Consider the following 144179-nt stretch of genomic DNA (forward strand, 5'->3'; position numbering starts at 1 on the left):
AAACGGGATATGACCTGTCGCTGTTCAATGAGAAGTTCTATACGACCAGAGTACTTCAGGCAGCTGTTCTGGCCAGGCTCCTTTAGTGTCTTCGAGCCTTTTCTTTAGGGTATCTTTAAGTGTTTTATTCACTACTTCGACTTGCCCATTTGCTTGTGGATACGCAACTGAAGAAAAGCTTTTGACGATTCCATGCCTTTCGCAGAAGTCTGTGAATAAGTCACTGTCAAACTGGGTGCCGTTGTCTGAGACAATTTTTCGAGGCAAACCATATCAGCAAACAATGTTCTTGATGACAAAGTCAAGAACTTTATTTGTCATTATGGTAGCAAGCGGCTCAGCTTCGGCCCATTTGGTGAAGTAGTCGACTGCTACAACTGCGTATTTTACTCCACCCTTTCCCGTGGGCAAGGATCCAATTAAATCGATACTCCACACTGCGAAGGGCCACGGACTTTGCATCTCCTTTAACTTGTTGGGAGCTACGCGTGGGATCTTGGAAAATCTCTGGCACTTATCGCATTTTCGCACAAACTCCATTGAGTCTTCGTTCATAGTCGGCCAGAAATAACCCTACCTCAGGATCTTTTTAAGCTCTGCCCCCCAGCATGATCCCCACAGAAGCCTTCATGTACTTCCCTCATTAGCTCTTTAGCCTTTTCCGGTGTAATACATCTAAGCAGTGGCATGGAGTATCCTCTTCGGTAAAGAACACCATCGACCAGTATATACCTAGCAGCCTGTCTCTGAAGAGTCCTGGCTTTGTTTCTATCTGCTGGTAGTACACCATTCGTGATATACTCCAAGTACAGTGCCATCCATGTATCTTCTATCCGAATTTCCATATTGGTTTCATTCGCTCGTATGCTCGGCTCGCATAATCTCTCCACTGGCACTATATTTAAAGTGTCAGCGTCTTTTGCACTCGTGAGTTTGGCTAAGGCATCTGCGTTTGAATTTTGATTTTGAGGTATTTGCTGGAGGGTGTACTTCTCGAATTGCGCCAACAGATCTTTGGTTTTATTAAGATAGGCCATCATCTTCAGGCCCCGTGCTTGATACTCCCCTAAGACCTGATTCACTACCAGCTGTGAATCACTGTAAATATCAAGCACTTTTATACCCATGTCTTTGGCCAACCTTAGTCCAGCAAGTAGTGCTTCATATTCGGCCTCATTGTTTGATGCGGTGAAATTGAACCTAATAGCGCAGTGAAATTGATGCCCTTCTGGCGTTATCAATATCACTCCTGCTCTGGCGTGAGATTCGTTGGACGATCCGTCTGTGAATAACTTCCACGAAGGAGCTTCAACTTGGGGCTCAGGCGTACTAGGTTTTTCGCACGGTTCGTTATCTGGGAGCTCAGTGAATTCAGCGATAAGATCAGCCAAGACTTGTCCCTTTACTGCTGCTCGCAGTGAATATGTGATATCAAACTGCCCGAGTTCGACCGCCCATTTTAACAAGCGTCCAGCCGCTTCCGGTTTTTGCAGGACTTGTCGAAGGGGCTAGTCAGTTAAGACTGTGATGGGATGGGCTTGGAAGTAAGGACGTAACTTCCTTGAGGCCAAGATTAAGCAATAGGCTAATCTCTCTTTGGGAGGATACCTTTATTTGGCACCGATTAACCTCTTGCTAACATAATAAACTTCCTTTTGTACGCCTTCTTCTTCTCGTACTAGCACCGTACTAGCAGCAAATTCGGTGATCGCCAGGTAAATGAACAAAGTTTCTCCATCTATAGGTTTTGATAAAATAGGAGGCTATGCCATGTGGGTTTTTAAGGCTTGGAAAGCCTGTTTGCAGTCTCCGGTCCATTCAAACTTCTTGTTGCCTCTAAGTAGATTAAAGAAAGGGACGCATTTATCCGTCGACTTGGAAATGAATCTACTTAGTGCGACAATCCTTCCAGTTAAACTTTGCACATCCTTGATTTTCACCGGCAATTTCATGTCGATCAGGGCTTTGATCTTTTCAGGGTTGGCCTCGATTCCTCTTGAATTAAAAGTGAACCCCAAAAAATTTCCTGATCCTACTCCGAAGGAACATTTGAGAGGATTTAACTTCATCAGATATTTGTTCAGAACATTGAAACACTCTTGTAAATCCTTTACATGTCCTTCTGCCTTTTTTGACTTTACCAGCATGTCGTCCACGTACACCTCCATGTTTACTCCGATCAAATCCTTAAACATGTGGTTAACCAATCGCTGGTAAGTCGCACCAGCGTTTTTCAGTCCGAAAGGCATTACTTTATAACAGTATAACCCTGCATCGGTCCAAAAGCTAGTGTGATCCTCTTCAGGGGGATGCATACTGATCTGATTGTATCCTGAGTATGAATCCATGAAAGAGAGGATCTCATGTTCTGCAGTTGCATCGACCAGCTGGTCGATCCTTGGGAGTGGGAAGCAATCTTTTGGGCAGGCTTTATTAAGGTTTGTGAAATCCACACAGGTTCGCCATTTTTCGTTAGGCTTGGGAACCAGTACTGGATTTGAGACCCACGATGGATAAAAATCCACCCTGATGAACCCATTCTCCTTCAGTCTTTCAACTTCCTCTTTTAAGGCTTTCGATCTATCCTTATCGAGCAGCCTTCTTTTCTGTTGCACGGGTGGAAAACTCCTGTCAACGTTCAGGACATGGCTGATAACTGCAGGATCTATCCCAGTCATGTCTTTGTGTGACTAGGCAAAAACTTCCTGGTTCTTTCTCAAAAATTCCACCAGTGCATGCTTCGTTATTGCTTCTAATTTTTTCCCGACCTTTACAACTCTAGTCGGGTCTTTTTCGTCAAGTTGGACCTCTTCAAGGTCCTCGACGGGTCCAACATCTTCTTCAAAATCCCCAAAGCGAGGATCTAAATCTCTATCCTCACTTTGGGCAACACCCTATTTGGTGACTCCATCACCGGATTGGGCTTGTGTATCAATGGCCATCTGCAACCTCTCTGGGGGAGTGCTCTTCAGCGTTCCCTTCTTTGCCTTCGTGATCGAGGCATTGTAGAACTCCCTTGCTTCTCTCTGATTCCCCAACACGCGTCCTACCCCTGCGTCTGTTGAGAATTTCATGGCCAGGTGCCACACTGAGGTGATGGCCCGAAGGTCAACCAGTATGGGCCTTCCGATTACAGCATTGTACGCCGAAGGACAATCGACTACTATGAAAGTAGCGAGTAATGTCCTGGTCGCAGGCGTTGTACCTGCTGTTACCGGAAGTCTTATTGACCCCGTTGGGGCGAGTCCCTCACCAGAGAAGTCGTAAATCGTTTGGTTGCAGGGCTTTAAGTCCTTGACGGACAACTTCATGCGTTCCAACGAAGACTTGTACAGGATGTTTACTGAACTTCCTGTATCAACTAGTACTCTCTTCACCATCATATTGGTGATTTGAACATCCACGACCAGCGGATCGGAATGTGGGAACCGGACATGCTGGGCGTCGCTATCAAATAAGGTTATTTCACCATCCTCTGATCGAGCCTTCTTTGATGCCCTGTCTTCCACAGTCATCATCTCGATGTCCTGGTCGTGACGTAGGGTCTGAGCATATCGTTCCCTCGCCTTTCCACTGCTTCCTGCGAGGTGCGGGCCTCCACAGATGGTGAGTAAAGTGCCAGCTACGGGATCAGGCTGGAAAGGTGGCGAGCACTGACGTGCAGGCATCTGCTCATTGCCGCCTGGAGCCTCTCGTTGGGAATTTCCTGAGGCCCGTACGTATCTTCTCAAGTGTCCTTGTCTGATAAGGAACTCGATTTCATCCTTTAACTAGTTGCATTCATTTGTATCATGTCCGTAGCCGTTGTGATAACGACAGAACTTGGTAGTATCTCTCTTCAAAATATCTTTTCGAATGGGAGCGGGTATTTTATAAGGCACACTAGAACTCGTGGCCTGATACACCTCTCCCCGAGACTCGATAAGGGCAGTGTAGTTAGTGAACCGTGGTTCATAATGATTGCCCTTGGCCCGTTAATTTTCAGAGGTGGAAGGCTCATTATGCGGCCGTTTCCCCCCATTCTTGCCATTGCCATTGCCGTTCATGTTGCCTTTTCCGTTGCCGTTGGGTTTTGACCCATTGGCGGCTTTTGCGGGCTCAGCAGTCCCCTTATCCTTGCCTGGGGATTTTCCTTCGCTGACGATGGCATCCTCGAGCTTGATGTACCGATCAGCTCTATCCAAAAATTCTTGAGTAGTCTTAACTCCATGCTTTCTGAGGCTACTCCACAAAGGCGTACGACGCCTACCTCCCGCAGTTAGGTCCATCATCTTGCCCTCATCTCCCACTGTCTTAGCTCCAGCCGCTGCTCGCATGAAGCGCTGGACATAATCCTTCAGTGGCTCTCCTTCTTGCTGGCGTATCTCCACCAGCTGATTCACCTCAGTTGGGTGCACACAACTCGCATAGAATTGTCCATAAAATTCATTTACGAACATCTCCCAAGAAACAATACTTGCAGGAGGGAATTTGAAAAACCACTCATGTGCAGCATCAGAAAGTGTTGCAGGAAAGATCCTGCACCGAGCGTCTTCGGACACTTTCTGAATGTCCATCTGTATCTCAAATTTGTTGACATGAGATACCGGGTCACCATACCCATCAAAGTTTTGAAGCGTGGGCATCTTAAACTTGCTAGGAGTTTCTGCCATAGCTATCCTTTGAACGAAAGGAGTGCCTCTTCTCCTGTCGTACTCGATATGTGACGTCCTTCCCTCGACCAATTGTTGTACTGCCTGGTTCAGGGCATCTATTTGGGCTTGCACGGCATCGGGAATCGTCAGGGCCTCTGGTGCTGGGGGAATGTACTCGTCATGTCGTTCCCGGGGATCGTTGAGTACATCTCTTAAATCCTCGTCTCTTCGCCGCTGCTCGCTTGCTCCGAGCCGGTTAAAGACGTTATTTTTCCTGGGTTTCCCCCCAGCATCACGTCTCTTGAGTTGTTCTTCGCTAGGTGGCGGGCTTCTGCCCTCACCTCTCTCTCCATTTCTCCGACCGGCATTTCCTCTACCTGAGTCGGCCTCATTGTAACCATGGCCATCTCTGAACCTCGATTGGCTATGGTGGGATCGACTGTCCCCTCGGTTGCCTCCTCGGGCTGAAACTTCCCAAGTGTTAGAGGGTGGCTTGCGTTAGTCGGTAGGTCCCCGTACATTATCATGCCGTGGGGGGCCCCGGACCGCAGAGCTTATCTCTGAGTTCCTTCTGTTTCCAGAAGGACGTTGTCCTCTGCTCGGGGGGTTTGGCTCTTCGCCCCTATGGCATCTAGGACTACGGGGTTGCTGCCCGGCCCTATTCTGCCTTGGCTGCGGGGGAATGTTTCGACCAGCCTGAGATGGAGGCTGCGCTTCAGGATCCCTTGGTGGGACATCCTCCTGAGGCATTGGTGGCTGCTCGGGCCTCTGGGGGCTCGAGGGCTGGATTGGCGAGCTAGGATTGGGACCCCTTTGGGGTGGCCCATTTGAAGGTTGATCAAGATGTGAGGCAGGTGCAGCCTAATTCCTAGCAAACTGTTGGGCTGCCTCGAGGGTTGCCATGGCCTCCCTCTGAGGACGGTCCATCTATGCCTGCCTTTCACTCAATTCCTGGCGCTGTCGCTCAATCTCTTGTTGCTGCCGCGCCATAATCTCAGCAGCATTTTCTTGGCTGGCCCTCAGATTGGCCAGTTCATCCTGCAATACCCCCAGGGTATTCCTCAGCGTCTCGGAATCCAGTTCTTCCTCATTAAATTCCAAATGTGGCTCATTTTCAGCCATGTTTGGAGGAGGAGGCGGTTGAGATGGTGCAGCGCCAGCCATCTGCCCAGTCTTCTTTGTTGTTTTCGCCATTTATGCTTCAACAATATCGTATCAAGCTCTCAATGAAAGCACCAGAATGTTGACCCTGATTTTAGTCAACTGACACGGAGTCAAAATGCTTGATGTGGATGGATGTGTGGGAATGAATATAATGACAAAAACAGTAAAGGACACAAGAAATTATAGTGGTTCGGCCCCAAAAACTGGTAATGACCTACGTCCACTTAAGCTATTATTGATATGAGATCTCAAAGGGGTGATCAAAGAACTAGGGTTCTTCGAGTTTCACAAACCTGAGAGAGATAAACAATACAATCATCAATCTAATAGCCAAAAGTCCCTTCCTTGAGCTATCTTTTTCTATTTATAGGCTCAAGGAGGATTACATGAATTTGTTACAGATATTCTCTCCTAATTAATCGGATAATCAGGAATCATAGGAGATAATCTCGGGATTGACTTTGATTCACCCAAGATCGTATTGAAATATGCGGAGTGTACGACCATGCTGGTCGTAAGAAAAACTCAACCGTCGCGCCTGTAATGTCTTACTGGTCGATACTCTAACAGAACTCTGCCAGGTGTCATCCACGTGTTCAAAAATCGCCTGCCACGTCATTCGTGCCTGTTTTTTGGATAACAATGCACAATTACAGAGACTCAATCTCTGAATACATTCCATATTCAACATTCATGCCATGCGATAACCACATGTATCACATGCTTCGCATGCATCACATACTGGGTGCAGTTTTCTTACCTTTTGTCCAAGCACAGGTTACCAATAAACGACCCTCAAGCACGATCCTGTTTCCAAGCCCCTAGCAATCACCTAGTCACAACCATAATATAAAATCTCATCAAAAACGAGTAAATAAATACTTACGGACTGAGTCCTAGCCTCCGAGACGTCGAATCCTATCCAATTGGGGAGTAGGATTGATCCCGAGCCTTTAGAGTTAAGTTCCCATGACTAAAAACCAAATCTGGCCAAAAATGCAAAGGCGGGTCATGACTTGGCTCTGAGGGTCGCGACTTGCCTCCCTGACGGAGAGCCCTTTGCCTGGGCTTAAGGATGCGGGTCGTGACTTGGCCCTCTTGAGTCACGGCGTGCCCCCCTGGCAGACACCTCCTGGCACTGGCTTCACACAGGTCGCGACTTGCTTGAACAAGGTCGAGACTTGACGACGAACCCAACCATTTTCTCAGTTTTTTTCCACTTAAAATCCTCCAAAAACCTATCCAAACATATCCAAATCCCAAAATCAAAGTTCTCAAACATCCTAATTTCCCAAAACCATCAAAACCCAAGTCCCAATCAAGTAAAAATCTCATCAAAAAGTAAAATCCAATTCAAGCTTAAAAGCTCAAAAACTCAAAACTTAAACTTGGATTACCTCTGAATAAGTCGTTTCCCAACTAAATCCTCTGGCTAATAAGATTCTAATCTTCCCTAGAATCACTATGCCTCGATCCTTCTTGAATCCGAGTCCTAAAACTCGAGTTTCCTTCGAAAATGCGAATGGGTGTCGAAAAGGGAATGGGTGAGAGAGAGAGAACGTTTTGAACATTCTTTTATAATTCTAATAGGTTACTTCGAGCTTATGTAACCTCAAGCAAATCCTAATGCTCGGGATCCCAAAAACGCCCCCGGGGTAAAATAGTCAAAATTCCCAGAATTCCCTCCTGATCTCACTAACTCCCAATCTATCATCAAATAATCATTCCCATTAGCCAATATCCCAGTAATGTGCTAAATACCCAAAATACCCCTTGACTCACTCTAAGTCAAGTATGAGTCCCGTTGTGACTTTCCCACTAGCTTGCTTCCTAGGATCGTCTCGTGTCGAGTAACCCAAACATACTCACATAATAATGTGGTCTCACACACACATATATCACATATATGCCAAATATTCCCAAAACGGGCCAAATTATGAAAATTTCCCAATTGAACGGAAATGGGCCCACATGCATATTTAATACACCTAAACATGCATATCAAGTCATATTATAATATAACTCACATAATCACATAATGATGCACATAATATCACACAATCACATAATTCCATAATTTGCCATCCTGGCCCCCTAATCAAGGCCCTAAGCCTTATTAGGAAATTTGGGATGTTACATCGGCCTTAGGAGTTCTATTTCACTACAGGGTTCTAAGGTTTCTATCTCAGTACTAATGCTTTGGGAATTTAGTGTTGCTTCCTAGGCTCGTTGTCCATGGGAGTAACTTTGATGCCATATGGTATCCTCGAGTGTTAATCACTCAAGCTCTAAGAGATCAAATGTACTGTGATAATCGCACCCCGGGCGCACTGTCCCTGGGATGCTATTTTGGGCTTTCCGCCCTACCCCCCGAGTACATTTACTTGGACCTTTGCCATGCGAAAGTCATGAACTCGTTGTCCCTGGGCTCTAAGTTCTCGGAACATGAAACCGAGTTTCATGTCCTTAGGCCAAGCCTCACGATTTTAGATTTTCATTCACACATCGAGTCAGAACTCGCATTATTTGGATTTCTCATCGCCAGGGTGATTTTTTTAGGGTTGTGCCTGAGTACAAACAACTCAAGAATCTGTTCACATCTCGAGGATTGGGAGTTGGTTTTCACTCCCCGGGCGTGCGCGGTCCTCGGAAGAATACCTTAGGTTTAACCTTGTGTTACTTGGATATTTCCGACGCTTGAAATTTTCCCAGGTCTTAGCTTAGGGGTCCCATGAAACTTAGGTTGTTTTGCTCATCAACTAGCTTAGCTTCCCAGGTTATTAACTCTCAGTGCTAGGATTAAGGAGTGCATATGCATTGGGCCTCCATTCACGTCTCAAGATTTAGGAGCTTGGTCAAAGCTCCTCGAGAGGTAACCCAAGTTCACTCTCGCACAATTGGGATTTTCTAATCTTCGAAGTCCCATGACACTAGGCCTACTCCGCTCATGACAAGCTTAGTTTCCTAGGTCTTTAGGTTGAGTACAGATGACTTGGGTTTTGTTCGCATCTTGAGATCTAAGAACTTGGTCATGGCTCCTCGGGCTCAATGTCATCGGGAGATAACCCAATTTCATTCTCACGCTACTAGGATATTTAAGTCATTGACTTCTCTAGACTTTTCTTGGTTCCCTAGATTTTTCTATTCTCTAGGTATTGACACTAGTCTTACTCCACTTATGACAAGCTTACAAGCTTAGTTCCCTAGGTCATCCTCTGCGAGACACTATACTCTACGAGGGTGCCCTAACCCCATGCCCCCCAAGTGATCGGAGACTAGTCTACGTTCACTTGTACAGGCCAGCGAGCGGGTGCTCTACGAGTAGTAAAAACAGAATAAAAAGGAAAGTAAAATATAAGACAATTCTTTAAATTTTCTACCTTGTTTGTCTACATGGTTTCCATTACTTGTGCCCAGATGCTACAAAATGATTACAAAATTTAACAAAAATACAACGCTCATATCACTGGTAATACTAGCGGAGATGCTCAACATTCCAGGCATGGGGTACCAACTCCCCATCCAGTCGAGTAAGCTTGTAAGTCACTGGACATACAACGCTCTAGACTTGGTACGGACCTTCCCAGTTAGGGCCCAGCACTCCGGCATCAGGATCTCAAGTGGCTAAGAAAACTCTTCGCAACACCAAATTTTCTATCCTTCACTTTATATTTAAAATATCTAGCTACTTTCTGTTGGTAGGACGGTACTCGAAGTTCAGAAGCTTTGTGAAGCTCCTCCATGAGGTCCAGAGACTCTCAGAGTAAAGTGTGATTTGTGGTCAGATCATACGTATCTCTTCGGTGCGTGGAGATTTCTGCCTCAACTGGGAGCATGGCTTCGTACCCATAGGACATGAATAATGGCGAGTGGCCGGTGGAGGTCCTGGCAGTGATGCGGTAATTCCACAATGCCTTAGGCAGCTCCTCAGGCCAAGTGCCTTTCGCCTGCTCCAGTCTTTTCTTCAAGGATGATTTAAGCATCTTGTTGAGTGCTTCCACCTGTCCATTTTCCTACGAGTAAGCTACGGAGGAGAAGCTCTTCACTACCCCATGCCTCTAGCAAAAATCCGTGAAAAATTCACTGTCGAACTGCAGGCCATTGTCGGAGACTATCTTCCTCGGGAGCTTGTAGCGGCAAACAATATTCTTGATGAAAAAGTGCAGTGCCTTCTTGGAGGTGATGGTAGCAAGAGGTTCAATCTCGACCCACTTCGTGAAGTAGTCGACCGCCACAATTGTAGACTTCACCCCCTCTTCCCCATAGGAACCGATAAGGTCGATGTCCCAGACTGCAAAGGGCCATGGACTTGTCATCTGAGTGAGCACATTTGGAGGAGCTAAGGGTATGTTGGCGAAGCGTTGGCACTTGTCATACTTCTTGATGTAATCCATCACATCACCATTCATAGTGGGCCAAAAGTATCCTTATCTCAAGATTTTCTTGGCGAGGCTCTGCCCCCCAACGTGGTCCCCGCAAAAGCCTTCATGCACTTTCCAGAGTATAAGACCGGATTCCTGCTTGGACACACGTCACAACAAGGGAAATTAATATCCTCGCCTATACATCTTACTGTCCATGATCACATACTGAAGCACCTGGTAAAGCAGCTTCCGAGCAGCTTTCTTAACCTGAGGTAACTCCCTGGAGACAAGATACTTCACAATGGGCTCCAACCAGCCATCCTGAGGCTGGACCACTTCTACCTTCTCAGGGGCTAAGATGCTCTGAGCAACCATTTAGTCAATAAGGACTACATTGATTAACTTAGCGTCCTTTGTGGTAGCAAGCTTAGCTAGGGCATCAACATTAGAATTTTTTTCCTATGGAACTTGCCGTATGGTAAACTTCTTGAAGATGTGTAGCGATTCTAGGGCTTTCGCCAGATAAGCGACCATCTTTGTCCCCCAGGCCTGGTACTCTCCGAGCACCTGATTGACTACCAACTACAAGTCGCTAAAGATCTCGAGGCCCTCGTCCTTGAGCTCCAAGACTACTCAAAGCCCAGCAATAAGTGCTTCGTACTCAGCCTCATCGTTAGAAGCATCGAACCCAAACCTCAGGACACTGTGGACCCTATGTCCTTCTGGGGATACCAAGATCAGACCCGCTCCGGCTCTGTTCTCATTGGAAGACCTTTCTACGTACAACTTCTATATAGGCCTAATCACTGGGGCGTCCCCAGGTCTCTCATGGTTTCCCATGCACTCAGCAATGAAATTTTCCAATGCATGTCCCTTAATGGCGGTCCTAGGATGATAGGTGATGTCGAACTGACTCAGTTCAACCGCCCATTTAAGGAGTCTCCCAGATGACTATGGCTTCTGAAGGACTTGCCACAAAGGATGGTTAGTGAGGACCTTGATGGGATGCGCCTGGAAATAGGGTTGTAACTTCCAAAGGCCACCACTATACAAAAGGTTAACTTCTCGATAAGCGGGTATCTAGATTCTGGCTTGAGGAGTCTCTTACTTGTATAGTACACAGGTTGCTAAACACGAACTTCCTCGCGCACCAAGGTGGCACTGATGGCACCCTCCAACACAGCCATATAGAGGAGGAAGGGTTCTCCATCTACGGGCTTTGAAAGGATTGGTGGGTTGGCCATATGCGCCTTTAACTGCTGGAACGCATGTCCGCACTCCTCCAACCATTCGAACCTTTGACCTCCTTGGAGTATGTTGAAGAATAATATGCACTTATCAGTTGCCTTGGGGGCAAAGCAGCTTAAGGATGGGATTCTCCCGGTGAGGCTTTGAACATCTTTATTCTTGCGGGGGTGGCATTTCAACTAGAGCTTTGATCTTCTCGGGGTTCGCCTCTATTCCTCGAGCGCTGACAATGAAACCCAAGAAATTCTCGGAGGCAACTCCAAAATTGCACTTTTGGGGATTCAACTTCATTCTGAACCTACAAAGTACCGAGAACACTTTCACTAGGTCTTCTACATGGTCGGGGGCTGTTCTGGATTTGACCAGCATGTCATCCATGTAAACCTCCATGTGTCTGACCCAAGTGGTTTCTTAACATATAGTTTACCAGTCTCTGACAGGTGGCACCAGCATTCTTGAATCCGAAGGGCATCACTTTATAGCATTACACTCCTTTGTCAGTTCGAAAGTTGGTGTGCTCTTGGTCCGCGACATGCATGGAAATCTGGTTGTACTCTGAGTACGCATCCATGAAGGACAAGAGTTCATAATCGGAGGTGGCGTCGACCATCTGATCTATCTTCGGCAAAGGAAAACAATCCTTTGAGCAAGCCTTGTTGAGGTTGGAGAAATCTATACAAGTCCTCCAAGTGCCATTTAGCTTGGGCACTAGGACTAGATTAGATAACCATTTTGGATACTGAGCCTCTCGGATGAACCTGTTCGCGAGAATCTTTTCCAAATTCTACCAAGGTTGGACCCCCAAGATGGCATTGTACGTCGAGGAACAGTCCACTACAACGAAGGTGCAGTACCTGAAGGCCTGACGAGGCACTTCTCCGATGTCACGGGCAGCTTGATTTATCCCATCGGAATGAGCCCTTCCCCCGAGAACACATATAGAGTCAAGGTGCACGGGGATAGGTTGCTCATGGTCAGCCCAATCTTCTCGTAGGCTGACTTAAACAGAATGTTCACTAAACTCCCATTTTTCACCAGGATCTGAGCCACCATCATATTGGAAACCTGGATCTCAACCACCAAAGGATCGTGCTAAGGAAAATGGACCCTTCAAGCATCGTCCTCGGAGAATGTTATGACTTGGTCAGTCATCCTAGGCATCTATGTTGGCAGTTGCGCTAACACTAGCACTTCATCATCGTGATTCAAGGATCGTGCATATCTATTCTGCGAACCCCGGGAGGTGCCGCCAAAGTGAGGTCCTCCAGAGATAGTTTCCACTCTCCTTGTCACTGGGGGAGGCCCGTGGACTGCCTATTGTTGTGGGGTCGCGCATACCAAGATCGGAGCTTGGGGAGTTTCTTGCTGTGGATGCACTCCTACGGCCAGGGCCATAACTGGGCGTGCTCCGCCCGAGCATACTGGTGCAGATGTCCTAGCTTGATGAGATTCTCAATCTCATCCTTGAGATGTCGACACTCGTTGGTATGGTGCCACGTCATTATGGAATCGAAAAAAAAAATTTGGGATCTCTCTGTTCGGTTTTATGCCCTTATAAAACCATGTAGGACATGTAACACGATTTCATATTGTCTATAAAAGTAGTAGAAATCATTTAGTTTGACAACCATGTTGCTTGCTTGTTTTATTACATGATTATTGAAATAATACAAACATTTATAAAATCTCGAACATATGGATAGTTGCAATTATAGTGACTAGGTCACAGTGGATTATAGTTGTAATTATATGTTCAAAAGAACTAGTCCTAAGATTAGATCAGAGCATTGGATTTTCAATGATTAGGAAATCGACGATATGATCTACTTACACATTCGGGGTGTGATGTCTTATCCAAGGCATTGACCAAGTAGATAATATCAGATGTATTTGGTTACATTAGACTAGGACCGATATTGATTATTGATTGATAAATAAGTATCGTTGTTATCGAATCTAATCAATGTCACAACGTTGACCATAGGTTAAGTCAATCTTAATTCAGAGAGATAATATTCTGATAATTATATTATTTAAATCTTTTGACTTGTTCGTTACCAGTTTACCCTACAATCTAGCCCATACTTGCATCTTAGAGATTTAGTAGTGTAATTGAGTGGGAGTATTATTCATAGATATGAAATCTATAACTTCTGTATGAGAAATGAAAGATGATTTCCTTAATTTCTTTGTTCAAAAGGTTAAATGATTGAGATCTCATTTTTGTGATTAAGTTTACGAAAATACCATTTATAAGGAACTTAGTGGGAGTTAAGGATAAAATACTGATGAGGGGTAAAACGGTAATTTGCACCCAGCTCGTTAGTAAGTCATCGATAGAGAATTGACTGACTGTAATTGTTAGAACAATGGATAACGTATTTATGGTTTAGAAAATACGTTCTATGAATTCAAGAGTTCAATTTCAAGTCTATAGTGGAGTCACGATGAATTAATAAGGTAGTGAAATTATTCGTAAATAAATTCACAGTAACTTATTGGAGCTTGATTTCATGGATCCATGGTCCCCATATCACCTTTGAGTAAATCATCTAGAATGTCTCAATTAATTTATTTAATTATCAATTATGATTTTTAAAGTTGACTAGGTCAATTTTGGAAAATTTTACAGAGATATGAGATTTAGAGAATAAAAGAGAATCTTTGGGCAAATTTATTAATATTGATAAATTTGTGTCAATATAAATAAATAATATTAAATCAAATTTCAAATTATAATTAGTTAATTTAATAAGGATTTAATTAATTAATTAAAAAATAAATAAATAATAGGTTTTGAATTTATGCCCAATTGGGATTTAAATTCAAAACAATGAGATTTGGCCCAAGTCCATTTGTGGGATCCCAAGGCTTTTATCTTTTTGTTTATTATTTTAATTAATTTAACTTTAAATAAAACTCATTAAGTTGCCTATAAAAGAAATATGATATCTAGAGTTTTCATAAGTCAGTCTCAGTTGATTCATTGGGTAAGTGAAAACATAGATAATCTAATCATTTCTTAGCTATTTTCTTCTTCTCTTCTAGATCATGTCTCATGTGTTTAGAACCAGCCCACACTAGTTCTAGGTTGATCAAAGGCTTGGTGATGAAGACTGTGTTGTTGATCTAGTTCAAACTCTTGATAATATTCTGCTACAGAAAGGAATCAAGGGTTAGAGAAATTGAAGGAATGAGTTGTTCCAGTTTCGCTGCGTAATGTAAGTTTTTATTTTACTTTGTATTTATATCAATTTCGTAGGAGCATATTCTAGGAATTTGCATGTTTGTTTGATAATATGTAAATTACATGAAAATAAATAAAGATCTTGTAACATGTATGAAATTGAGACCTAGGTTGCTATTTTATTTTCATGAATGAACATGTATGAAATTGATTGATATGTTAGGGTGCTAATTGGATGGTACATGTTATTGGTGCATGTGTTATGTTTTGTTATGTAAATTTAGCAATAATTTGGTTGTTTTTTACTTGTTTTGGGATTGAAAAACTGCACAGATTTTTTTTTAATTTTTTTTTGGACTAATTGGGCAGTGTGCGTGCTGGGCACGCATGAAGGAGCCGTCGGGACCCTGGTCGTACGGACGTTCGTACCGCGTCGATGCCAAACCCCGCAGCAACACTTTTTCACAAAAAAATATATATTTTTTAAAATTGGATATTTTGTGCATTTAATTTAAAATATTTAAAATTTATTATCTTATTATTTTAAATATTTTAGCTTTTTAAAATATTTTGAATTGGTTATCTCATTATCAAGATATTTTAAGATATTTTTTATTTTGTTATAAATGAAATATTAAAATTAGTTATCTGATTATTGAAGATGTTTTTATTGTTTAAAATATTTATAATTGGTTATCAGATAATTCTAGATATTTTAGATATTTTGATATTTTAAAATTGGTTAAAATATTTTATATTGTCATTCTTAACAACTTAACAACCTAGGTTAAATTAATTATTTGAAATTGAATTTTGTTTGATAAATTCTATTTTAATTAATTTAATATTTTGCAACTTGTTTAATTAATTATATTGAATTTTATCTGATGAATTCTATGTTAATTAATTATGGTAATTTGCAAAATGGTATATTGTTATGGTATATTTGCATAATTTAATAATACATGCTTATAGAGTAACATGTTAGGCCCATCCAATTATTAACAAATCAAGCATCATTATTAAGTTATTTTTTGCATTTGAGCTTTAAATATAAGTATAATAATGGCTCAATTTTTGTGTTTGAAACATGTGAGAAAACTCAAATAAAACTTTCATAAAATGTTAGGTTTTATTTTGGCCTAATTGAACATGTAAAGTTTAACTTCCTCTATTGTGGGTGGTTCCACTTGTGAAGGCATATTTACTTTGCCTTACTAGATTGGGTCTAATCGATTGAATAACAATTAATAAAACAAAGGATCAAATTCATTTCTTCTTGGGCTTTGTATGGAAGTTAGGGAACCTTGGTAGTGCGTTCAACCTACTGAACTCAGCTCTTCTCCTTGCAAGCTCGAATTGTTAAGGCACATTTACCTAAGTTGGACTTAATTGTATTAGGTTATTCTTTTTAGATGGACCTAATAATTGATTAGAAACAAATTAACTCTATTTTTTAGATTAATTTTCAATAGTAATTTTAGAATTAATGGGAAAGTTATAAACTATGGTTTATTGATTATTTTAAAATTTTGGCAAACCTAAGTTGGTTTATTAATTATTTTGATAATTTGGGAAACCTAAGTTGGTTTATTAATTATTTTAAACCTAAGTTGATATTTTTCAAAAAGAATAAAATACTAAAAGATTTAATAATGAGTTTTAAAATTTTGAATTTGATCTCCACAGTTGATTTACACAAGATTAAAGTTCAATGGGGCCTCATGGTGCTTTGATTTTGTCTCCCTACGGAAGGTGTTTACTAGACTTCTTAAAATGGTTAAATTTCTTTGGATAGATAGTTATAGATGTACCTTCTATAGACTCATCCCTACGGTGACTATAGGAATTAAGTATATAATAATTGAAACCATGGGTCAAACTCATAAAGTAAGAAATATTTGTGACTCTCATCTACCAGGACACATGAGTTTTCGTTACTTTGATTGGATGGATAGGTAGTTAATAAAAGTCTATAACATTCTATTAATTGAGATGTTTCTCTATTTAACTAAGTGGATATTTGTGGCTTTCACCTACCAAGACGCATGGGTTCCTGGCTAATTAAAGTACCTAAGAAATAGAAGATAAGTGTTTTAGTATTTTTCTTATCCCAAAACATTTTGTATGTTATGCTATTTCTAAAAATTTAATGAATAAATAGTTGTCAAGCAATGTGTTGATTTCTACTTAGTTGATAATCGTAGCTCTAGGCTTCCCACCAGATACTCTCTCTAATCTCTAAAAGGTTACTCTATGGTGAGAACCTCACGAAATGTTTGTCCAACATCAACATGGTGTTGATTATTGACAACATCGAGTTCGTGATAATCAAAGATATTCCTATTTTTCCTATGCAATGTTCACCAAATCCTTCAAAGATGATTTTTGATGGTGGTTCGAGCAAAGGAAAAAAGGCAAATACTACTAAACAAGCTAAAGAAGAAACTGCTTTAAGCTTCTTCTTCGAATAGCAAATGAGGAAGAAATTCAAACAAAAAGAATAAGAAGTAGTACTGATTCGTATGGAATTAGCACGACCCGGCGATCAAATTCTTGGTGGGAATCATCAACTTTATAATGTTTTAATAACGGCTCACGCTTTTTTAATGATCTTTTTTATGGTTATGCCGGCGATGATAGGTGGATTTGGTAATTGGTTTGTTCCGATTCTGATAGGTGCACCTAAGTCCATTGGCAAGGCACCAAATGCTGCACAGCATCTTGGAGCAAGGCCTGAATATAAGTACACTAAAGGGGAGTGTTTCTAACTGCAAGGAGACTGGGAATTGGAACAAGATTGCCCAATACTCAAGGCATATGGAACCCAAGATATGTTGGGAATTGTTCCCTTAAAGAAATTGTAGTTGACAATAGTTTTAATGAAATAAATGAATGAAATGAATTATTTTATATATGTGGCTTATGTACTATATTATTGTTAATAATATAATGTAAATATCAGAAAATTCCCAAGTTCATCTATGTGGTCTCAATCTCATATTGGTATGAGAGGATCGAGATTGAGATTATGAACTTAAATAGTTCGTAGTAAAATAAAGTTATGGAATCTTTAGATTAATTACTGCTAGTACAGTCCACAAGTATTATGAATACATGTGACCTAGATTCGGGTTACTAGTGTAGTAGGACACTTTAGTGGAGGTACTTTGCATGCTGAGAGTATCTAGAACTGGACCAAATGTGATTTAATAATTCTTGTTTAAATATCGTTTCGTAGTATTATAAAACACATAAATTGATGATCATATACAAACTAATCTTAATCCTAAAGTGACTATGAACTCCTATGTATGTCACTTGATCCTTTGATTCATGCGTTACAGTTTGTCTGAATGATCAGGCTAAGAACTATTGTTTTGGGGACTCAATAAAGTATATGGCTAGGGACATAGCTTAATAGATATGGAATCTATACCTTCTTATAGATTAAATGATGGTTCTCGATTGGGTTGACTTTTGGAATTGAAAAGATTATTGACGTCAAATTCATAATCAGATTATGAACTAACCTTCACTAGTAAAGTGAATGGTACACTAGGAATCAAGATATAATTAAAAGGGTAAGACGGTAATTTTATTCCCACTTAATTATGAATCATCAATAGAGGATTAATTTGTATGTAATGATTATATCAATAGACACTTTATGGTTACAATAAAGTACTCAGTAAATATATGTCTTTAATTCTCAAGAGTGCAGTCTCATATTTATAGTGAAATAATCATGAGATTAATAAATATGATTATTGAATCAAAAAGTTTTGGTTAATAATCTTTTTTTTTTTATTGGAGCTTGGAATTATTGGTCCATAGGTCCCCGGGGCGGCTCTATCAACACTATTCAAGGTAAGAGTTGATATAAAGGTCAAAACTGTGAATGGACTATTTGAGAGAATATTTATTTTTCGTGATAAATGAGAAATTATGTGATAATTGAAGTTGCACAATTTATTATTGCATTTGTAAAATTTTCGAAATTGTGTAGAAATAAAATAAATTGATTTTAATCAATTATTTTATTTAAGTGTGAAAGGATAAATATGGATAGTCAAAATTGGTTTTGATTATTATATTTATTTAATTAATAATAAGATGATTATGGAAATTCAAATTTTGAATTTTGAATTTTGAAATTTAAGTTGTTATATTTTCCTTAAAAAGATGATACCTTATTTGAATTTCTAATTATTAATTAATTTAAATAAAAGTGCATGGAAAAATCAAATCCCATTTTCAGGGAAAATGTTACACGCGATTAGGGCTTGGCCCGAATGTTGTACATAGTCTTAATCTGTGTGTTGGCCCTGTAAATGCGCGTGATCATGAATATGTTTGTGTATATATGTTTTAATGTATTACAATGCATTGTATCTGTATGTGTGATAAACATATTATGTGATTGTTTGCTATGGCAAGAAAGCTTGGCTTATAAGCCGAGGACTTGTTGTTGTATTTGGTTAAAGATCGACTTACTAGTCAAGGGCATACTTGATTTAAGGGGCTCAACTTATAAGTCGAGGGTCTCCGAGGCTCGACTTATAAGTCGAGGGTCTTTGAGGCTCGGCTTATAAGTCGAGGATCTGCAAGACTCGACTTATGAGTTGAGACCGGCATTATGCGCGTTGAGCGCAGGCCGCTATGGTTGGGCCACCTCGGGAGTGCATTAAGCACTTGACTGACTCTGATGCCACATGAATAGAAAGAGAGTGCAACATGCACTTGAGCAACTCTATGGTTGTTGATCTGTATAGTGTTTATGCTTAGTTCTAGTTATTACTACTAAGTTTGTTGTATTATTCTGTGAATTATCTGAACATGTTTTCTTGCTAAGTCTTTTGGCTCACGGGTGCTTTGTAGTGCAGGTAAGGGTAAGAAGAAGCTTGGCCAGCCATAAGTTGGAGAGCGATAGCAGTGACGTGTACATAGGCAGTTCGCTCGACCACCATGACTGAGAGATTTCAAGGAAGCTAGGGTTGGACCCAGTTTTGCCGCCTAGGTCGGCTTATTTTTTAACCGACTTTTAAACTTGTATTTTGGGATCTCATGTAAAGACCAAAGTTTTGTTTAATGCAAATGTTTATGACTTGACTAAAATTTTAAATACCTAAACTCTTAGTGGATTAATCACATGTTTAGTCCAAATGACTTGTTTAGCAAGTTCAGCACTAATTTTAAAACACACATGGTAATGGACCATAATTAGCAGGGCGTTATAGCTAGACCCACGGCTAGGGCCTCCTTAGCCCAAGGGCCCAATTTTTTTAAAATATCATTTAAAATACTACGTTTTTGTTAACTTTTGCAATACTTTATTATTAAAAGGGTCCCAAATTTTGTTTTGCTGCCTAGGGCCCAATAAATCTTAAGGCCAACCCCGTATAACACAAGTGGTAGATTTGGTATTAAAAGGAAATAAATTAAAAATAGTATATTTCTAAACTCACAAAAATACTATTTTCAAAATAATAATTGTTAGCTTTTCAGGTATTAATTTAATTGAAAATTAATATCGTCATATTTAATCCTCTGGGGTACAAGTGTGAGTAGTTTTATGTGATAGAACATTACAGGGTCTAAGGCCTTTTAGTAGACACTCATCAGAGTCCAGAAGAATTGTGCGTGTGTCCAAGAGTACTAGGGAATGGACTCTAGGGTTTTGAGTGCAGCCTACTAAGGAGTTCTATAAATAGAATAGCATACAAGAGAGGAAACCAAAACCCTAGTACCCTATATGCTGACTCTAGAGAGAGTTTTTGCTCTCTTGAATAATGAAACACATGATATCTAAAGTGTGTGTTTGAATTTCCTCCCAATAGAATAAATATCAACCCATCTCTATCTATTTTGTGCAGATATAGTTTGAAAGACAATTGATGAAAAACCTTTGAGATAAAAGCCTTTATCTATTTTTTATTAGATCCTATTCTAATTATGATTCCTACTATTAGTAGTCTGATTGGCTTGAGAGAGAAGTTTGCTTCTACCCTTCAAGACGACCCAAAATTCTGTATTTAATGAACTAAAAAGAGGGCCTCTTGTTTTTTTTCAGCCAAAATTAAAGGATTGCCTAGGAATGTTTCATAGTCCAGCATAGGAAATTTTTATGTTATATGTATGAAAATTTAGTGAAATTTTTTAATATGCCAACATTAGTTACTATCCTAAATATATGGCAATTTTAATTTTTTAGACAAAAATACTCCTAACATTTAAACACAATTTTAAACTTTCAAAGCTTTCGTCAAATTTCAATGCAGAGCATCAAAAAAGCATCGTTTTGGCCAAAAATCAAGTTTTCATGATTGTATCAAAACACCATCGATTTTGCATCGAAAAAACATTATTTTGGCCAAAAAAACAAGTTTTCATGATTGTCATCGCTAAAGCATCGAAACATCATCAATTTTACATCGAAATAACTTCATTTTGGCCAAAAATCAAGTTTCATAGTTGCATCGCAAGAACATCAAAAATGCATTGTTTTGGCAAAAAATCAAGTTTTCATTATTGCATCGCAAGAGCATCGAAACACCATCGATTTTTCAAAACGATGCTTTTTCAATACAATTTCGATGCAAAATCGATGGTGTTACGATGCAATCATGAAAACTTATTTTTTTTGCCAAAACGATGCTTTTTTATGCAATATCGATACAATTTCGATGCAAAATTGATGGTGTTTCAAAGCAAAATCGATGGTATTTCGATGTTGTTGCGATGCAATCATGAAAACTTGATTTTTGGTCAAAACGATATTTTTTCAATGCAATTTTAATGCTCTTGCGATGCAATCATGAAACTTGATTTTTGGCCAAAACGATGCTATTTCGATGCAAAATCAATGGTATTTTGATACTCTTGCGATACAATCATGAAACTTATTTTTTGGCCAAAACCATGCTTTTTCGATGCAAAATCAATGCAATTTCAATACAAAATCAATGGTTTTTCAATACAATCATGAAAACTTGATTTTTGGCCAAAACAATGATTTTTCAGTGCAATTTCGATGCTTTGCACTAAAATTTGACGAAAATTTTGAAAGTTCATATTTTTTCACTCAAATGCCCGTTTGAGATTTTTTTTTTTTAATTTTGGTGTTTTTTCGACATCTACAAAATTAGAATGAAAGAGAGTGAGAGAGATGCAATGAGAGACATTAGAGAGAGAGTTCGAACTAAGAGAGAAAATAAGTATTTGAATGTTAAGGATATTTTTGTCTAAAAAATTGAAATTGTCATATATTTGGGATAATAACTTATGTTGACATATTAAAAAATTTCACTATGAAATTTCCCTATTGAAATCCAAAGGAAATCCAAAAGTGAGGTAACATCTCTAGCCAATGATGGGGTGTTGTCCGAGAACACCAAGGAAGATTTGGCAACATTAAAATTAATAGATTAGCCAGACCATAAGCAACGAGTATCAAGGAAACTCTTCAACATTTGTTTTACAAAACATAAAGTATTATCAGCATACATAAGATGGACACCAGAGGCCACTTTAAACCCTGTAATTGACAGCGAGCCTCCTCTCTAAGAATAAGTCTGGAAATCTTTGAGAGGGCCTCCATTCAACAAATCCCAAAACGTCATTGTGGAGAAACCAGCTATGAAATTTGAAGGTACAGATTACAATTATTATTACATGAACTCTGACCTCTTCCACAATAGCCCAAAAATTTAATTATTCAAGCCTAGTAGAATACAATGTCTTTGAGCTGTTGTTGGGACATTGAGACTAAGTAGACCAGTTGTAGTGCCTTGACATAACTCTTAAAATATTAAGTGTATATCTAGGATAAAAAACATACACGTCTAGGATACATGTCTAGGATGCTGCAACTTGTAACAACAGTTATTCCTCTCACGATGGCCTTCGGTAATAGTACCTGAAAAGTTTGCAAGAATCAGTTTCCTTTGACTCCATGTAAGCACCAGAGAGACAACAAAGAGACATACACTAAAAAATTTATGCCGTAAATGGATGCATATTTTCGAAGAAGACGTTCAATGGTGTACCACTCAGACCGATCTGATCCAGCTTGATAACCAATTCGTGGCATGTGGATTGAAGCTTGTAAATGAAATCACCAAACACAAGTATAAGACTATTTCCAACACAGAAAAGAGTATAAACCATCCTATAAAATATATTTGATATAATTAAAGCATGCAGCAAGCTTACCAGCGTTTTGTGCTGCCATAAAGGATGCCTTCGATATGCAACATTCCAGGTCCAGTATAGATATCTTACTACGGGGTACTTTACGCCTAGTATTGTAAGACTGTACAACGGCTAAAGCCACCCATTGAGGAGTATTTCCATCTGTATTCCGATGAGTATTCTGTTTATCAGAGTTCTCTGGATAACAACAATATTTGAATAAGAGAAGTAACATATAACGGTTTCCAATCGTCCAATCTAAAATGATTTACATGTCACAATACAGAGGGATGCTCCACAAATAAAGAAACAGATACAGAAGGAAAAATGATTGCGTAGAATACCAAGTGGCCAATATGAATTTAAGAGTATTTAATGCTGTTTATGTTTTCTATTTACTGCAGTTTTTCCGTTACCTAGTTAATGCTTCCATTACTTTGATAACGTAAATTAGCTTCTATGATTAATTGAGGTTACTGCTTGTATATATATACCCTTGTATGCCATTCTCCAAACATAGAAATAAAAATAATCTTTTACCACAGTAAGCTTCATGGTATCATAGCAATCCTTGGCTCCTCTGTTTGCCTCTGTTTTTCATTAACCAAAACAGACCTCCTGCTCTTCAGAAATCCAGCCCCTCTGTCAAGCTGTTCCTCATCATTTTTCATCCTCATCTATACTGTTTCTTTCACTTTGCTTCAGTGGCTGACATAAAAAAAACATCTCCAAACAGTGGGGACTCCTCTTCAACCACTAATCCTTCAATTTCAGTCACTCCGCTCCCATCCGATAGTACTGTTATCCCAATGACCAGACACAAACTCAATGATCCTCGTCCGTTATGATGTTCATCAGTGGTCAAGGTCGTGACGACTATCTAACTGGGGCTGCCGTTCAACCAAGTGTTGTTGACCCGCCGAGAACAACTTGGTGATGTCTTGGCTTATCAACTCAATGACAACCAAAGTCAGTGAGAATTTTCTTCTCTACAAAACGGCACAAGATATCTGGGAGACAGCCCGAGATACCAACTCTAGCCAAGACAATACTTCTGAACTGTCTCATGTGGAAAATCTCCTCCATGACCTTCAACAAGGCAAAAGCTCAGTTACAACCTATTTCTTTGCCCTAAATCAGTGTTGCCAGCAACTAGATCTCTTTAAGATCTATGAATGGAGGTGTCCCGATGACAACAATCAATTCAAATGAATCACTGATAAAAGACGGGTATTCAAGTTTCTTTTGGGCTTTAATAAGTCCTTAGATGAGGTGAGAGGCCATATACTCAGTAACAAACCATTACCTAGTTTTCGGGAGGCTTCGTAGAGAGGAAAGTCGCTGGGAAGTTATGATGGGACAACCTAAAACTGTCGTTGGAATGGATGGATCAGCCTTTGAGGCCATCAAAGATCAGGCCATACTCAACCCAACAGCAAATAATACTCGTAGGGGGCCTCAACACTATGACAATCGGTCTCATTGTAATTTTACTTAGCTAATTAGATAGTAGTAGTAGTAGCAATATCTAGTATTAATTTGTAGTATGTTAGATTTCATGGATTTTGGTTCAAACCGGAACTTAGTTGGAAACTCCTAGCAATAGTTATGGATTTTATAAGTTTAATCTATAGTTTAAGAATATTAATTATAACATAAGGTTTGATTAATATTGTTGGTTATTAATATGATAATTATTATAACCTAAGGTTTAGATAGAGCCAATAAGAATATGACACTTGTCATGAGCATGGTTATTCCTAAGGCTTATATAAAGCCAATAGGATTATGACACTTGTTATATGCATGATTATTAAGGAATTATTATTTTAATGATAAAATAAGGAAAATATAAGACTTAGTCTTCACTAGAATCTGATAGGAGCATGACATTTGTCACAATTTTATTTATTTGTGGATTAGGTTGTTATTTAGATAATTAAATAGATTTTCCGTAACTTTAGGGTACTGTAACTTCCGATCTATTTTTGACCCAGTTATGCTATGAATTTTGAAAAATAGTATTTCTAGAAAGTTGTAGATAATTGAATTAGCTTTCTAACGGTATAAAGATGGTCTAAATCGAAGTCCTACAGCTCCAGTTATGTTGATTTTACTGCAGGTGAGTTTAGAGTTACGAGATTTATGGAGTTAAAAGTCAGGATTCTATTTGTTTTTATTATTTTTGTTTTTAATTTTAAAAATCAAGTTTTGACTCCTTAAACCTCTCTCTGAACAATTTGACCAAGTCCTAAGCCTTTGACCGAAAAATATTCAAATATTTTCAATTAAAATCATTATTTTTATTCAAAGCCAAAAAGAAGAAGTTTATTCCTAGAACTCTATAAATAGGACTTAGCACCCAGCCCTTTCACTTACTCTACTGTGATCAGACTCCAAGGTATTAGTGAGACATAAGAGTGATACACTTGGGTTGGGAAAGAAAAAGCTTTACTATTTTTAAGTTTTATCAAACACTCGGGAAGTAAGGATTAGAGTATTTCGGTAATGAGGTTAGGCCAATCCATAAGGTCAATAAAGGTATCATTATTCTTAAGTTCAATTCTGTTTAATTCCTTAGTCTTTTTAGTTTATATTCAGGTTCTAACTTTTGTTATGGTTTTGTGGTTAGGTTTTTAAGTTCTTTGAACTTAAGTTTTCTTTTTGGTAAGTTTTCTCTTGGTGGTTTAGTTCTAGTCTTTTCATTCTTTATTCTTTAGAAATACTCACCATTTGTATTGTTGGTTTTAGGAGTGTTCCAAATCCCGTCTTTGTTCTCAAATATCCCGGTGTTGGTAAGGAAAATAGGCTAGATCTTGTATGTTTGAATGATATGTTATGCTTTTATGTTATGTTATGTATAATATGTTATGATAAGTTTATGTTTTAATATGTTATGTTATGATTTACCCTACCTCAAATATTAGACAGGGGACGTAGATGGGTTATCATACACTACATGTGAACTAACCTACCTCAAATATTAGACAAGGGACGTAGATGGTTTATCACATGTCATAATGGCCATTATTAGTATAGTCTTATATGGAATATGTTATAATATGTTTATAGTATATGTTATAATATGCTTATAGTATATGTTTATGATATGTTTTTTTCATATGTTATGATATGATTTTATGTGTATGTTTATGGTGTTAGTAATTTTTCTTTGTTGGGCATTAGGCTCATTCCTTTATTTTTAGTGTGATGCAGGAAAATGAATATAGAAAGCAGAAGGATTCTTGGTAGCTTGGCTTGTGAGTTGAGGATGGATGGAATGTGTGGACTGCGTGTCGATCGAGGATGAAGTTTGTTGACGCGGTTCTTCGGCAACAGGTAATTATATGAATAAATAGGATGGATTAAGTGCAAATTGGTGAACTGTAATATGAAAATAACTATAGATGATCACTCCTTTCTTTTTAGGTGGTTCGAAGGTTAAAATCCCTCTAGTCCACCAGGCGATATTATTGATATCTCTTGACTATTTCTTACAGGGTGTTTCTTTACAAAAATATGCCAACCCCTTGCCTTACCCAGGGTCTCGGTATTTATTGGAAGAAGATATCTAGGTTGGCAATGAGGTCATCCCGTGATCTCTTTATCCTTCACGTCATGTTTGTGACACTGATGATTAATTCCTGAACTTTACAGTGAAGTGTGGTCTAATCAATAGGTAAGGAAGGATAATGGGCCGCATGGCCCAAATCAAGCGTAGGATGTCCGAACACGCATGTTTATATTGCATGTCCGAGAATTCGGGAATAGAATAGACATGTGATGTCTGATTTATGCACGTTTATATTGCGTGGTTGACTTTACAAGGGTTCGGATGTCGGGTCTCTGCTGCATCACGAGCTTAACGTGGCGCCAGCTCGTGACACTCTAATCATGATGCCTCCGTGTAACAGTTAACTCTCTAATCAGCTCGGAATGTAGAAAAGGAGGCCCGCAACACAGCTCTGGGGGGACGATCTACACGTGTCAGATCGAATTAGGCCATTTTCAAGCTCGCCAATATGTGCGGATATTTAGGGCGTACAAAGTTATTTATTTTTAATCTTTTTAAATCATGTTTTTCCGCGTTTAGTTTTGTAAACAATTTTCTTTAGTTTAAAATTATGTTTTATGTTTTAAACAATGGGTACCCATGCCATATTTTCTATTATTATGTATTTGATACAATATTTCGAGATTTAATAAAGTTATATTATTTCTTATGTATCTTTCCCAAAATAGTAGCTATGTATAATAGATCTAATGGTCCAAGGTCTTAAAAATAGTTGGGTCGTTACCCTCATAAAGGTAGACAATGGTGTGATCATTATAAGAAACCTGGACACTATAAGGAGATTTGTTGGAAGCTGCAAGACAAGCCACCGGATTAGAAACCGAGAGAAGATCTGGATAGCCGGAGCAATATGGTCTCGATTGTAGTTGGAAAGACCTTGACCCAAGCACCAATCGCAAAAGATCAGCTCGAGATGCTACAACAGCTACTCAACAAGGCGTCTCAATCAACCATGGCTCCTAGTTCAGTGGGAGTCACTCAGCAAGGGTATGATAATCATTCCTACACGTTGCAAAGTCATCTTCTACCCGTTGGATTGTCGATTCCGACTCATCAAATCACATGACAGGTGACAAGTCACTTTTCTCCAAATCACAGTCTTCATACCGTTCATATAGCTAATGGTTATCATGCCAAAGTAACTGGAAAAGGAATCATACATCTCTAGACCCTTGACTCTTTACTTAGTTCTATTTGTCCCTGATCTTGACTGTAATCTGCTCTCAGCTAGCAAGCTTAATAAAGATTTGAATTGTGAAACTAAATTCTTGACCACCTCTTGTGTGTTTCAGGAACTGGGTTCGAGGGAGACGATTGGCAATGCTGAACTTTGGGCAAGCTTATGTATCCTCAAAGTAGACAGTTCCACCTCGTGTCATGTTCTTAGTCCTCTGTGTCAAATTGTCAGTACTAAGTCCAGTAAGGATAGTGCAATTATGTTGTGGCACTATCAATTAGGTCATCCCAATTTTATGTATTTAAAGCACTTGTTTCCCTCGTTATTCAATAATAAAAATCCAACTGTTTCAATGTGATATTTGCCAATTTTCAAAGCATACCAGTAGTAACTATTCTCCCCGCCCTTATAAATCATCCCATCCTTTCTCTCAGCCATGGTGATATTTGGGGACCTACAAAAATCTCCAATATCACAGGTGCCCAATAGTTCTTGTTATTGGAAGATGATCACACACGTCTAAGTTGGACTTTTCTTATGAAAGAAAAATCTGAAGCATGTCAAATTTTCAAAAACTTTCATGCTATGGTTCAAACCCAATCCCAAATAAGTTTACAAGTACTCAAAATTGATAATGCACAAGATTTCTTCAATTCCATTCTTGGTCCTTATCTTTTGTCTAATGGGAGCATTCATCAAAGTTCATGCATGGACACACCACAACAAAAATGGTGTGGTAGAACGCAAAAATAGACATCTACTTGAGGTGGCTCGATCTTTGTTCTTCACTTCTACTGTTCTAAGAGATTTTGGGGGGAAGCAATGCTTGTTGCAACCTATCTTATCAATAGGATGCCTTCTAGAATTCTAAAGTTCAAAACTCCCATGCAAACATTCCTAGAATACTTTCCAAAATCTCATTTGGTTTCACAAATTCCTCTCAAAGCCTTCGGATGTAGTGCATTTGTTTATATTCATAGTCAAAATCGAGATAAATTCGATGCAAGAGCCACCAAATGCATCTTTATCGAATACTCAACCAATAAGAAGGGATACAAATGTTATTGTCCTACTTCCAAGAAATTCTTTCACTCAATGGATGTTACCTTCTTTGAACACCTTCCATACTTCTCCAACTCTGCAATTCAGGGGGAGAATTAAAGTCATGAATCACAAAATTAGGAATGGTCATCACTTATAGATTCAAATCTGCCAATTACTCAGACACTCCATTCATCAATTCCAAATCTTCAAGTGTCTAATCCAACGCCTCTAGAACAGTCATCAACTAGTCCTAAGTCCACACACCCACAACCTCCATTCCAGTCTATTCCTCTTCTTACTCCAAACAATAATATCAAGGTCTACACAAGGAGGCAAACATGCGAACAACTTGTGCCAATTCAGCAAAGCCATGAATCCAATTCGAGACCAATCAATCCTGAGATTTTGAAAGAAGAGACTAAACTTAACTCTGCTATTGAGTATGATTCAGATTTAGACAAGCCAATTGCTCAGAGAAAAGGAGTCTAATCATGCACTCAACACCCACTCCGAAACTATTTATCATATTCAAGTTTGTCTAAGAACTTTAGAGCTTTCATCTCAGTTCTTGATTAGATTCAGATTCCCAAGACTATTCTTGAAGCTCTACTAGACCTTAAGTGAAAGATTGTTGCACTAGAGGAGATTCGAGCTCTTGAAAAAAATAGGCATGGGTTATTACTGATTTACCTCTTGGAAAGAAGACCGTGGGATGTAAATGGATTTTTTTAGTAAAACAAAAGGCTATTGGGAGCATAGAAAGGTTCAAAGCTCGCTTGATGGCTAAAGGTTTTACCTAATCTTATGTGTAGAAATATCATTGTAAATACCTAGAGTAATTTGTACAACTAATTTTAGGTTGTAATTGACAGCTAGGTTTAGGTTGTATTTTTTTCTTATTTTTGTCTATCTCTTTGCATTCAGCCTATATATAGGCCTTACTATTAATCAATAAAATCAAATTAGAAGTATTATTCTCAAAATCCAACATGGTATCAGAGCCATTGTAGTCCAAAATTGGGAAATCTTTCCAATTTTTTTCTACCTTTCTTAAAAAAATTAGGGTTTAGTTCTTTGAGGCTCAATCTTAGAAATCCGTTTTCGAGTTGTCGTCTAGTCTCACCTCCGGCCCAGAAAGCTTGCCCCAACACCGATCGAAAAAACCCCAAAGTTTGGGGTCCAGACTAGTGGCGCGTGAGTCACACGCACCGCCTCAATCTCTAGCAATTCTCCCACGCGTTGTGCGCGTGTAGGCGCGTAACAGCGTCTCCGACCCCCTTTCTCCGGCGTCTTCCTCCTCAGCACTCCCTGCTTCGGCTGTGACTATTTATCTGGGGTTCTCCCACGATTTCATCAAAAAATTGCATCTTTGGCTAAGTTTTTCCTCTTCTAAGTGTGCATCAATTTTTTTATTTGAAATTTTTTTTCTGACTTCTCTGCATGATCTTATAAAAAAACAAAAAAATCCAGTTCAAATCTCAATGGCTGCTTGAGCCAACTCCTCTTCCTCAGAAATCCCATCCTCAAATATTCAATTTCCAAATTCAATGACTACTCAATCTCAATCACTAAATCTCATAAATCTTTCTCAAATTCATAGGAGTCCTCTATCAACCATTTGTCACAATGTCAACCCCTTCTCAAAAGACCAAAGTCAGCCACTTCTCAAACCACATTCGAATTCTCTTCGACAGTTTATGTAGCAGCCAGAACCACCCTCAACCGAGGCAAATGTCAGTATAATGTGTCATCAAGGTTCTATATCTAACACATTTACTACAACCTCCAACAAAGGTACTTGGATAGTTGATTCAAGGGCTCCTGACCACATGACAGGTGATTTCCAAGTCTTCACCACCTTCAAACCATGTGTCCATTCCCACAGTCAGAATTGCCGATGGATCTCTCTCAAAAGTGATAGGGACTGGTTCTGTAACATTATCAGATGACATTCTCCTTTCATCTATTCTATTTGCCCCTAAACTAAATTGCAATCTTCTTTCAATAAGCAAACTTACTCGAGATCTGAATTTTGTAACTAAATTCTATCCAAATCTTTGTGAATTTTAGGTTGAGGGCTCGGAGAAGGTAATTGGCAGTGCTGAAATGTACGATGAGCTCTATATTCTCAAGGATTCTTCTAAAAGTAAACAAGTTCACAAATCCAATTGTGCTAACCATTCCAATTTATATTCTGTTTTAAATTTTGTGTCAGTTTTGAATGAAAATCTCGTCATGTTGTGGCATTGTCGACTTTGACATTCAAATTTTGGTTATCTTGAAAAACTATTTCCTCAGATATTTGTTTACAAAAGACCAAAATTCTTTCATTGTGAAATCTGTCAACTTGCTAAACATACTTGAAACTCTTATCCCAGTCTTCCATCCAAACCTTCACAACTCTTTTCGATGATTCATAATGATATTTGGGGACCCTCACAAGTAACAAATATTAGCGGATCTGGTTCTGTAACATTATCAGATGACATTCTCCTTTCATCTATTCTATTTGCCCCTAAACTAAATTGCAATCTTCTTTCAATAAGCAAACTTACTCGAGATCTGAATTTTGTAACTAAATTCTATCCAAATCTTTGTGAATTTTAGGTTGAGGGCTCGGAGAAGGTAATTGGCAGTGCTGAAATGTACGATGAGCTCTATATTCTCAAGGATTCTTCTAAAAGTAAACAAGTTCACAAATCCAATTGTGCTAACCATTCCAATTTATATTCTGTTTTAAATTTTGTGTCAGTTTTGAATGAAAATCTCGTCATGTTGTGGCATTGTCGACTTTGACATTCAAATTTTGGTTATCTTGAAAAACTATTTCCTCAGATATTTGTTTACAAAAGACCAAAATTCTTTCATTGTGAAATCTGTCAACTTGCTAAACATACTTGAAACTCTTATCCCAGTCTTCCATCCAAACCTTCACAACTCTTTTCGATGATTCATAATGATATTTGGGGACCCTCACAAGTAACAAATATTAGCGGATCTAGATGGTTTGTATCCTTTATTGATGATCATACTAGGACAACATGAACATTCCTCATGAAAGAAAAATCTAAAACTGCTTCCATTTTTAAAAGTTTCCATTTCATGATTAAAAATCAATTTAACCGGAAAATCCAAATCATGAAAACTGATAATGGAAAGGAATATTTCAACTCCATTCTTGGTCCATACTTGTTAGATCAAGGAATTATTCACATTAGTTCATGTGTTGATACTCCGCAACAAAATGGAGTGGTTGAAAAGAAAAACAGACATCTTGAAATTTCTAGATCTATCATGTTTTCAAATCATGTTCCCCAAACAGTTTTGGGGAGAAGCCTTACTCACAGCCACCTATCTCATCAATTGTATGCCTAGCAGTGTCCTACAATTCAAAACCCCAAGAAATTTGGTACTTGCAATATTCCCTCATATCTCAGCCTTCTCCTCAAATCTTCCATTCAAAGTCTTCGGATGTACAACTTTTGTCCATGTTTATGATCACAAAAGAACAAAACTTGATCCAAAGTCTCACAAGTGTCTCTTCATCGGCTATTCCAACACTCAAAAGGGTTACAAATGTTACTCCCCAATTACAAAAAGGGTCTATAACACTATGGATGTCATCGTTTTTTAACATCAATCTTTCTTTCCCAAATCTAGTATTCAAGGGGAGCATTCACAGGAATATCAGCTTTGGGATACTCTTCAGGATCATCAAGCTGCATTTCCTCAACCCAATGTCGTGGCACACGAACATTAAAGTGCTCAGTCTTTGCCTTCTTTGCCTATCCAACCAAATCAATCAACTAGTCCTTCCTTACATTCTTTTCCTATCCAACCATATATCAGTCCAGAAAACACTTCCAACCCGTCCTTCTCTATAGTCAATCCGACCTCACCTTCCTCAGAAAAGCCAATTTCAATGCATGCACATCATTTAAGGCACTATATCGGAGAGACCCACTAGCAATCATTCCTTGCAAAAAAGGCACAGCCATTGTTTCTTCAGTTGAAAAATTACTGAATCCAAAGATGAGATACTAGATGATCTTCAAATGCATCTACTAAGGGCTCAACAACGCATGAAGACACAGGTTAACTCAAAGAGAAGACAAGAAGAATTTGAGCTAGGTGACCGAGTTTTTATGAAGATTAGACCATACAGGTAGCAGTCCCTTGTCAATTGAAAAGCTCTCAGGAAGGTATTATGGGCCTTATACAATCATACAAAGGACCAGCAAAGTGGCATACAAGCTGTAACTTCCAGAACAAACCAACATTCATCCTGTTTTCCATGTATCTCAACTTCGCCGAGCCTTGGGTGATGTTCATTCTTCTTCCACCATTCCTCCATAACTCACAACTGACTTGGAGCTCAGAGTCGAACCAGCAGCACCGAACATCGCAAAGGTCTCTGATCGAATCTAAAGTGTTTATTAAATGGAAGTCATTGCCAGACTTTGAAGTCACCTAGGAAGATTTTTCGGCCATCCATAACCAATTTCCAACTTTCCACCTTGAGGACAAGGTGAAGGTTTTGGGGGTAATGATAAGCCCCAGGTCAAATTCACATACCAAAGAAGGACAGCAAAATAGACTTTTACTGAGGTCAATTATTTACTTGTATAATTGTAATTAGATATTAGTAACTAGGCTGATGTGGCTGAAGCTATTGGGAGGGAAAAACTAGAGAGTGGACTCATTCTTGTGGAGAGCCCCAATCTTCTCGAATATTGGGAATAGGAGAGAACAAGCCTCTTGAAAGCTTGTAACTGTATTTTTCTAATTCATTTTGAATAAAGATATCAAAAGAATTTCAGCCATTTGAGTGTGAACTTAAAGATTGAAAAATTCTTGCTAAGAAAAGCCTATTAGGAGGGACACATGGCAGCCATCTATCAAATTCTAAAATATCTCAAAAACATCCTGGACAATGGCTCATGTTTAAGAAAACACTCAATCACTCACTCAAAATTTATACAGATGCAAACAAGGTAGGGTCCCCTATTGATTAAAATCAACTTCTGGCTATTGTTCCTATGTATGGGGTAATTTAGTTACTTGATGGAGTAAAAAAAGCAATAGATTATTGTAGAAATAGTGATAGCATGTGTAAATACCTAGGGTATGTTGTACAGCTAAGCATAGGTTATAATATTTATTTCTTTCCTTTTATAGCTATCTTATACATTGTAAACTGCCTATATACTGGCCTTTATATTCTTCAATAAAATCATATTAAAAGAATTAATCCCAAAAACCTACATGGTATCAAAGCATTTGTAGTCCAAAATTGAGAAATCTTTCCAAAAAAATTTCTACCATTTCTTAAACAAAAAAAAAATATTAGGGCTTAGTTCTTTGAGGCTCAAACTTAGAAATCATTTTTAGAGTTGTCTTCTAATCTCACCTCCTACCCAAAAAGCTTGCCCCACCTCCGATCAGCAAAACCCCAAAATTCAGGGTCCAGAAGAGAGGCGTATGAGTCACACGCGCAGCCACACTCCCCGGTATCTTCTCCCGCGCGCGCACGTGTAGGCGCGTGACAGCGCCACTGGCCACCTTTCTCCTGCGTCTTCCTCCTCAACACTTCCTGCTTCGACTGTGACTCTTCATCTCGGGTTCTCCCACCATTTCATTATAGAGTTGCATTTTTGTGCTAAGTTTTTTCCATCTTGAGTTCATCAACATCTTCTTCTTTTTTTTCCGCGGCCCACTTTATTGCTACCCATTCATGCACCCTTCTCTGGTGCCCTTCATCATGAAAATCCAATCTCCAAATTTCATGGCAGATTACTCTCAACCAATCAATCTCAAAAATTTATTTCAACTTCATGGGAGCCCTCTACCAACCAACTATCACAAAGTCAGTGACATCTTAAAGGAACAACGTTTGCCACCTCTCAAAACACCTCCGAACCCTCTTCAACACTTTATGCAGCAGCCACGACCACATACAATTGAGGCAAATGTCAGTATAATGTGTCATCAAGGTTCTTCGACTCACACATTCACTACATCAGCCAACAAAGGTCTTTGGATAGTGGATTCAGGGGCTTCTGACAACATGACAGGTGATTTACAAGTCTTCACCACCTTCAAACAATGTGCTCATTGCCCCACAATCAGAATTGTCGATGGATTCCTCTCAAAAGTGATAAGGATTGGTTCTGTAAAATAATAAGATGATCTTCTCCTTTCATCTGTTTTATTTGTCCCTAAATTAAGTTGCAATCTTCTCTCAATAAGCAAACTCACAAGAGACTTGAATTGTGTGACTAAAGTCTATCCAAATCTTTGTGAATTTCAGGCTCTAGGCTCAGCGAACGTGATTGGTAGTGCTGAAATGCATGATGGACTCTATATTCTCAAGGATTCTCCTAAAAGTAAACAAGTTCACAAATCAAGTTGTGGTAACCATTTCGATTATGTTTCTCATTCTGTGTCTGTTTCGAATGACAATCTTATCATGTTGTGGCATTTTCGCCTTGGACATCCAATCTTGAAAAACTCTTTCCTCAGTTATTTATCCACAAACGACCAAAATTCTTTCATTGTGAAGTCTGCCAACTTGCTAAACACACTCGAAACTCTTATCTCAGTTTTTCTTACAAACCTTCAAAACTGTAATAAGAGGTGAAGAGAATTGTATTCACTTGTATTTCAATGAGAAACAAACATATATTTATATACAAACTAGGGAAACTATTTTAGGAAACTAATTAGTCATAATTTATAGCTAATTTACAGTTAATATGAACAACTAATATATATAGCTAACACTCCCCCTCAATCTGGAGCATATAAGTTAATCATGCCCAGCTTGTTACAAAAATAATCAACCCGCACCCCATTTAATGCTTTTGTAAAGATATCCCCTAGTTGTTCACCGGTCTTCACATATCCTGTGGAGATCAAGCCTTGCTGAATTTTCTCACGAACAAAATGAGTTGCTTAGTCCGCTCATGAAACATTGAATTAGATGCAATATGAAGAGCAACTTGGTTATCACACTATAATTTTGCTGGTACTGAAGTCTTGAGACCTACTTCAATCAATAGCTGATAGATCCACATTACCTCACACACAGACTATGTCATAGCCTTATATTCTGATTCTGCGCTTGATCGTCACACAACATTTTGCTTCTTACTCTTCCAAGAGACTACATTCCCTCTAACAAAGATAAAATAACCTGAAGTGGATCTTCTATCCACTTTAGAACCTGCCCAATCTGCATCTGAGAAACACTCAATATGAGTGTGCCCATGATCTGCGTACATGATACCTCGTCCTGGTGCTCCTTTCGAGTAACACAAAATTTGCTCTAACGCTGCCCAATGATGAATTGTTGGAGATGACATGAACTGACTGATAACACTAATTGAGAATGCAATGTCTGGACGAGTCACGGTAAGATAATTCAACTTTCCCACCAACCTGCGATATCTCTCAAGATCTTCAAATGGTTCCCCATCTTTTGTAAGGTGCACATTAGGACTCATTGGAATACTACAAGGCTTTGCTCCCAATTTTCCTATCTCAGTCAACAAATCAACGACATACTTTCTTTGAGATAAAAAAATACCTTGTTTACTCCGAGTTATCTCAACTCCCAAGAAATACTTGAGCACCCCCAAATCCTTCATGTGAAACTGAGTATAAATGAAGGACTTAAGAGATGAGATTCCTCTAGTATCATTTCCAGTAACAACAATATCATCCACATACACAACCAATAAAATGATACCTGCAGTTGATCGTTTATAAAACACAAAATGATCGGACTTACTTTTCAGCATACCGAATTTCTCAACAGCCTGACTAAATTTACCAAACCAAGCACGAGGACTTTGCTTCAAACCATATAAAGATTTTCGAAGACGACAGACTCGCCCTAACTCCCCCTGAGCAACAAAACCTCCTCCTGAAGATCTCCATGAAGAAAAACATTTTTGATATCTAGCTGATGTAGAGGCAAATGATGAGTAGCTGCCATTGAAATAAACAATCGAACAGATGTCAACTTAGCAACAGGAGAAAAAGTATCACAATAGCCCACGCCATAGGTTTGAGCATAACCCTTAGCAACAAGACGGGCCTTTAATCGAGCAATTGATCCATCTGGATTGACCTTAACAGTGAATACCCATTTGCACCCTATGGCCCGTTTTCCTGAAGGTAAATCGACCAAGTCCCAATTACCATTGTCATCTAAAGCATTCATCTCTTCTATCATTGCATCATGCCAACCAGGATGCGATATGGCTTCATGAACAGTATTAGGAATCCAAATAGAATCAAGGGAAGCAATAAAAGAACAAGAAGAAGATGACAAGTAATTATAAGAAACAAAAGAAGAAATAAGATAAGTGCACTAACGTTTACCTTTGCGTAGCGCAATGGGAAGATCATCGCTTGACACTGGATCTGATAACGAAGAAGCAGGTGCAGAACATGACACAGGAGGCAGACGCCTGGTGTACACTTTAATAGGAGGCGGAGGCATGCCTGGAGCTGTGGCTGAGATAGGGTGAGTAATAGGAGACTCACTGTGAGTAGTATCTGCTATAGGTTCAGAAATAGGAGATTCCTCAGGAAGTGGGTCAGGGGCAGAAAAAGTGATAGAATATACCAACAAATCATCATCATCCTCCCCTTGACGAGTAGGAATAGAGGAAGATGAAAAATAGAGTGTGGTTTCCATGAAGGTAACATTAATGGAGACAAGATACTTGTTGAAATTTGGACAATAACACCTATACCCTTTCTGAAGACGAGAATAGCTAAAGAAACACACTTCAATGACTTAGGATCTAATTTGGTGACATTTGAACGAACATCTCGAGCAAAACAAGTACTACCAAATATCCTAGGATTAACACAAAATAATGACTTGTTGGGAAAAAGAATTTTATACGGGATCTTACCATTAAGAACAGAAGATAGCATGCGATTGATAAGAAAACATGTTGTAGAAACGGCATCGGCCCAAAAATGTTTAGGAACATGCATTTGAAATAAGAGGGCTCGTGCAGTTTTAAGAAGATGTTTGTTTTTACGTTCTGCTACACCATTTTGGGATGCAGTATCAATGCAAGAGGTTTCATGAAGCATGCCATTAGAGACCATATAAGAATGAAATAAAGCAGATGTATATTCTTTGGCATTATCACTTCGCAAAGTACGAATAGAAACATTAAATTGATTCTTAATCTCAACACAATATGCACAAAATATAGAAAACAACTCAGAACGATTTTTCATTAAATATAACCAAGTTACACGAGAATAATCATCAACAAAAGTAACAAAATACTTGAATCCAAGTTTAGACAAAGTAGGAGAAGGACCCCAAACATCAGAATGAACTAATTCAAAAGGAACACTAGCACGTTTATTGACTCGTGGACTCGAACTAAGACGATGGTGTTTGGAAAATTGACACGACTCACAATCTAATGAAGACACCTTACTATATTGCGGACAAAGTTTCTTGAGCAAAGGAAGAGACGGATGACCCAATCGACAATGAGCCTCAAAAGCGGAAGTGACACTCGAACAAGCAAAAGAAGTTGGTGGCAGTATGTCAAGAACATAGAGGCCTCCAGATTCATGTCATTTACCAATAATCTTCTTCGTCATAAGATCCTGAAATAAACAATGATCGGGAAAGAATGAAATGCAACAATTAAGATTACGAGTGAGTTGACTAACAGAAAGCAAATTGAAGGATAAACTAGGTAAATGTAAGACAGATGACAAAATAAAGAGGGGTGTAGGAGTAATAGTGCCAGACCCACAGACACAAGATGGTGACCCATCAGCTAAGGTAACAGTAGAAGTTGAAGTGTGAGAATGAAAAGTGGAAAAGAGATGGGAATTACCTGTCATGTGATCTGTGGCACCAGAATCAATGACCCATTTGGAGGATGAAGAGAGAAGACACATATTAGATTTACCTGAATCGACAATAGCAGTGACAGAAGGACATGACGACTTGAGTGATTCCTGATATCGTGAGAACTTGGCAAATTCATCAGCAGATATAAGGATGGATTTATCAGTGGCATCAATAGTATTTGCAACATTAATAGAGTGTTGTAGCTGATTTTTAAACTGTAGCTTTCTACACTCAAACTTGGTGTGACCTGGCTTTTTACAGTAGTTGCAAATAATGCCTCCAGAATCCGGTGTTCGAGTTTCAACTCCTTGTGAACGACCTCCTTTATGCCCAGTTGGAATAGAAGATTTCCTAGGCGCATAATTATTACGACTTACCAAAGCACTATTAAGAGGAACAGAAGGAGTAATTTCCGTGCGAAGAATACGACTAAAGACATCTTGTAAAGAGGAAACATCAGAACCAGAAAGAACCTGTGCTTTCGCAGAATCAAATTCAGGTGAGAGCCCAGCTAGAAAGCTCATAATAGCCATCTGCTCTCGCTGGCGTTGTTGAACCTTCACATCAGTGCTAAATGGCAGCAACATATTAAGCTCCTCATACGTCTTCTTAAAGGACATAAAGTAATTCATAAGGGACTGATCTTGTTTCTCCACACGGTAGAATGCTTGGCACACCTCATACATACGGGAGAGATTGCCTTTTCCAGAATACAAAAATTCCAAATAATCCATTAGTTCTTTAACAAACTCACAATGATTGATCAAACCAATTACCTCACTGTCAATAGAATTTCGGATTTGAAGGAATAAGCGAGCATCCTCCTTGAGCCACGTCTGTCTTGAATCATCTTTTTCTTTAGGAAGATCATCAGTCAAGTGGTCATCTTTGTCAATACTTCGTATATAAAGTCGAACAGTCTTACACCACTCCAAATAATTCGAACCAATCAGTTTATGGTCCGTGATTTTAGACATCACAGGAACCACATCAGATGAAACCACGGATTTCATCTCTGATTTATTCTCAGCCATAACTCTTTAAAGAAACACAACAGAAAACACGAAAAACCAATGTAGAATCACAACAAAGATAGACTAAACCCTAATTTGTGTTTATGGAAACCCCAAAAGAAAAAATCCTAATTTTGTAGCAAAATTCGAATTTTATAGACTAATGCACTGATACCATGTAATAAGAGGTGAAGAAAATTGTATTCACTTGTATTTCAATGAGAAATAAACATATATTTATATACAAACTAGGGAAGCTATTCTAGGAAACTATGAGAGAATAGGAAACTAATTAGTCTTAATTTATAGCTAATTTACAATTAATATGAACAACTAATATATATAGCTAACAAAAACCTTTTTCAATAATACACAGTGATATTTGGGGACCCTTACGGGTAACAAATATCAATGGATCTAGATGGTTTGTATCATTTATCGATAATGACACTAGGACAACATGGACTTTTCTCATTAACGAAAAATCAGAATCTGTTTCTATCTTTAAAAATTTCTATTCCATGATTCAAAATCAATTCAACCAAAAAATCTAAATTCTGAAAACTGACAATGGGAAGGAATATTTTAACTCCATTCTTGGTTCATACTTCTTAGGACAAGGGATTGCTCATATTAGTTCATATGTTGATACTCCACAGCAACATGGGGTGGCTGAGACAAAAAACAAACATCTTCTTGAAGTTTCTAGATCCATCATGTTTTCAAATCATGTTCCCCAAACAGTTTTGGGGAGAAGCCTTACTCACAGCCACCTATCTCATAAATCGTATGCCTAGCCGAGTATCACAATTCAAAACCCAAAGAAATTTGGTACTCGCAACATTCCCTCATATCTCAACTTTTTCGACAAATCTTCCACTCAAAGTCTTCGGTGATATTGCTTTTGTCCATATTTATGATCACAAAAGAACAAAGATTAATCCAAAGTCTCACAAATGTCTCTTCATCGGCTATTCCAACACTCAAAAGGGATACAAATGCTACTCCCCAGTTACAAAGAGGGTTTATAACACTACGGATGTCACGTTTTTTGAACACCAATCTTTCTTTCCCAAACCTGGTATTCACAGGGAGCATTCAAAGGAATATCAACTTTGGGAAACTCTTCAGGATCATCAGGTTGCATTTCTTCAACCCAATGTCTTGACACATGAACATCATCAAACTGCTCAACCCTTACCTGTGTTGTCACAATCAACTGGTTCTCCCTTGCCTTCTTCTTTGCCTATCCAACTACATCTCAAGCCCAGAAAACACATCAAGTTCGTGCTCCTCACTTCCTATAGTCAATCCAACCTCATTTTCCTCTAATGAAAATCCAAACACTCTCTCAAACGTACATCCACTTCAAACTCGAGCACAATTTGATATAGGTAACAAAAAACTTCGTGGTTATTGCAGGAGAAGAGCTGGGTATATAGAGGTCGACTTGCAAAACAAGAACTGTTCAAACACTCATCCGAGCTCTCGTGACCTTGAAAATTATGAAGGTAAGTATTCTATGACTCGTGAGTTAGTTTCTCCTACTATTGATGACATTGTCCTGCCTATTGCTCTTCAAAAGGGTGCTAGAACTTGTACTAATCACCCAATAGAGAAATATGTTGCTTATGGGAAACTAACACCTATGTAACGAGCCTTTGTCTCTTCCCTTGATCTTATTCAAATTCCTACAGACATTTATGAGGCCTTGAAAGATTCTAAATGGAAGATTGCAGTCGATGAAGAAATCAATGCTCTTGAGAAAAATAGTACTTAGGTTCTCACTGAGTTGCCTCAAGGAAAGCGGACATTTGGTTGTAAGTGGATTTTCACCGTCAAGTATAACTCAGATGGGAGTATCAACAGATTCAAGGCTCGGTTGGTCGCGAAAGGGTTCACTCAATCATATGGTATTGACTATCAGGAGACCTTTGCTCCCATCGCCAAGTTTAATACAGTAAGAGTTTTGTTTTTACTTGCTGTAAATTGTGTTTGGCCCTTATATCAGTTGGATGTAAAAAATGTCTTCTTGAATGGGGAACTCGAAGAAGTCTATATTGAAATTCCACCAGGGATGAAAAAATACTCTAGTGGTCGATTAGTGTGCAAACTTCTCAAATCACTTTATGGCTTGAAACAGACAGCTCGAGCATGGTTTGATAGATTTGCAAAGTCAATTATTAAACATGGATATACTCAAAGTCAGGCTGATCATACCCTGTTTGTTAAGTTCTCTTCAACAGGGAAGCTGGCAATTCTCATTGTCTATGTGGACGACATAATCCTAACTGGAAGCGATTCATGCGAAATTTCAGATCTCAAAAGACTTCTTGCCTAGAGTTTGAAATCAAAAATTTAGGACCCCTCATCTACTTTCTTGGAATGGAAGTAGCCCGATCCAAAGATGGAATTGTTATATCTCAACAAAAGTATATCCTAGACCTTTTAAAAGAAATTGGAATGATTATGAGTAAGCCTGTTGACACTCCAATGGATCCAAACTCGAAGTGAGGATTCAAGTCCAGTAGAGAGGGGGAGTTATCAAAGATTAGTGGGGAAACTAATCTATCTCTCTCATACTGGACATGATATTGCTTTCTCTGTCAGCGTGGTAAGCCAACATATGCACAATCCCTTCAATGAGCACTTGGGAGCAGTTCGTCGTATTCTATGATATTTGGAAATGACACCAAGTCTCGATTTGCACTTCAAAAAACACAACAATCGAGACTTGGAAATCTACACAGAATCAATCAATGGTTATTGCACCTATGTATGAGGTAATTTTGTCACTTGGCACAGCAAAAAGCAGTTTGTGCTTTAGCCTTAGGTATATGTGAAGGAATGTGGTTCAAAAGGCTGATGAATGAGTAGAGAATTGACTCTCCCGAGTCATTTAAGATGGACAGTGATAGTCAAGCTGCAATCTGTTATGAATATCCCTGCAATTGTTAGATAAAAGCCAGAGACAAAACAAGGAAACAAAGAAACCAGAAAGCTTGTATTGGAAATTACTCGGGAGTTCGAGAGCCTGATTCTCTCCAGAATTACAATCTACCAAATTCTTCCCTACCTCTCTCTCTATTACTCTCACTCTTATTCACTCACTCAAAGCCACACCATAATACAGTGCACCTTAGCTATACCCGAGACCCTCTCCAATAACTAATTCGTGACATGTTCCATATCAGCTGTTGACTTTTCATTCCCTTTACCCTTACTTTTCCTAGAGTACACATACGTGATAGGAGGTCTATCAATACCCCCTACCCAAAGTCTCACCTTGTCCTCAAGGTGAAAATGAGGATATAGTTCTTGAATTACATGAAAACCTTCCCAAGTTGCTTCAAAGTCAGGCAGGTTGGACCACTGAATCAAAGCCTGTGGTGGACTCTTCTGAGTGCCTGGTCGAATATCCAGCACACGCTCGGGTTCCATCATCCATTCCAACTCTGCTGTGAGGTATGCAGGCAGAGTAGTCGCTTGCTGGTGTGGTCCTAAGGCAGCACGCAACACAGACACATGAAATACAGGATGCAACAAGGAATCAGCTGGCAATTTCAACTTGTACGCAGCAGCTCCAACTTTCTTGAGGACTGGAAATGGGCCAAAAAATCTGGGGGATAACTTCTCATTCTCACGTCTTGCCAATGATCGTTGGCGGTACGATCTCAGCTTGATATAGACCAAATCACCCTCCTGAAATTGGACATCACGGCGCTGAGCCTGGTGCAAATTCATCTTCAATATATCTAATATCTCATCACGAGCCTTAAGTTGTTCTTCGACCGCTGAAACAGATGTGGCGGATTGTTCAAAACGGACCAAAGGAGGGGATTCCCTATGATACACAGCCAAGAAAGGTGTCATTCCAGCCGAGGAATGAAAAGATGTGTTGTACCAATACTCTACCCATGGTAACCATTTAGCCCATTTGGTCGGTTTGGAACTCACGAAACAGCGAAGATAAGTTTCCAAGCAGCGATTGACCACCTCTGTTTGCCCATCAGATTGAGGATGGTAGGTTGAACTATGTTTGAGCACCGTGCCTTGCAAACGAAACAACTCCTTCCAAAAACAACTCAGGAAAATTTTTGTCCCTATTCGATACTATAGAGCAAGGAATTCCATGAAGTTTGACGACTTCTCGCACAAAGATAGCTGCCACAGTGAGCGCAGAGAATGGATGGCGAAGAGGAATGAAATGAAACAACTCCTTGCAAAAACAACTCAGGAAAATTTTTGTCCCTATTCGATACTATAGAGCAAGGAATTCCATGAAGTTTGACGACTTCTCGCACAAAGATAGCTGCCACAGTGAGCGCAGAGAATGGATGGCGAAGAGGAATGAAATGACCATATTTGCTTAAGCGATCAACCACCACCAAAATAGAATCGAAGCCATTAGAAAGAGGCAGCCCTTCTATAAAATCCATAGAGACATCCTCCCAAATTTGCTCGGGAATAGGAAGAGGCTGGAGTAAACCCGTTGGAGATTGTGCCAAATATTTGTTTTGTTGACAAGTAGCACATTCAGCTACAAACTTTCGGACATCCTTACGCATCCCGGACCAATACAAATCAGTGGCTAGCCTTTGAAAGGTCTTGAAAACATGAATGACCCCCACATGACTACCGTGTTATTCTTGTAACAAAATTGGAATGAATGGAGAGGTGGGAGGTAACACCAAGCGTCCCCGAAACTTCAAACAATTGTGTTGTAGAGAATAACCACCACCATCCTTACCCGATTTCAATTCTTGTATGATCTTTGCTAGATGCGGGTCTGCCGCAACATGAGCTTGCAAATCTGGAATCGATATCAAATTGGGAATGGAAATGGCAGTTAAAGATACCTCCTGGTGAACGCGAGATAATGCATCTGCAGCCTTATTTTTGAGTCCCGGTTTGTACTAAATATCAAAATCATACCCAAGTATTTTTGTAAGCCACTGCTGATGTTCGCTAGCAACCAATCTCTATTCCAATAGGTACTTCAAACTACGTTGATCTGTCCGCACCAAAAATTTCTCCCCAACAAATACAGCCTCCATTTTTGAATTGCCAACACTATGGCCATCAACTCACGCTCATAAACGGACTTGGTGCGTGCTCTAGGTGACAAAAACTGACTGAAAAAGGCTATTGGGCGGTTATTTTGCATAAGAACAGCCCCCAATCCCGACCCCGACGCATCAGCCTCCACAATGAAAGGAATGGAAAAATTGGGCAAAGCTAAACCAGGCACTGAACACATGGATTTCTTGAGGCTATCGAATGCTTCCTAGGCCTCCAGAGACCACTTAAAGGCATCTTTTCGCAGCTGATCTGTGAGAGGCCTCGCTATATTTCCAAAACCAGAAACAAACTTTCTATAATACCCCGTCAACCCCAAAAATCCTCTCAGTTGTCTAATAGTCTTCAGAACAAGCCATTCCGCCATTGCAGCCAATTTAGTTGGGTCAGCTGCCACACCCTCTGCCGAAATTAAATGACCCAAATATTCCACTCTTGGCTGAGCAAATAAGCATTTCTTTTGATCGGCATATAGGTGATGTTGTTGCAGTCTCTCTAGTACCAATTCTAAGTGGTGGACACGAGCTCCCTAAGATGGACTGTATACCAAAATATCATCGAAGAAAACCAACACAAACTAGCGCAAAAAATCTCGAAATACCTTGTTCATGAGAGCTTGAAAGGTGGCTAGTGCGTTGGTGAGGCCAAATGGCATGACAAGGAACTCATAATGTCCCTCATGAGTGCGAAAAGCTGTCTTTTCCACATCGGCAGCAGCTATACGGATTTGATGGTACCCGGATTTCAAATCCAGCTTTGAAAAAATGGTTGCTCCATGAAGCCAATCTAATACCTCGTCAATAATCGGGATGGGAAACTTATCAGCCACTGTTTCACGGTTTAGGGCACAATAATCCACACAAAAACGCCAACTCACATCCTTCTTCTTAACCAAATAAACAGGGCTCGAAAAATTGCTCGTACTCGATTGCACTATTCCCGCATGTAGCATGTCAGCTATCAAACGCTCTATCTCATCAATCTGTACTTGAGCATACCGATAAGGTCGAACCGACACCGGGCCTGCACCCTCGCGAAGTGATAGTGTGCTCTCTTGCCCTTGTTGGTGGCAGCCCCGGTGGCATATGAAATACTCCATCAAACTTCTGTAATAATGATCCTACCTCCGGTGGCATGGGGCACTCTTCAACCATTTTTTCTACTGCCAGGGCACCCAATTGAACCCAAAATCCTTGACCCTCATGTTGAACTGTGTGAATTAATGCCTTCAACGATATTTGAGATTTGGAAAGACTAGGATCGCCCTGCAACGTGACCCAAGTACCCCCCATCTCGAACTTCATCACCAAAGTCCGTCAGTTGACCTGCATATTGCCTAGTGTCTCAAACCACTTAATACCCAAAATAACATCTGCTCCCCCCAACTCCAAAGGCAAAAACTCAGTGACAACATGAAGTGCCCCCAAGTCCAATTCCACTTGACTACATATCCCCTCTGTTCTAACTTTCCCACCCATGCCCAACAATACCCCATAGCAAGAAGTAGCTGTGATGGGTAACTTTGCAGCTGCTACGACGGTCGTCGAAATGAAATTATGAGTCGCTCCACTATCAATCAACACAGTGACAGACTGCTCTCCAATGTGACTCGCTAACTTCATGGTGTGTGCCGAAGTGATACCCACCAACGAATTTAAAGAAAGGGTTGCCAAGGTTTCTTCCGCTACACTCTCCGTGGATGAGTCTGGTGTAGGAGGTGGAGATTCCAAAGGAGACTGAGTCGTCATCATCCATCATGAGCGTGATCTGTAATGCTTTTTTATCACACTCATGGCCTCTATAAACTTTTTATCACACTTAAAACACACCTCCCTTGCCTTTTTATCTTGATATTCAGCCTCTGTCATCCGTTTGAATGGTGGATTCTTGAATGATAACCCCACGTTGGAAGAAGTCCTAGCCGGTGCTGTAGACAAAGCATTCTGCGCTGTCTTAGTGTAGAACGAAGTAAATGTCGATTTGGGTGGAGTAATCGGGCTGATGTTTGACTTCAATCCTGCAAATCGTGTGGGCTGGCCTGTTGAAGCTAGCTGGTGACTTTCTTCAATCCTTTGGGTTGTTTCCATGATCTGGGCCACACCAGTGGGATGCAAAATATGCAAGGCCCCTTTGATTTCTTATTTCAGCCCTTTTACAAAACTACCCTCCAAAATATGGGTACTCCTGGTACATGGGAAGCTAAGGCCTCCCACTTAATCCAGTAGTCCTTGACTGTTGAATCTTGCTGAATAGATAACAATTCCTTCGATAATGAACCCACCAGCACTGCCCTAAATCACAGCAGGATCAAATTCTTAAGAGTTGCCCATGAAGTAATCGGTCGTCTCTGATTTTCCCACTGAAACCAAGTCAGAGCATCCCCTTCAAGACCGATGATGGCAGCTTTGAGCATGTGAGCCTCCGACAGACGATTCAACAAAAAATAACGCTCGGCCTAGAAGATCCAACCATCTGGGTTGTCGCCAAAAAAGGGGTAAGTCCATGCGAGGACAATAACCCCGACCGCATGATTGAACAAATCCAAGGAAATCGATCTAAGACTGCGATGGATGTGATTGGTACTCTGAAGATATCGTCGGACCCGATGATTCAGCATCATCGACGGCACGACGATGGCGGTCGTTGCTTGTTGCGGTGGCATTGGAAGCTGGAGGGCCAGGTGCTTGCAGTAACTATGCCAAATGCCCAACCATGAAGTCGATCTTCTTCTCCAGTGCTGGGATTCGCTGCACGTCTGTTTTGAGTACGTCTCCTTCAGAAATTGCTGAAACTCCGATCTCACTTCTGTCACTTCCCAGCGCAACTTCGACTGCAGAGACTCAAACTTCTCTTCCAATATTTCAATCTGAGTATCCTTCTTTGGACTAATGGAGAATCGTTGTGGCTCTGATGCCAATTGTTATGAATATCCCTGCAATTGTTAGATAAAAGCCAGAGACAAAACAGGGAAACAAAGAAACCAGAAAGCTTGTATTGGAAATTACTCAGGAGTTCGAGAGCCTGATTCTCTCCAAAATTACAATCTACCAAATTCTTCCCTACCTCTCACTCTTATTCACTTACTCAAAGCCACACCATAATACAATGCACCTTAGTTATACCCGAGACCCTCTCCAATAACTAATTCCTGACGTGTTCCATATCAGCTACTGACTTTTCATTCCCTTTACCCTTACCTTTCCTAGAGTACACATACGTGATAGGAGGTCTATCACAATCAACATTGCTAAGAATCTGGTTCACCATGATAGAACTAAACATGTTGAAATAGACCGACACTTCATTTTTGAGAAAGTAAACTCAAAGGTCATTGAGCTCAACTACATTCCCACAAAGAAACAAATTGCCGACATCCTAACAAAAGCCCTACCAAGAATGAGTTTTGAAGAATTTAATTCCAAGTTGGGTTTGTATAACATATACAACTCAGCTTGAGGGGGAGTGTAAAAATAGTGATAGCATGTGTAAATATCTAGGGTGTGTTGTATAGCTAAGCATAGGTTGTAATATTTATTTCTTTCCTTTTTTAGCTATCTTGTACATTGTAATCTGCCTATATATTAGCCTTTTTATTATTCAATAAAATCAGATTAGAATAATTAATCCCAAAAACCTACAGTTGTTGCTCGCAGTAGTGCAAAGGCTGAATTCTATGCCTTAGCTCATGGAATATGTGAAGGAATTTGGATAAAAAGGGTGCTTGATGAACTCAGAATCAATGAAGAAGGCTCCATAGAAATTATGTGCGATAATCAAGCTGCTATTGCCATAGCCGAAAATCCAATCCATCATGATAGAAAAAAAAACACGTGGAAATTGATACACTTTATAAGCGAGAAGATAGAAGGCAGGGTAATCTCACTGAAGCATGTCCATCTTTCAAACAGCAAATATTCTTATGCAGGCTCTACATCGTCCTAATTTTCAAGAATTGAGTTCCAAACTTGGTTCAAAAAGTATGTATCGTCCAACTTGAGGGAGAGTGTAGAATGTCAAGTGACCGATATGAATTTAAGAGTATTTACTGTTGTTTATATTTTCTATTTACTGCTGTATTTTATGTTACCTAGTTAATGCTTTTGTTACTTTGATAATGTAAATTAGCTTCTAGGATTAATTGAGGTTACTGCTTGATAATGTACAGTGATAGTCAAGCTGCAATCAACATTGCTAAGAATCTGGTTCACCATGATAGAACTAAACATGTTAAAATCAATCGACACTTCATTTTTGAGAAAGTAAATTCAAAGGTCATTGAGCTCAACTACATTCCCACAAAGAAACAGATTGCCGACATCCTAACAAAGGCCCTACCAAGAACCAAGTTTTGAAGAATTTAATTTCAAGATGGGTTTGTATAACATATACAACTCGGCTTGAGGGGGAGTGTAGAAATAGTGATAGCATGTGTAATCTCCCTGTATATTGGCCTTTGTATTCTTAAATAAAATCAAATTAGAAGAATTAATCCCAAAAACCTACAACTATTGTTAAACGCAGCAGAGCTGAATGTTGATATAATGATTAGAAGTTAAACCAACCATGGGAACCATATAAATACATATATAGTTCCCCATTATTTTGTAGGCATTGATCAACATATTTGCATACCACTGACTAATTGATGTGCCTGAACAAGTATAGTATTATAAAGCAGTAGAACCAGGACACAAGCTTACCATTCAGTCTTATGAGATGAAGATCACCAAGATGTAGGTCCTTAAATTCAGAAGCTCGATTATAAGCCTCAGGTATACTTGTAGATAGTTTAGTCAGCGCATCAAACATACCTCCACGTCCCCAGTTTCCAGAATCATCAACACAACTATGACATCAAGGTAAATATCACATCTCTTATTGAATAAAACCATTCCCTTTCCAATTAGAAAAATTCCAAAGCAGTCAGACTAACCTCAATATAATGGTGGGCTCAGATGGACAAGTATTTGAAGGACTGGTACAATCTCCATAAACAAACTGAACAGAACCCAATTCTAACATCGAATCATCATCCAAAGGGATAATAGGGTGTTTGACAGACAGCGAGTGATAGCCAAGGGCTTCCCACTTTAGCAATTTCTCATCCTCGACCTTTTTCTTTGCAGCCTCAAGTTTAGCATGTTTATTCTCATCTAGGTCCCTTCTTCCCAAACCAATGATTTGGTCTCCACTTGTTTTGGATGCCTCCTTAAATTTTTCAACCCACGAGAAGTATGATGCCTCATCAAAACCAAAACTTAAAGACACAGCTTCTTCTCGTTGAGAAAAAGGACATTCCTTTAACATATCCGTCGAATTAACTTCAAATTTCCTGCCATCCTTACCAGCAACTTGTTCATGACATATTGCAATTATCCTCTCAACCATTGAGTTCAACTCTGAATTCTGTAATTCCTCAATATCGTCATTTCTTTTCTCAGTAGGATCAAATATACCTAACCCAAATATTACAGAACGCAAATCACCAGCTTCAACTCCTGCAGATTCTTTATTTTCTTGGTTTTCAACATCATCTCCTACAACATTATGGCTAAGCTGCAACTTCCTTTCTGCTCTCCGCATAATGACCTACATTAATTCATTTGAAACAAAAAGTTGTACACATAATCTTTGATGCTAGTGACTGATGTCTAAGTTCTCACCTCTTCCACAGTATGTTCAGTAACAAGACTAATAGACAACACAGGAATCATTTGACCAATACGGTGTGCTCTCTGCAAAGCCTGCTTGTCAACCTGTGGATTCCAGTCTAGCTCGTAGAAAATGACCTAGTTATATAAATGCATGGAAATGTAATAAGAAAACTTTAACATTTGAAGTCTTCACAGTTAGGAACTTTCAACCTCCAGTATATTAGGGGAGGTAACTTTCACCAGTCACCAGGAGCAAATACTAAGATTAAGCATGAAGATAATATACGTAACAAGATCTCTGAGAGCTCAGCTTTGTGAGAAAGAAAAATTCATCATTTCATTACAAAACTATAACTTAAAACTTACAGTATCAGCAGCTACAAGATTCAAACCAACTCCCCCAACCCTAGTAGAAATCATAAAGACAAAAGCACCATTTCCTTCAGCTTGGGAACTCAAACTTCCTTCAGCTGATTGTCTACTGAAGCTTCTTATAGCAGCAAACCGTTCCTCAGCTCGAACTGATCCATCAAGACGCTCATAAGAATATCGTCGCAACTCCAAAAAATCCTGCATTGGATATACATAAACACTTTTCATAACTTATAAAATGAAGACTAGCATCAATGTCAGAGTAAATGTTAAATTCTATTGAGAGAGAACCTGTAGAATGTCCAGAGTATGAGTCATCTGGGCAAAGAGAAGAACACGATGTCCCGAATCATGTAGCTTGTGAAGTAGCTGGTCCAAAATAATAAGTTTTCCACTGGCCTGGATAGAAAGTCAGAAACAAATAAAGATCACAATTGGCAAGACAATTACGAGAGGGAAATACAACTTAGTCTATCACAATTGGCAAGACAATTACGAGAGGGAAATACAACTTAGTCTACTATAACTTAGATTTAACAGAGTTTTCCTTTCTCAGAATTTAGGAATTTAGCAAGCATACCTTTCTCTTCCTCCTCAAATTTTCATGGTTAGTAGCTGTTAGATTTAAATAGCACATAATTTCTCTCATAAAGATCGTTATAATTTATGTAATCACATAAGAAATAGAAGGTACCTTAACCAGGTGTTCACCTTCTTCATATGGTTCAGGTTCAAGGCCAGGGAATAGGTACGGATGGCTACAAGCTTTTCGTAACTGTATTACCTGTAATGCAAGTAGCAGGATTCACTATTAGCAGGGAGGTATAACTGTTCAGAAATCAATCTGTAAATGGAAACCTGAGCTACAATGCGAGTTGCCAAAATATTGGTGATTTACTGTTATTTGTGACACTGACAACTTGGAGGCCCTAGAGAAATTAGTGACAACATTTGCTAGCAACTCAACAAATGAAGGTCACATTATTTCTTTATATACATGTATGTACAATGACTCAAAATATAGGCAAGCACCTACAAAGCCAAGTAAATTTCCTTATGGCTGCCAGGGGACTGGCACTTTGGCAGGGAATGCAAACCTTCATTCAAATAAGTGGGTTAACCTGTTTTATGGGTTCCGAATGCATTCAATGGACAAAAGATTATAGTTTTTATAATGGAAATTTAGGAAAATAATTTTAATATGGCAAACATAAATATAAGGGAATACAAGAGTAGCTGTTCAAAATGATCTTTAAAGAAAAGGTCAAAAAAGACATCCAAAGGGTGACATTTGAGAAGGCAACATACAGTATTCTGTAAGGACTGATAATTTGAGGCTCCAGATGAGAACGCTAGCAGTTTAGGGAGCTCTCTCCTCAAAATTGACATGTACACTTTCTTTTGTAGGCTTACTAGTGGTGCCATCCTATGAAGACAAATATGTTAGCATTGTATCATGCAAATGGTCTCAGGAAGTCAAGAATATTTGACAGCGAAAAGAAGGCTTACAACTTACACAGTTATCTCAGTAAGTGGTGGCAGGACTAAATTTCCACACTCAATAAGTCTAGATTTTGTACGTCGAAGCATGAAGGTTCCCACTATGCTTTTTAAACATTTTAACTGCTCCTTGACTATAGACAGAACTTGGCCTGTTTCAAAATAATAATGTGACATCCATCGAAATAATTTTCCAAATCCAATGCCTGAACAATGCTTAAGCAGGAAGATTTTTGCTGTCAAAGCTGTCTAGTTTCTATTGAAAGGAAGAGAATACATCTTATACAGAGTTATTAACTTGATGAGGGATTTGCAGCTTCCTTGAATGCAAAAAGGAACTGGTCCAGCCTCCCAAAGACTAAAGGCATACAAAAGTGCATCAAAGACCAAAGTTCGGTTAGATTGTTTTGAATAGGTGTGCCAGTCATCAGTAGTCGTCTTGGTATAAGAAAACGCTCTTTCAGGACATTATACAGAACCTAATAAGATGGAAGCACACAACAATGAGTGCAATGAAAATAATATTTACAAAAAGACGTACAAAAAGTACAACTACTAAATAAGGCAAATACAAGGTCAGAATAAACCCTCCTAATTACTAGTGTCACAAGTCATAGAAAATAATGCACCATTTACGAGCATGAAAACAAGTCCCCAGTACATATTCAAGTACTTAAGAGTAAGAAAGAGGCATCATGAAAAGTTAAACTTACACTGTAAGGATTTTTAAGCCTTTGAGCTTCATCAATTACTGCATAATGCCATGGTATCTGAGAAAGAAAATCCTGGTCCATCAATGCTATCTCATATGTTGTTAACAGCACGTCAAAAGGTAACAACAAAACCTGTGACCAAGACCCAAAATGAAAAGCAATCAACGGAAAGATAAGACTAACCAAAATGGAATTCCTTTCCGAACAACTTTCTCTCTGAGGAAGGGTCATAAGAAATAAATAAGTGACCAAAATGGAGGATATTCTAAAATGTTTTCTATAAGTTCTTTTAGACATCATAGGAAGTTTATTTCTCAAAGTTTTATTAAGGGGAAAAAAACAAAATAACAACCGTTATATTGATGAGAAAATGTAGGAAATCAACCTAGTTAATGGTTGACGGATGTTGACAGCAAGGAATTTATGTTTCCAATTGTTGTTTCAGTTTCCTAGTCTATAGGAACTCCTATTTATTGAGTTTAATTTTGAATATGAAGGGACTTAGAGCACTCTCATTGGGTGCTCTACTCCATCCTTTAAAATACATCAGCAAAGCACACATTTTTCTATTTTACCTTTAAATTTTACCTTATACCATACATCAGTTTCTCTACATCATTTAAATATTATATCTTTAAACATATTTTATTACTTAAAGTAAAATAAAATAATTGAAAAATAAAAAAGAAATAATAAATATATACTAAATGGAACAGAGAAAGCTTATAAAGAAAAATAATAATATTAAAATATTATATAAAAGATATGTAAATGTAGAGATAGATTAATTGGAGTTTGTGCATAGCTATTATAAATATATGTATAAAGGAGCTGATGGAAGATGTTTTTATGAGTTTTAGCTAAATATTATAAAGAAAGTGTATTATAAAATATATCACAAAAACATACATTTTTATAATTTACCTCAAAACTTTTACATTATACCATACATCTGCTTCTTTACATTATTTATATATTATATTTTTAAAAATATTTTATTCATTTTAAGAAATAAAATAATTAAACATAATAGTATCACACTCATATATATATACAAAAGTTTATAAAAAAATAATAAAATATTTATAGCTTGAGAATAGTATTTCACTACATATAAAGAAATACTATTTATTTAGGTAAAAAAATATAACTTTACATCATCCAATGGAAGGCTACTTAACTATTTTTTCTCTATATTATAAAGAATAACACATTTTAGCTCATCCAATGTAAATGCTCTTAGATGTATGTTGTATATATAGCTTAGTTCTATGTTGTAAAAGATAGAGAATACAGAAATAAAAATAGTTCCTCTCATACCATTTTTTTCTTGGTACAAAGCAATAGAAGCTCAAAATTAATAATTCTTCAGCCCTCTCTTAAAAATTTAGGGTTTGGTATTCTTGAGGTTCAATCCTAAAAAACCATTTTCGAGTGTTATTTTATTCTCACCTCCTGCCCATGGAGATTGCCCAGCTTCCGATCGGCAGAACCCCGAACTCCGGTGCCCAACAAAGTCGCGCGTGAGCCCCACACGCCTCTATCATCCTTTGCCAGCTACGCCACGCGCCGACGCATGTAGGCGCATGACTGCCTCCGACGCCCTCTTTTTCAGGCGTCTTCCTCGTCTCCGACTCGCCGCTCATCCGTGCTCCATTGCCTCGTCTCCGCCCGTATTTCTCTATGGCAGAACAAAGCTCTTCACAATATTTCTCTTTAGTTGCACAACTCATGCACTCCAAGTTATTCAAACCCCTCATACCCATTGGATTGTGGAGAGACCACATGACAGGTGATAGATCATTATTTTCATTTATTAGCAAATGTTCCAATAATAGCACTGTCCGCATAGCAGATGGCTCGTGTTCAAAAATAGACAGAATTGGGACCATAACAATCACACCAAGTCTTGTTTTAAATTTTGTTCTTTACGTTCCCAAACTTCATTGTAATTTAATCTCAGTGAGCAAATTGAATAGAGATCTTAATTGTGAAGCTAAGTTTACCGCTAATTTTTGTGTTTTTCAGGATGTTGATTGGTCAGGCTGAGTTCAATAAGGGCTTGTATCTGCTAAAAATCAAGACCCCTGAGTCTAACCATAGAAATCATTGCTGTCTCTCTCAGTGTCCATCTCTTGCATCAGTCAACCAGTCCAATAAAATCAGTACAATCACATTATGGAATTACCGTCTAGGTCATCCAAATTTCGTGTACCTCAAACACTTATTCCCATCCCTTTTTGTCAATATAAACCCTCAATCTCTTCAGTGTGATATTTGTCAATTTTCTAAGCACTCTCGTCACTCTTTCGCCCCAAGACCTCATCAACCCTCTCATCCCTTCTCACTCATTCACGGGGATATTTGGGGACCATCCAAAATTCAAAATAGCAATGGGACACGTTGGTTCTTGTTACTAGTTGACGATCATAGTCGCTTAAATTGGACATTCCTCGTGAAAGAAAAGTCTAAAACTGTTACAGCATGTATATAGCTGTCAATTAGTTATCAATTAGAATAATTGTAGAGATCCTAATTGACATAGTTTCCTAAGTTAGCTATACTAGTTTGTATATAAATATGTATCATTTTTTCAATGAAAAGTAAGAATACAATTCTTTTCACCTCAGATAACATGGTATCAGAGCTTTAGGGTTCGAATTTAGGGTTTTCCACATTCAGATTTTCTTTGGGTTTATAAACACAAATTAGGGTTTTGTGTCTTTTAGGGTTCCATTTCAGAAACCTTATTTTGCGAAATAATTTATTCTCGCCACATGTTCTGCGAAGAAGTCCACCCTCTGATTGGCCGTTCACCGAAGTTTGGTGACAAGAAGCCCTGCGCGCGTGCCCCACGCACCACCGTCCTCCGCCACGACACTCCACGCATCGGCGCGTGAGCGCGCGTGGCACAATTTTCAGTTGTCGAATGTTCTCCTCTGCGTCTCTGGTTTGTCTGTACTTTGCTTTCGTCCATCTAGCTTCTGAATTTGAGTTTGTCAAGGTTTGTTCTTGGTCCTTTGTTGTGATTCTACCTTGGTTCTAGTGGTTGCTGTCTTATCTCTTTGTTTAGGCTCTATGGCTGAGAACAAATCATCGATTGTGACGGAAGTGGTGCCGGTGATGACGGACCATAAGCTAAATGGTTCGAATTATTTGGATTGGAGTAAGACTGTTCGCCTTTATCTGCGGAGCATAGACAAAGATGATCATTTAACAAATGATCCTCCTAAAGACGATTGGAAGGAGAAAGCAGATCTTACATGGCTCAGAGAGGATGCTCGATTGTTCCTTCAGATTCGAAAATCTATTGATAGTGAGGTAATTGGCTTGATCAATCACTATGAATTTGTTAAAGAACTAATGGATTATTTGGAATTTTTGTACTCTGGAAAAGGAATCTCTCCGGCATGTATGAAGTTTGCAAAGCCTTTTACCGTGAGGAAAAACAAGATCAGTCCCTCATAAACTATTTTATGGCATTCAAGAAGACATATGAGGAGCTTAATATGTTGCTGCCTTTTAAACCTGATGTGAAGGTTCAACGAGAGAAGATAGCTATTATGAGTTTTCTAGCTGGCCTTTCTTCTGATTTTGAGTATGCTAAGTCACTAAATTAGATCCAAAGTCATTGAAATGTGTATTCCTTGGTTATTCTCGTCTTCAGAAAGGGTATAGATGTCATTGTCTCAGTCTCATCAAATATCTCGTCTCAATTGATGTTACCTTCATGGAAGACACCTTACTTTCCATCCTCACCTATTTCTACATGTCAAGGGGAGGATGATGATTTGTTGGTATACTCTATCACATCTTCTGATCCTGTCTCAGCCACAAACACAGCTCCAAACAGGCCTCCTATTTCATGTACTGCACCTGCTCCTTCGTCATCAGATCCGGTCCCAGTAGCTGTCTGAGAGGTGAGAGAGATGAGCGTTAAGAGGGTCAGGCGAGATCCCCATGACCCTTCTGGTTATGGGGTTAAGAGATCCTTTTTTCCTTTTCATTTTGGGTGTGAGGATGTTACTGCTCCTGAGATTTCCAATAATCGGTATTGGAGTTTCAGGACAACTCATAAAGTTTTCATGTTTTCACTCAATGCTGATGGGGAGACTGTTCGCTTGTGTGAAAGAACTAGATTGTCAGGCTATGAGATTTTGGTGTCGTTAGATGGAGCTAGGTGGCTGATCGGTGAGATCCAGAGGATAGCTTCTCTGAAGGATGAGGATAGGGTGGGGTTCAAGAGCTCTTTTAGAAACTTTTCAATGACTGTTTACGTTGAATGTTTCAAGAACATTAGAGGCGTTTTCCTCAAAGTGTCCACGTTGAGGAATAGCTTGGTCAGAAGCATTATTATACCTGACGATGGTTGGGAGTCAAGCTGGATGGAGATGGAAAAGTGCCTCATTGGGGTGGTTGGAAGAAAGGAAAAGGAGTCAATAAGGAAAATTTATTCAGATCCAAGGGTCTCTAAGCATTCCTGGGCGGAAGTGGTGTCAGTGAAGGCCGCGGTTGATCGTAAGGACTCTCTACAGAATAACTCTACTACGGCCTTGTCGATGAGGAAAGGTTTTGCTATGATGTTGATCCAATCTGGAGGTGTGAATGCATGGGAGTTTGTTCTTAGTAATTTCCAAAAACAGTTTGGGAATCATTTGGAATTGTCGTTCTTGTCTGATGATAGAGCCATTCTTTGGTGTCCCTCTGCTGAGTTGCAAAAGAATCTGATTTCTAAAAGGGAGATACTTTTTTCGAATAAATGCTTGATCTCTATCTCTTCTTGGACATGGAAATCCCAATTGCTCGAGAAGAAGTTTATGTGCTTTCAAGAATGGATTGGAGTGGATGGATTACCACTTAACTTGTGGAATATACATGTTTTTAAGGTGATAGGGGATTTATGCAGGGGATTGATGGAGGTGGATAATAGCACTTTGGATTTGGAAGATGTGTCATCCACTCGTTTGAAGGTAGTGGGAAAGCCGGATGGATTCATTCCTGAATTCATCACTCTGCCATATGATGGTATCTTCATTTCCTTAAGAATGTTCAAAATTGGAAACCTGGGAGGCTCATCTGGTTTTTCAAGAAGAGTGGGCAGGAAAATTTGGGTCAAGAAAAGGACCCAGGGACAGAAATCTGTATCTATAAATCTGGAGCCGCCAAGTAAGTCTCAGAATGAGGTTTTCCCATAAGAGGTGGTCTCGGCTACTGGGGACGCAGTGCTTGTTAGGTCGCCGGCGGTGAACCAGAGCGGTTCCCAGTCTCAGGAAGTAATTAAGGTAGCCCCGGATTATCAGGAGGTTGGTCGCGGGTCAAGTGGGATCGTTTCCCTAAATTCCTGCTCCTCCTTAAAGTCAATTTTTAAAAGAATTTTATCAGATTTGTCAAGTGCTGGCAAAGATAAGGAGTGCACGTGTTCTTTTAAAGAGGATAGGGAGGGCACGTGTATTTTTAAAAAAATGGCCACATGCATTTGCTGAATTATCATTTTATCTTTTCTTTTGGAGAGTTGGGTTGGGCCTTGACATTTGGAAATAGGGTTGTTTCTTTTAAGATTGATTTATCCCATGTTAGGGCTCTCTTCAATCCAAACTTGAAGGAATCTGATGTGGGCTGCCGATCCTTGAAGGTTTTAAAGACAAATGGGTCTACAAATTCTTGAAGGATTAGAAGCTCAAAGCTTTGTGAGGCTTTCGGCAAAGGCAGTATCAGTCTTTGGACAGACCATTCAGGAAAAGTTTCAAGACGAGGAGAGGCTTCTCTTCTTCAATCAGAAAAGGTAGAAACGAGCAAAGGGTTAGTACCTAAAAGCCTGAAAGTGTATCGTCGGAAGTCAAAAGGTTTAGTTCCAGAGTGTAATTCTCTTTTAGAAGAACAGCTTGAGACTACAATGGCTACAGAACAATTTTTGGGAGAGGATGAGCTCATTTTTCCAGTGGAAGATGGCCTTTTGGAAAATTGTAGTTCAGAGGAGGAGGATTTAGACTTGGACTCTGATGTAGACAGGGAGGATATGGAAGATATTATAGTCCAAGCTAGAAGGTTGTGGGTCGAAGAAGATAAAAAGGAAGGTGTTGAGGTTAAACAGGTTCCGGGTGTCGAGGAAGAGATCGTGGGTTCAGAGAAAGTTTCTGTGGAACAGGTGAACAGTCCTCGTGAATTCTCAAGGTTGGCTATGGTGATGGAAACGTTTGGAATTTCATTATTTAATAGTAATGAAGGGGAGAAAGGAAACGGGAGCCCTTCCTCTTTGCCTATAAAGAGTGCACGTGAACTTAAGAAACTAGAGTTCAATATTAATTATGATAAGAAGAGGAACGTTGGGTATCGAAAATTTTCATAAAGATCCTATCTTGGAATGTAAGGGGTAGTGGCAATAAGGAGAAGCGGAGGGCGATTAAAGAAACCATTTGCAAGGTCAATCCAGATCTTGTTGTGCTTCAAGAGGTGAAAAGGGTTAATATAGATAGGAGTTTCATAGGGAGTATTTGGAGGTCCAGATTTAAAGCTTGGATATTTCAGCCGGCAATAGGAAGATCAGGTGGGACTTTAGTGGTTTGGGATACTCATAGTGTCTCGGTCTCGGATTCTTTGGTAGGGGAGTTCACTGTTTCCATTCTTATTGAAGCTGAGGGTAAGAACCCTTGGTGGTTTTCCGGTGTTTACGGGCCTGTAACTTATGGTAATCGGGATAGTTTTTGGGATGAGTTAGCAGGTTTACATGTCATTGGTGGTACTCATTGGTGTTTGGGGGGAGATTTTAATGTAGTAAGGAGGGGAGATGAGAAACTAAATAGCGTGACCAATACGAGAAGTATGAAGAATTTTGATGAGTTAATCAGAGAGATGAAACTGGTGGATCCAAAGCTCCATAATGGTCGCTTCACTTGGACTAACTTCAGACAGCAGCCTGTTTGTAGTAGGCTCGACAGATTTTTATTTTCGCCTTTATGGTCTGAGTTTTATCCTTTCATTCGTCAAGAGGTGTTGGTTCGTATTGTCTCCGATCATTATCCTATTGTGTTGGATTCCAATCCTCCTTCGTGGGGCCCCAGCCCGTTCAGATTTGATAACTCCTGGCTAGAGCATAAGGATTTCAAGGCTCTTTGTCAGAAGTGGTGGAATTCGTCTCCGTTGGTGGGGTGGCCGGGATATGGTTTCATGAAAAAACTTTCGTTGGTTAAAGGAAAAGTTAAGAGGTGGAGTAGGGAGGTTTTCAGGTCAAGATCTTTGCTAAAACTTTCCTTGGAAAAAAGGATGTTCGATTTGGATAGATTAGAGGAAAGTGGACAGTGGAATGACGTCCTACTTTTGGAGCGGAGGAAGACTAAGGAAGAGTGGCAGCAAGTTGTCTTTGAAGAGGAAAGAGGAGTTTGGTTTAAGTCGAAATGTCAATGGGCTAAGCAAGGAGATTCTAATTCTAAGCTCTTTCATAGCATCCTTAGCGCTCGGAAGGCTAGGAATTTCATCTCCAGAATTGAACTTGAGGATGGGACTTTCCTTGACAAAGTTGTGGATATTGAAAAGGAAATTGTAGATTTTTACTCCTCGTTGTACTCTTCGGTTCATAGGAGGTGGAGTGGTGTGGAAGGTATTTCTTGGGAGCCTATTCCCTCTTTCTTGTCCTCTCTCCTTGAGCGGCCTTTCTCGGAAGACGAAATTCGTCGTTCAGTTTTCGATTGCAATGGGTCTAAGGCTCCGGGTCCGGATGGTTTCTCTATGGCATTCTATCAGGACAATTGGGAAACGGTTAAGAATGATCTCCAAGCAGTGTTCGATGGTTTCTTTAAGGACGGGGTTATTCATGGGAAGACCAATGAAACATACATTTGTCTTATCCCGAAGAAGCTGGATAGTTGTCGGGTCCGAGATTTCAGGCCAATCAGTTTGGTGACTAGTCTCTACAAAATAATTTCAAAGGTGCTTGCTGGACGTCTCAGAGGAGTTCTTTCTGATACGATAGCAGAGACTCAAGGAGCATTTGTAGAGGGTAGGCAGATTTTGGATACAGTGCTGGTAGCTAATGAAGCGGTGGAGGAGTATCGGAGTAGAGGAAAGAAGGGGTGGGTTTTTAAGATTGATTTTGCTAAAGTTTACGATTGTGTAGATTGGGATTTCCTGGGTTACGTTTTGGACAAGAAAGGTTTTGGTGTAGTCTGGAGGAAGTGGATGCGAGGATGTTTGTCTTCTGCTACTTTCTCTGTGTTCTTAAATGGGAGACCGAGAGGAAAATTTAAGGGATCTAGAGGTCTTCGCCAAGGGGACTCCCTCTCACCTTTCTTGTTCACATTGGTTGTGAATGTTTTGGGAAGGATGGTGGATAAGGCCAAGAGCGTTTTCGCGTTACGAGGTTTCAAAGTAGGAAAGGATCCAGTGGAAGTTAGCCATCTTCAGTTCGCGGACGATACGATTTTCTTTGTGGAAGATAATGAGTCTCTGTCAGCATTGTTGGATATTCTGAAAGCCTTTAGCGAGATTTCTGGACTTTCAATTAATTTGCATAAATGCCAGTTGTTGGGGATAAATTTCGAGGAGGAATTAGTGGATCTTCAGGCAAAGGAGATTGGGTGTGAGGTGGGTCAGTGGCCTATGAAGTATTTGGGTCTTCCTCTCGGGGCTTCCCCTCGCAACAAAGGTTTTTGGGAGCCTGTGGTTTCTAGCTGTGCAAAGCGGTTGGATGGGTGGAAGTGTGCTTTCCTTTCGAAGGGAGGTAGATTGACACTTATCCAATCGATCCTTTCTTCAATTCCGGTGTATTATTTGTCGTTGTTCCGTATTCCTAAAGGGGTAGTAGAGGTTTTGGAAAAACTAATGCGGGACTTTCTTTGGGAAGGTGCGGATCAAACTAAGTCGGATCATTTGGTCTCTTGGAAAGAAGTTTGTAAATCTAGGGACCACGGTGGCCTTGGTATTGGCAATTTGGAGGAAAGAAATAAGGCTTTGCTCATGAAGTGGCTGTGGCGTTTTCCGTTGGAAAAGAATACTTTGTGGCATAGAGTGGTGCTGATTAGATACGGGGGGGATGGGGGGTTTTGGGACACTGGTAGAGGAGGGAGGCTGTCTGTTCAGGGCCGTGGAAAAATATTTCTTCTCTCTATGAGGATTATCTTCAGCTGGTTAGTTTCAAGGTGGGAAAAGGGGATCGTATTCGCTTCTGGGAAGATATTTGGATTAACAGGGCTCCTTTAAAGAATCAATTTCCAAATTTATTTTTGATATCTTCGCCCAACAACTGTTTGATTAAGGATGTGGTGGTTCTTGGTGGAGAAAGGGGCTTGGAAACACAGGGATGGGATTTGCGTTTTCGAAGGAATTTGTTCGACAGGGAGGTCACCAATCTTACTGAGTTATTACTTTTGTTAGAGAGGGTGGCTTTGCCAGCAATTTTAGAAGATCGAAGGGCTTGGACACCTGAAGTCAATGAAGTATTCTCTTGTAGGTCTGCCTTCTGGAGGTTAAGTTCCGCTCAGTTGGGTCCAGTTCTGGAGTGGACTAAATCTTTGTGGAAAAGTGTCTCTCCCTCTAAGGTTAAAGTGTTTGGTTGGTTGGTTTTCAACGATAAATTAAATGTACACGACAATTTGCAAAGAAGAAGACCTTACCATTGCTTGTCCCCAGGGTGGGGCGTTTGTTGTAAGCAGACAGGAGAATCCACTAGCCATTTATTTTTGGAGTGTCTTTTTTCAAGAGATGTGTGGGGAAAAGTCTTAGCGAAGTTTGGTATCCTTTGGTGTATGCCCTCTAACTGTTCTCAATTGTTTTTTACTAGGTTAGGGGGCGGCAAACGGGTTTCGCGTCTTTGGCAAACTACCGTGCTGGCAACCTTTTGGGCTTTATGACTAGAGCGAAATAACCGACTTTTCGAAGATATTTCCAATTCGGCGGAGTCTACTTGGGATAAGATAAAATTTTGGGTGGCCACTTGGGTGTATAGACACAAATGTTTTGAGGGAGTTGCTTTCTCTGATCTCATTAGAGATTGGGGTAATTTCTGGATTTAATTTTTATGGGTGGGGTTTGTTGTGAGTTTTTTATTTTATTTTATTCTTACTGTTGTAACCACGGTTTTCCTCCGCCATAAGTGAGGGCTCTCAATTTTATTGGGAGGAGGTCAACCTTTCTGACCTCTGTCTCTTTTTCAAAAAAATCAGATCCGGTCCCAAATAATGATCTTCCTATTGTCTTACGCAAAGGTAGACATCAATGCACTTACCCTATTTCTTCTTTTGTTTTTTATAATCACTTGTCGTCTTTATCTTGTTCTTTTATTGCTTCCCTTGATTCTATCCCTATTCTTAAAACGGTTCGTGAAGCCATGTCTCATCCTGGTTGGCATAATGCAATAATAGAGGAGATGAATGCTTTAAATGACAATGGTACTTGAGACTTGGTAGATTTACTTTCAGGGAAATGGACTATTGGATGCAAATAGGTATTTGCCGTTAAGGTTAATCCGGATGGGTCAGTTACTCGATTGAAAGCCCGTTTTGTCGCTAAGGGCTATGCTCAAACCTATGGAGTGGATTATTCTGACACTTATTTCCCGATTGCAAAATTGACATCTGTTCGATTGTTTATTTCAATGGCAGCAACTCATGACTGGCCTTTGCATCAACTTGATATAAAGAATGTGTTTCTTCACGGTGATCTTCAGGAGGAGGTGTATATGGAGCAACCTCCTAGTTTTGTTGCTCAGGGGAGTATGGCCGAGTTTGTCATCTTTGAAAGCCTGTATGGTTTGAAACAGAGTCCCTGTGCTTGGTTTGGTAAATTTAGTCAGGTTGTTGAAAATTTTGGCATGATGAAAAGGAAGTCAGATCATTCTGTGTTCTACAAACAATTAGAAGTTGGTATCATTCTGTTAGTTGTGTATGTGGATGATATTGTGATTACTGGAAGTGATACAGTGAGAATCTTATCTCTCAAGTCTTTCCTTCATACTCAGATTCATACAAAGGACTTGGGGATGGTAAAGTATTTATTGGGTGTTTATAAAATGGTGAGGAGAAGAAAATGGTTTCTTTTCTGTGTATTTTACAAACTAGAACTTAGGCTTATATACAGATTTACACATTAAACTATCTTTAATACAACATAAATACAATAAAAGAGAATTCCTATAGACTTTAGGAAACGGAAACATCCTTCTGTAACGTATTGACATTATTTTCTGACTGTTAACACTCCCCCTCAAGCTGGACCATAGATATTGATGAGTCCAAGCTTGTTTACTAGGAACTCAAATACTCGCTCGGATAACCCCTTTGTGAGAATATCAGCCAACTGTTGATCCGTATGAACATATTTGATGTTGACAATTCCCCCATCAATCTTCTCTTTAATAAAGTGACGATCTACTTCTACGTGTTTAGTTCTGTCATGATGTATAGGGTTGCGTGCAATACTGATGGTAGATTGATTATCACAGTAAAGCTGAATGGGAGCTTCATATTCAATCTTTAGTTCTCTTAACAAGCGTCTGATCCATATCGCTTCACATATTCCGTGGGCCATGGCTCTATACTCTGCTTCTGCACTGCTTCTTGCAACCACTGTTTGTTTTTTACTTCGCCATGTTACCACATTGCCCCATACAATTGTACAATATCCAGATGTAGATTTCCTATCATCAACTGACCCAGCCCAGTCTGCATCTGTGAATACTTCAACTTTTCTTTCAGAAGTCTTTTTGAAGAAAAGACCTTTTCCTGGTGTTTGCTTTAAATACCTCAGAATTCTATATACTGCATTAAGATGTCCTTGACATGGATCATGCATGTATTGACTGACCAGACTTACTGCAAAGGCAATATCTGGTCTGGTATGAGAGAGGTAGATAAGCTTTCCTACTAGTTGCTGGTACCTTTCTTTGTCAACTGGGTTTCCTTCAAACATTTTCCTCTTGTCTCCGAGCTCGATTGGAGTTTTGCTAGGTTTACTGCCTAGCATTCCTGTCTCATCAAGAGTGTATTTTCTTTGAGAAACAGGAATTCCCTTTTTGCTTCTAGCAAATTCCATTCCCAGAAAATATCAGAGTTCACCAAGATCCTTGACTTCGAACTCCTTTGCCAATATTTCTTTAATCCGAATCACCTCTTCAGTATGGTTGCCAGTGACAATGATATCATCAACATATACAATCAGAACTGACATTTTCCCTCTTTCTGAGTGTTTGATGAAGAGAGTATGGTCAGTCTGACCTTGTATGTATCCAAGTCCCTTGATAACTTTCAAGAACCGGTTGAACCATGCTCGAGGAGATTGTTTTAGACCGTAGAGCGATTTGTTTAGCTTGCAAACTTTGGTTGTATTGGGAGATTCTTCAAAACCCAGAGGCTGACTCATGTACACTTCTTCCAGCTCACCATTTAAGAATGCATTTTTTACATCAAGTTGATGTAATTCCCAATTTAAGTTGACTGCAAGCGAGAGCAATACTCTGATGGTATTGAGTTTGGCAACCGGAGCGAATGTTTCAGTGTAGTCAATTCCGTAGGTTTGAGTAAAACCCTTGGCAACAAACCGAGCTTTGTACCTCTCAATAAATCTATTTGCATTATATTTGACTGTGAACACCCACTTGCACCCTATTACTTTCTTATCTGGTGGTAACTCCACTAATCGCCAAGTACCATTCTGCTCAAGTGCTTTCATCTCTTCGAGAACTGCTGTCTTCCATTGAGGAGTACCAAGTGCTTCATTGATATTTATGGGAATCACAACATCTGATAGACTAGTGGTAAAAGCTTTAAATGGAGATGATAATATAAGAGATGAATTTTGAAATAGGGTGTTGGGTGCAAGATCTACTTCCTTTTCTTAAAGCAATAGGAATATCTAGATCTGATTGAGTGTTTGAGGGTAGAGTACCTGAATCTTTTAACTGGGGTGGTTCTATCACTGGATCGGCCTCTTGACTGTGATGAGAATTCGTCACTTGTTTATTTCTTTCGCTTCTGGTATACACCCGAATTTCTTTCTACGTGTTTTGATTTTGAGAGTCCTGAGAAGAAGGTGGAAGATTTTCTGGTTTGGGAATGATTTCATTCACTGGAGGAAAGGACACGTCTAGGGGTAATTCTAAACCCCACGACCACTGAGCTTCTTGCTCGTGATGAGTATGCTCCCCCTGAAGCGAAGTGGGAGTGAAGTATGGAGAATTTTCGAAAAAAGTTACATCGCGGGAGATGTAGATTTTCTTGGTGAGGGGACAGTAACAGCGATAGCCTTTCTGTGTAGGAGAATATCCTAGGAAAACTGTTTTTATGGCTTTAGGATCAAGTTTACTCCGGTGTTGGGAGTGCACATGGACAAAGGTGGTGCCTCAAAGACTTTTACTGGCAGAGTATTTGTGGAAATGTGAGGATAAAGAAACTGAAGAATAGAATATGGTGTCTTAAATTGAAGAGGCCGACTAGGAAGGCGATTGTTTAGATAAGTAGCAGTGAGTACAGCATCGCCCCAAAGATATTTTGGAACATTCATGTTGAACATGATAGCACGGGCTACTTCTAAGAGGTGACGATTTTTCCTTTCGGCTACTACATTCTGCTGCGGAGTATCTACACATGAGCTCTGGTGAACAATCCCATTTTGTAGAAGATAGGGACCGAGAGTTGTATTGAAGTATTCAGTACCGTTATCGGTACGAAGTGTCCGAATAGATGTCTGGTACTGTGTTTGGATCATTTTGTGGAAGTTTTGGAATACGTGACAGGTTTCGGATTTGTGCCTAAGAAGGTACACCCAAGTAATTCGTGTATGGTCATCAATGAATGTAATAAACCAACGTTTACCAGAAGAAGTCGTGACCTTGGATGGTCCCCATACGTCACTATGAATAAGAGAGAAAGGACTAGAGGGTGTATACAGTTTGTGAGGAAATGAAACACGAGTATGTTTAGCAAGTTGGCAAATATCACATTGAAAATCCGCAACATTTTTATTTAAAAACAAAGAAGGAAACAAATGTCTTAAATATAAAAAACTTGGATGTCTAAGTCGACAATGCCACAACATAATTTTTTGAGAAGTTGCATCAAAAGATGAATTAGAAATAGAACTTGAAGTTAAACAGTGCAGGTAAGGCAACTCTTTGTTCAGGTGCTGAAAGAAATAAAGGTCGTCACGAATCCTAGCACTGCCAATCGTCTTCCCCGATGATAGATCCTGAAATTGACAAGAATCAGACATAAATTTAGCAAGACAGTGATTATCAGAGGTTAATTTTTTAACAGAGATTAAGTTGCATTTTAAGGAAGGAACAAAGAGAACTGATTTAAGAAATAAATCAGTAGACAACTTTATGGTGCCAATGCCTGCAATAGGTGAGTGAGTACCATCTGCAATCTTAACACTAGAGGTAGTAGAGCAAGGACTATAAGAATCAAACAAATGAAGTAAACTTGTCATGTGATCAGTCGCCCCTGAATCGATGATCCATGGTGTATGGGAAGCGGAAGAGAAATTACCAGAGTGTGCAACAGAAGCACTATGAGACTCGGGACCAGATTTGGGTTTTATGGAGGATTGACCAAGGAGTGTGTATAAATGTTCGATTTGTTCCTTACTGAATGAAAGGGCAGCAGTACCGCTATGAGTAGTGCTATTCTCAGACTGGGTTTGGTAGGCCTTTTTGTCATTTTGGCGACGGGGAGTCCAATTTGGTGGTTTGCCATGAATTTCCCAACAAGTGGAGCGAGTGTGACCATGACGTTGACAGTGATCACACCAAAGTCGATCACCCTTGCGATTAGGTCGAGGATCAGGATTTGATCTGCCAAACGGTGGTGGACCAGATTTTGAGACAAGAGCTGAATTCTCTACGGGCGATAATTCTTGAGTAGTGAGCATGATGCGACGACGTGCTTCTTCACGCCTGACCTCAGAGAAAGCTTCTTCAGTGTCAGGAAATGGAGAACGACTCACCAAACAACCCCGAACTTCATCAAGATTACTGTTCAACCCAGTAAGAAATTCAAAGACCCGCTCTTTTTCTAATTGTTGGCGCTGAAGAGTGGTGCATGTAGCATACAAAGGAGTGGTATCCAGATACAAATCGAGTTCCTGCCACAGGTCTTGTAAGTCTGAAAAATATTGGGTAACAGTGTGATTACCTTGCTTGATTTCTTTGAGTTTGGTACGAATTTCAAAAATCTGAGAGGCATTCCCAAGATCAAAGTACATCTTTTTTGCAGCATCCCATACTTCCTTAGCAGTTTTAAAAAATAAATACCTGCGACTGATCTTTGGATCCATTGAATTAATAAGTCATGCAAGTACAATAGAATTCTCAGCCTGCCATACCTTGTAGGTTGAGTCGGTCAATGGAGGGGCAGGAAGGTCACCAGTGAGATATCCGAGTTTTCCACGTCCACAAATGACTAACTTTACTGACTGTGCCCACTGTAAATAGTTTCTACCATCAAGTTTGTGGGCTGTAATGTGGAGAGAGCTGGTATCATGACTATAAATGGAGCCAAAGGACTAACTTTGGGCCTGAGTTTGGGCTGGATTTGAGTTAGGCCCACTAGTTTGAGAAGAGATTTCATCAGTGCTTGACATGATGACACGTGGCTAGGGTTGGCTGACAAGTGGGGATGTATCAAATAAAAAAAATTGTTTTATGGCAGGGATATGCGAGATGATAAGGAAGGGTTGGCTGAATATGTGAGAGTTCTAATCAGGCCATTGTGGGTTCGTGTCCCACCGGGTGTGCCATGTGAGTGAATATAAGACCGAGATTATTGAGGAGGGCTGGACAGAGATTGCCCCTGGAGTTGCAGACCGCCTGGAGCGCCGGAGATGTCGCCGAAGATGACGCCGGAAGTTGCAGAAGCCGCCTGGAGCACTGAAGATGTCGCCGATGATGACGCCAGAAGTTGCAGAAGCCGCCTGGAGCACCGAAGATGACGCCGGAAGTTGCGACAACCGCCTGGAGTTGAAGAAGCTGCTAGGAGCCGATCAGAGAGGATAGAGAGAAAAAAGAACCGTAGGGCTCTGATACCATATAAAATGGTGAGGAGAAGAAAATGGTTTCTTTTCTGTGTATTTTACAAACTAGAACTTAGGCTTATATACAGATTTACACATTAAACTATCTTTAATACAACATAAATACAATAAAAGAGAATTCCTATAGACTTTAGGAAACGGAAACATCCTTCTGTAACATATTGACATTATTTTCTGACTATTAACAGTGTTAAAGTCACAAGGACTAAGAAATGAATTTTTCTATCTCAGAGAAAATATGTTCTTAACTTGTTAACTGAGACAGGAAAATTGGGAGCAAAGCCTTGTAGTGCTCCAATGACGCCGAACATGCACCTTACAAAAGATGGAGAACTATTCGAGGATTCTGGGAGATATCGAAGGTTGGTTGGAAAGCTGAATTATCTTACTGTAACTCGTCTAGATATTACATCTTCAGTCAGTGTTGTCAATCAGTTTATGACATCCCCAACAATTCATCACTAGGCAGCGTTAGAGCAAATTTTGTGTTATTTGAAGGGAGCACCGGGACAAGGTATCTTATATGCAAATTATGGTCACTCTCACATTGAATGTTTTTTAGATGCAGATTGGGCAGGTTCCAAAGTAGATAGAAGATCCACTTCAGATTATTGTGTTTTTGTTGGCGGAAATTTGGTTTCTTGGAAGAGTAAGAAGCAAAATGTTGTGTCAAGATCCAGTGTAGAATTGGAATATGGGGCTATGGCACAATCTGTGTGCGAGATAATATGGATTTATCAACTCTTGACAGAAGTAGGTCTTAAAACTTCAATACCCGCACAATTATGGTGTGATAACCAAACTGCCCTTCATATTGCATCCAATCCTGTATTCCACGAGCAAACTAAGCATATTGAAATTGATTATCATTTTGTCCGTGAGAAAATTCAGCAAGGGTTGATTTCTACTGGGTATGTGAAGACAGGAGAACAAATAGGGGATCTCTTCGCAAAAGCATTGAATGGGGTTCGGGTTGATTACCTTTGTAACAAGCTGGGCATGATTAACATTATATTGATTTGTATATAAATATGTATCATTTTTTCAATGAAAAATAAGAGAATGCAATTCTTTTCACCTCAGATAACAGAAACAAATCAGATTTTCCAAAATTTCCACAAAATGATTCAAACCCAATTTCAAACAAACATCCAGGTATTAAAAACCGAAAAATGCTCGTGACTTCTTCAATTCTGTTCTTGGATCATATTTGCAATCGCATGGGATTGTTCATCAAAGTTCCTACGTCGACACACCACAACAAAATGGTGTGGCTGAACGCAAAAATCGCCATTTACTTGAGGTAGCTTGATCCTTACTTTTTTCATCTCATGTTCCAAAAAGGTTCTGGGGTGAAGCTGTCCTCACAACCACCTATCTCATAAATAGAATGCCATCTCGAGTCCTAAAGTTCAAAACTCCGCTGCAAATCCTTCTTGAATCATATCCTCACTCACATCTTGTGTCTCAAATTTCCCTTCGTGTCTTTGGTTGTGTTGCATATGTCCATGTCACTCATCACACCGAAGCAAACTCGATGCTCGCGCCACCAAATGTATCCTTCTTGGCTACTCATCCAATAAAAAAGGGTACAAATGCTACTGTCTAATTTCCAAAAAGTTGTTTCACTCCATGGATGTCACTTTCTTTGAAGACTAGCCTTATTACACCAATTCTACAATTCCTGGAGAGAACTAAATAAAATGAGAGAAGAATTGAAATTATTATTCTTGTATATTTTATCAATGCTAGGTATGCCTTTTACAGGGACTGTACAGAATAATCACAATAAATGTCAAAGAATAAAAGACTACAGCTATCACATCTAAAAACTACAGCTAATATTGCATATCTTTGTGATTTTATTTCCTGGCTGTCAACAATCACCCTTAAGCTTGACTGTAAATGTTAACAAGTCCAAGTTTGTTTGTAAGGAAATTAAATACTCGTTTAGATAGTCCCTTAGTATATCCGCCAATTGTTGATCAGTGTGCACATGCTTAACGTTGATTATCCCTCCATCAATTTTTTCTTTGATAAAGTGTCGATCCACTTCTACATGCTTGGTTTTATCATGATGTACAGGATTATGTGCTATACTGATGGTGGACTTGTTATCGTAGAATAATTGGATAGGAGCTTCGTATTCTATCTTTAATTCTCCAAGCAGTCGTCTTAGCCATATAACTTCACATACCCCGTGAGCCATAGCCCTAAATTCTGCTTCTGCACTGCTTCTTGCAACAACGGTTTGCTTTTTACTTCTCCAAGTAACTAGATTACCCCATAGTAGGGTACAATAACCTGATATAGATTTCCTGTCATCAATTGATCCAGCCCAGCCAGCATCTGTAAAGACTTCAACCTTTCTTTTATTTGTCTTCTTAAAGAATAGTCTCTTTCCTGGTGCTTGTTTCAAATATTTCAAGATTCTATACACAGCATTGAGATGTCCTTGACATGGATCGTGCATAGACTGACTTACTAGACTCACAGCGAAGGCAATGTCTGGTCTAGTGTGAGATAGATAAATAAGCTTCCCTAGTAGCTAATGGTATCTTCCTTTGTCAACTGGATCTCCTTCAAACATTTTAGTCTTGTCTCCAAGTTCAATTGGAGTTATGCTAGGCTTGCAACCGAGCATCCCGATTTCTTTTAGGAGATCAATGGTGGTTGGCTCATGTAAACTTTCTCTACAAGTTCTCCATTCAGAAAAGTATTTTTTACATTTAACTGATGTAATTCCCATTCTAGATTTGCTGCAAGTGAGAGTAGGACCCTGATAGTATTAAGCTTGGCAACTGGAGCAAAGGTCTCGGTGTAGTCAATCCCATAGGTCTGTGTGAATCCCTTTGCTACCAACCGTGCTTTGTACCGTTCAATAGAGTCATTAGCATTATACTTGATTGTGAACACCCATTTGTACCCCACACACTTTTATCAGGAGGTAATTCCACTAATCTCCAAGTATCATTCAGTTTGAGCGCTTTCATTTCTTCTAGTATAGATGATTTCCACTCAGGAATTTTAAGAGCTTCTTCAATATTCCTAGGAATAAAAACATCTGACAAACTAGAAGTGAAAGCTTTAAATGAGGATGACAACTTTGAATAGGAAATGAATTTGGAGATAGGATGTTGAGTGCAAGACCTAATTCCTTTTCTCAAGGCTGTAGGAATGCCTAGATCAGTGTTTGAGTGATTATTACCTGACTAGTTTGGAGGAAGAAGATCTACCACCGGGTTGGCTTCTTGACTGTGTTGAGAATTCATGATTTGGTTATTTCTTTGTCGTCTAGAATAAACACGCAGCTCTTGTTGTTGGTTTCGAGGATGTGTCTGTAACTATTAACTCAGAAGATGAGGCAAGGTTTTTTAAATTTGAATCTGTTGGAGGGTGAGTCGATTCTGGAAGAGAGAAGTTTGTGGGATGTGATGGAATTATGGATTGACTCAGAGGTAGCTCTAATCCCATGACCACTGAGCTTCATTCTCTTGATAAGTATTGGTCTCCCCCTAAAGCAAGGTGGGGGAAAAGTATGGAGTGTTTTCTAAAAAACTGACATCTTTGGAGATGAAGAGTTTTTTGGTAAGAGGGCAATAGCACCGATAGCCTTTTTGAGTAGAAGAGTAACCAATGAAGACAGTTTTAATGGCCCTAGGGTCAATTTTGGTGCGATCTTTAGGAAGAATATGGACAAAGGCGGTACACCCAAAGGTTTTGACAAGAAGTGTTTGAAGATAGATGAGGATATGAAGTGTGAAGAAGAGAATATGGTGTCCGAAAACCAATTGGACGACTAGGGGGACGATTGATGAGATAAGCAGCGGTAAGGATGGCATCTCCCTAAAGGTACTTCGGAACGTGCATAGTAAAATGTAGAGCTCGGGCAACTTCTAAGAGATGACGATTCTTACGTTCAGCAATGTCATTCTGTTGAGGGGTATCGACGCATAAACTTTGATGAATAAGCCCTTTTTTGGAGAGGTAGGGTCCTAAGATAGAATTGAAATATTCTGTGCCATTATCCATTCGTAATATACGAAGTGATGTTTAGAATTGTGTTTAAATCATGTTATAGAAATTTTGAAACACATGGAATGTATCAGACTTGTGTTTGAGGAGATACACCCAAGTAAGACGTGTGTGATCATCAATAAATGTGATAAACCATCGATGACCATGTTAAGTAGTGATTTTTGAAGGTCCCCATAGATCACTATGAATTAAAGAGAAAGGGTTGGTTGGAGTATAATGTTTGAGGAAAAACAGCCCGTGTGTGCTTAGCCATTTGACAAATATCACATTGTAAAGAACCATAATTATTATTGGAACATAATGATGGAAACAAATGTTTAAATATGAAAAACTTGAATGACCTAGTCGATAATGCCATAACATAATTTTGTTGGAGTTTGAAACAGAAACAGATTTTATTGTAGAGATAGAATTAGAAGCCAAACTCTATGAACAATGTTGTTGTATTATTGGTTGACGATTTTCAAAGAAATAAAGTCCACCTTGAATCTTAGCACTGCCAATCGTCCTTCCCAAAGATAGTTCCTCAAATTGACAAGAATTGGAAAAAAATTTAGCAAGGCAACGATTGTCAGTAATCAGCTTACTGACAAAAATTAAATTGCATGTTTAAGAGGGAACATGAAGGACCGATTTGAGGATTAAGTCAGCAGACAATTTAATGGTACCAATTCCTGCAATTAGAGAGAGTGTCATCTGCTATTCTGACACTAGAAGGATTAGAACATGGAGTATAGGATTCAAACAAAGAATATAAACTGATCATATGATCAGAGGCACCAAAATCAATTATCCATGGAATTTGAGAGTTGGTGAGAGCAAAGGAGAAATTACCAGAGTGGGCAACAGAGCTAGACATAGTATGAGATCCGAAACTCGAAACCCATTGAAAATAATTTTTACACTTAAGTTTGTGGGCTATGATATGAAGAGAGCCCACGGATCCACTAAATTGTGTTTGGGCTTGAGGGCTAGTAGGTCCACTGGTCTGAGAAGAAATATCTTCAATGGGCGACATCGTCGAAGAAAAGAGAGAGGATCAGCTGCTGTGAGTTGCCTGAGTTGAGATGATCACCTGAGAGCTGTGAGAAAAACACCGCCGGTCTGAACAGCGACCAATCTGGACTTGCTGCGATTGAAGATGGGCTCCTAGACTTGCGATTTAAACAATTTGGAGGACTGGGCTGTGCGATGTGGAAAAAAAAAATGGGACTGGGCGTGCTTGTTGGAACGTGCGACTGAGAATAATAGTGAGATGGTGAGATCTTGAACCAGAGAAAAAAATGTTGGGAGAGATGGTGAACCAGAGAATCGAAGGGAATGAAAAATGGTGCAACTGGTACTGAAAGAAAATTTGGGACTGGTGATGGGTTCCTGGATGATTGGCTGGAAAGGGACAGAAGCTGCTGGAGAAGACAACCAGAGCTGAACAGAAAAAATTCTCGAGGAGAGAAAAGAACCTAAAGCTCTGATACCATAAAGAATAAAATGAGAGAAAATTTGAAACTATTTTTCTTGTATATTTTATCAATGCTAGGTATGCCCTTTTATAGGGACTGTACAGAATAATCACAATAAATGTCAAAGAATAAAAATCCTATAAATAAGGAAACTAATATACAATAAAAGACTACAGCTATCACATCTAAAAACTACAGCTAATATTGCTTATCTTTGTGATTTTATTTCCTGGCTGTCAACAAGAACCATAGTCTAGAATTGCAAAATTTAGACTTTGTTTTTCTCATTGACAATACAGTTGATACTCCTCTAAATACTTCTCACAACACAATTCTTCCAAGAACATCACCAACTCCTTCCGTTGCCCATACTCCAAACTATTCAGTTGAATTACATGAGCCAAGAAATTCTCATCCAATCTCTTCAAGTCCTATCCACATTCCAAGCAAAAAGGTCCAACCTCATCATTCAGCCAAATCAAATGAGCCAAGAACTCCTCATCTAATCTCTTCAAGTCTTGTCCCCATCCCAAGTAAAGAGATCCAGGTTTACTAAGGAGAAAGAAACATCTAACAAGCCACTACACAAACTCAGCAAGGTCAAGAATATGACCCGATCCCATTCATCCTTGAAAAAACTCAGGAAGACGCTAGACCTAAACCTATTATGGAAGAAATTGTGTCAAATGATCTGAACATCCCCATTGCTCACAGAAAGGGGGTACACTCTTGCACTCAACATCCCATTCACAATTATCAGAGTTACTCAAGCCTATCTCCTACATATAGTCTTTATCACCTCCTTGGACCAAGTTCAAATTCCCACATCGGTCCAAGAAGCCCTACAGATTCCTGATTGGAAGGTTACAACAATGGAAGAACTTAGAGCACTTGAAAAGAATGAAACATGGATCCTCACAGATCTACCTCTTGGCAAACGCACAGTTGGCTGCAAATGGATCTTCGATGGAAGCAATGAAAGATTCAAGACCCGCTTAGTGGCCAAAGGATTCACTCAATCCTATGGCATTGATTACCAAGAGACGTTTGCTCCTGTTGCTAAGTTGAACACCATCCGAGTTCTCTTTTCGATTGCAGTAAACAAAGAATGGCCTATATTCCAACTTGATGTATATAATGCATTTCTTAACGGAAATCTAGTGGAAGAAGTATACATGGATATCCCTCCAGGATTTGAGGACAAATTCACTAAGGGAAAGGTGTGCAAACTCAAGAAATCCCTTTACGACCTCAAGCATTCCCCTCGAGCCTGGTTTGACAGGTTTACGAAAGTTCTAAAGGGATATGGATACACTCAGTGTCAATCAGATCACACTCTTTGTAAAACATTCAATAGGGGAAAAACTACCGGTGTATAGTTTATGTCGATGATATTGTGGATACAGGAAATTACTCATTCCAAGCAGCTCCTCTCAAGTGAATTTGAGATAAAGGATCTAGGACAATAAGATACTTCCTAGGGATGGAAATAGCAAGATCCAGCCTAGGCATCTAAGTCACTCAGTGAAAACATGTCCTCGACCTCTTACAGGAAAGAGGGATGATTGGATCCAAGCCAGTTGACACACCGATGGATCCTAATACCAAACTTGGAGCACAGACAGACGAAATAAAAGTTGATCGAGGAAGGTACCAGAAACGCCCCATGTCACTATGGTTGCTTCCTAGAATGACGACTGGCCCTACAAACCAACACAAGTCTTTCCAGTGTGATTTGTCCTCACTCGCACGCTTCCTAAGGAAAACTTCCTAGGAGGTCACCCATCATAAGACTACTCCAGGTCAAGCACGCTTAACTTTGGAGTTCTCAAGTGATGCGCCACCGAAAAGAAGATACATCTTGTTGACATAAGTAGTACACATCAATCCATTTAAGCTCTTTTTAACTGTGTAATCTCGTACCTACACAGTCTTAGAATCATCACACTTGACATTCCCCAGGCGATATGGGATTGCACAGCTTTACCCGGTCTTTCCCCTACGGATTACGGAATACTGACTGTCACAATCACCCCCTTTTGGAGTCCAACGTCCCGGTCCGCCACACTTCCGACTGGATTAAGGCTCTGATACCATTTGAAATGCCCCACGTCACTATGGTTGCTTCCTGGAATGACGACTGGCCCTACAAACCAACACGAGTTTTTCCAGCATGTTTTGTCCTCACTCGCACGCTTCCTGGAAAAACTTCCCAGGAGATCACCCATCATAAGACTACTCCAGGTTAAGCACGCCTAACTTTAGAGTTCTCAAGTGATGGGCTACCAAAAAGATGATGCATCTTGTTGGCATAGGTAGTACACATCAATCCATTTAAGTCATCTTCAACTGTGTAGTCCCATACCTACACAGTCTTAGAATCATCACACTTGACCTTCCCCAGGCGATGTGGAATTGCACAGCCTTACCCAGTCTTTCCCCATACGGATCACGGGATACTAACTGTCACAGTACCACCGTCTCATGGGAAAATTAATCTCCCTAACTCGCACTCGGCCTAATATAAGCTTTGTTGCAAGTGTTGTTAGTCCATTTCTCAGCAATCCCACAGAGTAACACATGGATGTTGTCTATCGGATCCTTAGGTACCTCAAAGGAACACCAGGAAAAGGGCTAATGTTCAAAAAAGCTTTTCACAGAGATCTTAAAATCTACATAGATGCAGATTGGGCAGGTTCTCTCACTGACCAAAGATCCACTTTCAGATACTGCTCCTATATTTGGGGAAATCTCGTATCTTGACGCAACAAGAAGCAGCAAGTAGTAGCTCGCAGCAATGCTGAAGCAGAATTTCGTGCCTTAGCACATGGAATTTGTGAAGGAATGTGGCTGAAACGCTTACTTGATGAACTCAGAATCCGCCTAGAAGGCCCTATAAATGTTTTCTGTGATAATCAATCAGCTATAGCAATTGCAAAGAATCCAGTCCATCATGATAGAACCAAACATGTCGAAATTGATCGTCATTTCATCAATGAGAAGATTGAAGGCAAGATCATCACCTTGAGGCATGTTCCCTCAAGACAACAGGCAGCTGGCATCTTAACTGTAATGAGATGAAGAGAATTGTATTTTTTTGTATTGAAAATATAACATTTATTTATACACAACTAGAGAAGTTATTCTAGGAAACTAAATCAACTAATTAATCCTAAATGTCAACTAATAGACAGCTAATACTCACACTATAACACTCCTCTTCAAGCTGGAACATAAATGTTAATCATGCGCAGCTTGTTACAAAAATAGTCAACCGGAACCCCATTTAAAGCTTTCGTGAAAATGTCCACTACTTGTTCTCCAGTCTTCACATATCATGTAGAAATCAAGCCTTGTTGAATTTTCTCACGAACAAAATGACAATCAATTTCATGTACTTCATCTGTTCATGAAACACAGGATTAGTTGCAATATGAAGAGCAGCTTGATTATCACACCATAATTTTGCAGGTACTGAAGTTTTAAGTCCTACTTCAGTCAATAATTGATATATCCACATTATCTCACACACAGACTGTGTCATAGCTCGATATTCTGACTCTGCACTAGATCGTGACACAATGGTTTACTTTTTACTCTTCCATGAGACCAGATTCCCTTCAACAAAAATACAATAACCTGAAGTGGATCTTCTATCCACTTTGGAACCTGCCCAATCTACATCTGAGAAACACTCAATATGAATGTGTCCATGATTCGCATACACAATACCTCGTCCTGGTGCTCCTTTCAAGTAACACAAAATCTGCTCTAACGCTGCCCAATGATCAATTGTTGGGGATGACATAAAATGACTGACAACACTAAGTAGGCAATGTCTAGACGAGTCACAGTAAGGTAATTCAACTTCCCAACCAACCTTCGATACTTTTTAGGATCTTCAAATGGTTCTCCATCTCCTTTAAGGTGTAGATTTGGAGTCATTAGAACACTACAGGGTTTTGCTCCCAATTTTCCTGTTTCAGTCAATAAGTCAAGGACATACTTTCTTTGAAATAGAAAGATACCTTGTTTACTTTGAGTGACCCAACTCCTAAAAAATACTTTAACACCCCCAAATCTTTCGTGTGAAATTGAGTATAAATGAAAAATTTAAGAGATGAGATTTCTCTAATACCATTTCCAGTAACAACAATGTCATTCACATATACAACTAACAAAATGATGCCAACTTCTGATCGTTTGTAGAACACCGAAGGAGCAGACTTGCTTTTCATCATACCAAATTTCTTAATAGCCTAACTAAACTTTCCAAACCAAGTACGAGAACTTTGTTTCAAACCATATAAAGATTTTTAAAGACGAAAAACTCGTCCTGACTCCCCCTGAGCAGCAAAACCAGGAGGTTGTTCCATATACACCTCCTCCTGAAGATCACCTTGAAGAAAAGCATTCTTGATATCAAGTTGATGTAAAGGTCAATGATGAGTAGCTATCATGGAAATAAACAGCCGAACAGATGTCAACTTTGCAACAAGAGAGAGTTTCAGAATAATCTACTCCATAAGTTTGAGCATAGCCCTTAGCGACAAGACAAGCTTTCAATCGAGCAACTGACCCATTCAGAGTAACCTTAACCGTGAAGACCCATTTGCAACCGATAGCCCGTTTCCCTGAAGGTAAATCGACCAAGTCCCAAGTACCATTAGCATTCATCTCTTCTATCATTGCATTATGCCAACCAGTATAAGATATGGCTTCACAAACAGTGTTAGAAACAGAAATAGAATCAAGGAAAGCAATGAAAGAACAAAAGGAAGACGCCAAGTTATTATAAGAAACAAAAGAAGAAATGGGATAAGTACACTGACGTTTACCTTTGCGTAATGCAATTGGAAGATCATCGCTCGGGTCCGGATCTGATGACGACGGAGCATGTGCAGGACATGAATCAAGAGGTTGTCGCCTGGAGTAAACTTGAAGGATAGGAGGTTTCACAAGAACAGGTTGTGAGATCAGTGATAGGTCCGAGTCAGGAGAAGAAGATGTGATAGAATAGACCAACAAATCATCGTCCTCCCCCTGACGAGTGGGAACGGGCAGAGAAGGGAAATAAGGTGTATCTTCGAGGAAAGTGACATCAATGGAGACCAAATTGTTAAGACTGAGACAATAACACTGGTAGCCTTTCTGAAGACAGGAATAACTAAGGAAAATACATTTCAAAGACTTGGGATCTAATTTAGTGGCACGCAAACAAACATTCTGAACAAAACAAGTGCTACCAAATATCTTAGGGTCAATAGGAAACAAAAACTTTTGCGGAAAAAGAATTTTGTAAGGTATCTCACCTTGAAGAATAGAGGACGACATTCGATTAATGAGAAAACACAATGTGGAAACTGCATCAGCCCAAAACGGTTTACGTTCCGCCACACCATTTTGGGATGGGGTATCAACACAAGAAGTTTCATGAAGTATATCATTCTAAGTCATATAAGATTGAAATAAAGCAGATATATATTCTTTGGCGTTATCACTTTGCAAAGTACAAATTGAAATATTAAATTGAGTTTTAATTTCAGCACAAAACAAAGAAAATAGCTCTGAACGACTTTTCATTAAAAATAACCAAGTTACACGACAATAATCATTTACAAATGTAACAAAATACCTAAATCCAGATTTAGACAAAATAAGAAGACCCCAAACATCATAATGAACTAATTCAAAAGGAACATTAGCACGTTTATTGACTCTAGGACTCGAACTAAGACGATGATGTTTAGCATACTGACACGACTCACAATTTAAGGAAGACAACGTACTATATTGAGGACAAAGCTTCTTTAGTAAAAGGAGAGATGGATGACCCAACCAACAATGAGACTCGAAAGGAGAAGGAACACTCAAGCAGGCAATAAAGCTGGGTGGCGATGTATCAAGAGTGTAGAGGCATCCAGATTCATGTCATTTACCAATAATCAATATTGTCATAAGATCCTGAAATAAGCAATAATCAGGAAAAAATGAGACACAACAGTTGAGATTACGAGTGAGTTTACTGACAGAGAGCAAATTAAAGGATAAATTAGGTAAATGTAAGACAGAAGACAGAGAAAGTAAAAGGGTAGGAGTGATGCTGCCAAACCCACGAACACACGATGGTGACCCATCGGCTAAAGTAATTGTAGAAGTAAAAGCAAAAGCAAAAGACTGAAATGAAGTAAAGAGACTAGAATTACCTGTCATATGATCAATGACCCATTGTGAGGATGAGGAAAGAAGGCATGCATTAGTTTTACCTGAATCGGCAATAGCAGTGATAGAAGGAGATGAAGACTTAAGTGATTCTTGATACTGGGAGAACTTGGCACTCTCATCAGCAGAGATAAGGATTGATTTGTCAGAGGTATCACTATTAAATGCAACATTAGCTGAGTGTTTATGCTCGTTTTTAATCTGTAGCTTTTTACACTCAAACTTGGTATGGCCCGGTTTTTTACAATAGTTACAAATAATGCCTCCAGAATCCAGGGTTCGAGTGTCAAAGCCTTGTGAACTACCTCCTTTGTTTCCACTTGATTTAGAAGATCTCCGAGGCTCATAATTATTATTGCGACTTACCAAGGCACCATTAAGCGAAACAGGTGGTGTTATTTCCGTGCGGAGAACACGACTAAAGATATCTTGTAAAGAGGATATATCAAACCCAGAAAGAACTTGTGCCTTAGCAAAATCAAACTCAGAGGAGAGCCTAGCTAGAAAGCTCATTATAGCCATTTGCTCTCGTTGTTTTTGTTGAACCTTCACGTCGGTACTAAATGGCAGCAACACATTAAGCTCTTCATACGTCTTTTTAAAAATCATAATGTACTTTTTTAAGTGACTGATTTTGTTTTTCCACACGGTAAAATGCTTTGGAAACCTCATACATACAAGAGAGATTCCCTTTTTCCGAATACAAAAATTCTAAATAATTCATTAGTTCTTTAACAAACTCCAATGATTGATCAAGCCAATTGCCTCACTATCAATGGAATTTCGAATCTGAAGGAACAAGCGAGTATCCTCCCTGAGCCATGCCTATCTCGAATCACCTTTGTCTTTAGGAGGATCATCAGTCAAATGGTCATCTTTGTCAATACTTCGTAAATAAAGCTGAATAGTCTTACTCCAGTCCAAACAATTCGAACCATTCACTTTATGGTCTATGATTTTAGACATCATAGGAACCACATCAGATACCACTGATTTTGTCCCAGCCATAACCTCAAAAGCAAATATGGAAAAAACAAGTAAGCAAAGCCAAGAAAAGGAACCTCCTAAACACAAGATTTGAACAAAAACAGAGATGAAAATGACCGGAGAAGAACACAAACTGGGCAGAAAAGTGCCGAGAAAGACGTGGGGACCAACTGGAGTCGAAAGCACAACGGCAGAACAGCGCACGTGCGCACATGCGCCGGCGCGTGGGGGACTGGGCAACGAGCTACGAAGACACATGGGCTCCACTCGCGGCGTTTCTGGGCGGCTGGGCAGTCCTTCTGTGCCAGCAGTGAGAACAAAAGAACACCCCAAATAGGGTTTTCGAAATAGGAAGCCTAAAAATGAAAGAAAATTAAACCCTAATTGCAAAACCCAATTTGTGATGAACCCTAATTTCGAATTTCAAATCTCAACCCCAGAACCTGGCTCTGCTCTGATACCATGTAATGAAATGTGAAGAGAATTGTATTGAAAATATAACATCTATTTATACACAACTAGAGAAGCTATTCTAGGAAACTAAATCAACTAATTAATCCTAATTGTCAACTAATAGGCAGCTAATATTCACACTATCACATTAACCAAAGCTCTCCATCGCCCTAATTTCAATGAACTCAGCTCCAAACTAGGAATGTTTAGCATATATCTTCTAGCTTGAGGGGAGTAGGAAATCAAGCTAGTTAATGGTTGACAGATGTTTACAGCAAGGAATTTATATTTCCAATTGTTGTTTTAGTTTCCTAGTCTATAAGAATTCCTATTTATTGTATTTAATTTTGAATATGAAGGGTCTTAGATGTATGTTTTATATATAGCCTAGTTCAATTTTGTAAAAGATAGAGAATACATAAACAAAAATAGTTTCTCTCATACCATTTTCTTCTTAAAATAATGCAAGGCTAGCGTGAGAGAATATGAATTCACAGGAATATCAAAAATGCATTTCAGCAATACACTAAAAGGCTGCAATCTCTAACTACATCTGCATGCAAAAAGGGTACTTCTCAAAGTTAAGTTATTTCCCTCACTATATAACCTACTGGGATGGGATGGGAAAATCTGTAAAGGATACTTGGAGGGACTCCACTAACTTTGCTTCCTTGTTTTAAAGATTACACTCAGATTTATTTTTATCTTTAAAAAAAACTGAAAATTGGATTAATGATGAAGAGTTAATACAAGAAAAAAGCTAGTGAAGACACCCACCTTTAAAGTGTATCAAATTTATATACATATATAAATATACTAGTATAGTGTGCACGTACAAGGCACGTGCTATAGCATTATAAAATCATCATCATTATAAAATTATCATAATCAAATAAAAAATACTTACATTATTAAAATATTCTTCTAATTTAAATAATAATTTTTACACAAAAATATGGGGAACTAAATTCATAAAATTAAAAATTAAAAAAAAAGTCATAAAATAAGTTATTTTGAAAAAAGCCATAATTTTGTAAACTTGTTAAAAAAACCCATAAAAGATGTAATTTGTCAAACAAAAATTACAAGCCCAAGCCCACATTCTATCTAAATCATATTTCAGATCCTAATAAAATAAAATTTCTGTAAATTTTTTCCTATGTTTTTTCTTCCCGGTATTTGATCTTATTATATTTATTGTTTATTTGTTTTTAGGTTATTATTTTATGGAAGGTCTTCTGTTCGTGGTGATCATTTTCTTGTTATCCCAGAAAAGTTATAAACTTCCTAAAAGACCTTTGACAGATAAGGTAGTTGTTCTAAAAGTCAGATTCCTATTATATGCATCTATGTGTACAGATACATATATATATATAATATTTATATAAGATAATATTTATGTATTTGTAATGTGTTACTCAATGCAAAAGGTTGTGTACTCTTGAAAGGATATGTACTTCTGAAATGTTGTATTGTTTAATTTTTTTAATATTAATTATTTGATTGTGTAAAGAACCAATTATTGTATTTTTTGGGAATAGAAGCAATTGTTCAGTTTGGATGACTTATCTAAATTTAACTTTTTTTTTTAGCATATTCTGTTAAAGTCATACCAAATTCTGTTAAACATACTAAATTCTGTTAAGCACACAAAATTCTGTTTGATAGCCATTTATATAATAGGTAAGTTATAAAGCAAATAATTACCAAGTGCTACGATTACACTCATAGACTAATTCTAAACCCCTATCCAATTTGTACAAATTTTCCACTTGGGGCTTCAATTGAAATGTAATGTAAATGATAAAGAAACAGATGAGTTAATGTATTTGCTGAGTATCTTAGAAGTTTTTCTTTTGTTGAATCCAATCCACATAAAATGCTTTGGCATTTGGATTTTTTTTCTTGCAAATTCTACTTCTTTTGAGCTTTTTTATTTGGATGTCAAATGCTCCTAACAGAATCAAAGATTTTTATTCCAGCATTGTAGTGTGACTAATAATCAAAGGTCTAAGCTGTTGAACGAATTCTAGTTTACTTGGGTGTTACCTGAACGTTGTGAGGCATTAATGATTGAGAAGCATATCAGTTTTGTAAAGTCTAAAATGGTGATAATTATGTACCTATGTGATATTGGATATTCTTTCGGACATTTAATTGGAAAGAAAAATCCAAATTTTGAAGTGAAAAAAAGAGCTGAATTTGTTTTCTTTGTGGTTGTAGGAGAAGAAAATCAAGTTCCTTACTTTTCTTTGGGCCTCGGTAGTGAGGAAGATAAAGAGCAGTCAACAGAGATAAGACTACAGACATTTTTTAAGGTGCTAAAGTGATAATATCTAATAATTATAAATGATCCTGTTTGACTTGTTTCGTTAAGTACAACTATGAATGAGGTGGAAACTCACATCAATTTTTGAGGATTGTCCTTTAACATGCTCGTACATTGTTCTGCGTAAATTACGACGGTGATCTTTGTCCCCAACATACCGTAAAACTCTTAGTTTTGGAGAAAATCTGCCCATCTCTGATACCCAACCATCCGTTACACTTAGAGGACATAATATCACTGCAAATTTTCAATGACGGTAGACAAATATAAGCAAGCATGTTATAATAAATCCAGAATGATATCGAACAACAAAAGATTTCAAGATTTTAGCAAGGACTATTACAAAATGGCCCAGGTGACATTCGTTGAACCTTAATATAGCTCATTAAACAGATGGCTTGCAAAGTCTTCCCTAGTCCCATCTGCAAATTATTAAAGCCATAAGCATAAGAAACACAGCTTTCATGGCACTTGCCACTCTTTTAAGTCACCACAGTACTGCTTTGCTTCTTCATCTCAGTTCCCTATAGCTCCTACAATTAGTTAATATCAATACAATACAATACAATTATGGCAAACGACACATGTTCATTGCTGAATAACCACAGTAAGGAACACTTCCTTGATTCTTTCCAAGACGGATTAGTAGACATGCAAGTTTAAGCCTATGTTTGGTGGAGATGAAGAAAGATATATAGGAATGAGAAATACATTACCCAAGGAAAGGAGAGTACTTTTCTTCAAGAGTTTGGAACCAGAGGAAGGAAAGTAAGCCAAAATCCTCTTCTTTAATAGGAGGGAGAGTGGAAGATGACGATATTATAGTAATGACCACTCGACTATATGATAGGATAAATCTTTCCTAAAATCTCTACAATTTGGAGGGATTAAAAACTTATTAAAATTGACTATTTTGAAATCCATAACTAATCTCTTCACTCCAAAATATCAATTCTACAAAAATCCATCTTCCCCCAAATCCAACCCATCTCCTTCCCTCTTACCAGATACACTCTAAACGTTGAGACATCAAGATTACTACAGCTACTAAACTTGGCTAAGCCAATTATTAGATTTAAATCAATTCATAACTTCAAACTGGATATAAAATCAATGGAAAACTCAAAATTAGCCACAAAGCTTGCTCCAATATATATTCTATGAAATGCGTTAATGAGTTCGCGAACAGCACAAGGATAGAGGTTTAGCAGAATAAACATTAAACTAAATGTTAATAAAAAAAATTAAAATCACCGCTTCAGATTTTCAGAGAGTGAGAGCAGTTGTACCTCGTCTCCTGCAAAAATCGACCGTATTACAGAAAATAACTATTAAAAATCCAAAATACCACATTTTAATCTCTTTCTTTCAAGAACTAAAAGCACATCTCGAAAAATATATACATTCGAATCATAATTTCCCAAATTAAGTAAAACTCCTCACCGAGAACAACGTTGACGCCGAGAACATACCGCCGTACGAGCCATGAAACGCCTTCCACTTGGTGAGGCTTCAGAGTAGCAGTGACGCCCAGTTCTTCCGGGTTCACTAGCGCGTGGGCGGCGCTTGCATCGGCGCTTGCGATGAATTTCGCAGTGGCCTGGAGCCTTAGCTCGTAAGCCATCTCTATCTCTATCTCCATCCCCATCTCTCTCCTCCCTGTTTCACCGTGTATTTGAACCAGATGCAAGAGAGGGAAGAACTAAGAGCACTCTCCCATTGAGGGTAAGAGGTAAAATATTTATATTTAATTATTTTATTTTTTAAAAGAATAAAATATTGTTTTAAAATATAATATTTAAATGATAGGGAGAAAAAAATAGAGAAGTTGATATATAGGATAGTGTTTTTACTGGTGAAAATACTCAATGTTTATACGATGTTCCACTTTTACATTTAATCTTTATTTTTCGCGGTGAAAATACACAAACCGACATGAACTGTGTCTCTATCACTACTTAACCCCTAACAGCGTTAAAAACGCTTACGTGGCCAATTGCGTGTACAAACCCAGACACAAATGCCTTAAAATATTAACTGCAAATCAAAAAAAAAGTTTTCCAACGGCTTAACACAAGGAATGCTTTCTTTATACCCACATTTCATGTAGAAAAAGCAAACCCACATTCAAAGTTTTTTCTGAAACTAATTTCTTGAGACTCTGTAGATTTCCCAGAGGACGATGACGAAGACTGAGGACGAAGAACCCCCTGCTTTTTACCATTTCGGATTGAGGACGATGATGAAGCAGGAGGAGGAACTGGAACAAAATGCCCATGCTTCGGACTGAGGACGAAGAACCCCCTAGATATGGTAAGCCCCTGACTGTGTTGTGCATGTACTTTTGTGGGATATTCTTTGTTTTGTTTGGGTAATATGCTTTGTCGTATATCACATGAGTTTGTCCATTTTCCCACTAACTTTCTTTGTATTTTTTTATTATCTGATATGCTAGATCTGTGTGGGGGGCATTTTACTGTGGCAATGCACCATGGAGGAAATTTCTTCACTCCATTTGGCAACAAAAGGTATCATGGAGGTATAGTTTCTTTTTTTGACTAGAATCACACTGATTATGTAATGCCCCAAATTTCCTAATAAGGTCTAGGACCTTGATTAGGAGGCCGGGAGGGCCATAATTGCTTTATTATGCTATTTAATGATAATATGCATGTTTAGGTGTATTAAATATGCATGTGAACCCATTTGTGATTAATTGGGTGATTTTCATATTTTGCCCATTTCGGGCATTTTTGGCATATATGTGAAATGGGCGCGGTGCTTTGTTATTATTTGGTTATGCCAGGGTTACCCAGCACAAGACGATCCTAAGAGGTAAGCTAGTGGGAAAGTCACAACGGGATTTAGGCTTGACTTGGAGTAAGTCAAGGGGTATTTAGAGCATTACCGAATTATTGGGTAATGGGAATTAATATTTGGTGATAAATTGGGAGTTAGTAAGACCAGGGGGAAAATTCTGGAAGTTTTGACTATAATGTCCCCGGGGGTGTTTTCGGGACCCCGAGCATTAGGTTTTATTGGAAGCTACTTAAGCTTGAAGCAACCTTTTAAGAAAATAAAAAGAACGTTCTGTACGTTCTCTCTCCCTAAAGTTCCCTTTTCGTTCCCGATCGCATTTTCGAAGGTATCTTGAGTTATAGGACTCGGAATCAAGCAAGGATTGAGGCGTAGCAATCCTAAGGAAGATTAGAAGCTTATTAACCGGAGGATTTAGTTGGAAACAACTCAATCGGAGGTAATTCAAGTTTAAGTTTTAAGTTTTTTAAAGTTTTTAAGCTTGAATTGGACTTTGTGAATCGTTGGGTTTTTAGGTTGTTTGAACCTTGGGTTTTGGTGGTTTTGGACCATTGGGGAGTTTGGGAACTTTGATTTAATGATTTGGGAATGTTTAGACATGTTTTTGGGAGGTTTTAAAAAGTTAAAACGAAGGAAAAATGGCTGCCCCGAAGTTGGGCCGCGGCCCTGTTCTTGGGCGCCGCGGCCCTTGCTCGAAGAAGTAGGTGTCAGAATTTGGCCTTGCTGGGCGCCGCGGCCCTTGATGGAGGGCGCCGCGGCCCTAGCCTCAGAGAACCCTGGGGGCCACGGCCCATGGTGCTAGGGCCGCAGCCCTTGCCCTGTTTTCACCCCGTTTGCTCGTTTTGACCCCGGAAACATGGTTTTGGGCCTCGGGATCATTCCTACTACCCGGATTAGTGAGGATTGATGTCTTGGAGGCTAAGTTTTAGTTCAAGGGTGGTTTAGAACTTGAACTCATTGGATCACCATTTGTGGTTGTGACTAGGTTAACACTAGAGGCTTGGAATCAGGATCGTGCTTGTGGCTCATTTGTTGGTAACCTGTGCTTGGACCCAAGGTAAGAAAACTGCACCCCATGTGTGACATGCATGGTTATGATTGATGCATGTTGAATGTTTAAATGTAAACATTGATAGCATAATGAATGCTTGGCAATTTTGCCCATTTGCATATGATTATTGTTGAGGCATGCTGGATGATTAAGTGTGATGCACGTGATGCACGAGAAACATGTGATTAGGGCATGCCATGAATGGTGAATATGAGATTGGTCAGAGCTTGAGTCTCTGAGTTTGTGCATGACCATAATTATGCTAGCAACTGTTTAGTAAGCATGTTGAATGCCCTATTCATGGATAATTGGCATATGATACACATTGATAGCATTGCTTACTCATGCATGGCTCTGACTAATTAGTCAGAATTGACAAAGGTGTTAGTATCAACTGTGAAGCTGTGACTCATTAGTCAGGTTTAGCAGTGGTACTGGGCACTGGTCACATTGTGCTAACTCACTAGTCATGACAACCCTAGTGAGTAGTGCAAGCTATGTCGATTGGACCAAATCGACCCTCTGCATTGAATGACTCAAAGAGCATTAATGCAAGACCAACCTCAAGTTCGATGAATATAAACAAGCATTTATCTAGCCAAAGGCTAGTCATGTGGAGCCATTGCAGGAATTGGGCACTGGGCCCCTAGTGACCTGGTTGTCAGTCACTCAGTATGGTTTACCAGAACCTCAAGTGATATTCACCCATCTGATCAGAGCTATGAGCTCTGTATGATCATTTTGATCATCATATGCATGGCTTGGGCACTGAGGCCCCAGTGACTTGCTTGTTGGTCACTCAATATGGTTTACCAGAACCTATTGAAGGTTAGAGGCTTACCCAACAGCCAGCCTTCCATTTGAATTAGTGACGTGCTTGTCAGTCACTCAGTATGGTTTACCAGAGCCTATCGAAGGTTAGAGGCTTACCCAACAGCCACCCTTCCACTTGAGTTAGTGTTTTGCTTATCGATCACTCAGCATGGTTTATCAGAACCTCTAGTGTTGCGACACTCATCTGATTAGGATTGACTTGATGGTCCTCCAATCAGAAGGCCAGGATTTCTTATCCTGGATACCCCAGCATCTGTTTGAATTCATTTGCATGCTGAATAGAGCTATGAATGCTAGGCATGCCAGATATGATTTGATATCATGATATGACTGTTTATGAGCATGTGAGTTTTCTTGCTGGGCTTCGGCTCACGGGTGCTTTGTGGTGCAGGTAAAGGCAAGAGGAAGTTGGACCATCCTTGAGTTGGAGAGCTTAGGTGATGACGTGTACATATGCAGCTGCTCGACCAATACTTGGGCGAGGTTTGAAAGTGGAACTAGAGCTGTACCCTGTTTTGCCGCTTAGAACGGCCTGTTGTAAATATTCTTTTGTAATAGACTCTGAAATTATATTTTTGGGATCCCAATGTATACAGTAAACGTTCTAGTGAAACGTTATACCTTAACCAAATTTTTTAACCTCTAAACCGCTAATCACACTTAGTTACACGTTTATGGCCAAACGACTCGATTAGCGAGTTTAGCACTGTTTGCAATGTGCACTGTAGCGGTCCCTGGAGTTGGGGCGTTACAGATTACTTCAGTAGATATGAGTTGGATTGGATGGTGCAATGCTTAGGGTATAAATTGCCTGTGGGTTTTTTGTGGAAGCCTAAGGAGAAGCGTTTGAATTTTGCTGAAATGGTAATTGGTGATTGTTATCCCCATTTCCTGCCTCAGGCCCGGGATGGTGGTCCAGGCCCACTAACTGGGCAATTGGGGTTGGGCCCAGCCCAGGCCCGCTTGGCAGGGAGTGACCGCCATCGACGGCCCAAGTGTGGGTCCAGACCCGGACGGTGTCCAGGAAGAATGATCTGGGACGATCATCTGAGAGACGTACAGCTGTTTGGGGTTACGGTCGAGATGTATGCCCACGGTCCCGGAGCCTGGTAAACGATCCGGGCTCTATGTAGATGATCCGGGCCTACGGTAAACGTAGAGGGACAGAGGTAAACGAACCCAGGTCAAGTCCTCAGGGTTGGCAGGATAAAGCATCCGTGACCCTGACTCCGCCCCATGACGCGTGGGAGTTCTCCCCACTTTTCACCTGCGGAAAAGGCCACCTCGGGATTGCACGCCGCTGGTTCAGACCTGTGCCGCCACTACACTGACTGATCTTGTCCCCTGAATCTGCCTCGTAACTCGGAATGCCCAGACCAAAAGCCCCATTTTGTCGGGTGATAGATAGGCCTTGGGCTGCCCCAGTGGGCTCTGATCATTGTTTGTCTTTTATATTTTTATCTTTTGTATTGGGCTTCCAATAGAGAAGCCAGTGGTATATATATCTTTGTTGGGCTCGGGTCAGCCCGGCCCAAGCCCAGTGCTCTTGTGAGCCTATAAATACAGGTGACAGAGCACTGGAGAAAGGATCCTCTTTGGCTTGTATACAGTTACTCTGCTAAAAAAGAGAGAAAAACTCCATTGTTATAGGTTTTCCAAGCTCTAATACAACTGTCTCGTGGACTAAGGCTCATTAACGCCCCAACCACGTAAAAATCTTGTTTATATCTTCTAAATCCCTTTTAATTAATCTCGCTTAGTTTTTATTAATATAGTTTCCAAAAATCTCGGTAAATAGTGATAAACAAGTGATTGAAATGGTTGAAGATATAATGAGGAGAAAGTATAGACAAGTGGATATTTTGTGGTCCAACCAGAAAGAACTTTGGAGTTGGAATGGAATAAGGAGAAAGATGCAATTCCTTATATCTCAGAACTTTCTAAGAAGACAGTGTGCACTATAGAAGAGTTGCCTGATGATACAACTATCCCAGCAGATGTAGTGGTCAACCCATTATCAGATGATGAAAATCCTTGGTTTGATCACAATGAAATTAGATATGAGGATGGTCCTGAAGTTGTAGACATTGACTCTGTGAACTCTGAAGATGAGGAAAATGTAGATGAGGACCCTTTTTTTGTTGTCAATATGCCAGAGGAATGGACACAATCTAGTTGTGTCATTGAAGACTTGCTTGATGATGCAGATGTATTTGTCGATGTGGTTGTCAATCCAAAACTCAATTGTGCTGCAGAAGAGGCCCAAGTTGGAGAAGAGGTCGAATATGAGTATGATTATAATGATTTTGGCCCAAGTCAACATGATGAAGCTGATGTTGGTGAGAATATTCAGAGTGAAGGTGATGTTGGTGAAGGGGGTCTAGAGAGTCAGCATGATGAAGCTGTTGTTAATGAGAATGGGCAAAATGAAGGTGAAGGTAATGAAGAGTCTGAATTTGTTATGGAGGAGGAGGAGTACATGCAGAATGAGGGTGAGGCTGAAGAGATGTTTGCTAATGCTAATCCTGCAACATGGTGGCATTCAGTTACAGAAGGTTGTAGCCAAGCTGATCCAAATGATGATGAAGGTGCTTATGTTAGTGAGGAAGACCTACAAAGTTTGTCTAGTTCATATGAGGATGGTAATGCCAGGAGGAGAAAAAGATCCAACAACCAATTCAATCATGCAACAAACATGGATAACTTCATATTTAAATTAGGCATGCTTTTTGCTATCATGGACCAATTTAGGACTGCATTGAAGGAGCATTTATTTAAGATTAACAGGGAGTATGTTTGGCTGTCCAATGACCAAAGGAGGGTAAGGGCAAAATGCAAGAGTGTAGGCTGCAATTGGGTCATTTATGCAAGAGTCCAACTGTCAGATAAGCGCTCATTCAGGGTAAATACATTGGTGGATAGGCACACGTGTGGATTGGGTATATTCACCGCGAAAAATAAAGATTGGGTGTAAAAGTGGAACAACGTATAAACATTGGGTATTTTCGCCGGTAAAAACCCTATGGTATAATGTAAAAGCTTGAGGTAAATTATAAAAAAAATATGTTTTGGTGATGTATTTTGTAATACATTTTCTCTATAATATTTAGCTAAAACTCACAAAAACACCTTCGATCAGCTCATTTATACATATATTTATAATAGCTATGCACAAACTCCAATTAATCCATATCTATATTTACATAACATTTACATATCATTTATATAATATTTTAATATTATTATTTTTCTTTATAAGTTTTTTCTCTCCCATTTAGTATATATATTTATTATTTCTTTTTTCTTTTTCAATTATTTTATTTTACTTTAATTAATAAAATATGTTTAAAGATATAATATTTAAATGATGTAGAGAAATATATAGAGAATCTGATGTATGGTATAATGTAAAACTTAGAGGTAAAATAGAAAAATGTGTGTTTTTTGGAGGTATTTTAAAGGATGGAGTAGAGCATCTATTGGGAGTGCTCTAAGAGTTCAATTGACCAAACTACCCTCAAAGATGATATAAAACACCGCAATTTCACTCGTGGAAAATGGGAATCAAGATTCTAAGTCAAATTAGTGTGTCTCTTATTGTGTCAAAACAATTTAATTGTGACACCTCATATTAAAACCTAACTTGTTGTGAAAGAGCAGTAATAGATTTTTTATAAATGAAATATTAAATATGAGGTGTCAGAATTATATTGATTTGACACAGTATGAGACACACTAATTTGACAGGGAATTTTGATTCGAAAAGTAGGGGAGCCCAGTACTTTCGTAATTCACGTGGTGAGTAAATGTTTACTGGACTAGGTGCTGTTGGAATTAGAAGAATACACGTGACACATTACATTACAGAAACCTGTCAAATTTTTTTAGTCTCACTACCACGGGAAATTTGAGTTGGGAAATTAGTGTGTCATATTACATTTTAATACTAGAACTATTCACATTTTTAATTTAGTACTAAATTTTTAGTAAGTACCCAAAATACCTCTTTTATTGTATCGAGATCACCAAAACCTTCTCCCTCTCTTCCTCTCTCTTCTCTCTCTCTTTCTCTCTCACAAAACCATCACCAAAACCCACAATTTGTGCCTAATTTCTTGCTGAAATCGTTGTTAGTCATCTCTATTGTCTCTGTAAAGATCACAATATCAAATGCAACATCCATTTTGAGGGATTTTGGAGGAGAAAAACTATGTGTAAGAAGATTTCTCTTTTTTTTTTTGTTAGGTATTGTTTGTTTACTTTTTTGTTGGCTATTTCGAACAGATTTGAGCCCATATTAGTGTGTTTTTTAGGTTTGTTAGAGAGATTTCGTGATATGCGTTTTTTTGGGTTTTATGCAACATGTTTGCTCAATAAGATCTCGATAACAGCTCGATAAGAGCTCGATACTATGTAGAAGACGATTAAGTTGTGAGTTCGATGCTGCTCGAGAGTGACTCGATGATAGCTTGATAGGTATAGAATTTATTTCTCGATGGTGCTCCATAGGAACTCGATATGGGTTCGATTGGACCCTAGACTATTTGGTTTAGTAGTTTCTCAATATGTGCTCGATGAAAGCTCGATAGGGGCTCGACAATATGCAAATGGTGTAGGTTTTGTTAAGTTCTCGATGCTGCTCGATTGTGGCTCGATATATGATGCTCGATTAGTGCTCGATAGGGGCTCGATAAAATGTTTGGTTAGGGTTATGTTTAGTTTAAAAACTTATTGCTCGATGTAGGATCAATAGAAGCTCAATAGAGCTCCATGTAGATTCGATTACAACTCAATAGAGCTCGATAGATTTCTTTTTAAAACCTAAAAAAAATTACTATTTTTTAACAATTTTTTTGTTTTTATCACAGGTTCCATTGTTTATTTTTTTTGTATCTTACAATGGTGTTTGGGAAATAGAAAAGGAGGAAGTGGATTTTTAAGGATGCTCAATGCATAGTGATACCGATGGAGAATGACGTAACGTACTTGCAACTTCTTGACATATTGCACAAGGAACTTCGTGTTGATAAAAAGATGTGTGGGTTGAAATTGGAGGTTCCTTACACTTGCAGCGACCAACTGTTTACACCCGTTCATGTTGAAAGTGATCTTGGTGTCTGTGCATTCTTAGGAGTAACAGTGAAAGAAAGGATTGCCTTGTGTGTCACTCCTATTAAGAAGATTGTCATTTCAGATCCATATTCCACTCCCGGTCCCAGTGTTAATAAAGTTGGTAGTGAGGTGGACATGTTTGTTCCAAAAAGAGATCTTGTGGGTGCACCTGTGGGTACTGTTGGTGTTGATCTTATGGGGTACCATTGGACCTGAGGGAGATCCTGTGGGAGGTCCTATTGGCAACCTGAGGAACAACCAGTATGAATACAGCCCCTATGTGAATGACGATCTAGTAGTTGACTTTAATGAGGGGTCGGGGTACGATTCAGAGGCATATTATAGTGCAGAAGTGCCGATTGACAGGTGTGATGATTTGCAAGTCGAACATGTACAAGAACAGGCAGTACGCCCTATTACACGGGCGAACCTACCAAGTCAAGGACTCAGGACATCTGGGACCAGCTCTAGTCGTCTTGGTGGAACAGGAGGGAATGTTCCAATATTTTCAATAGAAGATCATAGAAGATGGAGTGCTCCCATGTTTACGAAAGAAGATATTATCGCCTCTGCTCGATCACATACCTCTTATTCTAGTGCACCGTTGGGAGAAATACACCTTGGGAAGACTTTTGAGAACAATATGGATTTGAAAACCAAAGCAGCTCTCTTCGCAATGAAGAATAATTTTGAGTTTGTGGTGAAGAAGCCTGGTACTGATGCAAGGATCCTAAATGTGGTTGGAGATTAAGAGGGAGAAAAGTAGCGTGGTCTTCCATGTTTGAGATCACTGTTTATAATAGTGTACATACTTGCTCACTAGAAGTGTGACAAAAAGACCACTGTCAAGCAACACCTTGGGCCATTGGGCACCTTATCAAGAACAAATATGTTACTGATGGCACTAGCTACATGGAAAACAACATAAAGGAGGATATGAAGAAATCTTTTGGGATCAATATGAGTTTTATGAAGGCATGGAGATGTAGAGAGAAGGCACTCAGTTATGTCAGGGGGACGCCTGAAGAATCCTACTCCAAGTTACCTTCTTACTTGCACATGCTGCAGTAAAAGAATTCAGGTACAATAACCGATTTTGTCACAGAGGATGGTCTCTTTCTTTACTGCTTCTTCTCGCTTGGAGTTTTTAGAAGAGGATTTACATCATGTCATCTTGTGATATGTGTGGATGGCACTTATCCAATTGCGTTTGTGCTAGTGGACAGTGAGAATAACAATTCTTGAAAGTATTTCATGATGAAATTGAAGGAAATCATTAAAGTTGTTGATAATCTGGCTTTTGTATCAAACATGCATGCTAGCATTATTCATGCTCTTGAGGTTGTCTTCCCTGATGCCTACCATGGTGTATGCTACCATCATATAAGTATGAATGCAATCGCTAAGTTCAAGACTGATCACTATCACATGGAGATGTGGAATGCGGCATATGCATTTCAGAAGTCAAAATTTCACAAGTTCCTTAACAATATAAAGAAAATGGATCCTGTCAATATCTCGAGGGTATTGGCTTTGATAAGTGGACTCGTGCTTACTTTCCTGGGAATCGATACAATATAATGACAAGCAACTACGTCGAAAGCTTCAACAACAAAACCAGAGACGCAAGAACTTTCCCAATCACTACTTTTGTGGAGTTCATTCGTTTCACACTTCAGTCATGGTTTTCTGGGCGCCGTGATGAGGTAGAGAAATGCACATCCAAATTATCACCACTAATAGAAAAATATTTGGCAGGTATTATAGCTGATGCAAGGTACTTGAAAGTCCACGCTCTTGGACAGTTCGAATATCATGTGGTAGATCCAAATGGTGATGGTGAGGTGAATTTGATAACCAAATCATGCTCCTCTGGCATGTTTCAGATTATAGGAATACCTTGTGTTCATGCAGTGGCTGCAGCCATCGACCGCAGTGTTAATATTTAATCACTGTGTTCCCCATACTACACTATTGAGATGTGGAGGACAAGTGGACAGTTCCCGAGGACATAAAGAATATGGAAGTTGGGGTACCCGTTGAGAAACAACCAGTTGGTCACCCGAAGAAGAAAAATGTAGGAAGAACGAAGACAAAATGTTATCCATCGACAGGTGAAGTGTTGCGCAAATAGCGTAAATGTAGTATGTGTGGTAGTCTTGGCCACAACAGGGCTTCATGCAAAGCTAGACAATAAACTATTTGTATCATTTTGGACGCGTTTTTATTATTAACTTTGCTTGGCTTCCCTTGATTTTTCTTTTTTTTTTCCTGCCAAATTCTGTGTAGCTCGATATGTTTCGATTATAGCTCGATATATGCTCGATAGCAGCTCAATAACTGCTCGATGACAAACTTGTTAAAATGAATTTTAAACCTGACTGTTTTCTTAGCTCGATGGCTGCTCGATGTGAGCTCGATTGCTGCTCAATAAGAGCCTATTAAAATAAAGAATAAATAGCATTTTTGCCCCCCGAACTATGACCACTGTATGATCGTGCCACTCGAATGATTTGCGATGTTAAAAATTCCCCCCGAACTATGCACGTTACTAAAATATGGGACTTCTGTTAGATTTGGTTCTAGGTGGCTAACGGATTGATGATATAGCATTTTGTCTCTTGATGTGGCAGTGCCATGTGTAGAATAATTAGAAATTTTGCCCCCCGAACTTTGACCACTACCAAATTGTGCCTTTTTTATTAAGACTATTTTTTTTAAAATTAATAATTAAATCCTTAAAAATTAAAAAAAAATCATTTTAAAAGATTAAGAAAATAATCAATACTAAAAGTTTCAAATTAATTAAATAAAATTCAAATACTCAAAAAATAAAAATCTAATTAATAGCAATTTTTTTTTTACTTTTTGTTTTCTTTTACAATATATATGTTAATATAAAAATTAAAAAATAAATCCTAAAACAAAGTTTTTTCCCCTTTGTCCTCCTTTAAATTAAATTTGTATTTATTTATGTAAGTCTTTTGTCCACCTCTTTAATTAAAAGTTTTTTCTTTGTTTTAGTATTTATTTTAAATGTTCATTCTAAAATAGTTTTAATTAATATTGTTTAAGAAAAAGTAAAAAAGAGTTATTTGTTGATAATTAAATTTTTTTATTTATTAAGGATTTAATTATTATTTTTAAGAAAAAACATATATATATTTTTTGATAAAAGGGGTAAAGGGGTATAATTTGGTAATGGTCAAAGTTCGGGGGGCAAAATTGATAATTATTCTACACATGGCACAGCCACATCAACAAACAATATGCTACGTCATCAATCTGTTAGCCACTTAGGACGAAATCTAATAGAAGTTCCATATTTTAGTAACGTGCATAGTTTGGGGGGAATTTTTAACATCGCGAATTATTCAAGGGGCACGATCATACAATGGTCATAGTTCGGAGGGCAAAAATGCTATTTATTCTAAAATAAATTTAGAATTGAATATGTATGTTGCTCGATAATAGCTCGATAACAGCTCGATTATTCCTTTACAACAATTATATTTCTATAGTTATCACAAAAAAAAAAAAAAACACAAACAGAAGATGTTAAGAACATGTATGTATACAGTCATCATAAAAAATGAAGAGCCTATAATAATCGCTCTTGTAAAATATGTCCAATAAAAAAGTATATATACAAGTATCTGATGGTGTGGAAGCCAGTCAAGGTTGCACATTATGATACCACAAGTCTGTCGTCCACTTGTTCCTGAACAACTCCATATTTTCATCACAAATGGTTTCCAATGGAAGGTCGGACATGAGATGCTCAATATGCTTAATAGCATGCACACCACAATCTCCACTGTAAAAAAAATATAAACATTAAATGTACAGTACTATAAATTTCCCTAGAAACTAATATTGTATAAAGATGATGTTATTTACCTTCTCTTGGACTGAGTGAGCTCGTGTCACTGTAGGCGGCGCCATATGAGCTGATGTGGCTTCTTTCCTATTGTCGAAATCTTCAAGCTATAGTTGAACAATTTACTTTGCAACAATAGAGAAGGAAACAACATGCACAATGACTTCATAATTTCCTCCATTTGTGCGTCACTAATCACCGAGATGTCTGAATCATATATGGTGAATGTCCAACTAGAAACAGAAGCCTCAATGGCAAACCAATGAGACTATTGATAGTTTTGGCACCAATATACATCCTGAACTCCTGACCAATGAGACTAATGTCCAACTGTTACTCGAGGCCAGTCACCATGGACATGACGTCAGCATCCCAAAGGTACCTTTCTTTGTTAGTATTGTTCTTGTACTGATCATATCTGGTAGGTATCACTTGTGAGAACATCATGTTCATCACAACAGCACCCTGGCGATATGTCTTGGGGAATAACTGGCGACCTACGAAGCATGTGTTATGCTGAATCAATATGCTACAAAGAGAAGACAGAAGAAAAAGTTAGCAAAAATCAACATAAATGACTGAAATGCAGTTTGAAAAGCATGCATCGAGCCCCTATCGAACCCTACCAAGCCCCTATCAAGCCCGCATCGAACCCTATCGAGCCCCCATTGAGCTCCCCATCGAGCTCTCAAACAATTCATTAAAAGACTCTCCAAGTTCCCCATCAAGCCCCTATCAAGCTCATACAACCCCCCATCGATCCATGTCGAGCTCATATTTAGCCAGTTCACACATTTAACCTCAAGCCCTACCTTGTCCTTCATCGAGCTCTTATCTAGCCCATTGAGCCCGCATCAAACCCTTATCGAGCCAGTCAAAAAAGAACTTAAAATTTGTAAAATGGGATAGAATTTGTTAACATATTAAATAAATAACTTACCCCATCATCGAGCCACGACCGAGGTGTCTTCAACGTTAGAAACCATGCTGGGTCGTGACACCCTGTCTTCACATCCCTCGAAGTCTTGTTGGGGATGTCTCCAAGCATCCACTTGCAGAGTCTCCTATACTGTTTGACATCTGGCTTCTTGAGAAAGTCGAGCACCAATGCCTCCTCTGTATCTGCAGCTGCATCATTCTGAGGTCTCTTCCTCGTTGGATCAGTGTAGTCCTCAAACTGTCCTGGCTTGTGTCTTCTCCTAACTAAACCTCATGCACCTCCTCAGGTTTGACAATAAAGACTCCTGGAGTCGCAACATCAGGTGTCACAACAATGGTGGGAGGAGTGGTTGGATCAAGTTCAAAGTCATCTGGAAAATCTAGTGACTCTGAGTCTAAATCTGCCCTGGAGTCCCTCGGTCGTTCCTTAATAAATGTCAAGATCTGTCTGATTGTGTCCATGATCACTGACTGGTTCTTGAGGAGGGTCTCTTGTCAACCCTCGACTCTCTCCAACCACTGCATCAACTCTTTGATATCGGCTAGAACGTGGCTGGGGCTGGGGCTGTAGAAGGGGCAACGGGAGGGGTGGGAACCTCCTCTGCCTCAGGGACAACATCATCAAAAATCTTCGCTGCCTGGGCAACCTGAGAAACTATCTCTGCCACTTTCTCAAAATTCATGGTCGCCTCATCCTCCCCATCAAACTCCTCAGGATCCTAGGCAAGCCTGGGTACAGGGGAACATTTCCCAGAGTCAAGGAGCTGTAATAATCGACCTCTGATGGTCGAAGCTTCAACAACAGAAGGACGATCAACTGCAAACAACATAAAACATTGATTTAACTTAAATAATCATAAACTATAAACATATAACTAAACATAACGACTTAACGTCAATCCAATATAACTTACAGTGCTCTTCGATAACATCGACGAGAGGCACAGACTTGGTGAAATCCTTATTCTTCTAATGCGACTAACTAAGCATCCTCGGGACCATATATCCCAAGCTCACAAAAAACTCCATCGCAAGCTGCTGAATGGCCTCATATGCCCAATACTGTAACGCCGGGACATAACCATAAAAAGTGTACTTCGACTCCTGTTGCACCTTGGCATCCTTCTTCTTTTCATAGTTAGCTTTCTGATGTTGCATGTTCTTCTTACAAGAATTTAATAGCCTCTTGTAAGAGAAAATCCCCCATGGATAGCTAAAGAAGTAGTCTGTGTCCTCAACCATCTTTAGTATATCTCGCCATATATTCAACTTTCCCTCTATGGCATTTAGAACCCCCTCAATCAACAAACAGAAACCCAACTTGTACACATCTTCGACCACAGTACAAGTTTTTAAAGCATTCTCCAACTATAGGAGATTTACTTTCTCAGCATCATTGAAGTACTCCTTTATCAAGCGGTCACTGCTCAGATGCTCATCCATCTCTACTTGTGACGGTGCATAACTGAAATTCAACCTGTCACCAGAGCAAACTCTCCCACGCTGAATCTACAGGACTTGGAGCCCAAAAATAAATGCACCTCTTCTTCTTTTTAACATGCCATTTTCCTCAACATTAGCTCATGTACCAAAACTCTTAAGAAATGAAACTCTGAAGCCAAGAAGAACTGCTTGAAAGGGTATTCTTTAGCCCATTCTATTAGGTTGAGCTCCACAAACCTTTTCTTAATATCGACCAAAGTCCTACCACCCCTATATGTGACTCGGCCAGGAAAGTGATCTTGAAACGGAACAAGCAACTTTGACATTTGCATCGACACATGAAAACAATTGGTAAAAAATAGAATGTTAAACATAATCGGGCAAAATTCAAATAAAATTATAAGAAAAATGAAGTAAACACTGTGATCGAGCTCTGTCCAGCTCTATCGATCAATCATCGAGCTACAACATAACCCTATCGAGCCTATCGAGAAAATCATAATTTGTCTACAAAAAGAACCATCGAGCATGCATCAAGCTACAATCGAGCCTATCGAGTAACATCATCCCTAAAACTATCGAGACTATCGAGCCATTGTCAAGCTATCGAAAAAAGCATAATTTGTCTCCATAAAGAATCATTGAGCATGCATTGAGCGACAATTGAGCCTATCAAGCAACATTATCCCTAAAACTATGGAGACTATCAAGCCACTGTCGAGCTCCTATCGAGCATATCGAGTAAATTTTTACTCATCTTATCAAGCTCATATACTTCCTATTAAGCAACCATCAAACCTATCGAGCAACATTGTCCCTAAAACTATGGAGACTATCGAACCACTGTCGAGCTCCTATCGAGCATATCGAGTAAATTTTTACTCATCCTATCAAGCTTGTAACGCCCTGGTTAGCCAAGACCGTCACACTGTGTATTTTAAATAGTGCTTAACCCGCTAAATGGGTCTTTAGGCCATAAACGTGCACCTAAATGTGATTAATGGCCAGGGTTAAAATCTCGGTCAAAAGGAATGGATATTTTATTAAAAATGTTAAACTGTACATGGGATCCCATAATAGTGTTTACAAAGTTGTTTACAGTCCAAAATCGTCATTAAAATTCAAAAGTTATAATCTGTTGACCTAAGTAGCAAAAATAGGGTTAAACTCTAGTTCCCCTGAGAAACATTGGCCGCGGTGGTCAAGCAGCTGCATATGTACACATCGCCACCTAAGCTCTCCACTCATGGATGGGTAAGCTTTTCTTTTCCTTTACTTGCACCACATAGCACCCGTGAACCAAGGCTAAGCAAGAAAACTTATTAGTGCATGCATTCAAGTATTAATAAATGATCATGGAATCATTCTGAGGCCCGTAACCCTAATCAAATGACCATGGAGTCACCCTGGGGTGTTGTGCCCTGAATAAATGACCGTGGAGTCATCCTGGGGTCCTCTGCCCTAGCCATGTGATCATCAAGTCACCCTAGGCCTTTTAGCCCTAGCTCTGAGTAACTAGCCATAGAACTAGTCAAGCTCTTTAGTTTTCTTTGACCATAGGGTCGGACGAGCGTGTGACACTCAGGTGATTAGATCTAATCATATCGACCAGCGCTCGATGCACTATTGTTGCTCTTGACTCATAAGTTAATGCCATACGACCAGCGCTCAACACTATTGTAACGTCCCAAAACTCCTAATAAGGCTTAGGGCATTGATTAGGGGGTCGGGATGGCAATATATGGAATTATGTGCTTATTTGTTATATTTAATTGTAATTATGTGATTATATGACTAGTTGTGCATGTTTAAAGGTATTAAATATGCATGTGGGCATGCTTCTTATTAGAAGGGAAATTATGATAATTTGGCCCGTTACGGGCATAATTATATATCTATGTGCTTATATGGGATATATGTGAGAGACCACATTATTATGTGGGTTACTCGGCACGAGGCGATCCTAGGGAGCAAGTTAGCGGGAAATTCACAACTGTGCTCAATATTCGACTTGGGGCGAGTCGAGGGGTATTTTAGGTATTAGGCATTTAATTGGGTTATCAGGTCATGGAAATGAATAATTGAAGACATATTTGAAATTAGTGAGTTTAGGAGGGAGTATTGGGAATTTGACCATTTTGCCCTCAGGGACGTTTTCGGTACCCCGAGCCTTGGGATTAGCTTAAGTCATTTAAGTCTAAGGAAACCTTCAGAAATACACTAAGCCGACTCTTTCTCTCTCCATTCATTCTATTTTTCTCAAAAGCTTCTTCAAGCTTGATATTGAAAAACTAAGGGGATTTGTGGCTAGAAACTCCAGAATTGGAGGCTTGGGATTGGGTTTTGGATTGCTTGTGGCTAAAGGGTCTTCACTTACAGTTAAGGTAACCATTTGAACTCTCTTTTACAGTTGAATTTTTGTGTTTCCATGGCTATTTTAGTGTGTTCTTGAGGTGTTCTTGAACCATCTAGCTTATGTATTGAATTGGCAATTTAATGAGTTTTAGGACTGAATTTTTATTTGGTTTTGTTGTTGGGAACATGTTAGAACTATTATGGTAATTGAATTATAGCTTTGGAGTAAATTTGGGTTAGTATGGAGTGGATTTGGCTGCTGAAAATGGATGAATTTCTGGGTTCGAGGGGCCAAGTTGCGGTTGTGTTCTTGTGAAGTCGCGACTTAGCTTGAGTCCAGGGCCTTGGGGAAGCCTCTGCCTGGGGAACGCGCCGCGACCTGTTAGGGCAAGTCGCGGCTCATGCCCCTTGACAAAGGGGAAGAGGTTGCTTATAAGAGGGGTGCGCCGCGACCCACAGGGCCAGGTCACGGCTCGCCTGGGCATTTTGGCCTTGGGGAGTTTGTTTTAAAAGGGAACCTTTTTCTTAGGGCTCGGGATCGATTCCACTACCTGGTTTAGTGGAACTCGAGGCCCTAGAGGCTAAGACTCGGTCCAGAAGCCTTTATTCGATCGTTGTTGATGGAATTATATTTTATGGTTATGACTAGGTTACCGCTAGGGGCTCAGAACCGGGATCGTGCTTGAGGGTCGTTCTTATTTACGCTTACTCGAACCTGAGGTAAGAAAACTAGACCCAATACGTGTTGTTATCCAAAAAACTGGCATGGATGACGTGGCAAGTGATTCCCGGACACGTGGCTGACACTTGGAGGAACTCAGCTAGGATATCGACCAGAAGACAAATTATAAGCAGTAGGCAGCCGAAACTTACCTGCGACTAGTATGGTCGCGGGTTCCGCATGCTTCATGATATTTCTATAAAGATCTTTGTAAATCCCGAAATTGATTCCCACAATCTCCTGAGTATCCAATTATTTAGGGAAGAAAATCTGTAACAAATTCAGGTAATCCCCCTTGAGCCTATAAATAGAGAAAGGTAGCTCAAGGAAGGGACTTTTGGCTTTCGAATTATTGGAGACTAGAGAGATTCTATTTGAGATATTGTCTTGTTCTTCAGAGGTTGGTGAAACTCATTGAACTCTAGTTCTTTGATCACTCCTTTTGATCTTATATCAATAACAATCTAAGTGGACATAGGTTATTACCAGATCCTGGGGGCGAACCACTCTAAAATCTTGTGTTCTTATTATTTTCGTCATTACATTTATTTCAACGTATCCTTCCACGTCAAGCGTATTCTGACTCCGTGTCAGTTGGCCAAAATCAGGGTCAACATTCTAGTGCTTTCATTGAGAGCTTGGTATATCACCGTTGAGAAAACCAATGGTGAAAGCTACCAGGAAATCTGGACAGGCAGCCGGCGCCGCACCATCTAACTCGCCTCCTCCTCCCAATGTGGCTGAGGATGAGCCACATTTGGAATTTGAGGAGGAAGAAATGGATGACGCGATGCTAAAAAGTACTCTGGGGGCGTTGCACGAAGAGCTGGCCAATCTGAGGGCCAGCCAGGAAAGTGCTGCCGAAATCATGGCGCGGCAGCAACAAGAAATTGAACGGCAGCGTGCGGAGCTGAGTGAGAGGCAGGCGGAGATGGACCGTCGCCAGAGTGAAGCCATGGCAGCCCTCGAGGCAGCCTTGTAATTGGCTAGGAATCAGGCTGCACCTGCCTCGCAGCCTAATCAACCCACAAATGGGCCACCCCACAGGGGTCCCAATCCTAGTCCGCCTATCCAACCCTCGAGCCCACAAAGGCCCGAGCAGCCACCAGCGCCTCAGGACGATGTCTCGCTAGGAGACCCTGAGGCACAGCCTCCATCCCAAGCTGGTTGTGGCAATCCCCCGCAGCAGAGGCAGAATAAGACCGAGCAGCAACCTCGCAGTCCTAGACGCCAGAGGGGTGACGAGCCGAACCTTCCGAATAGAGGACATCATTCTCCTGGTAACAGGAGGAACTCAGAGTTAGGCTCTGCGGTCTAAGGTCCCCCACGACATGATAATGCACGGGGACCTAACGACCAACGCAGGCCCCCCTCTAACGCTCGGGACGTTTCAGCCCGAGAAGGAAATCGAGGGAACAGTCGATCTCGTCATAGCCAATCATGATTCAGGGATGGCAATGGTTATGATGAAGCCGATTCCGGCAGAGGAAATGCCGGTCGGAGGAATGACGAAAGAGGTGGAAACAGGAGCCAGCTACCTCAAGATGACCAACCCGGTAGACGGGACGCTGGGGGGCAACCCAGACAAAATAACATCTTCAACCGGCTCGGAGCTAGCGAGCAGCGGAGAAAAGACGAGGACTTGAGAGATGTGCCCAACGATCGCCGCAAGCGGCATGGCGAGAACATCCCCCCAGCAACAGAGGCCACAACGATTCCTGTCGCTGTGCAGGCCCAGATAGATGCCCTCAACTAGGCGGTGCAACAGCTGGTCAGGGGAAGAACATCTTACATCGATCACGACAGGAGGAAAGGCACTCCTTTCGTCCAGAGGATAGCTATGGAAGAGACTCCTAGCAAGTTTAAAATGCCTATGCTTCCGAACTTTGATGGGTACGGTGACCCGGTATCTCATGTTAATAAGTTTGAGATACAAATGGACATTCAGAAAGTGTCCGAGGATGCTCGGTGCAGGATCTTCCCTACAACACTTTCTGATGCCACGCAGGAGTGGTTTTTCAAGTTCCCTCCTGCAAGCATAGTTTCCTGGGAGATGTTCGTAAATGAGTTTTACGGACAGTTCTACGCAGGTCGTGTGCACCCGACCGAGGCAAACCAGCTGGTTGAAATACGCCAGCAGGATGGAGAGCCATTGAAGGACTACATCCAGCGCTTTATGCGAGCAGCAGCTGGAGCAAAAATAGTGGGGGACGAAGGCAAAATGATGGCCATAACCGCAGGGGTTAGGCATCACACCCCTCTTTGGAAAAGCCTTCGAAAAGATGGGGTTAGAACTACCCAGGAATTCTTGGATCGGGCTGATCGTTACATCAAGCTCGAAGATGCCACTGCCGACGATGGAAAGCCTTCAGACAAGGATAAGAAGGCTGCCGAGCCCGCCAAAGCCGCCAATGGGTCTAAGCCTAATGGCAATGGCAAGGGCAACGAGAATGGCAACGGCAATGGCAAGAATGGGGGGAAACGGCCACACAATGAGCCTTCCACCTTTGACAATAAGCGAGCCAAGGGTAACCATTATGAACCTCGGTTCACTAACTATACTGCCCTAGTTGAGTCTCGGGGAGAGGTTTATCAGGCCACAAGTTCTAGCGTGCCTTATAAGAAGCCTGCCCCCATTCGAAAGGATATTTCGAAAAGAGACACTTCCAAGTTCTGCCGTTATCATAATGACTACGGACATGATACCAACGAATGCAACCAGCTGAAGGATGAAATCGAGTTCCTTATTAGACAAGGACACTTGAGAAGATACGTACGGGCCTCGGGAAATTCCCAGCGAGAAGCTCCGGGTGGCAATGATCAGGCGCCCACGCGTTAGCGCTCGCCACCTTTGCAGCCTGCCCCCGTGACTGGCACATTGTTAACCATCTGTGGAGGCCCGCACCTCGCGGGAAACAGTGGAAAGGCCAGGGAACGATACGCTCAGACTCTGCGCCATGACCAGGACATCGAGATGATGACTGTGGAGGACCGCGCGCCAAAAAAGGCTCGGTCAAAGGAAGGCGAGATAACCATCTTTGATAGCGATGCCCAACATGTCCAGTTCCCACATTCTGATCCGCTGGTCGTGGATATCCAAATGGCCAACATGATGGTGAAGAGAGTGCTGGTCGATACAGGAAGTTCAGTGAATATCCTGTATAAATCTTCACTGGAACGCATGAAGTTGTCCGTTAAGGACCTGGAGCCCTGCAACCAAACAATATATGGCTTCTCTGGTGAGGGACTCGCCCCTGCAGGGTCAATCCGACTACAAGTGACAGTAGGTACAGCGCCTGCTACCAGGACATTACTCGTTACTTTTATAGTAGTCGATTGTCCTTCGGCGTACAATGCCATCATTGGAAGGCCTATACTGGTTGATCTACGGGCCGTCACCTCTATGTGGCACTTAGCCATGAAATTCCCAACAGACGCAGGGGTAGGACGCGTGTTGGGAAACCAGAGGGAAGCCAGAGAATGCTACAATGCCTCAGTCACGAAGGCGAAAAAGGGAACATCAAAGAGCACTACCTCAGATAAGTTGCGGATGGCGATCGATACACAATCCCAATCCGGTGATGATGTCACCAAATAGGGTGTTGCCCAAAGTGAGGATAGAGATTTAGATCCTCGCTTTGGGGATTTTGAAGAGAACGTTGGGCCCGTCGAGGACCTGGAAGAGGTCCAACTCGACGAAAAAGACCCGACCAGAGTCGTGAAGGTCGGGAAAAACCTGGAACAAACCACGAAGCATGCACTGGTGGAATTTTTGTGGAAGAACCAGGAAGTCTTTGCCTGGTCGCACAAAGACATGGCTGGGATAGACCCTGCAGTTATCAGCCATGTCCTGAACATAGACAAGACTTTTCCGCCCGTGCAACAAAAAAGAAGGCTGCTCGATAAAGATCGATCGAGAGCCTTAAAAGAAGAAGTAGAAAGGCTAAAGGAGAATGGGTTCATCAGGGTAGCATTTTATCCATCGTGGGTCTCCAATCCAGTGCTGGTTCCCAAGCCTAACGGCAAATGGCGAACCTGTGTGGATTTTACAGACCTCAATAAAGCCTGCCCAAAGGATTGCTTCCCACCCCCAAGAATCGACTAGTTGGTTGATGCTACGGCAGGGCACGAGATCCTCTCCTTCATGGATGCATATTCAGGCTACAATCAGATTAGCATGCATCCCCCTGACGAGGATCACACTAGCTTTCGAACCGATACGGGCTTATACTGTTATAAAGTAATGCCCTTCGGACTGAAAAACGCAGGTGCGACTTACCAGCGGTTAGTTAACCACATGTTTAAAGAATTGATCGGGATAAACATGGAGGTTTACGTGGACGACATGCTAGTAAAGTCTAAGAAGGCAGAAGGACATGTGAAGGATTTACAGGAATGTTTTGATGTATTGAACAAGTACCAGATGAAACTAAATCCCCTCAAATGTTCCTTCGGAGTTGGGTCAGGGAAGTTTTTGGGGTTCATTGTAAATTCAAGAGGAATCGAGGCCAACCCCGACAAGATAAAAGCCCTGATCGACATGAAATTGCTAGAAAATATCAAAGATGTACAAAGTTTAACCGGGAGGATTGCAGCCCTAAGTAGATTTATTTCAAAATCAACAGACAAGTGCGTCCCTTTTTTCAATCTACTTAGAGCCAATAAGAAATTCGAATGGACAGGAGATTGCGAGCAAGCTTTTCAGGCCTTGAAAGCCCATATGGCACAACCTCCCATTTTATCAAAGCCAATCGAAGGAGAAAATTTGTTAATTTACCTGGTGATCACTGAAGTTGCTGCTAGTGCGGTACTAGTACGAGAGGAAGAGGGCGTACAAAAAGCGGTTTACTATGTAAGCAAAAGGCTGGTCGGAGCGGAATTAAGGTATCCTCCCATCGAGAGGTAGGTTAGCATACTGTTTAATCTTGGCCTCAAGGAAGCTACGTCCTTACTTTCAAGCCCACTCTATCACAGTTTTAACTGACCAGCCCCTTCGGCAAGTCCTCCAAAAACCAGAAGCGGCTGGGCGCTTATTAAAATGGGCAATCGAACTAGGGTAGTTCGATATCACATATTCACCGCGAGTGGCAGTAAAGGGACAAGTCTTGCTGATCTTATCGCAGAGTTCACTGAACTCCCAGACAGCGAGCAATGCGAACAGCCTAGTACGCCTGAGCCTCTATATGAAGTTCCTTCGTGGAAGTTATTCACGGATGGGTCGTCCAACGAATCTCACGCAGGAGCGGGTGTGATATTGATAACGCCAGAAGGGCATCGATTTCACTGCGCCATTAGGTTCGACTTCACCGCGTCAAATAATGAAGCTGAATACGAAGCACTCCTCGCTGGGTTGAGAATGGCAAAAGACATGAGCATAAAGGCGCTTGATATTTACAGTGATTCACAGCTGGTAGTGAATCAAGTTCTTGGGGAATATCAGGCATGAGGCCTAAAGATGGTGGCCTACTTAAATAAAACCAAAGACCTGCTAGCCTAGTTCACGAAGTATACCCTCCAGCAAATACTGCGGGATCAGAATTCGAACGCAGATGCCTTAGCCAAACTCATGAGCGCGAAAGATGCTGACACTTTGAACATTGTGCCAGTAGAAAGGTTGAGTGAGCCGAGCATACGAGCAATAGAAGCCAGTATGGAAATCCGAATGGAAGATACATGGATGGCGCCTTACTTGGAGTATCTGACAAATGGTGTGCTACCAACAGATAGAAACAAAGCCAGAACTCTACAAAGGCAGGCCGCTAGGTACATACTGGTTGATGGTGTTATGTACATGAGAGGATATTCAATGCCACTGCTCAGGTGCATTACACCAGAAAAAGCTAAGGAACTAATGAAAGAGGTGCATGAAGGCTTCTGTGGAGATCACGCTGGGGGGCAAAGTTTGGCAAAAAAGATTCTAAGGCAAGGCTACTTCTGGCCAACTATGAACGAGGATTCAATGGAGTTTGTACGAAAATGCGATAAATGTCAAAGGTTCTCCAAAATTCCACGAGCAGCTCCAAACGAGTTAAAACAGATGCAGAGTCCTTGGCCTTTTGCAGTATGGGGTATCGACTTGATTGGATCCCTGCCCACAGGAAAAGGCGGAGTAAAGTACGCAGTTGTGGCAGTTGACTACTTCACCAAATGGGCCGAAGCTGAACCACTAGCTACCATAACGACCAAGAAAGTTCTTGACTTCGTCATCAAGAACATTATTTTCCGGTATGGTTTGCTCCGAAAGATTGTTTCAGACAACGGAACCCAATTTGACAGCGACTTATTCACCGACTTTTGCGAAAGGCACGGGGTTATTAAAAGCTTTTCTTCAGTTGCGCATCCACAAGCAAACGGGCAGGTCGAGGCCGTGAATAAAACTCTTAAGGACACCCTGAAGAAAAGACTTGAAGACGCTAAAGGAGCGTGGCCAGAACAGCTGCCTGAAGTCCTCTGGTCGTATAGAACGTCTCACCGAACAGCGACAGGCCATACCCCATTTTCCTTAGCCTACGGATATGAGGCCATGTTACCTGTCGAGTTAGATCCCCCCTCACATCGACGCATTACGTACGACCAGGACCAGAACAACCAACTAATGATGGAGTCCCTAGACTCAATTGACGAAATACGAGAAAAAGCCCAAATCCGAGTTGCTGCGTACCAGCAAAAGGTCGCCTGATACTTTAACTCGAAAGTAAAAGAAAGGAAATTCAACGTCGGTGACTTGGTGCTACGATGAGTTTTCTTGAACACCCGCGACCCCACTGCTGGAGTACTCAGACCCAATTGGGAAGGACCTTACCAGATTGAAGAAGTCCTTCACCCGGGCACTTACAAACTTGCACGCCTAAACGGAGATCTCATTCCACGCTATTGGAATGGAGAACACCTGCGCAAGTATTATCAGTGAACAATCCTTTTTAAAGGACTGGCTTGTATTAAATTTTACTTTTTACAAGTGTTGAAAAAAGGGTTAGCCACGTTGTATGGGTAATCGCTTATAAATGTAAGATCCTTTTTTTTTAGGATCACTCGTAAAGACATGTTTAGTCCATTTTTAATACGAGATAATAAGGGACTGTGTGTAGCCAGTCATTCTTGCCAACCTTTGTGAATTTATTTTTACAAGTATTTGTTCATTACGTGTGTTGTTTTGCTGTATTATAAGTATTACGTTTCCTACCGAGCAGAAATGCTCGAACAGGTCGTGGTCAAGGCAAGTGACCAAGGACCTAAAGCTCTTCGATCACTTGGGGGGCATATAAGGCACATCGATAGCAAAGCATACCAAAAGGTATGTAAACACATGAACAAAATAAGTGAAAGCATGCTAAAGTACTTAGAGTATTTCTCAAAATTTATATTTTGTTAAATCAAAACCAAAGTACTATGCTAAGTTCGGTCATACGGACAGATGTTATAGTAAATGAAAATATTATAACGTTATAATGCAGTCTTTTACACCGCAAGCATCACCGCTTGGATGTAATTGTTCAAATAAAAGGAAAGTTTGCTGCCCATGCAGCAAATTTAAAAAATATATAGTCTTTACATCACGACCCGTGGGTCGTGTAATTAAAGAAAGAAAAAATAAAAAGTTCAAGAAGCATTAGGAGCAGGAGGGTCTTTATCAACATTTTGATTGGTCGTATCCTCAACAACTCCTCCTTCCTCTGCGCCAGCGATGCTTGGGGAAGCAGGGATCCTTGCTCTTTCCTCTTCTCCAGCCAATCGAGCAGTGCAGCAGGCCAGCTCAGCATTCCTGGCATCTTCTGGAAGGTAGTCAAAGTTGGCACCCCGGTTGTGTTTCCAGAAATCGTAAAAACACCGAAGCGTCACATTCTTGTACCTTTCCAGATCTTTGGCATTGGTAAGCTTCAGCTGCTCTATTTGGCTCTCAAGAACAGCTATGGCCTTGTCCTTTGCAAGATGCTCCTCTTTGAGTCTCTTGTATTCTCGATATTGAACTCGGCTGGAATCCTGGTATTCATCTCTTTGCTTCTTCAAGGCTGCCTTGGAAGCTTCAGCCTCCGCCAGCTTTGCCATCGCAACATCCTTCTGCTGGGTGACCACCTCCAACTCCTTAGCATGCCTGGCTTCTGCCGCCTGAAGCTCCTCAGCAGCTTTCGTCTGGTACCTCTCGATGGCCTTTGCCCGAGCCTGGTCGATGGTAGCTTGGGCACGGGTACGAGCAGCAGTTGCAGTTAGCAAAGCCTGTGGACAAAGGATAAAGTTAGAGTCTGTTGCAAGGAAGAAAAGACAAAAGCCAAAGAGATAAGAAATGCTTACGCTGGCCATTTCGTTTAGGGCCCTGTTCAGAATTTGGTCGACCCCCATATTCTCTGCCTCAGCCATCGCATCCTTGCATCAGTCGTACCTCACGATGTGTGCAAGGCGGTCCTTGGCTTCTTGCAGGGTGCGGTTCGAAAGTTTGGCCCCAGGAGGTTCGGCTGACTGGGATTGTTCTTTAGCGGCTGCAGGTGGAGGATTCGTCGTAGCAGGCAGGGTTTCCTTCTCAACAGGAGTCGAAGGCTGTTTAGAAGTTTGCCTAGTTGGCACATCCTTGGAAGGATCTTCTGTTCGACCCTTCTTGGCAGGAGGTCCTTGGCTCGATTCACCGTTATGCCTCCTGGACGTCTTTCGCCGAACCAGAGGGACTTCTACCTCCTCCTCAGTCTGATACAAATCGAAGACGTTGGGAGCGGCCATATCTGCGTACAAATAAACATATGCAAATGATAAGATAAAGGCGAATAGAAACTCTTGATAAAATAGAAAAGAGGTCACAAAGTTTAATACCCGAGCTACAATTACTGGTTGCTATACTATTGACTCTATTAGTCACACACTCACTATTTGGCATGAAGAAGTCTAGCCCTAGATTTGGAGTATATGTAAAGTTGCCCTCCCCATCAAACAAGTGACAGGGAATTGGCAAACTATTTAAAAGCAAGATAACAGTACCGTTTTCATCAGAGGATTCACCCAAGTCCACAACAGACTCTGTTGCCTTTTGTTTCCCCTTGCCTTGGGGTGCAGAAGGCCTGTCTACGGAAGGATTGCCCGTGGGTTCCCTGATTGTAACCCCCGTCGGCCTCCTTTGGGGAGGGGATGCTGGGGGTTGCTGCTCGGGATCTCCCTCGGCCGTGGCATCTGCTACCACAGGTCCTCTTGTTTCATGGCGAGGAGCTAGGAGGCCGGATAGCCTCAGATTTTCATCAGTGACCAGGGACTTGACGCTTTTTTCTGCGTCTGTCATCCTGGCCAATGCGGTGGACCTCAACACCATGTCTGGTGTTGGGGTCGGACGTAGCCATGGTCCTGAAAGGCAAGGTGTACTTTAAGAAAAATGAAGGAAAATTCACTGATGAAAAGTATCGACCAGTAAAAATAGCACTTACCTCCTCGAGCGAAGGCCAGATTGTTGGTCGTCATGTCCGGCGTGAGGAAGTACTCCTTACTGTATTGTCCCACGTTGGATATGTGCGTAGTGTCACTCAGGAACGTCCGGCTCGTCTTCTGGTGACAAAGATGAAAGAAGCCCGTCCCATACTATTGAGGGTTGGACTTGAGGTCGAAAAGGTAATTGACCTCATGGGGGGTAGGTTCTGGCCATTTTTTAAGTTTGTACAGGATATAGAGTGTGGCTAGCATTCTATATCCATTCAGAGTAATTTGAAAGGGGGCGACACCAAAATAATTGGCCACCCCCTGATAAAAAGGATGTAGAGGGAGGATAGCCCCCGCCTCTATATGATATCTAGACCAAGCACTGTATACCCCTCCGGGAAGGTTAGCCCTTTGGTCTGCAGCTAGAATTTTGAGGTTGACCCCTGTAAAAGGATACTTCCTAAGGTAGTTGGCAAGCATCCGAGGAGTCACTTGGCTGGTCGGGGAGAGATACCACTCGACATCAGGAAGGTTTTGATGACAAGGGTGGGCCCTGACTTGGATACTAGGGTCTGGGGCGACATTTTCCCTACCACTGGTCGAAGGAACCCTAGCCTGTGAATCAGGCTGGGCAGGAGAGTTTGGGCTATTTTCGGATTCAGGTCTTTTCTTACCTAAAGACTTAGAATGAGCCATTTGAGGAGGTGATGGATGAGGTCTAGAAGAAGATCGTGAAAAAGGGATCTCGTGAACTCGGTCGGTCGGTTGTTCTTCGCCTTCGAGCAGCTGGGCAAGAAGATCGTCGTCGATGGGCCGTTCACCTCCCCACAAATCTGGCATTAATGTCTGCAAACAGAAGAATGGGGAGGTGAGGATAGAGAATTTTTGAAAATTTTTAGAATAACGCTGGTCGAGTATAAAAGTTAAGCTTTTATACAACAGCATTCTAACAAAAAGCTAAAATTTTCCACGCGAACAGTTTGAGAAACATATCAAAGGGTGAAAGCAAAAAGTTTTTCGTAAAGGCTTTTTCAACTCTTCTTAGGGCGGGAAAAACCTATTTTTTTCGGCTGGCATAAAAATCGAACTTTTACTTCAGTTTTACGTCCTAAAAAGTATGATCTCAACTATCAAACTAACTCGTAACTTTTTTCACCCACAAGACATTCTACTGACAAGCATCTCAACCCAGAAATAGATGAACTCAACAGTCACCATACAGAAACATGCATTACAAAAATATGAAACATAAAGGTTCCAAGACTTACCAGGAAGAAGGTCGTGGAGATTGGTAAGAGTTTTCGGAGGACAGGGAACACTCGGGCTGAGTCTTGAAAACGCAGAAGGACGGTCTCCAGAAGAAAATGGAAGCTCTGGTTTTAGGGTTTCTTGAAAGAGTAATGGCGTGCGTAAAAAGAAAAGAGAACTTCGGAGATGTTATATAAAAAATTTTGTCTGTGACATTAAAAGGGATTAATCATCAGCTTCCCCTTTTTCGAAGTATGGGGAAACGAGATAGCCGTCGAATTATTACTGGGGAAGCGAAAAGCCGTGATTAGACAAGAGTAGGTTGCTTTTTCCAAGAACACACGAGGGGTTCTGACAGGTATGGCGGGGTCACCGAAGGGTCGTTTCCTCAAAAGTTTATTTATTGCTCGTAATAAATAAACTTGGGGGGCAAATGTTATCTAAAAAACTGGCATGGATGACGTGGCAAGTGATTCCCAGACACATGGCTGACACTTGGAGGAACTCTGCTAGGATATCGACCAGAAGACAAATTATAAGCAGTAGGCAGCCGAACCTGCGACCAGTATGGTCGCGGGTTCCGCATGCTTCATGATATTTCTATAAAGATCTTTGTAAATCCTAAAATTGACTCCCACAATCTCCTGAGTATCCGATTATTTAGGGAAGAAAATCTGTAACAAATTCAGGTAATCCCCCTTGAGCCTATAAATAGAGAAAGATAGCTCAAGGATGGGACTTTTGGCTTTCGAATTATTGGAGACTAGAGAGATTCTATTTGAGATATTGTCTTGTTCTTCAGAGGTTGGTGAAACTCATTAAACTCTAGTTCTTTGATCACTCCTTTCGATCTTATATCAATAACAATCTAAGTGGACGTAGGTTATTACCAGATCCTGGGGCCGAACCACTCTAAAATCTTGTGTTCTTATTATTTTCGTCATTACATTTATTTCAACGTATCCTTCCACGTCAAGCGTATTCTGACTCCGTGTCAGTTGGCCAAAATCAGAGTCAACATGTGTTATATGTGATTAGGGCTTGGCTCGATTGTTATCAATTATTATGATTAGGGCTTGGTCCCCAAGAGCATTTATATTTAAGCTAATGCTTCATACGTTGGTCGATACTTGCTTAAGTGTTCTATAATTGTTGTATGCATTTTGTGGTTAGGGCATGAGGCCCCGTTAAATAAGTATGATCAGTATCGTGAGAATGGTTATTCGATGGTGTTATGTGATTAAAATGCATGCGTGCTTATTTGTTAGGATATGCCTATCCATAACTGTTTCTGTATTATGGTATGTATTCCTGGATCAAGGCTTGACTTATTAGTCAAGGACGGCAATAGCGCGCTGCGTGTTGGTCGAAAGGCTTAGGCTTGAACCAGCAACGGATTATTACGTTGGCCGACCCTATGGTCGATGAAACATTAAAGAGCCAGGTACACTGGACTAGCTCTATGACTATTTACTCAAGGCTAAGGGCAAAGGCCCCAGGTGACTCTGTGGTCACGTAGCTAGGGCATAGGGCCCTGAATTTGACTCTATGGTCAATTGTATAGGGCAGCGACCCCAAGTTGGTCCGAAGACCATTTGTCTGTAACTAAATGATGATATCTGGAGGTTTATATTCTTTGATAATGCACATGTTGAGTTTTCTTCTTGAGCCTTGGCTCACGAGTTCTTTGTGGTGTAGGTAAGGGGAAGGCAAAGCTTGACCAGCCATGGGTTGGAGAGCTTCGGTGGCGGTGTGTACATATGCGGCTGCTCGACCACCACGGCCGGGGAAATCTCAGAGGAACTAGGGTTATAGCCCTATTTTTGCCGCTTAGGCAGGCTGAATGCAATTTTGATGAATATTCACCTTTTGAAAAGCTGGTTGTAATGTTTTGGGATCCCATGTTTGTACAAAACTTTTTATATAAAAGTCAATGGTTCTTTTGACCAATATTTTAGCCCTAACCCTTGACATTAACCTTAGCTACAAATTTTAAACCAAATGACTTGGTTAGCAAGTCTGACACAATTTTAAAGCACACAGTGTAACGGTCATGGATTAGGAGGACGTTACAACTATTGCCGTTCTTAACTGATAAGTTAGTGCTTTACGACCATCGCTCAGCACTATTGTCGTTTCTGACTAATAAGTTAGTGCCTTTCTCAAGTAAACAATGCAACCAAGCATTCATAATGCAACATATATCCATATATAGAGCACTCAACATGCTTCATCAATAATCATGTATGTCACATAATGGGTGCAATTTTCTTACCTCAGGTTTGAGCGTAAAATAAATTAAGAACGACCCTTGAGCACGATCCTGACCTTGAGCCCTTAGCGGTAACCTAATCATAACCAAATATGAAATCCCATAAAAAAAAAGAGTAATTAAAGGTTCCTGGACTAAGTCTTAGCCCCCGGGGCCTCGAATTCTACCAAACCGGGTAGTAGATTTGATCCCGAGCCTTAAAGTTTGAAACCCCGACCTTAAAACCAAACCTGGTCGAAAAGAACTAGGTGGGCCGCGACCTACCCCCAAGGGCTGCGGCGCGCCTCCCAGACAGACAGCCCCCCTGTCTGGGTGTCAGGGGTGGGCCGCAACTTGCCGTTGAGGGTCCCATCTTGGCTCTGGGGTTCGCACAGGTCGCAATGCCCAAGAACACAGCCGCGACGTGCCCCTGCGAACCCAACACCCATGTTTTCCTCAGATCAAAACTCACCACAAAACACTTCCAAATAATCCTAATATCAAAACTATAACTCAAAACAACATTACCACCAAACCAATAATAAAACCCAAGCTTTAGAACACTTAAAACACTACAAAAAACCGTAATCCATAACCAAGCTTCCAAACTTAAAAACAACTAAAACTATAGGAAAAGCCAACCAAAAACAGAATTGAAAACCTCACCTCAGCTATGAATCGGCACCTCCTAGCTGCAGCAATTCAATCTTACACCCCAAGCCTTAGATCCTCAAGCTTGAATCATTAACCTTAACCTCAAAAATCAAACCGAGAAAGAGAGAGAGAGAATGATCGAGAGAGAGAAAGAGAGTGCCTTGTTTTCCTTGGTTCATTCTACAGCCTTCCCCTGGGCTGAGTCTATCAAATTATAACCTAAAATGACTAAAATGCCCCTAGGGCCAACCTACTCTCTCAAAGTCCCTCAAGGGCAATTTTGTCATTACCACCTACCCCGTTAAACATAAATAACATTTCTCAATTCCTGTTACTTCCAATGTCCTCAAATAATTATCAAATCATTTCCCATTACTCGCTCAATCCTGGTAATGTACTAAGTACCAAATTACCCCTAGGCTCACCTCGAGCCCGATACTTGACCCCGTTATGACTAAACTGCTAACTTGCTTCCTAGGATCCTCTCATGCCGAATAGCTCAAATATATTCACATAATAATGTGGTCTCACCCATATATCACATACATGCACATAAATATACAAATATGCCCTCAACAGGCCAAAATTATGAAAATGCCCTTCTTATAAGAAATAACCCCATATATATGCAAATATTGCCATATAATAATACAACGCACATAATCATGCATATAATCATATAATAACACATTAAATCAATTATTGCCCTCCTGGCCCCCTGATCCAAGCACTAAGCCATATTAGGGAATTTGGGACGTTACAGAGCTCATATACTTTCTATTAAGCGTTCTATCGAGCAACCATCGAACCTATCGAGCAATTTGTCCAAACCCAGAAAAAAAAACCCCACAAAATCGACGAACCCATTCCACATATCACATATTCAACATTCATTTAGCTTAAAAATGGATTTGGCTTTGAGATCTAACCTTTGATTGTCTTCTCGGCTGTCCTTGACTCCGTGGGTCTCGGTTTTGAAGAGTCTTAGATCTCCTTGAATGCGTGGGTCTCTGTTGCTCACGGTTTGTATGTTTTTCGCCAGAGTTAGGGGAGATGGGTGAGAGGCTCAACGGAGTTGGGGCTTGACAGGGTTGGGACTCGACGAGATTAGGGTTCGACGGGGTTGGGGTTTCTTGTGGGATAGGCGAGAGAGAGAGAGAGAGAGAGAGAGAGAGAGAGAGAGAGAGAGAGAGAGAGAGAGAGAGAGAGAGAGAGAGAATGAGAGGTTCAATTTTTTGGGTGGAAAAATGAGAGGGATATTTTTGGTGGATGAGGAATGTTTAGCACCAAATTGAAAAGGTGAATAGTCCTAGTATTTTTTTGTAATAGGACACACTATTATGCATAGATAGTGAAACTTCCCTTTGAGTTTCTATGCATTATCTAGCATCCTAATTATAAAATGTCCCCATGCTATACACATGAAAATTTTATGCTAATAACTTCCACTTCTTCCAAAATGCCTCTCATAATTTTTTCCCCGAAGTATTTCTATTCTCTTTTCTTTCTCTCTCACTAAGGTTTTTCTAAGAAACGGTAGCCACAACACAACTCTATCACCACCCACCCTCGTTTCTCTCTTAGTTTTTCCTCTTTCTCGCTCTCTTTGTAGGATCTCATTTATATAAGTCTATATGCATGCTCCCTATAAATGTATATTCAAAACAATATACATAGTAGAAAGCATAAAATTATACAAGAATGTGAATATTACAGAGATACGTAAATACAATAACAAAACCACTAGAGTACTTACGAGATGCATAGCAGAACAATGACTACACCCTTTGGATTCCCTAACATTTTGTCCTTGTTGAATGCTAGGTATTGCAAGGAATCCAAACCACTTTGAAACAAGACCACAGTCTTCCAAGTCTTTCTCTAAAAAAACCTAGTGTTTGTGTGGGTAAGTCTCAACACATGAGAAGAGAACTCCTAGAGAGAGTGGGCAGCTAGATATAGAATATTAGGAGTGGATTTTTACCTTGTCAAATTCAACTGACTTAATGCATTCTATAACTTGTATATATAAGCAATTAGCTAGGACAAAAATTAGGTGTTAGTTTCCCATTTTAATTTAATCATTCAATAATTATAATTAATTAAATACTTGTCAAAATTAACAAATTATAATTTTGACCTTTATTTAATTAATTTTATTAATATTAATACCAATTTATCAATACTAACAAAATTGTCGTAATTGGCTATAATACTCTCTTTTTGAGACTTTGCAATAAAATCCTCATTGTTTCTTCTATTTCTTTTCTCACAAAATCAATAAATAATTTAACATTATTTATTTCCATTTAACTTGTTGTTATGATATTTTTATAATTAATAATTAAATTAATTATTCAAGACTACTAGGTTTATTTTGATAAGGGATGACATGAGGACCATGGGTCCATGAACTCAAGCTCTGATAAGTTACCGTGAGTTTATTTATAACAAATAATCTCACTACCTTATTAATTCCTCGTGACTTCACTATAGACCCAGAATCGCATTCTTGAATTCATAGAACGCTTTACACCAAATGTAAATATGTTATCCATTATTATAACCATAACCATCATTCAATCCTCTATAGATGATCTATTAATGAGACGAGTGCAAATTACTGTTTTACCCCTCATTGGTATTTTATCCTTTACTCCCACAAAGTTCCTTGTAAATGATATTTTCGTAAACTTAATTACATAAATGAGTACTCTATCATTTAACACTTGAACCGAGTTATAAGGAAATCATCGTTTCACTTCTTAAACAAAAGCTATGGATTTCATGTCTATGATAAATACTCACTTAATTATACTACCGAATCTCCAATATGTAAGTATGAGCTATTTCGTAGGGCAAGCTGGTAACGAACAAATCAAAAGACTTGAATAATACAATTAGCAGAATATTAATCACTCATAATTAAGATTGAATTGACCCATGGTCAATGTTATGATATGATTAGATTAAATAATAACGATACTTACTTATCTTATCAATAATCAATATCGCTACAGTCCAATGTAACAATATCCATCTGATCTTATCTACTTGGTCAATGTCTTGGATAAGACATCACAACCTGACTGTGTAAGTAGATCATATCGTAGATTACCAGATCAGTGAAAATCCAATGCACTGACTTAATCTTAGGGCTCTTTCTTTTGAACATATAATTATAATTATAATCCCCTGCGACCTAGTCACTATAATTGTAATTATTTATATGTTTAGGATGTTATAAATGTTTGTATTATTCCAATAATCATGTAGTAAAATAAGCAAGCAACACGGTTGTCAAACTAAATGATTTCTAATTCTTTTATTGACTATATAAAATTGTGTTACATGTCTGACATGGTTTTATAAGGCCATAAAACACAACAAACTCCCACTTGCCCTTTTAAAAAAAATGGGACATGTTTTTCAAAACCATTCACTCTACATGCTTCACAATTATGCTCTTTGCTTATATATTTGTAAAGGGATATGAAAGATTTCCTTACAATGCTATCTTTATCACCTTCACATCAAGTTTTCACCACACATCTCCAATAATGTGGTACTTTCTCTCTAGATGCTTTGCTCTTTTGTGGCTTTGAGGTTCTTTCGAATTCGCTATTGCCTCATTATTGTCACTAGACAAAATGAGTGGTTTATCCATTTTTGGAATAACAACGAGATTCGAATAAAACTTCATCAACCTGACTGTCTCCTTAGTCGCCAAAGACGTAGCTATGTACTCAACCTCCAAGGTGGAATCTGAAATGGTAGAGAGCCTAATGCTTCTCCAAATCACATTTATTGAGATGTCAGACAACCTATTGCTTCTCCAAATCATAGCTCCACCCCCAAGAGTAAACACCTTTTTTTAGAAGCAGACTTCCTGTCATCAACATCAGTCTAAAATCTGAATCTGTGTAGCCTAATATGTTCAAAGATCCACCCCGAATAGACTAACATATAGTCTCTAGTCCATCTAAGATATTGACCGCTATCTATTGTTCATTTCCAAGGTTTCATTGGCACTTGCTCACCACTCCTAGTGCATAGTAGCTCTTCAGTCACAACACATAGCATAGCATGCATTAGACTTTTAATTGCAAATGCATAAAGAATTCGTTTCATCCATTCTTTCTCTTGAGGAGTTTGTGGAGACTGCTGCTTAGAAAAATAATTCCCATGTCAAGACGCTAAACATTCTTTCTCGGAATTTGTTACAGAGTAACGCCCAAGCACCTCACCTAAGTAGGCAACTTGAGTTAGAGCCAGAATTTAGTTCTTTCCATCCCTGATGATCTAGATACCAAGAACACGACTTGGTACAACGAAATCTGGAATTTTGTTTCCCGCCAGTTCTTTATGTCTGATGATTTCTTGCCATTGTTTCCAATGAGTAAGATATCATCTACATAAAGGCTTAAGAACACCACAATGTCTTTTTCCCAAAGTTGGTTAAACACAAGGCTCAACTACATTTTGTTCAAAACCACAGGTCTTAATGTTTCCATTAAATCTTTAGTTCCAGGAGCATGAAGCTTGTTTAAGTCCATAGATTGACCTACTCAACTTGTCGACTTTCCTATCTAGCTACTTTAAATCCTTCTGATTGATCCATGTTAATGGTCTCATCAAGATAGCCATTAAAAATGCTTCTTTGATGTCTGTTTTCCTTACCTCTTAATCAAGAGTTATGGCTATGGATAAGAGTATACTAAATAAATTTTAACATGGCTACCAGAGAAAAAGTTTTCTTTAAGTAAACTTTCTTTATCTACCACGAGTCGAGCCTTAAATGTCTCGAACCTTCCATCAGCTCCTCTTTCCTTATTATAGATCCACTTGCACCCCATGGGCCTAAAGTCCAATGACGCATCTATAAGATCTCATAAAAAATTAGAGTACTTAGACTCAATTTCCTATTACTTGGCTTCGAGCTAAAGATCCATTTCAAACCTACCAATTGTCTGTTTAAAGGCCAACAGATCATTGTTACTTGTGTCCCCAACCAGCTTGTGGGTTTGACTATCCATCTCATAGGTGTCGAGTTTTGAGAAACCCTCCCACTATGACGAGGCATCGTAACTTTCAGACTTGGATTAGTGGTTTCTAAATCTACCTTGTTTTCATTGACTTACGTCGGTGAGGATGGAACAATAGTTTATCATTTTTCATCTAATATAATTTTTCTACGAGGCTTGAAATTCATTATGTAGTCGTTATCCAGAAAAGTAGCATTTGTAGAGATAAACACTTTCTTGTCTACTGGACTATAAAACAGACCACCCTAAGTACATTTTGGATAGCTAACAAACAAGGAAGCCTCAGTTCGTTGTTCTAGCTTTCCTACCTTTTTCCTTAGGACATGAGCAAGACACCCCCAAATTCCATAATGACATAAACCAGGTTCACGACCATTCCATAATTCTAGTGGTGTCTTGGAGACAACTTTGAGAGGACACAACGTTTAAAAAATGTCTTATGCAGTCTAGGTAGTATGTCTCTATAAAAGATATGGGTAAGAAGCTGGTAGAGTTGAATAGCTTATCATAGAACAAACATTTTCATAAACGCGCGATTCACGTCGCTCAGCAACACCCTTCTGTTGTGGAGTCCCTGGGGCAGTTTCTTTAGACAATTCTCCAAGTTCAATTAAATGATCTTGGTTCTGATTATCCAAATATCATCCACCCCTATCAGATCGCACGATCGTTAACATTTTACCTGTTGACCCTTGATTTGGCCAACGACACAGAGTCAGAATTACAACAAGAAATGAGATGATAGTCAAGAATGGAATAAAATAGTAAAGAAATGACACAAATGATTTATAGTGGTTCGGCCCCAATGAATGGTAATGACCTACGTCCACTTAGTGTTATTATTGATGTTGAATCCCAATGCCATGATCAAAGAACTAGGGTTCTTGAGTTTCTCAAGCTTTAGGAGAATTACAACTTTCCGGAGGATAATCACACTATACGCTCTTTCTATGAGTATTCAGAAAAAAGATTCAAAAGCCCTTCCTTGAGCCCTCTCATTCATATTAATAAGCTCAAGGGGGTTACATGGGCCAATGGGCCTTAATTATCCTTAATATCCGCGTATCAAGGCAATAAAGAGGAAATAATAAATGCAGTTATTACAAGATTACAATCTTTAAAGGAAAGAAACCGAAGCATGCGACCAGACTGGTCACATCTAACCACGAGATCTGATGAGGCAACAAGGAGTTGGTCGATAGGCGAACATCACCTCTTCACCGTGATGCTTCCACATGCCAACCACGTGTAATAAGTTCTTGCCACGTCATCAGGAGCCATTTTTGGGTAAACATTTGCCCCCCAAGTTTATTTTACTGCGACCAGCATAAAGTAAACTTAGGAAACTGACCCTTCGCGTACCCCGACAAATCTGTCAGAACCGGCCGTGCCTTCTCGAAAAAGGTAACCAATCATGTCCAATTAATTCTTGTCGGTTTCCCAAAAAATTGTCTGACGGCTATTGCGTTTCCCCATGCTTTGAAGTAATTCCACGATTACCTCTTTTACAGTGCCACGATCAATATAAATAATCCCCCAAGATCATTTTTTACTTTTTACTTTTTACTTTATACTTTCTCTTCAAGAACACCGAAGAACAAGGCGTGGAAAACCCATAATCCTCAGAAGAACTTGACGATTCATGGAGTTTCTGCCCAGCCAACTGACTTTGTATCTCAGAGACTTGCTTCAATATTTATCCAAGTAAGTTTATCAACCTTTTCAGTCGTTGAAATGCCATGCCATGCATTTTTTGTTTATCTGTTCAGTATCCTGAGTTCTTGAATGTTCTTGACCGAAACTGTTTTGGGAAAAAGGGGTATATTGATCGATGTTTGATATGGTAGGAAAAAGACACTCTGCTGGGGTTAGGAATCAATTTGGTAGTCAGGATTTTTAACTTAGGGCGTGAAATCGAAGTAAAAATTCGATTTCTAAGCTTGTAGAAAAAACTGGGTTTTTCACGCCCTTTCAGAGTCGAAAAGTTTTTCCTGAGAAACTTTTCACTTCTGCTTGTTAATCCATTTTCCAAACTGTTCGCTTGAAATGTAGTGTTTTTTGTCAGAATGCTGCTGGTCGTATAAAAGCTTAACTTTTATACACGAGCAATGTTATTCCAACTTTTAAACACAAGTTTTTAGGCCGTAGATTCTCATCTCCCCTTTTCTGTTTGCAGACTTTCATGCAAGATCCGTGGGGAGGTGAGAGGCCTATCGATGATGATCTGCTGGCCCAACTGCTTAAGGACGAGGAACAACCGTCACAACTAATTTTGAAGATCTTTTTTTCTCGCATCACCCCAAATAATCCATCGACCCCACCTCAAAACATGGGTTAAGTAAAGTCCAAAGCCCAGAAAAAGAAACCATCCACTCCTCCTCCAAATCATCCTGCTCCTCGGGCTGAAATTCCTTCGACCAGTGGTCGGGAAGAAAATACCCCCGACTTAGAAATCCAAAGTCAAGCCCAACTCCGAAATGCCATTCAACCAGACGTTGAATGGTACCTTGCTCCTCCCATCACAATCACTACTAGGATGATAAATAATTTCCTCAAAAAGTATGGAATTTCTGGGGTTACTCTATTCCCTCCCACCAGAGACCAACGACAAACCTGCCTGGAGGCGCCTGGTCGCTGTAACGACCCAAAATCACTAATATGGCTTAAGGGCCTTGATTAGTGTGCTGGGAGGGCATAATTGGTTTATGTGTGAATTTATTAAATAAACGTGTGATTATATGAAAAACATGCTTGCATGGTTATATGAATGTAAATGTGATTATATGTTGTATTTGTGAGAACCACATTATTATGTGGGTAAATCTGCAGCGTGCAACTCGAGGCGATTCTAGGGAGCTAGTTAGCGGGAAAGTCACAACGAGGCTTAATATTTGACTTGGGGCAAGTCAAGGGGTATTTCAGGTATTAGATGACTATTTGGGTTATCGAGTTATGAAAATAAATATATGGAGATATATTTGAGGTTAGGAAGCCTAGGTGGGAATATTGGGGAATTTGACCATTTTGCCCTCGGGGACGTTTTCGGTACCCCGAGCCTCGGGATTGACTTAATTAACTAAGGTTAGACTAAGTAAGTAGAAGACAGTAGAACAAAAACCCAAACCAACCCTTTTTGTTTTTCTCTCCCTTCTCTTCTCTCTCTCAAGAAAAAACTACTGAAACCTAAGGGAATTCAGCTGGGAATTCAATGGTTTGGGCTGGAATAATGAAGGTTTAGTCCAGTGTTCAGCTTAGGAAACTCAACCAGGATTAAGGTAAGGGCTGAGTTACACTTTTGATCATTATAATTCTGAGTTTTGGCTGAGTATTAATAGTGTTTATGGTTTTGATGTTTAAGGACTGAATTGAAGCTGAGAAGCTTGGGTTTTAGCTCAGAAATTTGTTAAGGAAGTGGTTCATTAAAGAAGGTAAGCTTCAATTCGTAATTTAGAGTTTAAATTCTGAGTTTGCATGACTGGTTTTAGAGTTCTTGAGCTACTGGGTTTCATAAATCAAAATGGGATTTTAAGCTAGGTTTTTGTGTGATTATGTTGCTAGAATCATGTTAAAAGTCTTGTGATCAATGGGTTTTGGAATTAAGGTGCTTTGAGGTGGCTTTGAGCAAGGTTAGAATGATGGGAATGGTGGTTTTTCTGGGCACGAAGGGTTGGGTCGCGACCCTGCGAAGCAAGGAAGAGCCAAGGAGGCTCTGCAGTGGGGAAGCGCCGCGGCTGGGTTTCAAGGGCCGCAACCCTTAAGGGTAATTTTGATCTTTTAGAGGTTTTAAGAGTGGGAACCTAACCTAGGGTGTTCAGGATCGATTCCATCATCATGTTTTGTGGAATTCGATGTCCCAGAGGCTAGAACTCCATCCGGAAATATTAATGCAATTGTTAATAGTACTCCCTATCTTGGTTGTGACCAGGTATTGCGCTAGGGCTCGGGAAGCGGATCGTGCTCGAAGGGCGTCGCTCATAATAAGTAAACTTGGAAATTAAAGGTAAGAAAACTGCACCCGGTTGTGGATTTATAATGGGACTAAGGGTTCCCTATTTTGTATACTTTGTAAAGGATGGTATAATGCCATGTAACCAGTAAACCAACGGCCTAGGAGTGCCAAAGTTTACACTAGCGCATAGAGCGTGGCTCGGCCACTGGTAGTTGAGGACAGCTTATCATGCACTGAGCTCGGTTTAATTGGGCCGGAGTCAGTGGGGTAAACAGAGGGTGCGACCTAAGGTGTCGACCTTGATTATTATGTGATTTGTTTGTTATTATTGATTGGTGGATTGTTATGCTATATAGCTGGGTGATGATAAGCTGACTCTTTGGTTGATTCTTCATGCTTTGTGATTATTATGGTATGTTAAGTGTATGAACATGCTTAAAGGGTTGTCCAAATGTTATTCTTGCTGGGCCTTGGCTCACGGGTGCTTCGTGGTGCAGGTAAAGGCAAGGGCAAGCTTGGTCAGCCCTGATTTGGAGAGCTCTGAGAGTAGAATGTACATGATCAGCTGCTCAGCCACCACGGTTGAGGGGAGACAGGGACAGGAAAACCATAAACTTCTGTTTTGCCTTTAGAAAGGCTGGTGGTTGTCTGTACACTGGAAATTTTGTAAACAAACTTTTAAACGCTATTTATTTTGGGATCCCATGTGTAAAATGTTTAATTATATAGAAAGTACCTCTTGAGACCAAAAACTTTTAACCCTAGCACATTAATGGCTTTAGTAATCACGTTTCTAGCTGGTTGGCTTGATTAGCAAGTCCTGCACCTTTATAAATACACAGTGTAGCGGTCTTGGCTATCCAGGGCGTTACAGTCGCGGTTTCACATCGAGGCAGGAGCGATCCTGCCTCTCCATCCTTTTTTCCAAGGAGTGGCCAACTACTTTGGGTCGCTCCTTTCCAAATAACCCCAAATGGGTATAGACTCTCTGCACTCTATATCCTTTACAGTCATAAGGAGTGGCGTGTTCCTATGCCACACGAGGTCAACTACCTGTTCGACCTCAAATCCAACCCCAACCAAGAAAATACGATGTTCTTTCATTTTTGCCACAAGCAAACGACCCGCACCTTCCTGAGTGGGACTACCTACAAGTCTAATGTAGGAAAGTACTACCAAGAGTACTTTTTAACAACTGACCTAGTCGCCAACAACTTAGCCTTCACCCAAGGAGGTAACTTCTTTGTTAGCCTGGTCGCATATTTTCCTTTATTTTATCTATGTTTTCCTTAGAAATTTAGCTTTCTTCAGGTCCATGGCTGCGACCAGCTCCTACTCCAGAGATGGAGCTTCGAGCAGCCCTACTGGCCAGCATGTCCAACGTAGAGAAGAGCGTCAAACAGCTGGTCACTGAGGCAAACCTGAGACTGGTCGGGCTTCTGGCACCTCACCAGGATGTGAGGGAGTCCACGGCGGGGAGTGCCACCGGCGAGGAGATTCTCGAGCTGCACACAGATGTGTTGCAACCTCAAAGGAGGAGGATGACTGGTGTGACAATCAAGGAACCCTCTAGCACCCCACAAGCGGCTGCGCCCCCTGCCCCCAGGGAAAGGGAAAAAAGAAAGCCTCTAAACCCCTTGAATCGATCGACGAGTCTTTGGATGAGAACGGTACTGATCTCTCGCTCTTAGATAGTTTGCCAATTCCCTATCACTTATTTAACGGGGACGGCAACTTTAAGTACACTCCCACTTTAGATTCAGACTTCTTCATGCCAGAGAGTGAGTGTAACACTAGTAAAGTATATAATGTAGCGACCAGTAATTATAGCTCGGGTATTTTACTTACAATTGCCTTTGTTTCCTTTTTGACATAGCACACTCATTTGTTTACATTGTCTAATTGCTCGGGTACTTGTCTTCTTGCAGATATGCCATCCGAAGAGATGTTTGACATGTACAGTGCGCCCGAAGCTCCTGTGAGCAAGAAAAAAGCGAGTAGACGGCATCAAGGGGAATGCAGCAAAGCACCTCCAGCCAAGAAAACCCGCACTGCAGACCCTCCAATAGCTGGTCCTTCAACAAATACAATACCACCTCCTTCTCCCCTTGAGTAGCAGACTTCGCCTGCACTAGTCAATTCGACCCCTTCTCCACCAGCTCCTGCTGACCAAACTCAGCCAGCTGCCCTTGCTCCGACAGGGGTCGACATATCAAGCTGTAGCGACCCAAATTTGCTAATAAGACTTTGGGTCTTGATTAGCGTGCCTGGAGGGCAATAAATGGTTTATTATGATAATATATGTGCATTATATGATTATGTGATTAGAAATGCATGGTTAGGTGAAATAAATATACATGTGGGCCCCATTTGGTAGTTAGGGGCAAATTTGTAATTTTAGCCCGTTGAGGGCATAAATGTTATATATGTGATATTTTCGATATAATGGTGATATATTTGTGATGCACGTTCCGAGACGGTCCTAGAGAGCTATTCCGCGTAAAGTCACAACGGGATTTAATACCCGGCTCGGGAGGAGCCTAGGGGTATTTCGGGAATATTATAAATTTAGTTGGGGACCTTTAATTAATGGTTAATGGTATTTTAGTAGCTTGGGTAACCATAGGTAACCATTGAGGATAGTTACTCTAAGTGAGAAAATGGTATATTTGTAAGAGGTTAGGAAATGTCTAAGTTGCCCTTGAGGATTAGTTAGAGTATGGGTTAGATGGAAGGGTAATTGGGTCTTTTGGCAGCTCGTTGTGTTGGGATAAGGCTGAGGGAATTTTAGAACAGTTTAGAAAAACAAAGAAAAGAAAGAAAAATAGAACTTCTCAGTCCTCTCTCTCTCCCATGCGATTTTCTTCTCCCTCTCTTTGGTGAATGAGAACTTGCTGAGTTTTGAGGATTTTGGGCTAGAGAATTGAAGGAATTTGGCTGGTGTGGCTAGGAAAGTTAGCTCAAAGCTGGGAATCAAGGAGATTTAGCTTGGAGTTGAAGTAGGAAGAAGCTCAAGGTCTAATTCCATCTTGAGGTTCTCGGTGAGGCTCGGAATTGAGGACTGTGCTCGAGGGTTCAGTGCTCAAGAAACTCGGGACACAGGTAAGAAAACTGTTGTACCCATAGAGCAGGGCGAGGCCCCATAGTTGTGTTGCAGGGCACGACCCTATGTGATTATGTGTTGGGTGTAGCCCATTGATTATGTTAGTATATGCTTAAGTTATGTTTTAATTATGTTGTGTATGCATATATGTGAATGATCGGCAAGGGCCAGGAACAGCGAAGGTCGGAAACGGCGAAGGCCGAGAACGGCAAGGGGCCGGGAGCAACGTTTAGCACGTGGAGTGCAAGTTGCCAGGGTAAGACCCTAAGGGATACCTGGGATATCCTTACGGTGTAGACCGCAACTCAGGGCCTGATAAAGCGCCTGAGACGGCATGGCCGTATGTGTTTAGCTTGTTGATAAATTGGTTATATACTAAGTGGTTCATATGTATATGTTATCTGTTTATGTGGAGTTTTCTTGTTGGGCTTCAGCTCACGGGTGCTCTGTGGTGCAGGTAAGGGCAATGAGAAAGTCAACCGACCATGAGTATGGAGAGCGTGACGCGACACGTACATGTCTGGTCTTCCTGGTTGCCACGGCCAGGGGTATTTTTGGAAGTTGTTTGTAAAGAACCCTATTTTGTCGTTTAGCCGGCTTTGAGTATATTTTGAGTTGTAAATATTTATAAACAGTATTTTGGGATCCCAAATGTTAAATGTTTTACGATTTTCAGTAAATGGAATTATTTTCAAAGTTTATGTCTCTGTTTATGATTTAATTACACATTTACCTTAAAACCTCGATTAGCGAGTTAAAAGCACGTTTTAAACTCACTTAGTAACGACTCTAAGGAAGTAGGGTGTTACACAAGCCGTGCTCTAAGATCAGCCAAGGATAGGATGGCAAAGATCTTGAGGCACGAGCGCTGCTGAGAAGCCATGGCTGGGACAGAGTCAATGAACGTCGACTAGATCTTAACCCGCGAACTAAATGAGCTTGCAAGTGTAAGTTGTCTTTTCTTGTTGAGACTCAATCCTTTTATCTATTACAATCATTTTAACTTTTGTTCTGATCGCAGGAAATGCTGACCGTTACTGCCGGCCGGCTCCGCTCGGGAGTCATCACCGAGCAATCCAAGGCGTCTGAGAAACGACATGCCGAGGAGCTCAAGGCCGCCGAAGCGAAACATGCTGAGCAGCTTGAGACGGCTTAGAAGGCAAACACGACATTGCTCGTGGAGAAAAATAAGCTGGCTGAGGAGATAAAGGAGAAGCAAACTGCCCTAGACAAAGTCATCGAATCAAGGGACCAGTATAAGGAGTCTAACCATATCAATTACCGCGAGGCCAAAAAGCTCAAGGCGGACCTAATCACGAGCAGGCAAGAGGCTGAAAAGTTGGAGGCTCGGATCGACGAACTTGAAAATACCAACGCCAGTAATCTAGAGAGGTACAAGGGTGCCACGGCCAAGTGTTTCTACGACTTCTGGAAAAACAATCAAGGGGCCAACTTCAGCTATCTTCCCGAGCGCATGAGGCAAACTGAGATAGCCCGATGAATTGCTCGCTTGGCGGAAGAAGAAAGAGTGAAGATCCTAGCCTCGCCCGAAATCTCCTTGGCCACCGGCGTTGAAGGCGTGGACGATGAAGTCGCTGCTAAGTCGACCAAGAAAATCCACAAGACCCTCCTGCCTTATGATTATAATGTTTTTATTTTAATTTTATCTTGTAAATGCACAACCTACGGGTCGTGATGTAAAGACAATTTCTATTTTTACTGCTGCATGGGCAGCTTTTTTCCTTTTACAAACAATTACATCCGAGCAGTTACTGCTCGTGGTGTAAAGGGATTCCTTTTGATATTATAATATTTTCATTTTATTACAACATCTGTTTGCATGACCGAACTTAGCATAGTACTTTGGTTTGATTTAACAAAATACAAAATTTTGAAAAATACTCTAAGTACCGTAGTATGCTTTCACTTATTTTGCTCGTGTGTTTACATACTTGTCTATATGCTTTGCTTACTAGATGCCTTATATGCCCCCCAAGTGATTGAGGAGCTTTAGGTCCTCGGTCACTTGCCTTGAACAAAACCTGTTCGAACATTACTGCTCGTAGCAATGAATTTAAAATAAAAATATAGCAAAATAACACACGTAATGAGCAAATACTTGTAATAAATACAATAGTTGGCAAGAATGACTGGCTGCGCATAGTCCCTCTTATTTCTCGTACTAAATGGACAAAACATGTTTGTACGAGTGATCAACAAAATGATCTTACACTTATAAGCAACCAGTCACATAAAATGACCAACCATTTTTCAGGACTTGTACAATGTAAAAGTAATACAAGCCAATTCTTGAAGAAGAATTGTTTATTGGTAGTACTTGCGCAAGTGTTCTCCATTCCAATAGCAAGGAATGAGATCTCCATGTAAGCAAGCAAGTTTATAGGTGCATGGTTGAAGGACTTCTTCAATTTGGTACGGTCCTTCCCAATTAGGTCCGAGTACTCCAGCGGCCTGGTCGTAGGTGCTGAGAAAAACCCTTCTAAGAACTAGGTCTCTAACATTGAACTTCCTTTCGCATACTTTAGAGTTGAAATACTGGGCGACCTTTAGCTGGTAAGCAGCTACTCAGAGTTGGGCTTGCTCTCGATTTTCATCGACCAAATCAAGAGATTCCATCAATAGCTGGCTATTGGAGCCTTGATCGTACATTATTATTCGATGCGACGACGGATCTAATTTGATAGGCAGCATAGCCTCATATCCATAGGCCAAGGAAAATGGAGTATGGCCTGTTGCTGTTCGATGGGAAGTTCTGTATGACCAAAGGACTTCAGGAAATTGCTCTGGTCATGCCCCCTTTGCTTCCTCAAGTCTTTTCTTCAGAGTATCCTTTAGCGTTTTATTGACTGCTTCGACTTGTCCGTTTGCTTGAGGGTGAGAAGCTGAAGAAAAGCTCTTGATAATTCCATGTTGCTCACAAAAATCTATGAACAGATCACTATCAAACTGGGTGCCGTTATCTGAGACAGTCTTTCTTGGCAATCCGTAGCGACACACGATGTTTTTGACCAGGAAATCCAGCACTTTTTGGTCGTTATGGTTGCGAGTGGCTCAACTTCAGCCCATTTAGTGAAGTAATTGACGACCACTATGGCGTACTTGACGCCACCCTTTCCTGTGGGCAAAGATTCGATTAAATCTATACCCCAGACTACGAATGGCCACATAATTTACATTTGTTTTAGCTCATTAGGGGCTGCTCATTGAAGTTTTGAGAACCTCTGGCATTTGTCACACCTCCGCACGAATTCCATCGAGTCTTCATTCATTGATGGCTAGAAGTATCCTTGCCTTAAGATCTTTTTTGATAAACTCTGCCCCCCAGCATGGTCCCCACAAAAGCCTTCGTGGACCTCTTTCATCAATTCTTTGGCCTTCTCTTTCGAAATACATCTGAGGAGTGGCATTGAGTATCCCTTTTGGTACAAGATTCCATCGACCCGGATATACCTAGTAGCCTGTCACTGAAGGGTCCTAGCTTTGTTCCTGTCTGTCGGTAACACGCCTTGCGTTAGGTACTCTATGTAAGGTGCCATCCATGTATCGACCGCCTGGATCACCAAAGAGGTCTCCTCTACTTGGATGCTTGGTGTAGATAGTATTTTAACTGGCACTATGTTCAGAGTGTCAGCATCCTTGACACTTGCTAGTTTGGCCAAAGCATTAGCATTTGAATTCTGGTCACAAGGTACTTGCTGGAGAGTGTACTTATCAAACTATGCCAATATATCCTTTGCTTTATTCAAGCAAGTGACCATTTTTAAGCCTCGGGCCCAGTACTCTCCAATGATCTGATTGACTACTAACTGAGAGTCACTGTAGATGTCCAGTGACTTTATGTGCATACTCCTGGCTAACCGTAATCCAGCGAGCAGTGCTTCATACTCAACTTTGTTGTTAGAAGCAGTGAAGTCAAACCTGATTGCATAGTGAAATCAATGCCCCTCAGGCGTTATCAAAATCATTCCTGCTCCTGCGTGGTGCTCATTAGAAGAACCATCCATAAAAAACTTCCAAGAAAGAGTTTGGCTTTGAGACTCAGGTTCTTCAAACCCTTATAGTTGCTCGCTGTCTGGAAGCCCAATGAGTTCTGCGACAAAATCGGCCAGAGCCTGTCCTTTTATCGCTGCTCGTGGCATGTAAGAGATATCAAACTGTCCAAGTTCGACCACCCATTTCAACAATCTTCCTACGACTTTTGGCTTCTGCAGAACTTGTCGTCGAGGTTGGTCGGTCAAAACTGTAATTGGGTGAGCTTGGAAGTAGGGCCGCAGCTTCCTGGAGGCTAAGATTAAGCAATAGTCTAATTTTTCAATAGGTGGATACCGCAGCTCCGCTCCAATTAGCCTCTTGCTTACATAATAAACAGCCATTTGCATGCCTTCCTCTTCTCTTACTAGGACAACACTAGCAGCGCATTCAGTGATCACCAAATGGATGAACAAAGTCTCTTTATCAATCGACTTTGCATAGAATCGGAGGTTGCGACATGTGAGTCTTTAAGGCTTGAAAAGCTTGTTTGCACTCCGCCGTCTATTCAAATTTCTTGTTGCCTCTGAGTAGATTAAAAAATGGGACGCATTTGTCCGTCGATTTGGAAATAAATCTACTGAAAGCAGCAATTCTTCCGGTCAAGCTTTGAACATCTTTGATCTTTGCTGACGATTTCATATCGACCAGGGCTTTGATCTTCTCGGGATTGGCCTCAATTCCTCGCGAGTTTACTATAAATCCCAAGAACTTCCTTGATCCTACTCTGAAGGAGCACTTAAGGGGATTCAACTTCATCTGATATTTGTTCAAGATGTTGAAGCATTCTTGCAAGTCCCCTATATTCCCTTCTGCCTTCTTCGACTTAACCAGCATGTCATCGACATATACTTCCATGTTTGTGCCGACCAGCTCCTTAAACATGTGGTTGACCAGTCGCTAGTAAGTCGCACCAGCATTTTTCAAACCGAAGGGCATTACTTTGTAATAGTATAGCCCTGTGTCAGTCCAAAAGCTAGTGTGATCCTCATCAGGAGGATGCATACTGATCTGATTATATCCAGAGTATGCATCCATGAATGAGAGAATCTCATGCCCTGCAGTGGCATCGACCAGTTGGTCGATTCTAGGGAGTGGGAAACAATCTTTAGGGCAGGCTTTATTAAGGTCTGTGAAATCCACGCATGTTCGTCACTTGCCATTCGGCTTGGGAACAAGCACGGGATTAGAGACCCATGATGGATAAAACGCTACCCTGATGAATCCATTATCCTTCAGCTTATCGACGTCTTCCTTTAGAGCCTTTGATCTATCTTTGTCGAGCAGCCTCCTTTTCTGTTGTACTGGCGGAAACTTCTTGTCTAAGTTCAGGACATGGCTAATGACTGCAGGGTCTATTCCAACCATGTCTTTATGCGACCAGGCAAAGACTTCCTAGTTTTTCCTCAAAAATTCCACCAGTGCTTGCTTCATTGTTGTCTCTAAGTTTTTACCGACTTTCACAACCCGGGTCGGATTTTCTTCATCGAGTTGGACTTCTTCAAGGTCCTTGATGGGTCCTATACCTTCATCAAAATCCCCAAAGCGAGGATCTAAATCTCTGTCCTCACTTTGGGCAACGCCCTATTTGGTGACATCATCACCTGATTGGGCTTGTACATCAACAGCCATTTGCGACTCTTTTCCGGCCAACTTCCCTCGATACACCTTTCTTTGCCTTAGATATCGAGGCGTTATAGCACTCCCTTGCTTCCCACTGATTTCCCAACACGTACCCTACCCCTGCATCGGTTGGGAACTTCATGGCAAGGTGCCATATCGAGGTAACGACTCGCAGGTCGACCAGAATAGGCCTCCCAATTGCAGCATTGTATGCTGAAGGACAATAAACTACTATGAAAGTAGTGAGTAATGTCCTATTTGCAGGTGCAGTTCCTGCTGTAACTGGGAGCCTAATCGACCTAGTTGGGGCGAGCCCTTCGCCAGAATAACCATAAATGATTTGGTTGCACGGTTCCAGGTCCTTGATGGACAATTTCATTCTTTCCAATGAAGACTTGTATAAGATGTTGACTGAGCTTCCTGTGTCAACCAACACCCTCTTAACCATCATGTTGGCGATTTGAACGTCAATGACCAGCAAATCGGAGTGTGGGAATCGTACGTGCTGGGCATCGTCTTTAGAGAAGGTTATCAATTCCTCCTCTATTCGAGCCTTCTTTGGTGCTTGATTCTCCATGCTCATCATCTCGATGTCCTGGTCGTGGCGTAAGGCTCGAGTGTATCACTCTCTTGCCTTCCCACTATCCCCTGCAAGGTGTGGGCTGCCACAGATGGTAAGTAATGTACCTGCGACAGGAGCTGGCTGTAAAGGTGGTGAGCATTGGCGTGCAGGCGCCTGCTTTTTGCCACATTGAGCCTCTCGCTGAGACCCTCCATCGGCTCGCACATATCTCCTTAGATGTCCCTGCCTGATCAGGAACTCAATTTCATCCTCCAGTTGGTTGCACTCGTTGGTGTCATGTCTGTAGTCGTTGTGAAAATGACAGAATTTTGTTGTATCTCTCTTGGAGATATCCTTCCTTATAGGTGCGGGTCGCTTATAAGGAACATTAGAGCTGGTCGCCTGGTAGACCTCTGCTCGACTTTCGACAAGGGCCGTATAGTTGGTGAATCTCAGTTCGTATCTATTGCATTTGGGACGTTTATTCTCAGATGTTGATGGCTCATTGCCTGCCTTTTTTCCACCATTTCTTCCATTTCCGTTCCCGTTGCCCTTACCATTGCCATTGGGTCTATCCAACCCGTTGGCGGCCTTGGCGGGTTCTTCCTTCGGTCCTTTGTCTTTCGTAGGCGATTTCCCCTTGTTGGCAATCACGTCTTTAAGCTTGATGTATCGATCAGCTCGATCCAAAAACTCCTGGGTACTTCTTACCCCATTTTCCTCAGGCTGTTCCAGAGGGGAGAATGGCGTTTGACCTCAGCAGTTAGGGCCATCATCTTTCCCTCGTCGCCCACTGTGTTGACTCCTGCTGCTGCTCGCATAAAGCGCTGGACATACTCCTTTAAGGGCTCTCCCTCCTTTTGGTGTGTCTCAACCAGCTGGTTGGCCTCAGTGGGGTGTTCGCGACCTGCATAAAATTGTCCATTAAATTCCTTCACGAACATCTCCTAGGATACTATGCTAGCAGGAGGGAACTTAAAGAACCACTCATGGGCGGTGTCAGATAGTGTGGCAGGGAAGATCCTGCAGCGGGCATCATCCAACACCTTATAAATATGCATTTGTATCTCAAATTTGTTGACATGAGATACTGGGTCTCCGTACCCATCAAATTTTGGCAGTAATGGCATTTTGAACTTGCTGGGAGTTTTTGCCACGACAATCTTTTGCACAAACAGAGTGCCTCTCCTCCGGTCGTATTCTATGTGGGATGTTCGACTCTCGACCAACTGTTGAACTGCCTGGTTCAAAGCATCAATTTGTGTCTGAACCGCATTTGGGATCGCTGAGGCGGCTGGTGCTGGAGGAGCATACTCATCGTGCCTTTCGCGATGGTCGTTGAGTACGTCCCTCAAATCATCATCCCTGTGCCTCTGCTCACTAACTCCTAGCCGATCAAAGATGTTATTTTGTTGGGGTTGCCCCCCAGCGTTATGGCTCGTCGGCCTATTTTCTCTAGGTGGGGGGTTTCTGTCTCCACTTTTTTCTTCATTCCTCTTACCAGCATTCCCTCTGCTAGAATCGGCCTCATTATAGTCATGGTCATCTCTAAACTGTGGCCGACTATGGCGCGATCGGCTGCTCACGCTGTTTCCTCCTTGGGTTGGCATCTCCCGAGCGTTAGGGGGAGGCCTGCGGTGGTCGTGGGGTCCCCGTGCATTATTATGCCGTGGGGGACCGCTGACCGCAGAGCCTGACTCGTTGTGCCTTCTGTTGGCAGAAGGACTCTGCCCCCTGCTCAAAGGATTTGGCCCTTCGTCCCCTGGGCGTCTAGGGCTGCGGGGCGGCTGCCTGGCCCTATTCTGCCTCTGGCGCTGGGGATGGCCATGACCAACTTGAGATGGCGATTGCTGCTCAGGTTCCCGAATTTGGACATCATCTTGGGCCACAGGTGGCTGCTTCAGCCTTTGAGGGCTTACTGGTTGGAGTGGAGGACTTGGATTTGGAGCTCGCTGAGGTGGAGCACTCGTTGGTTAGTCCGGTTGAGAGGCCGGCGCAGCTTGTCCTCGAGCCAATTGAATGGCTGCTTCAAGAGCGGCCGTGGCATCCCTCTGCCGACGGTCCATGTCTGCCTGCCGCTCATTCAACTCCTGGCACTGACGCTCAATCTCCCTTTGCTGCAGCGCCAAGGTTTTCGCTGTATTCTCCTGATTGGCCTTCAGACTAGCCAACTCATCCTGCAACACCCCCAGCGCTGCCCTCAGCGTCTCCAAATCTAATTCCTCCTATTCGAATTCCAAATGTGGTTCATTTTCAGCCACATTTGGAGGAGGACGTTGAGATGGTGCAGTGCCAGCGGTCTGTCCAGCTTTCTTGGATGTCTTTGCCATCTGATATCCTTAAAACTTCTTGATCAAACTCTCAACGAAATCACCAGAATGTTGACCCTTGATTTGGCCAACGACACAGAGTCAGAATTACGACAAGAAATGAGATGATAGCCAAGAATGGAATCAAATGGTAAAGAAATGACACAAATGATTTATAGTGGTTCGGCCCCAATGAATGGTAATGACCTACGTCCACTTAGTGTTATTATTGATGTTGAATCCCAATGCCGTGATCAAAGAACTAGGGTTCTTGAGTTTCACAAGCTTTAGGAGAATTACAACTTTTCGGAGGATAATCACACTATACGCTCTTTCTATGAGTATTAAAAAAAGAGATTCAAAAGTCCCTTCCTAGAGCCCTCTCATTCATATTTATAAGCTCAAGGGGGATACATGGGCCAATGGGCCTTAATTATCCTTAATATCTGCGTATCAAGGCAATAAAGTGGAAATAATAAATGCAGTTATTACAAGATTACAATCTTTAAAAGAAAGAAACTGAAGCATGCGACCAGACTGGTCGCATCTAACCATGAGATCTGATGAAGCAACAAGGAGCTGGTCGATAGGCGAACAACACCTCTTCACCATGATGCTGCCACGTGCCAACCATGTGTAATAAGTTCTTGCCACGTCATTAGGAGCCATTTTTGGGTAAACATTACCTAATTTGGTTTTAACTCCATAGCATTGAATTATTTGAACTTCTTAACAAATTCTCAGAATTCCTATGCTTTAGGTACTTACATGAGTCTCTAGAGAAATCGTCAATGAAGGTGACGAAATACTCATAACCACCTCTCACTTGAACATTCATTTGTCCCCATACATCTGAATATACTAGCCCTAGTGGTTCTTTGGCCCTTTCTCCTATCACAGAGAATGGGCGCTTTTTCATTTTGCCTTCGAGACTAGATTCACAAACAAGTAGGTACCCTAGGTGAGTTACCTCAAAGGCCCAGCCTTTGTTAGTCTTTGAATCCTATCATAGCAAATATGACCAAAGCGAAAATGGCAAAGGTACGTCATTTCTAACGTTATTGACCTTTTGTCGTTTAACGGTCCTAGATTTATCTATCTTAAACAACTCATTATTTAGTACGTAGGGTTTGTATGGTTGCAATAGGTATAACCTATTTTCCATACATCCACCCCAAAATTCACATCCATTTAAAGAAATAGGGTTTTATTACTTGTGAAAGTAACTACAAATTGTTGTTAATGTAATAAGGAAAACTGAAATTAAAATTTCCACTGAAAATTAGAATAAAATAAACATTGTCTTAAAACAATAGATTTATTTCCAAAATTCATTCAAGCTTATCATTTTTCCTTGTCTGATATGAACAACCCTTATCGGATTCCAAGCTTTAGCTTTTCATCCTTCACGACTTTGCTTATGCTAAAAAGTTGTTAAAAAAGGTATATGCATGTTTAGTAGATCCTGATCCAACGATCTAAAATCGAAGAATCATCCTCTAAAATCTCATGCATCCAAGACAAATATTTTATTATCTTGGGTTCCATATGCCTTGAGTACCGGGCAATCTTATCCCAATTCTCAGTCTCCTTGCAGCTGGAAATACTCTTCTTTAGTGTACTTATAATCAGGCCTTGCTTCAAGATGCTTTGCAGCATTTGGTGCCTTGCCAGTGGACTTCTTGTTCTTTTTGTTTGAATTTCTTCCCATTTTCTCTTCAAAGAAGAAGATTAAAGCAACTTCTCCTTGAACATGTTTGGTAGTATTAGCCTTCTTTCCTTTGCTTGGTCCACCATCAACAATCCTCCTTGAAGGATTCGATGATCATTGCATATGAAAAATAGGAAAATATTTGATTATCACGAACTCGATGTTGTCCATAATCAACACCATGTTGATGTTGAACAAACATTTCGTGAGGATCTCATCATTGTGTAACATTTTAGATATTAGAGAGAGTATGGGGTGGGAAGCCTAGAACTACGATTATCACCTAAGTAGAAATTAACGCATTGCTTGACAAACATTTATTCATCAAATTTCTAGAAATAACATAACATACAAAATATTTTGAGATGAGCAAAATACTAAAACACTTATATTCTATTTCTTAGGTACTTTAACTAGCCATGAACTCATGTGTCCCGATAGGCGAGAGTCACAAATATTCACTTAGTTAAATAGAGAAACATCTCAATTAATAAAACACCTTAGACTTTTATTAACTACCTATCCATTCGATCAAAGTAACAAAAACCCATGTGTCCTGTTAGGCGAGAGTCACAAATATTTCTTACTTTATGAGTTTGACCCACGATTTCGATTATTATAGACTTAATTCCTATAGTCACCGTAGGGATGAGTCTATAGAAGGTCCATCTATAACCATCTATCCTAAAAAAATTAACCATGTTTAGAAGTCCAGTGAACACCTTCCGTAGGGAGACGAAATCAAAGCGCCATGAGACCCCACTGAACTCTAACCTTGTTAAATCAACGGTAGAGATCGAATTAACATTTTAAAAACTCATTATTAAATATTTTAGTATTTTATTCTTTTGAAAATTACCAACTTAGGTTAGCCAAATTATTGAAATAATCAATAAACCATAGTTTATAATTTTCCTATTAATTCTAAAATTACCATTGAAAATTAATCAAAAAATTAGAAATAATTTTTTTCTAATAAATTCTTAGGTCCAAATAAAAGATTAACCTGATACAATTAAGTCCAACTTAGGTAAATGAGCCTTAACAATTCGAGCTTGCATAGAAGAGAGTTGGGTTCAGTATGTCGTACCCACTACCAAGACTCCCTAACTTCCACACAAAGCCCCAAAAGACAGGAATTTGAATATTCATTTTATTAATGGTTATTCAATTGATTATGTCCAATCTAATGAAGCAAAGCAAATGTGCCTTCACAAGTGGAACCACCCACAAAAGAGGTATTTAAACTTTACATGTTCAATTGAACCCAAATAAAATCTATCAAGATTATGACTCATTTTATTTGATCTTTTTCTCATTATCTAAAATAATGTGCTATCACTATAAGTCCATCATCTAAGCACAAATTTGCAAAAATGACAATTATAATGATGCATTACATGGTAATTAATCGGATGGATCTAGCATACAGTCTATATGACATGTTACTAATTTATGCACGTACACATTTATTACAAAAATAAATGAATAACTAAAAAAAATTAATCAATCAATTTCATGAAATCAATCAATTAATTAATCACAACTAATTTTAATTAAATCAATCTTAAAATATTAATCAAACTAAAAATTGATTCAATTGTTCCCATTTAAAAAAAATATCATTATTCTCTTTTTAGAAAATAAATTACCAAAAAAAAGATATTTACTTGCACAAAAATATATCATTTATTAAGGAATTAAAGATACAAATCCAAAATAATTTTTTATTTTTTACCTTCATGTATATAAATATACTAACTAATATATATATATATGGAATGACTACAACGCATCCTTTTTTTTGCAACACCGGTGCATCCTTTTTCTATATATATATATGTTTCCAAAAAGAATTTAACGTGCAACTTTACCCTTTCCGTTTTTTAACGTACATAATATATATATGTACTATGTTATTTATATATATATGTATAACTTAAAAAAAAATAACACTTGAACATATATGCACACATATATTTTCACAGGTTAAACAAAAAATTCAAAAATTTTTTTTTGTACAATATTCAAACTTTGGTTTTATGTACAGAGTTTATAAGTTTTATACAACAAAATAAAACATATATAAACAATCATAAACATACAAAAATCATGAACAATATTCTATTAGCATTACACATACATAAAACTTAAACATGCAAACAATTATACTACCATCCAATTAACCTATCTAACATGTCAAAAAAATCACATACATGTATATAAACATATAAACTAGCAACATGTCTTTAATACCAGTTGTAGGATCTCATTTATATAAGTTTATATGCATGCTCCCTATAAATATATATTAAAAACAATATACATAGTAGAAAGCATAAAATCATACAAGCATGCGAATATTACAAAGATACGTAAATACAATAACAAAACTATTAGAGTATTGCAAGTGTAAATCCTAAAATTGACATATTTTATAGAAATATCTTTCTATTTAAAAGATAATTTTTATTTTCCCTTTATTGTAATTTTCGGAATATTACTTTCCCATTATTGTGATATTAAGTTTCATATTATTCCTTATTTAACATAATTTTATCACATTATGATTATAAAGGGAAAATGTATCTTGTTTATATAAAGCAAATATTCTGTACTTACTCGAAATCATTTATGGAATATTTGTCTTTAATTTTTTGTGCAGCTCAAGATAATAAACTTCAGGAAACTGAATCTTTGATGTAATTAATCATTATTTCTATCTTGAGAAATTTGATCTGGCACATGTATTATCTGTTGGGTCTGAATCTTCTAAAAAAGTCAATTCTTCATCAATCAAGAATATCTTCAAATATTCTTGCTTTTATTAGGAGATTCTTTCTTAGCCATTCTGAGCACGAAATTGATTCTATAAATAGGCTTCTAAGGCATTGAGAAAAAGTGAACTCATTGGTGCATAATTTGTGAGTGTATTGTAATAATTGTGAGAGTTTCTTATTTGTATTCAAGATCATAGTATTCATGTGATCTTGTAGAAAAATGAGTGTTTAGTTTTTGTGGTGAGTTTATACCACGTTCATGAGTGAATACACATTGTAATTTGAACACAAATTTTATAGTCTTCGGGAGAGGATTTTTACAAGCCTTGTGTCGAGAGGATGCAATCACTCGCTGGCCATTGAAGGGAGTTCAAGTGGTCGAGCATTTCAATCAGAATCAGATTAGTGAAGAGAAGTACAACAAAGTTACGACAAATCTCAAGAGAGAATCTTGTTTTGTTTAAGTCAATATTTTGTACTTGTGATTCTTTATTAATTTGTTTTATTCTCTGGGCGTGGCCCCAAGGAGTAGGTTATCCGAAAGGGTTTCTGAACCTTGTAAAAATCTTTTGTGTTCTTTATTGTTTTTGCATTGTCTTTCTATTGTGTTCAGTTTCTGTCGTGACAAGTTCGGATACTGTCCTGACAGATCTGATATCTGTTTCAACATTTAATTACCATTCCACAACTTAATTAATTCACATGGTTTAATTAGTTTGGTAATTACTAAAAATGGAATTTTAGCAAGGAATCCAAACTTCTTTGAAACAAGACCACGATCTTCTAAGTTTTTCTCTAAAACAACCTAGTGTTTGTGTAGGCAAGTCTCAACACATGAGAAGAGAATTTCTAGAGAGAAAACCAAGACAGAGTGGGCGGCTAGATATAGAATATTAGGAGTGGATTTTTACCTTGTCAAATTCAGCTGACCTAATGCATTCTATAACACTAGTATATATAGGCAATTAGCTAGGACAAAATTTAGGTTTTAGTTTCCCATTTTAATTTAATCATTCAATAATTATAGTTAATTAAATGCTTGTCAAAATTAACAAATTATAATTTTGATATTTATTTAATTCATTTTATTAATATTAATACCAATTTATCAATATTAACAAAATTGTCTCAATTGACTAGAATACTCTCTTTTTGAGATTTTACAATAAAATCCTCAAAGTTTCTTCTATTTCTTTTCTCACAAAATATTAATAAATAATTTAACATTATTTATTTCCATCATTATGATATTTTTATAATTAATAATTAAATTAATTATTCAAGACTGTTATGTTCATTTTGATAAGAGATTACACGGGGACCATGGATCCATGAACTCAAGCTCCAATAAGTTACCGTGAGTTTATTTATTACAAATAATCTCACTACCTTATTAATTTCTCGTGACTCTACTATAGACTCAGAATTGCACTCTTAAATTCATAGAATGCTTTACACCAAATGTAAATACGTTATCCATTGTTATAACCATAACCGTCATTCATTCCTCTATAGATGATATTCTAACGAGACGGGTGTAAATTACCATTTTACCCGTCATTGATATTTTATTCTTAACTCCCACAAAGTTCCTTATAAATGATATTTTCGTAAACTTAATTATAGAAATGAGTACTCTATCATTTAACACTTGAACCAAGCTATAAGGAAATCATCGTTTCACTTCTTAAACAGAAGCTATAGATTTCATGTCTATGATAAATACTCTCACTCAATTATACTACCGAATCTCCAATATGTAAGTATGAGCTATTTCGTAGGGTAAGCTAGTAACAAACAAATCAAAAGACTTGAATAATACAATTAGCAGAATCTTAATCACTCAGAATTAAGATTGAATAGACCCATGGTCAACATTGTGATATGATTAGATTAGATAATAACGATACTTACTTATCTTATCAATAATCAATAACGCTCCAGTCCAATGTAACAAAATACATCTGATCTTATCTACTTGGTCAATGTCTTGGGTATGACATCACACCCCGAATGTGTAAGAATA

General features: G+C 40.0%; 1 protein-coding gene across 10 annotated transcripts; it reads right to left on the minus strand.

Moving 5' to 3' along the window:
- Positions 1-21998: 21998 nt before the first annotated feature.
- LOC133777583 (probable helicase CHR10) lies at positions 21999-86035 on the minus strand. Of its 10 annotated transcripts, XM_062217270.1 has the most exons (18): positions 85770-86035; positions 85581-85623; positions 84670-84748; positions 84403-84563; positions 52821-52952; positions 52406-52586; positions 52124-52259; positions 51916-52033; positions 51302-51391; positions 50899-51006; positions 50602-50805; positions 50245-50370; positions 49515-50170; positions 49282-49427; positions 36974-37153; positions 22812-22988; positions 22586-22700; positions 21999-22515 (listed from the first exon to the last, which is right to left on the minus strand). In XM_062217270.1, the coding sequence occupies exons 3-18, from the start codon at positions 84746-84748 to the stop codon at positions 22491-22493; spliced, it is 2634 nt and encodes an 877-aa protein (XP_062073254.1). In that variant the 5' UTR covers positions 85581-85623; positions 85770-86035; the 3' UTR covers positions 21999-22490. The 10 variants fall into 10 exon arrangements, with proteins under 10 accessions (XP_062073254.1, XP_062073256.1, XP_062073253.1 ...); XM_062217272.1 differs by lacking the exon at positions 85581-85623 and having other exon boundaries at positions 52821-52877; XM_062217269.1 differs by lacking the exon at positions 85581-85623 and having other exon boundaries at positions 36974-37150.
- Between the last annotated feature and the right edge of the window lie 58144 nt (positions 86036-144179).

Source organism: Humulus lupulus, chromosome 5 (genome assembly GCF_963169125.1).
Source record: "Humulus lupulus chromosome 5, drHumLupu1.1, whole genome shotgun sequence".
NCBI lineage: Eukaryota > Viridiplantae > Streptophyta > Magnoliopsida > Rosales > Cannabaceae > Humulus > Humulus lupulus.

Excerpts from the sequence above, each read along its gene's own strand:
- LOC133777583 (XM_062217277.1), bottom strand. The coding sequence starts at position 85,974 with ATGGGGATGGAGATAGAGATAGAGATGGCTTACGAGCTAAGGCTCCAG. Across the intron at positions 52,034-52,123 it reads CCACTTACTGAGATAACTGT|GATGGCACCACTAGTAAGCC; the intron begins GTAAGTTGTAAG and ends TTGTCTTCATAG. Across the intron at positions 22,701-22,811 it reads TATGGCAGCACAAAACGCTG|CTTCAATCCACATGCCACGA; the intron begins GTAAGCTTGCTG and ends TTCATTTACAAG.